The following is a 127,338-nucleotide window of genomic DNA, read 5'->3' on the forward strand; positions in this document are numbered from 1 at the left end:
GCAGAGAGGCAGGCAGAGGGGGAAGCAGGCTCCCCACTGAGTAGAGAGCCTGATGCGGGGCTGGATATCAGGACCCTGAGATCATGACTTGAGCTGAAGGCAGAGGCTTAACCCACTGAGCCACCCGAGAGCCCCTCTCCTCAGCTTTCTTAAAGATAGTCTCTCTCTCTCTCTCCACCCCTCACCCCAGAGGCTACAGTGTGGATGAACTGGAGGACCACATCTCCCAGCTCCACGAGTATAATGACATCAAGGATGTAGGCCAGATGCTTCTAGGCAAACTAGGTGAGCAACAGGACCCCAGAGGAGCACCAGGGCTTGGAGGGACGGAGTCTGCGTTCCCCCGGGTGTCTGGATTTTGCTCCTGGCCCTCTAACTTGCCAGCCTTCCTATCCTCCTCAGCTGGCCCCCTCCCCGAATGCCCCGTGCAGCTGTACAGCTCTTGCAGGAGTCCCTGAGGTTTCTTCCCTCAAGTGTAGAGCCTGCTTCAGTGCCCCAGGCAGGTTTGAACATGAACTTGCCTACTTGCTAGATTGAGGGCTGTGGTTCCCGGTCTTCTGGGGCCTACTCAGCCTTAAGTGGCTGACTTGCTCCAGAGGCAGAAGATCACAGAAGGGGGACTCTGTGACTTTAAGGAGTATTTTGTTCTTCCTTGAACACAGTCACTATCCAGAGGGCTCGGCCAAGTACAGACATCTGTGTGCCTGGGCTGGTTAGGATAGTCCGGTTTGAAGGAAGCGAAGGCATGGATGGCCTCAGTCCAGTCACCTGGCTGGGGTCAGTGGGCACTCCAGCGTTCAGCAGCCAGTGACTGTGTGGGACAGGGTGCGGGGCTGGGACGTCTGCCTGGTCGCTGCCGGAGTTTAGCACTTCCTGTAGAATTGCCCATCAGCATCCAGGAGTCTGTGGCGGGGAGGGCTTCTCTGTTCCAGTGGAAACTGGGTCCCAAGGAAGGAAAGGGGACAACAGGAGGAGGGAAATACAGATGGAGAAAGGAGGGCGATCAGGCCCCAAGGAGAAAGGGAGGTGAGGGGACTGTAGCCTGGTGGTTATGCACATCAGTTCTCGGGAGATGGAACCCAGCTTGAGACCCATCTTTCCCGGCCTGGGACCTGGAGAGGACAGAGCAGCCTCTCCTCTGAGGTGACATTTACTGAGCACCTGCTCTGCGCTGCTCTGCAGGGTCTGGGGCACCCTAGTGAGCCTACTTAAAGGACCCCGTTCTCATGTGACTTAGGTTTTGGTATTGGGGGAGGGGTGGGGAAAGGTCAGTAAGTAAAGGAACATGAACAAAGGAATTATAAAATGTGTTAAGTGTTATGAGGGAAACAAAGGCCAGAGATGGAAAGGAATATTGAGGTTTGAACAGGGTGGTGGGTAGGGAGGAGCTAAGGCGGTCAGGATAGGCCTCTCAGGAGACCCCTTACCCTGGGAGGAAGAAAGGGTCTTTGAGGGGGCAGGAGAAATGGCACCACCAAATGGCCAGGGCATGACCCATGGGCCAGGCGAAGGAGTGAGGGTTTTCAGCAGTTCCCAGGTGCGATGTAAATATAAATTTGCCTTTTTAGCAGGTGGCTGTAGCTGCTCTGTGTGGAGTCCCAGGGTGCTTTGTTTGACTCCTCTGTGAAGTGGGGTAAGGGTTCAGTAAGTCTAGTTTGGGGTGACCAAGCAGAGCCCACAGTGGTAGGGTCTGGAAGGAGTAGCAAGAGGATATGTCAGCCAACTAGGGGAGCAGCGGGGAGGCCCAGGAGTGGGTCCTGGGGAGGTCAGGCCTTTGGCCATTCTCCCTTCCACTCCTCCCAAGCGACATGCGTTCTTCCTTCTTTCTTTCCTTTCAGCCGTGATCCGAGGTGTCACCACCAAAGAACTGTATCCAGAATTTGGCCTGGATGTGAATGACTGAGCCAAGGTTCACAGCCCTTTGTCCACAGCCCAGTGAGACAGGCAGATTTAAACATGAGAGGCAGTGAGAGCCCAGCACCCACAGGCTTCCCAGCAAGGAAGTGTCAGAAGCTGTTTTCTAGAGAACTCAGTCTGAGTCAGGAGGGAGCCCAGACAAGAGCTGGACAGCGAAGAGCTATTCCCAGCTCCAAGTTTCCTGAAATGTTCCCAAGATGTATCTATGTGTGTATGTCTCCCATTTGTAAATAAACACACAAGCAATCTGGGTGTGAATCTATACATTGAGTCCCTCTCCTCTGGTAGCCCCCTAATCTTCCTCAGGAGAAAGAGAGCCTGCCTTGGATCGTACCGAGCTTACATGTACCAAGCACGGTGCTGAGCACCTGACATCTGTTATCTCTAATGCCTTAGTCCATCCCATGAGAAATGAATATTGGTATCCCCCCCGTACAGATGAGCAAATTGAGGCTCAGAGAAGCAAAGTGACTTACCCAAGGTCACACAGCCAGTAAGTGGCAGAGCAGAGATTCAAGCATAAGTCTCATTCTGAGGCTTATGGTGTGCAATACAGCCTTTCTGGATTGGGGGCCAGGCAGGGAGGAGCTGAGTGTGAGGCAGTGACGCTGGGGGAATTCTTCCCTTGTGCGTCCCATCTGCACAAGGAGGTTTCCAGTCCCGACTACAGTCCTCTGCCACGGTGGGGCAAGCTGTCGCTTCTCCCTTGTGTCTTGCTTGTCCTGATCCACCAGCACTGGCAGAAGGAAGACGAGTGTTGCAAGTGCCTGGTGCAATCCGGAATGGCAGGATTTCACACTGGACCCGCCAAGAGTTCTGAATGTCCCAGCTGCTCAGCCGGCTGTCCCTGCTGGACGTCTTCTTGAGATCATCAGTGTGATAGCAGAGCTTGAGGGCAGGCCGTCATGAGGTGAAGGAAGCACAGTTTCTAAAAACCGGCCGTGTGAGTCAGGCCTGGGTGTGGGTTCCAGCTCTGCCCACCTAGGAGCCGAGTGATCACAGCCACTGACTTGGCCTCTATAAGCAGAAATCACAGTAGGACCATATGCGGCGGGCGGTTAGCATAAGCTGCCTCAGCAAACAACCCCACATCTCCGTGGCTGAGCACAAGAAAGTTTACTGATCAAGTCTGATGAAGGTCTGGGACCACCCCCACCCACTCCCCTGCCGCATTTTAGGGCTTCACCGCCGGAATCCACAGCAGGGAGCAGAGACAAGAAGACACCTCAAGTCTGAATCAACCCGTCCCCCTATCGGCAGCCGTCACTCCTCTCACAGACAGTTGTCCAGAACTAGTCATGGGGCCCAAACCCTCCAAAGGAGACTGGGACTGGGAAAGGAGGGTGAGCACCTGGATATAGGGCGGGGACTGGCTGCCGTCTGAGCCCCACCTGCCTAGCTGCCAGTGCCCCATCCGCGCTCCTCAGTGGCTGGCCTGACCCGTGCCCGTGCCTGTGCCCCAGCCCCGTCCAGGTGGCAGACACGTTCACACATTCGTTTCGGATGCATGCCCTCCTTGATGACCACGAGGGCCAGAGCGCTTTCCCATTTGGGGCCATTTCTTGCTATTTCCTATACCTTCACATCATTGTGTCCACAGGTTTTCACAACCACCTGACACCAGACAGCTCCCATCATCCTCCTCACTTTGTAGAAGAGAAAACAGGCTCAGTGAGTAGAAGCAACTTGTCAAAGTCACACAGTGGCCAAGCGGGAACAAGAGCCCCAGTCTGTCTGGCTCCAGACTCTGGCCTTCCAACCTGGGCCCCACACTGTGAGGCCTTCATGGGTTCTCCTCCCAGCCTGGGTGCCCTCTGAGGACAAAACTGTCAGATTCATCTCGAGTGACACCTTCCGTGCCTGCACCTCACACGTATTTAGTATTTCCCTACCAAATGTGACCCTGATCCCAACCTCTAGGTCCTGAGGGAGAGCTAGTGATCTAACTGGAGATGGGTGCAGGACGGGGTCAGGCTTTCGGAGTCTCTCACATGTCTGAAGTCCTACACAGCTGTCCCCTCACTTTTCCCTTGCAGCTTCCTGGGCCACATCACCTTCCAGTGTAGGAGGAGCAAGAGAGGTCAGCAGCCAGGCTTGGGGTGAGGGGGGGAGCCTCAGGAGGAAAGGCCCCCACCTGCAGGTCCCCCCACCACCACCTCGCCCCATTTTCTCCACACAGCTGGCTTGTTGTATCTCTGTCCACACTGTGTCTCTCCATGCCAGGAGCTGGGAGCCACAGCCTCTGGTTCTCTGCCATGCAGTGTTCACCTGCCAGCAGAAGTCAGGGATCTAAGAAATGATGACAATGTAGTTCGATCAAAGGCTGTTGTGGGTCACAGAAACACGTGAACAGCACCTAACCAGTTTGGGACACTGGGGAAATGTCACCGGGTAGAGACACCCATGCATGTACTGGGAGTCCGCCAGACAAGAACATGGGTGAGGATTCCAGGAGGAGAAATGACATTGACAGAGGCCCTGAGGCGGAGATCTTGGTGGACCCAGGACAGGTACTGGGCACTCAGTCTGCTTGGACAGGGATTAGAGACAATTTTCTGACTATTTACTTGGACTCTTGGTGCAGATGGGACCCTACCCCAGACACAGTGTTAACCCAGCTCTGCATTTGGGGCTGATCCTTTTTTGCAGGGAGATGGGTACGGTTTTTATTTTCTGTAACTCACATTTCATGATCTAACTCCTACAGTTTGAAAAAAAAATCCAATGAGACATTAGCTCCAATGAAGACGTTAAAAGAAGACACATAGTGGGTGCCTGACAGGCTCGCTCGGAAAAGGGTGCAACTCTTGATCTCGGGGTTCATGTGTTTGAGCCCCATGTGGAGCATGGCGATTACTTAAATAAAACTTTAAAAAAACAAAAATAAGGGACACTTCAGTGGCTCAGTCGGTTAAGGGTCTGACTCTTGACTTCATCTCAGGTCATGATCTCAGGGTCTTGAGATGGAGCCCCGTGTCGGGCTCTGTGCAGGGCATGGAGCCTGCTTAAGATTCTCTCTCTCTCTCTCAAAAAATTAAAAATAAAAAAGACACATAATTAAAAACAATAGGGAATGCCCCCAAAACAATAATAACCCTGGGGCGCCTGGGTGGCTCAGTAGGTTAAAGCCTCTGCTTTCGGCTCTGGTCATGATCCCAGGGTCCTGGGATCGAGCCCCGCATCGGCATTGGGCTCTCTGCTCAGCAGGGAGCCTGCTTCCTCCTCTATCTCTCTGCCTGCCTCTCTGCCTGCTTGTGATCTCTGTCTGTCAAATAAATAAATAAAATCTTTAAAAAAAATAATAATAATAACCCTTATTCAAGATGGGAGGATTTGGGGTGTTTTCTCTTTTCTTATGTTTTTCTCTAGAGCAGGCTGCTATCACACGGGTGGTTCCGGTGCCAGAATCCCTACACCTTCCACCTGCTGACTCTCTCCATTCCCAGTCCAGCCAGTTAACCCTGACCTTCCCGGAATTAATCCTTTCTTTGCTTTGCTTTATTCCTTCCCTTTTTCCTTAACTCCGTACTAGTTATTTTGCTTGATTCTAAACTTATCCTCAACCCTAGTTCCAAATATTACTAGAGATCATTTTTCCCTGGACCCTCGCCTCTTTACAAAATACAGAAAGCCCTGAGTCCCAAGACCTCTTGTGGCTATGTACTTGTCTTCTGGCAGTTGTCCTGAGTTGCGTTTCTTCTCGAAGGCATCGCATGGCACTGGGGCTGATCCCAGGTTCTCAAGCTGAGAATGAATGAATGAATACACTGCCCAGAACTCCTGAGACCAAAAAGGATGCTGAAAAGGAAAGCATCACCTGGATCCATTTCCTCTTTTGTGAGGTCAGGTCTGTCCGGTGTCATGGCAGGCGGAAGCCTCTAGGGGGCAGTGTCTGCCCAGAGATGCGCCGAAGGCCGGTGAGGCGAGCTCTAGGAAGGTTTTGCTGGGAAGGTCCCAGCCTGCGGAGCCACTGGCCTAGGACAACCAGATCGTCAACGCGCCCCACACAGAAGTGGGGTTCTCGCCGGCAGCACCCCTCTCAGGAGTCTGGAGTGACCCCAACCCCTGCCACAGGCGGTAAGGAGCCCACTGGCTGTGAGATGCGGAGAGTGACAAGTGCCATTTCTCAGGGGTCACCTCTGTGGCGGCAGCAGAGGGTACCTCTGTCACAGACCTCAATGGTTTGATCGCATCTAGTGTAAACCTGACTCAAAACCATTTATTATCCAGCCCCTACGTCACGAACACAACACAACCTGCATTGTTGTCATCCCTGGGGACGGAAAGGGGTCATTTCTGGACAGCCCACCCTCAGGGAGGCAGTGTCACCAAACAGCACCCCACTTGAGCTCTGCTCAGAAGGGGACACATCGGGGAAGGGGTGTGGGGAGGAAGGCCAGGAGCCCAGGGCCCCACTGTGGTGGGAGAAGTGTGCCTGCAGCCACCCCCCACACCTGCCCCGATGCCCTGGAGGCACTATGATGAAAGTTCTGGGTCAGGTGGATGGGGACTGACAATGAGGTGAAAGGTGACAGCCACACACTCAAACCAGTCACAAGCCGGAGGGCTCCCCAGAGAAAGGGTTGATGGTGGTAACAGCTACCCTTTACGAAACGCCCAGGCCGAGAGACAAGCATGTCACCAGGTACATCCCATCCGCACCTCCCAATCACTGAGTGCATTAGGTGGAGTCTCCCCATTTCCAAACAGCAGCTCAGGGGTGGAGTGACTCGCTCCAGGTCACAGGGCAGATTAATAGCTGCACTATCCGACCCCAGGGCCTGGCTCCACGGGGGGATGTCCTGCCTCCCCAGCAGAGGCCCAGCCTCCCAGGAGTCTCTCATCCAACATTACGTGTTGACAAAAGGAGGAGTTAGAACCTGAACCCAGAACTCTCTGAGCCCTTAAGCTCAAGGTCTTAACCACAAATCTCCTGTGCTTCTTAGAATTTGTATCTGCCTAAGCCCTGACCTAGCAGCCAGGCCAGTGGCCAACAATGAACAGCCTTGGCCTTGACCCCTCTTTCCCAATTCGTCTGAGCAGGAGGCTTTGCTCCCTTCCCGGGGACCCTCTCATTCCTAACATCAGGGCAGGACCAGACCCTCTCCCGACCTTTAGCTTCCTCAGCCTCTTGTGTTCATCCCGGAATCCCAAAGGATCTCAGCCGGAATGACCATCACAGCATATAACACCGGGAGAGCATTGCCAGACCCCAGGCCTAGAGTTCAGCGCGATAGCGACTGTGTTTGCGCAGATTCCTAAGAGATACAAGCCTATTTCCGTTTTCCAGAAGAGGCAAATGAAACTCAGAGAGGGTAAGCCACTTTCCCAAGGTCACACATCTAAGAGCAGACATAGAGGTTAAAGTTTCCAAAGATGTGCTCTTTAAAGTCCAGGTAATAATTTCCAAACCTCTGATTATCATAATTATCTGAAAGGGCTTTTTAAAAATAAAGATTTGGGTGCCTGACTCCGCCTGAGGGATTCTGATTTTGTAGGCCTGGGGCAGGCCTGTATTTTTTTAACGAGCTCTCCAGGTGTTCTTGATATATGACCTCTCTGGTGAGTGAGCCTTGGCAGTTGGTGAAATGGCTTCTAACCGCGGGTAATAACGTCGGATCAAACGCTGCCTCCAAACCAGCTATATTTCAACCCATCTAGAGTCCTGGCCCAGAAGATCCAGCTCTAGCTCAGACTCCAGTGGGATCTGATCTGCCTTCTCCCCAGAGCCCTCTCACAGGTCCCCGTGTTTGTTGGCTCTGCCACTTGGCCAGAGGGACCTGTCGCCCCACCCTCCCCCTGGCTCCAGCGGACTTGCCTGGCTGGTTTGCCTGGACCAGCTCCGCCCGTCTTGCCATCTTAGGGCTCCTCTTGCTTCTGACTTATCAGGGGCTCAGGAAGTACTTGCAGCGGTCGGCGGCGGGGACCGCGTGGAAGAGGGCTGGACGGGGAGTCACTCTGACCACAGGCTGCATTGCAGACCACAAGGGGCCTGGCAGGCGCCCCCAGATAGCCCCCATCCCCCACCCCCTGCTGCCACCGCCAGTACCAGTCCCTCCCTGGCCACCCACCTGATGCTTGTCTCTTTCGGCCAACCTCCACCACCCCCACACAGGCACTTCTGTAGTGTGACTAATGTGGGCCCCTCCTGCTCTCCAGCCCGTCTCCATCGTCCCACCCTTCCTGCTAAGGTGCTCGAACGAACGAGGGGGTTAGTTAGGGACTGACAAGATTCGCAGCGGAGATCCAGATGTGGATGATACGGTGTTGTTAAGAGTTCTTTGTTTGGCTTTGAAACCCGTGGCCAAACAGAGGAAGTTCAGCAGGCCGTGCCACGGACAGACAGTTGTAGGAGGCTGGGTTAGCACGAACTTGGCCGAGTCTATACTGGAGGTAAAATAAAACGTGTTGCGGCCACTTCCTGAAGGATCAGAGCTGTGAAGGCGGGGTTTAATGATTCTAAAGATACAGGCCATTGTGTCCGCTCATTATTATGATAATGCCTATGTGTGTTCTAGGCGAGGAGTGCTAGGTCCTTCTAACTTGTAGTGGGACATTTCCTGAGCCCGGCTTCTGAGGTGGTAAAGTCTGGGGAGGGGTGGGGAGAGGAGGGCTGGGAAGGTAGGAATAGGAGAGGGGGCACCTAGGAGAGAGGGAGTAAGGGGAGTGCGCTGGTCAGGCCTATAAAGAGAAAATTCTTACCTTAAAAGCTGCAGTTATCTGGGCATTAATATCCAATAGGCATGTTCTCAGGCACCGCTCTAAACTCTGGGGATGCAATAGTAGGAAAACAAATATCCCAGGGCTTGTGAACCGACACGCTAAGGCTGGGAGAAGACAATAAAGCAAATAAAAGATAAATCATCCTTTGGATGGTGCCAAGTGCCAGCAAGAAGAATAAACAGGGAAAAGAGATGGAACCTGAAGCCTATAAAATTTGGGTCTCCTTCCCCAAAGACATATTGAATGAATTCAAGTTTAGGTCCTGGGCCCAAAAGGGGGCCTATTCTGGAGCAGAATAATTTTTCTGAGTATATATTTTTTTAAGATATTTTATTTGACAGAAAGAGAGACAATGAGAGCCACCCAGGAGCCCCTAAGTATTTTTTTACGATGTATATTTCTTTATTTTTTAAGATTTATTTATTTCAGAGAGAGAGAGAGGGAGCAGGGGGAGGCGCAGAGGGAGAGGGAGAGGGAGAGAGAATCCTTGAGCAGACACCCTGCCCCGCTGAATGCAGAGCCCAGCATGGGACTCAATCCCAGGACCCTGAGATCATGACCCACGCTGATATCAAGATCCGGCCACTTAACCAACTGAACCACCCAGGCACCCCTAAAGATGTTTATTTTTAAGTCATCCCTACACCCTATATGGGGCTCAAACTCACAACCCTGAGATAGGAGTCCTGAGTGTTTCACCGACTGAGCCAGCCAGCCAGGCTTCTGGGGCAGTGCAGTCTCTTAGAGGTTTTTGTTTTTGTTTTTGTTTTATTTACTTGTTAGAGAAAGAGCACACAAGCAGGGGGAGCAGCAGAGGCAGAGGGGAAGCAGGCTCCTGGCTGAGCAGGGAGCCCCATGCAGGGCTGTGCCAAAGGCAGACACTTAACCAACTGAAACCAACTGAGCGTCTCCTCCTTTTTTTAAGAGTTGTTTTCCCCCACTCCCCGGGGTGGTTTTGAGTAGGGTGGGAAGGTGACAGTGGAGTGGAGACCCACAGGAGGGGACAGAGGGCGCCGAACAAGTGGAGACGGTCTTGATATAGGAGCGTTTGAGGAACAGTGTGGAAACCCATGTGGGCTCCCTAGGGCAAATGATGTAAAGGGAAGGGGTGGGGCCGGGGCAGGCAGCAGATAGTGAGGGCCTTTGAAGGACCTTGGCTTCTATTCTAGGGGAGCAAGGAAAAGCTTTGCACAGAAAAGTAACAAGTCTGACTTGCATTTTTACAAAATCCCTCTGTCCACCAAGTGGATGGGTTATTAGCGTGGACCCGGGTGAAGGTTGGTAAATGGTCAGATTCTGAAAACAACAGCATTTTGAAGGCATAGCCAGCAGCATTTGCTAATGGATGAAGAATGGGGCGTGTGGGAAAGGGGGCCTGCTGGGATCTGGGCCAGAGCAACTGGAAGGGTGGAGTTGGCTCCCTGGAACGAGGAAGGGAGGGGGGGAGATAAGGAGCTGGGTTTGGGTTCTGTGAGGTTTGAGCCGCCAAGAAGCGTGAATGCTGGGTGATAGGGATCTGGGGATGGAGCTCCCGGGGAAGGTCAGGCCAGACATAGAGCTGGGGACATCCACCTTGTAACAACCCCTGGTTTCCAGAGCCATGTGATTTCCCCTGACATCACCTAGGACTGTGTGGGCTGAGAAAAGAGCTGGAAGGAGGCTGGGAGCACCAATGAGGAGAACTCGGAGGATAAGGGATCCCACAAAGAAGACCAAAAAGCAACCAGGGAGGGAGGAGGAGGCCCAGGGGAAGGCCCTTGGAGGGCGGGGGGGGGGGGGGGGGTTGCTTACTGTGACCTTGGCAGGAGCGGTTTCTGGAGCACAGTGGAGACTGAAAGTCTGATTGGAGGGGGTTCCGGCGGCATGAGACAAGAACAGGGGACAGTCACCAGAGACAGCCTTTCCGGTTTTGTTCTTAAAGGTGGTACAGAAACTAAGTAACTGGAGAGAGACCTGAGGTCAAAAAAGAGTTCATGTTTGTTTTTCTGTATGGGAATTGGTGGGGGTGGTAAAATATACATAAATTTGACCATTTTAAACATTTTTAAGTGTAGTTCAGGGGCATTTCCCATCCCCTCCCCAGCCCCTGGCACCCAATCTTCTACTGTCTGTCTATATGACCTTGATGACCCTAGGGACCTCCTAAGTAGTGGAATCATATGGTATTTTCTTCCTTTTAAAGGTCTTTTTTTTTTTTTTTTTTTTTTTCTGGATAGAGAGATCACAAGTAGGCAGAGAGGCAGGCAGAGAGAGCAGAGGAAGCAGGCTCCCCGCTGAGCAGAGAGCCTGACGTGGGGCTTGATCCCAGGACCCTGAGATCATGACCTGAGCAGAAGGCAGAGACAACCCACTGAGCCACCCAGGCGCCCCAGTATTTGTCTTCTCATAACTGGCTTGTTTCAGTTAACATCATCCTCAAGGCTCATTCGTGCTGTGGCAGGTGCCAGGACTGCCTTCCTTTCTCATCCTTGAATAATGTTTCATTGTATGGATGGACCACTTTTTTGATCTTGAACTTATCCTTCCCATGGACATGGGCGTCATTTCTCTCTTGGCTACCGTGAATGTCGTGACGCACGTGAGTGTGCAAATATCCATCTGAGTCTTTGCCTTCAGTTCTTTGGGGTGTATGTCCAGAAGTGGAACTGCCGAATCCTACGGTAATTCTATGTTTAATTTTTTGAGGAACTGCCGTGCTGTTTTCTACTTGTGTGTTTTTAAATTTTTTAAATTTTTATTTATTTGAGAGAGAACAAGCAGGGGCAGTGGCAGGCAAGGGGGAGGAAGAAACAGCACCCCGCTGAGCAGGCAGCCCCGATGTGGGACTCAATCCCAGGACCCCAGGATCATGACCTGAGCCAAAGGCAAACGTTTAACCAACTGAGCCACCCAGGGGCCCCCGGGGCCCCCCATTGTGTGTTTTTAAGCTATGAGATGTAGAGGCACGTGTGTATGCTGATGGGAATGATCAAGTAAAAAAGAGGCAATCATGAAGCCCAAGAGACAGGGAATTGCCAGGGTGATGACCTTAGCTCAGGAGAAACAGTAGGGTCAGGTGCACAAGCCCAGGCATACCTCATTGTAGCGCACTTTGCTTTATTGTGTTTTGCAGATACTTGTTGTTTGCAAATTGAAGGTTTGTGGCAATCTGGCATTGAGTCCTACTGGCACCATTTTTCCAACAGCATTTGTTCACTTTGTGTCCCTCCGTCACAGTTCAGTCATCCTCTCAACTTTCCAAACTTTCTCATTATTATTATATTTGTGGGTTTTTTTTTTAAAGATTTATTTATTTATTTATTTGACAGACAGAGATCACAAGTAGGCAGAGAGGCAGGCAGAGAGAGAGAGGGGGGGAAGCAGGCTCCCCGCTGAGCAGAAAGCCCGATGCGGGGCTCCATCCCAGGACCCCGAGATCATGACCTGAGCTGAAGGCAGAGGCTTAACCCACTGAGCCACCCAGGCGCCCCTCATTATTATTATATTTGTTGTGGTGATCTGTGATCAGTGATCTGGGATGTTACCGTTGTAATTGTTTTGGGGTCACCATGAACTTTGCTCATAGAAGACAGTGAACGTGGGGCGCCTGGGTGGCTCAGTGGGTTAAAACCTCTACGTTCAGTTCAGGTTATGATCCCAGGGTCCTCAGATCGAGCCCCGCATCAGGCTCTCTGCTCAGCAGGGAGCCTGCTTCCCCCTCTCTCTCTCTCTGCCTACATCTCTGCCTACTTGTGATCTGTCAAATAAATAAATAAAATCTTAAAAAAAAAAAGAGACAGCGAATTTAACTGATCAATGTGTGTGTTCTCATTGCTCCACTGACCAGCCATTTCCCACTCCATCTCTTTCTTTCCTCCAGCCTTCCTATTCTCTGAAATGCAACAATATTGAAATTAGATCAATTAATAACCCTATAGTAGCTTCTAAGTGTTCAGTGGTTTAGATAGAAGACCAGACAGACCATAACACATGCCCTTAAGCCAATGGCTAATCAGGACCAAGGCTTGATTCTCTTCAATGCTGTAAAGGCTGAAAGACGTGAAAAGCTGCAGAAGAAAGTCTAGTTTACAACCTGAAGTAGACGTTGGTTCATGAGGTGTAGAGAGAGACCAGTCTCTGTAACATAAAAATGTAAAGTAAAACAGCGAGTGTTGATGGAGAAGCTCCAGCAAGTTCTCCAGAAGACCTAGCTCACATCACTAATGCAGGCAACTACACGAAAAAAGATTATTTTTTTACCAATTCTTTTTTAAAGATTTTATTTATTTATTTATTTGACAGAGAGAAACAGCAAAAGAGGGAACACAAGCAGGGGGAGTTGGAGAGGGAAAAGCAGGCTTCCCGTCGGGTGGGGGCGTCCGATGTGGGACTCGATCCCAGGACCCCGGGATCATGACCCGAGCTGAAGGCAGATGCTTAACGACTGAGCCACCCAGGTGCGCTGAAACAACAGATTTTTTTTTTAAGACTTTATTTATTTATTTGACAGACAGAGATCACAAGTAGGCAGAGACACAGGCAGAGAGAGAGAGAGGAAGCAGGCTCCCTGCCAAGCAGAGAGCCCGATGCGGGGCTCAATCCCAGGACCCTGAGACCGTGACCCGAGCTGAAGGCAGAGGCTTTAACCCAATGAGCCACCCAGGCACCCCATAACAGGTTTTTTTTTTTTTAAAGATTTTATCTATTTATCTGACAGATCACAAGTAGGCAGAGAGGCAGGCAGAGAGAGGAAGGGAAGCAGGCTCCCCGCCGAGCAGAAAGCCTGACGCGGGGCTGGATCCCAGGATCCCAGGACCCCAGGACCACGAACCGAGCCTAAGGCAGAGGCTTCAACCCACTGAGCCACCCAGGCACCCCACCACATAACAGATTTTTAATGTAGACATAACAGCCTTCTGTTGGAAGAAGATGCCATCGAGGACATTCCTAGCTAGAGAGAAGTCAATGCCCGGCTTCAAAGCTTCCAAGGACAGGCTGGCTCTCGGGTTAGGGGACTTTAAGTTAAAGCGAATGTTCATGGACCATTCCAAAAATCCTAAGACCCTTAAGAATTGCCAAACCGGGGGCGCCTGGGTCCTGGGATTGAGCCCCGCATCGGGCTCTCCGCTCGGTGGGGAGCCTGCTTCCTCCTCTCTTCTCTCTGCCTGCCTCTCTGCCTGCTTGTGATCTCTGTCTGTCAAATAAATAAAAATAAAATCTTTAAAAAAAGAATTGCCGAATCTACTTTGCCTGTACCCTCTCAGTGGAACCACAAAGCCTGGATGATGGCACATCTATTTACAGCGCAATTTATTGAATATTTTAAGCCCACTGTTGAGACCTGCTACTCAAGGAAAAAAAAATTGCTTTCAATATATTACTGCTCACTGACAATGTACCTGGTTACCCAAGAGAGTGATGGAGATGGACAATAGACTATGTTTTCATGCCACCTACCACAACATCCATCCTGAAACCCATGGATCAAGCAGTCATTTCAAGTTCCTAGTGTTATTGTTTAAGAAATATATTTTGTGGGGCGCCTGGGTGGCTCAGTCGGTCAAGCATTTTTTGCAACACGATTTGTTGAACACCTTTTTTCCATTAGATCTTCTTTCCTGCTTTGTCGGAGATTAGTTGACCATAGAGTTAAAGGTCCATTTCTGGGGTCTGTGTTCTGTTTCACTGATCTATGCGTGTGTTTTTGTGTCAATACCGTACTTTCTGGATGATTACAGCTTCATAGGAGAGCTTGAAGTCCAGAATTGTGATGTGTCCAGCTTTGGTTTTCTTTTTCAAGATTGCTCTGGCCATTCAGGGTCTTTGGTGGTTCCATACAAATTTCGGTTTGTGCAAGGTCTATGAAAAATGCTGGTGGTGTTTTGATAGGAATAGCTTTAAATGTGTTAGATTGCTTTGGAATTAGTATAGACATTTTAACAACGTTTGTTCTTCCAATTCCTGAGCACGGAATGCTTCTTCATTCCTGTGTTGTCCTCTTCAATCTCTTTCATATGTCTTCTGTAGTTTTCAGAGTACAGATCTTTTACCTCTTTAGTTAGGTTTATTCCTAGGTATCTTATTGTTTTGTAATGGGATTGACTCCTCGATTTCTTTTTCTGCTGCTTCGTTATTGGTGTATAGAGATGCAACAGATTTCCGCACATTGATTTTATATCCTGTGGCTTTGCTGAGTTTGGGTGTGAGTTCTAACAATTTTTTTGGTGGAGTCTTTCGGGTTTTCTACAGGGAGTATCATGTCATCTGCAAATAGTGAAAGTTTGACTTTCCTTGCCAATCAGGATGCCTTTTATTTCTTTTTGTTGTCTTATGGCTGAGGCTAAGACTTCCAGTAATTTGTTCAATAGTAATGGTGAGGGCACCTGGTTGGCTCAGTGGGTTAAGCCTCTGCCTTCAGCTCAGGTCATGGTCTCAGGGTCCTGGGATTGCGGCCTGCATGGGGCTTTCTGCTCAGCAGGGAGCCTGCTTCCCCTTCTCCCTCTGCCTGCCTCTCTGCCTACTTGTGATCTTTCTCTCTGTCAAATAAATAAATAAAATCTTAAAAAAAAAAAAAAGTAACGGTGAGAGTAGACATTCTTGTCTTGTTCCTGACCATTGGGGAAAGGCTCTCAGTTTTTCCCCCACTGAAGTCGATGTTAGCTGTGGGTCTTTTATATATGGCTTTTATGATGTTGAGGTATCTTCCATCCATCCCTACTTTGTTGAGGGTTTTTATCAGGGCTCCCACTTTGAGAAAACCCCTACTGTGGACAGGATGCTATCACACAGCATCACAAGCTACAGAGACATCATTCATGAGAGAAAGAGTCAGCTGATGCAGCAAACTCCATTGGCTTATTTTGGGAAATTCCATGGCCCACCCACCTTCAGCTACCACCACCCTGACCAGTCGGCAGCATCAACATCCAGGCAAGACCCTCCACCAGCAAAAAGATGATGATTTGCTGAAAGCTCAGATAACAGTTATCATTTTTTTTTTTTTAGCAATAAAGTATTTTTAAAAATAGGGAAGGATGGGGCAGAGGGAGAGGGAGAGAGAGAATCTTAAGCAGGTTCCATGCCCAGGGTGGAGCCTGACATGGGCCTCGATCTCACAACCCTGAGATCTGACCTGAGCCGAAATCAAGGGTCGGATGATTAACTTAACGAGCCACCAAGCCCTGTATTGTTTTTTTAGACATAATTCTATGGCGTACTTAATAGACTGCAGTAGGGTGTAAACATAACTTTTATATACAGTGGGAAACATAAAATTTCATTTAACTCACTTTTCATGATTCACTTTATTGCCATGCTCTGAACTGAACCATGTGGCGAACTGAACCCACAATGTCTCCGAGGTATGCCCGTCGAGGGTTGGCCTAGGGTAGCAGCCCCGGGAGTCCATACTTAGTTACAGGAGGAAAGACAGATTTTATAGACCTGGACGCAGGTTTCCTTCCAAGCACTCATTTCTCCCATTATTTTCCCACCTGCTCCTCTCGGGACACACACTCCAGGAGACTAATGTTCTCTGTCCTTGGACACCAGTGCCAGAGCAGTGGCTGGCCCACAGAAGTGGATGGGAGAAGACTGAATTAATCCACATTTTTTCCATGGGTAGACTGGGTTGATGTTCACACCCTGGCCCATCTGCCACCAAAGGCCCACCCGGACGCACAGGGACAAGGCTGCACACCCATGGGCAACGGGCAGATACAGAGGCCTGTGGGTTTGCTGATGACATTGCTGGAGTTATTAAGAACACACTTTGTGCACAGTAGGTGCATATGGCATTGCCTGTGTTTTGGCTTTAAAAACAGTCTCTTTCTTGAAATGATGGACTCAGTAGTGCACCCTGAAACTCAACTTACAAATCTCACATTGCTAACATGTTTGGCACAATTTAATGATCGCTGTTAAGTTCTAGCCTCTTCGGGGTTAAAACACCTCCTAAGGAAAACATTTTACCGTCTCAGGGACTTGGAGTGGTTTTTCCCGGCCAACTAAGGCTGCCTAGTGATGTAATAGTTTGGCCATGACTCGGGGTTCTCCAGTCCCCCGCAATCCTGAGACCACAACGGGCCACACTGAGTCCCCTTTATAATCTCTGTGCCAATAAGGACTCCAAAAGGGGTGTTGGGACAGCCCGGGTGCTTGGGTCCCCGTTATCTAATTTTTCTAGCTAACAGATGTTTGCGCACACCCTCTGGTCAGGTTTCCTCACCATTAGATTGGATCCAGCAAATCTAAGCCTCACTTGACTTTATTCTGAATTTTCTACATGCAGACACATATATTTTCATATGTTTCCTATCTAACAAGGCCACAACTCTTAGATAAGATAAGATTATGCATATCTCCTCTGGCTTCAAAGTCTCAGTAGGAAAATCTAACTGGGGACGTACCCAGGGCATGGTTGGGTTGGGTCTGGTTTGGGCCAAGGTCAAGACAGGGGGCCCACGGTTCAAGAAAGATTAAGAGTACAGATTATGGGAATGGCTCAGTGGGTTAAGCCTCTGCCTTCGGCTCAGGTCATGATCTCATGCTCCTGGGATCGAGCCCCGCATCGGGCTCTCTGCTCCACAGGGAGCTGCTTTCCCTTCTCTCTCTGCCTCTCTCTCTGCTTACTTGTGGTCTCTCTCTCTCTCTGTCAAATAAATAAATAAAATCTTAAAAAAAAAAAAAAAGTACAGGTTCTGGAGCCAGACCACCCAGTTCAAATCTTGAGTCTACACCCTTGACAGGCTGTCTACCCTCTACTTGCTTGGTGCCTCAATTTCCCCATCTGTAAATGGGGATCAAATTCCTTGGGAATGTTGGTGCAAGGGTGGGGCCAGGTAAGAGGGGGTGGTAGGTGGCAGCCTGGAGCTGTTTGACAGGAAGAAGGGTGGCTGCCTGGGGCAGTGAATGTGCCTTAAGTAAGCAGAAGTGGATTATCCACAGTTCCAGATGACTGAGGTCAGGGAGACTGGAGACTTGCAGGTTAAACCGACCTCTGCAGCAGCTACCTGCTTAGAAGTCAGGGGGGCAGCCGGGTCCTATCGAGACCTAGGTGCTCTCTGCTGGGCAGGGTGTTTCTCCCTGCCAGCTTCCTCACCCATAAAATGGGGATAATCATGGTATCTTTCTCTCTTTCTTTTTAAAGATGTGATTGATTGATTGATTGATTGATTGATTTAGAGAGCAGGTGTGCAAGAGGAGGGAAGGCAGTGAGACAGGGAGACAGAGAATCTTAAGCAGACTCTGTGCTGTGAGTGGAACTCCATGCAGGGCTCAAATCCCAACTCCCATGACTCTGAGATCATGACCCAAGCTGAACCCAAGAGTCGGACGCCTAACCAACTGAGCCACCCAGGCACGCCAATCATGGTATCTTTCATACCAGCGTGATCATGGGAGCACTGGAGATGGTCAATGTAAAATTCTCAACACAGAGCCTGCTTGGCAGAAACCCGCTATAAGTGAGAGCCACTCTTGTTAATATCACTGTCCTTTTCATGGGGCGCCTGGGTGGCTCAGTGGGTTAAAGCCTTTGCCTTCAGCTCAGGTCATGATCTCAGGGTCCTGGGATTGAGCTCCACATCGGGCTCTCTGCTCAGCAGGGAGCCTGCTTCCCCACTCCACCACCTGCCTCTCTGCCTACTTGTGATCTCTCTCTGTCAAATAAATAAAAATCTTAAAAAAAAAAATATATATATCATATATATATATCATATATATATATCATATATATATATCATATATATGTAACATATATCACTGTCCTTTTCAAAGCACTTGGCCTGCTGACCACCGGATGTGGCCAGGCCCTGGGCCTGGGCGCTAGGCCCTGGGAGTAATTGATAATGATGGCACCAGCTTAGTTTTTCAGGAAGGCATCATGGGCAGCCAGTTTCTACCTTCTGGTGAAGTTGGTGCGAGTGTCAGAAGAGAGGCCCTAAGGGGCCGGAGCCTCTGAAGGAACAAATCCTAGTCACCCTGGCTCTTAACCCTGTGAGGTTCAAGAAAATGCACAGGTGAGGGGTGCCTGGGTGGCTCAGTGGGTTAAAGCCTCTACCTTCCGCTCAGGTCATGATCCCAGCGTCCTGGGATCAAGCCCCGCATCGGGATCCCTGCTCGGCGGGGAGCCTGCTTCCTCCCCTCTCTCTACCTGCCTCTCTGCCTACTTGTGATCTCTGTCTGTCAAATAAATAAATAAAATCTTAAAAAAAAAAAAAAAGAAAGAAAGACAGAAAATGCACAGGTGAGGGCGCCTGGGTGGCTCAGTGGGTTAAGCATCTGCCTTTGGCTCAGGCCATGATCTCAGGGTCCCGAAATCGAGCCCCACATCGGGCTCTCTTCTCAGCAGGGCACCTGCTTCCCCCACCCCTCTACCTGCCTCTCTGCCTATGACTGATCTCTCTCTCTCTCTGTCAAATAAATAATCCTTTAAAAAAAGAAAGAAAGAAAACGCACAGGTGACGAAACCCAGGTGGATCTTTCATCCCGCAGATTCTCGGTCAGATTACAAAGCTAAAGGTCCAAGGTCCCACCTTCTGACAATGTAGAACACTCACTTTGGGTGCAAAGGTCTTTAAGGTAATTCTTATTCGGAGGCAATCAAGTCAATCTGGATATTGCTTCTCCGCAGAGGACCTATTGTCCCCAGATAAATCAGAGAGATACTCTTTGACCTGCATTTGCCATTCCCTTAGCCTCAAAGGCTTCTTCCTCCAGATAATCTCCCTGGCTCTGTGCCGGACCTCCTTCAGCTTTTTATTCAAATGACCCCTTCCTAAACTGCCCTGTTTAACATTCTCTCCTGGCTGTTTTGGGGCTGTCTCCTTTACTAAGGTATTCCTGGTGCCTGTGGCAGGATCAGGAAAATACTGGGCACTCGTATTTGTTGGTCGAATTCTGGGTAAAGTGGCTGGAACCCCAAGCCTTTGGGAAAGCTGTCCCATCCTACTGGCAATAGAGTAGATAGATTCTGTCTGATAGAGAGGAACAGCCCAAGGTGGGAGAAGGTTGGAGCTTTCCTGTACCCCCAGGCCACCCACATAGGGTCTGGAGGAGGGAGCCCCTGTACCTGATGGACAGACAGGGAGAAATGGCCACGCTCTATCACACATGAAAGAAGCAAGTTGTGACACGCCGTGTATATTATAATTCCACTTTGTTAAACAAGTAACCATTTGGGTTTCCGTATAGTCAACATACAGACACTGAACTCATATACAGGTGAAAGGAAAACCCCGTTCCCTCTCTGCTCACAATACTACTGACATCACCCGTGTGGTTTTCCTTTCAAACAATTCTCAAGGGACAAGGACTCGTGTTCCACAATTTAACTCAATTCTGATGCTAACTGCCTGGAGTTAACCAGGTTAACACAGGTTTCCGGGGCTCAGTCCCACAAGACGGCCCCCACTTCAGATGCTAATGGCGTATCTTGGATAGTCACCTGTCTGTGGACTGACCGGCTACAGATTGGGAGTCGCATGATCCCCCTCATCAATCATGATCATTTGCTTGAATAGCTTGTAGAACTGCTGGTGACCAGTTTCCTATAAACGGTACAACTCAGGAACAGCCAAATGGAAGAGCCTCGCAGGGCTCCTTGCCAAGGTACCGCAGGGTGGGGCAGAGGGGGGCGGAGCTTCCATGTCCTCTCAGGGTACACCACCCTCTGGGCACCTATATGTGTTCATGGAACGTGAAAGTTCTCCCAACCACATCATTTAGGGGGCTTTATGGAGCTCCCATTCAGCAGGCAGGTGTGGTTGAAGTGGGGCCTTATTATGAATGACAAAGGTATTCCTTTCACCTTTGTCACTTAGGAAATCATGCAGGTTGAAGGTGCTCTAGCCACAGAAGATGGGGAGGAAGACCATGTATTTCTTATTATATCTCAGTATCACAACAGGGATTCAATTCTTTAAACACAGTTACTAAGCACCTATTGTGTGCCAGGCCTGGGACTCGTTAGTAAGCCACCAGTCGCTCCAGCAGAAAGGCAGGATGGCCTCATGGTTAAGAAGGCTGACTCTGGACAGCATAGATCTGATCCTGAACTCCCTTGCTGGGGTGTCCTTGGGCATATCATTTGCCTTCAATTTCCTCTTCCGTAAACCAGGGATAGCCATAGTGCCAAAACCCTAGGCCCATGTGAGGATTAAATGAGATCAGGTATATTCCGGCTCTTAGCCCAGGGCCTGGCACAAAGACAGCTCTCTGGAGGCATTTACTCGTCGGGCTCATCTCGGTTCATATTACCCTTCTGTGAGACAGGCACTGTTGTCATCACTTCTACCTGGCGGATGGAGGAACCCAAGACTCACCCACATGGAGCTACTGGCCCAGTTCACATCCTGAGGAGAGGCAGGGCTGGGATTCAAACCCAGGTGGTCAATCCCACAGTGCACCTCGGACCACGTCAGCCCACAGAGGGAGCAAGTATCGTGTTCCTAAATGAAAAAGAGATACATCCTGTTGTGATGTGGTTTGGGGGCAGTACCCAGATACTCGGTCCAACACCAGTCTACAAGTTGCTATGAAGGCATTTGAAAAATGAAATTAACATGTACATCAGTGGCTGTATCAGGTTACCCTAAGAGGTATGAGTGGGCCTTATCCAATCAGTTGAAGGCCTTAAAATAAGAAGGGGAAAAAAAACCTGAGGTCCTCCACAGAAGAGGGAATTTTGTTTCCAGATTCTCTTGGGGCTCAAGCTACAATAGCTACTCTGTCCTGGGTCTTTTTTTTTTTTTTTTTAAGATTTTATTTATTTATTTGACAGAGATCACAGTAGGCAGAGAGGCAGGTAGAGAGAGAGAGGAGGAAGCAGGCTCCCTGCTGAGCAGAGAGCCCGATGCGGGACTCAATCCCAGGACCCTGAGATCATGACCTGAGCCGAAGGCAGAGCCCTAACCCACTGAGCCACCCAGGCGCCCTCTGTCCTGGGTCTTCAGCCTGCCGCCTGCTGCTCTACCCTGCAGGTTTTGGATCTGCCAAGTTCCACAGTCATGTGACCAAATTTTTAAAAAGTTTTTATTTATTTATTTATTTTTAGTGATCTCTACATGCAACATGGGGCTTCACCTCACAGCTCCACGATCAAGAGTCACACGCTCCACCAGCTGAGCCAGCCAGGTGTCCCCACATGAGCAAATTTCCTAAAATAAATCTCTCTCTAGATACACGCTTCCTGTTGGTCCTGTTTCTCTCAAGAGCCTTGACACACACATCCCCCCATCCTAGGAGCCCACGGTGTGGCTCCAGTGCGTGAAGCAAACAAAGCCCTCATCTCAACAGACTCCTGAGAGAGATATTTATTTTTAAAGACTCATTTATTTATTTGAGAGAGAGAGAGAGAGAGTGAGCAGGGGGTAGGGGCAGAGGGAGAGGGACAGAGTCTCAAACAGACTTCACACAGAGCAGGGAACCCAGTGTGGGGCTCAATCTCATGCCACTGAGATCACAAACCACGCCAAAATAGACCTGGACACTTAACAGACTGTGCCACCCAAAGGCCCCATTTTTCTGTTTCGTAATCTAAGATCAACTACCCAAATTTTGCAAATTCTAGAATGAGATACAGACGGACTTCTCATATACAGTGCAATCAAATAAAAAGTTTAAATTCTTAATTGGACAAGGGAAGGGGAGATGCTTAATGAAAGGCCTGGAGAGAGACCCCGGAGGGGACAGCTAGATTCCCTGATCCTGGGTGGCTACCCTCTAGGTCCTGGGAGCCCTGAGCTCTCCCTGCTGCCCCAGACAATCTGCAGCCAATGGGGAGGGGAGCACAGAACCTGCTGTGACCTGGGGGGAGTCTTTTGGCCACATGACAACAGTGACCTGCGGAGCACTGAGCCAGCCCAGGTGAAGGTCTAGCCATGTGTTGTGGGTCGAACTGTGTCCCTACACAATTCTCATGTTGAAGTCCTAATCCCTAGCACCTAAGAATGTGAACTGTTTTTGGAAATACAATCATTGCAGATGTAGTTAGTTAAGAAGAGGTCATACTGACTACAGTAAGTACAGCATTTAACCAGTGTCCTTATGAAAGGGGAGATTTGGACACGGGCGCGCACACAGGGAGAAGGCCACGGGAACGTGAAGGCAGAGATGTGAGTGATGCTTCTAGAAGCCAAGGAGCACCACAGGTCGCCAGCAAACCACCAGAAGCCAACACAGAAGCTTGGCACAGAGTCTTCCTCATCCCTCAGAAAGAGCTGACCCTGCCGACACTCTGCTTTTGGACCCCTCGCCTTCTATGCTTAGCATGACAAGACAATCACTTTCCACTGTTGAAGCCACTTGGTTCGTGGTACTCTGTTAGGGCACCCCTGATAAACGAGTTCACTGTGCCCATCATTCGTGGCTGTTGGCTTCTGTCTTCTTAAACAGCCTCAAATAGCCATCCGAGTGTCCTGAAGACCGCAGAAGGGAATGGCCACACCTAGCTGGTTCCTGGGTTAGGGGGCTGTTTTTATAGCTCTGGTATCAGAATCCTTAGGGACTTGCCAAAATGCAGACTTGCCAGGTCCTAGTCCAGACCCACTGAGTCAGAATCCAAGGTTTGGGGCCAGAATCTGGATTCTCAAAGGTCTCTCCACTTTTTTTTTTTTTTTTTTTAAGATTTGTTTATTTGACACAGAGAGTGCACATGAGCAAAGGGAGGGTTGAGGACGGGCAGAGGAAGAGGGAGAGAGAGAATCTTCAAGCAGACTCCCTATTCAGCGCAGAGCCCAACACGGGGCTCAATCTCACAATCCTGCAATCGTGACCTGAGCTGAAATCAAGGGTTGGATGCTTAACCGACAGGCGCCTTGGATCTTCTTTTTCCAGTAGACTTTTTTTTAGAACAGTTGTTCACAGAAAATTTGAGAGGATAGTACAGAGAATTCCTGTATCTTCAGCACGAACTTGCCATACTGTCGTACTATTAACATTTTACATGCACATGCATATTTGTTAGTTAATGAATGAATACTGATACGTTACTATTAACTAACACCCAGAAATTATTTATTTTCCTTTGTTTTTACCTAAAGTCCTCTTTTCTGTTCCGGGGTCCCATACTACATCTATTATTTTTAAAAGATTTTTTAAAAAGATTTTATTTATTTATTTATTTGAGAGGGACAGAATGCGAGAGAGAGAGAGAGAGAAAAGAGAGAGCAAGAGCAAGCATAAGAGGGGGAAAGTCAGAGGGAGAAGCAGACTCCCCACAGAGCAGAGAGCCCAATGTGGGGCTTGATCCTGGACTCCAGGATCATGACCTGAGCTGAAGGCAGTCGCCCAACCAACCAAGCCACCCAGGCGCCCCATTTTTAAAAGATTCTAGTTATTTATTTGTCAGAGAGGGAGGGAGGAAGTATGAGCAGGGGGAGCCAAAGGTAGAGGGAGAAGCAGGCTCCCCGCTGAGCAAGGAGCCCAATGCAGGGCTTGATCCCAGGACCCTAGGATCATGATCTGAGCCAAAGGCAGATGCTTGACTGACTGAGCCACCCAGGTGTGTCCCCCCCCCCCCACCACACACACACATAGTACCTCTAGTGGGCATGTCTCCTTTGGCTCCTCTTGGCTATGGTGGTTTCTCAGACTTCACTGCTTTCGATAACCTTGATAGTTTTGAGAACTACTAGTCAGGTATTTTATAGGATGCTGCACCACCAAAATCTGCCCCATGTCCTTCTCATAAGACTGGGGCTCTGGGTTATTGGGAGGAAGACCACAGAGGTAAAGGGCCATTTTCATTACATTGCAGCAAGAGGACACACCAGCAACAGGACTTACCACTGTCACTGTTGACCTTGATCACCTGGCTTGATCACCTTGATCACTTGTCAAGTTTCCAGCTGATTTTTATGCCAGATAAACAGGAGGAGATGAGCAGAATGCCTCTGACTCAGTGACAACTCTTTTAGGTTACTGTTCAGAAGAAAGGAGTCCCAGTAACCCGTGGGCTCACACAGAGCACAGGTCTGCCTTGCGAGTCCCCGGGGCAAGCACCTGACCATGATTTGTCACAATCCCACCAGGTAGGCAAAATCATTATCCCCATGTTATTTTTTTTTTTAAGATTTTACTTATTTATTTGACAGACAGAGATCACAAGTAGGCAGAGAGGCAGGCGGGGGGTGGGGTGGGGGGGAGACAGGCTCCCTGCTGAGCAGAGAGCACGATGTGGGCCTCGATCCCAGGACCCTGAGACCATGACCTGAGCGGAAGGCAGAGGCTTTAACCCACTGAGCCACCCAGATGCTCCCATTATCCCCATGTTATGTTTGAGGGAGCTGCTCTTCTGAGGCCCCACGGCCAGAAACCAGCCGAGCCACATCTGTTCAGCCTTACTCTGAGCTCCACGCTGCCCCCACTTGAAGGCGAGGGTGCCGGTGGATGGGGCTTCCTCTCCCAGGGTGACAGCTGGGAGAAGAGATGTGCAGGGCTTCCCCTCAGGGCCCAGACTGGAACCCTAGCCAGAGGCCAACCAGCTCATTCTAGCCCAAATGTTCTGAGTGGGAAAATATCCAAACAGATAGAAGTTAAGAGAGAGCCAGGCCCAAACAAACAACAAAACAAAAAAACACCCAATCCACATGGGATCAAGGTGTCCAAAGCCTAGGAAAATCAAATTGGCAGGAAAAAATGACTAAAAAAAAAATTTTTTTTTTCTTAAAGATTTATTTTTGTGAGAGAGAGGGCACATGCAGGCACACATGAAGGGGAGGAGGGTCAGAAGGAGAAGCAGGCTTCCCATTGAGCAGTAAGCCCCATGCTGGACTCAATCCCAGGACCCTGGGATCATGACCTGAGCCAAAGGCAGATGCTTAACCCACTGAGCCACTCAGGTGCCTGGAAAAATTGGGTTTTGATCCTTTTCCTGAGGTTATTAGAATAGAGACTTTTCAAATTTTTTTTTTTTTTAAGTAATCTCTATACCCAACACAGGGCTCGAACTCTCAACCCCAAGTTCAAACATTGCATGCTCTACACACTGAGCCAGCCAGGCTCCCAGAGAGTAGAGCCTTTGGCCCTGTATGCCCAGTATTTGCTTAGCCAGTCCCTTATTGATGGATGGTAATGTGTTTCCTATTTGTTACTATACATTGTAGCTATCACCTTCTAAGTACCTAGAACTGTCTGCAACTTATGCCAGAAGACAGATTCCTGAAACTAGACCTGCTGAGTCACAGCAGGAGTATTTTTAATTTTGACACACAGTACTACCAAGTTACTCCTAAAAGGTTACTAAGTTGTACCTTCCCCTTCCTACCAATAGCACCCACTGCCCATTTTCTCACATCATTCTCTCACATCAAGAGTTTTTTGTTTGGAAAGGCAAGAAAAAGTCATTATCATTTTCATCTGTATGTCTCTCATTGTTAGAGAGACTGAGTATCATTTCCGGTTTTTAGTGGCCATTTGGATTTTTTTTTTAAAGATTTTATTTATTTATTTGACAGAGATCACAAGTAGGCAGAAAGGCAGGCAGAGAGAGAGAGAAAGGAGGAAGCAGGCTCCCTGCCAAGCAGATAGCCCGATGCGGGGCCTGACCCCAGAACCCCAGGACCACGACCCGAGCCGAAGGCAGAGGCCTCAACCCACTGAGCCACCCAGGAGCCCCAATTTTTTTTTAAGATTTTATTTATTTATTTCTCAGAGTGAGCACAGGCAGAGTGGCAGGCAGAGGGAGAGGCAGGCTTCCCGCTGAGCAAGGAGCCCATGCGGACTCGATCCCAGGACGCTGGGATCATGAGCCGAAGGCAGCCGTTTAACCCACTGAGCCACCCAGGCGCCCCTGGATATTCATTCTTAAACATATTACAAGTATTTTGATCTGCCTTATCATTTATCACCTATTCCTCCATAGGAAAAGTTTTTCCTTTTCCGTGGGGTCAAGTCTGTTGATCTTCTTTCTTACAGTTTCAGACTTTTCTGTCACGTGTAGAAAAGCTTCCCTTACTCTTGCATTCCGCAGTTATCTGTTCCAGCTCATGAACAATTCTTATCCATCCACGGTCCCGCCAAGCCAGCCACAGGGTCTGTCAATGCCCAGCACAGCTTTCTGGCCCCAAGGCAGAGCTTGGCTCCCTAGAGTCCCAGGGCCGGCCAGGACCCTGAAGCTGCTGGGTGCCCAGCCCTGGCCCCAAGCTCTTCTCCAGCTCTGCGGCCACCCGGGGAGCTGCAGCCTGGATGGCATCCTGGATGCTATGTAAGTCCCAATGGGTCCTCAGGAGAGCATCATCTAGGGTGAAAAAGCCATCCCGTGTGCGCCGCACTTGGGAGCAGACGGCAGTGGTCTTCAGCTCCAGGCCGATCTCATGCACCAGCCTTCTCAGCTGCTTCTGTGTCTCATGCATGCACTGCACCTCTGTCGGGGACATACAACAGATCCCAAGGCTAGGCGCACAGCCTCCGGTTATCTGATCTAGATCTGCACCGTGATACCTCTTGGCTATGTGATCACCTTAACCGAAGACCAAGCTCTCCAGGGCTTTGCTATTCAAAGCGCAGCCCAGGGGCCAGCCCTGAAGGTTGATTAGATGTGCAGAACCTTGGGTTCCACCCAGATCTGCAGAATCAGAGTTTGCTCCCCATGCCCCAAGACCTCCAGGGGATTTGTGCGCAGGTTAACTTCCAGAAGGCAGCTCTAGTCTAAGACTTAAGGCTCAGCTGTAAAATGGGTGGTGAGGAATCTCAAGAGAAAATGTACTCAAGGTGCTTATCTTTGGGAGTCCCGGTCAACAGTCAAGGAGCCCTTATGACTTGAGGAGGAGAGAGTAGGAAGGAGGGAGGGGCTGAGCTGGGTGGGACTGGGGAGGTGAGGGCGCTGTCTGATGTCCCACGGCAACTTGAAACATTGGGACACACTGGAAATGAACCGCTAAGTATAAACTTGCTCGCTAAGCTCCAGCTTTAAAGCTAACTTGGCAGCATACAGGACAGGATTGGACTGTGTGCTCTGTGATGGGCCAAGTTCAGTCCAAGGCTGAGAAGGCAGCTGGCTGCTGGTGCGGTAGCCAGCAGACACTAGGGCGGGCATGGGCTGGCCTCTGCAAGGGCATTCAACAGTGACTCCCCAAACCCAGGAGCCCCGTCTCATGCTCCAACTTCCTGGGGCAACTTACGTATGAGGAATTCCGGAGGCGCAAAGTGGATGCACTGGATGGCTGTTACCAGCATTGGAGACTTGTTCATGGGCCGGATCAAGCCTCTCACAGCCATCTCATAGGCCTCCTGGGTCTGCAAGTCCAGGTTGGAGTACCTGGGGATCAGAAGAGGGCTGGCGTGGGATGGGGAGCCGGGCCCAGTTTACCCCTGGCCCTGCCCTGCTCATGAAGAGCTTTCCTGAAGCTTTTCCTTCACTTTCCATCTTCCCTGACCCTCCAGCTGCCCTCTTCTCTGTCCCCTCCAATCCCTAAACGCAGGCTCTGGCCTCCTCTGCAGTCTCCCTCGCTTCCCATCAAGGGCATGCTGCCTGCTCCCGCCCACTGGCTCTAGGTCATGTGAACTGGGTTCCTGGCTTCCCTCTCCACTAAGTCATAAACTCTCACTGAGGCTAGCTGGGGTCTCTTGATCCCCCCTGGTCTCCCCAGGGGCTGGCCTGGCACAAAGAAACACTTCTGGGTGCTGTGGAAGCAAGGGCTGGTCCATGTCTGCTTTCCGGCTCCAAAATGAAAAGTCCTTAGAATCAGCCCCAGGGTGGGCGGAGCCTACAGGGAGCCCAGTGGGCACTTCTGACTTCTTACTCTCCCCGCAACCCCTCAAGGGCCCCTCTCAGGAGAGTGTGGATGGGGCCCCACTTACATCACCAGGGCCTTCTGATGGGAACCCTGGATCAGGGCCAGGATTCGGTCCAGCTTCTCTCTGGTCACATGATCTAGAAAAGCCAAGGGATGGTCAGCCCCCAGGTGTCTGCCGAGGACAGGCCACAACAAACTGGCAAACTCCCTTCCCTCAAACCAGCCCCATCCTTGGAACCTGGAGGGGCCCCAGGGCAACCTCTGGTCCCAGGGGTCCCACTCAGCGGCTTGAGAGTCCTTTGAAACTCTTACGAAAGCCCAGGACCCTCTTCTCAAAAAGTTATGCTTGAACTCAGCATTGTGAGGACATTTTTAAGGGGCTCACAGACTCCAACTTAAGAATACTTTCTTTGGGAAAGGAGGCTCCAAGCCGTACTATGGCTTATCCAACATTCTAAGCCAGGTCCCCCGAGCCTCAGTCTGGGTTTTTATATGCCAGGGACCCTGGGAGGGAGAGTGCCATCTGTCTGAAAGTAGACACAGATGGCGAGAGGCTCCGCCTGCTGGTCCCGAGTGACTAGGGCACGCAGCAGCTAGGCCTGGGGATTCTCACAGACTGCCAGGAGGCGGACCCTGCAGCCCAGCTGGGCCAGAGTTCTGAGCACAGGGGTGGTGACCAAAGGTCTGCCAGCTCATGCAGAGCCTAGACCTCTGATCTCCTCTGTCTGGCTTTCTTCATGCTGCTGTTCTACCTGAAATGGACCCACCACGACTGCCTCCTCCCTCCTCGACAGCCCAGCTCAAAGGCGGCCTCCTCCAGAAAGCCCTCCTGGAGCATGTCACTTCTTCATCCTGCCTCCTGCAGCTCTGCCCTTGGGTTTCTGCCCAGCATTTAATTTGCTTTGGTTTGGGTCGCCGGGGTGGCTTAGTCGGTCAAGTGTCTGCCTTCAGCTTAGGGCATGGTCCCAGGGTCCCAGGATGGAGACCCACATCGGGCTCCCTGCTCAATGGGGAGCCTGCTTCTCCCTCTGCCTGCAGCTCCTCCTGCTTGTGCTTTTTCTCTCTCTCAGATAAATTAAAAAAAAAAAAAAATCTTTTAATTTACTTTGGTTTTAACATTATTTTTTAGTTATATAATTGACATACGAATCTTCAAGAAATACGTTTTTAGGGGCACCTGGGTGGCTCAGTGGGTTAAGCCTCTGCCTTCAGCTCAGGTCATGATCTCAGGGTCCTGGGATGGAGCCCCGAGTCGGGCTCTCTGCTCAGCAGGGAGCCTGCTTCCCTCTCTCTCTGCCTGCCTCTCTGCCTACTTGTGATCTCTCTGTCAAATAAATAAAATAAAATAAAATAAAAAGGGAAACCAAACAAAAAAAAATGTTTTTACAAGATTTATTTGAAAGAGAGAGCACGTGCATACACGTGCATGCCGGAAGAAGGGGGAGAGGATCTTAAGTAGGCACCCCTCTTCTTTAAGATTTAGATCAGAGGGCACCCGGGCAGCTCAGTGGGTTAAGTTTCCAACTCTTGATTTCTGCTGAGGTCGAGATCTCAGGGTTGTGACATCAAGCCCTGTGCCGGGCTCCACACTCAGTATGGAGCCTGCTTAAGATCATCTCCCCTTGCCCCTTCTCCCTGAATGCACGTTCTTCCTCTCTTTCTCTCTCTCCCTCTCAAATAAATAAATGAATAAATAAAATCTTAGAAAAAAAGAAAAAAGAAAAAAGAAATTTAGCTCAGCATTATTAACAAGCATCTCCCCTCCTCCAAATTCCCGCTGCCTCCCAACCAGAGTGTCTACCTGGTAACTGTCTCTGGACGTGTTTTGGATGCTGACACACCCACCCGTACAGATTATATAGTGTTACTCTGCCACGGTCTTAATCCTGTGCACAAGATGCAGAGGTGTGTGTCAGCTCTCCCTGCTAGACTGAGTTCACTGAGCCTGGGGACCCCATCTGATTCATCATATATCCGCCCCCCAAGAGCGTGGCCCATGGCTGGTGCCCAAAAACATCTGTCAAATAAGAAAATATTATTGGGGGCACCTGGGTGGCTCAGTCAGTTAATCTTCTGCCTTCAGCTCAGGTCCCCATCCCAGGGTCCTGAAATCGAGCCCCACATTGGGCTCCCTGCTCAGCAGGGAGTCTACTGCTTCCTCTCTCTCTGCCTGCCGCTCTGCCTACTTGTGCTCTCTGTCGAATAAATAAAATCTAAAACAAAACAAAACAAAAACATAACTGATCTTACAGAAAGTGTTAGAACATTGGGAGTGTAAGAAGTGAAGAATGAGCCATCCAACCGTCCATCCCTCCGCCTACCTCCCCCCTCCCCCCTCCCATTTCCCAGGCTCTGCACTGCGTGTAACCACAGGCTTGGAATGACATGGTCCCTGCTCCCTCGGGGACAGTGTGGGGTGGGAAGACAGATAATAAATAATCACTAATCATGGGGCACCTGGGTGGCTCAGTCAGTTAACCATCTAACTCTTGATTTTGGCTCAGGTCATTATCGCAGTCATGGGATCGAGCCCCGCATGGAGCTCTGCACCCTGAGCGTGGAGTCTGCTTGAGATTCTCTCTCCCTTGCTGCTTTTGCCCTTCCTTCCGCTCTGTCTCTAATAAATAAACTTTAAGAAATCACTAATCATTAGTTGGTTCCTGTTCTCAGAGCCCATCTAGTTCATCTGGGGTTAGAGGAGCTTCCCTGGGGAGGTACCTGCAAGACAGAACGATGTGCCCACAGGCCTCCAACAGCCAGCCTGAGCGTGCTGGAGTCAGCGGGGCCTGCATGGCCAGCGTGGGGATGAGGAAGCAAGGGAGAGCAAGCGCGAAGGCAGCCATAGCCGCTCTCCTCCCACCGCCCTGGGCTCCTGCGGGCTCTCACCGTACGTTGACTTCTCCACCAGCCGCCCCTCGTCACAGAAGTCATCTGTGGCTTTGCCCAGGAGGCCCCGTACTGTGTAATCCTGCAGGGGGAGGGAAGGAAAGATGTGCTCAGAGTCCCTGCTCACCCTTAGCACCAAGGAGGGAGGTGCACCCAGCAGCTCCCACCCCCGACCTTCTAGACAGGCTGCAGATGGGGGGGTCCTCAGGTCTCCCCGCAGGGAGCCAGGCACTCAGCGCCCACCCAGCCACCTCACTGTCCCCCCCCAGGAAGGGTGCCAGACTCCCCTTTGACAGCAAGCATCTGCCCACAAAGGGCGGTGACCACCCCGTGCCTCCACATCTCTCCTAACAAGACCTGACAACTGCTCAGGTCGGGCCCCTCCCAGTGCACCCGGTTGGCTTCTCCCCAGCCTCCAAATACGATCTGTGTGGCTAGCGGCCTCTGCCACACAGAAGTGATGACAGCAGCAGCGATAATAATTTACGGAGTATCTACCATGCGCCAGTGACTGTGCTAAGTACAGTGCATGTAACTTAAACTTCAGAGTGACCCTAGAGAGGAGGTACTATTAGCACTCCCATTTTACAAATGAAAAAATGGAGGAACACGAGTGTTAAGTAATCTACCCAGGGACCCACAGCTGGCAGAGGGGCAGAAGTCGGTTTCAAAAGGAAGCCATATGGCTCCACAATCTGTGCTCTTAACCATTAAAAATGGAGGCCCCCTAACACAGCACCTCTGTTCCCACTCATGGTGCCAGACTCCACGGCCCCAGCCCAGAGACAAGCTCCCTGATGCCTGGATGGTGACATCCACCTCTCAGTTTTGGAGGGGGTGAGCGGGGATGGAAGGGTGTCATGATCAGGCTCTGGGGTTGGACAGATCCAGGTGCAAATCGCAGTTCTGTTCCTTACAGGTTACGCAACCCTGAGCAAATGACATCCCCTCTCTGTGCCTCAGTGGTCTCATCGGTGAGGTGGGTTAACAGCAGATCCCACTTTGTGGGGAAGTGGTGAGGCACCCACGAGGGAATCCACGTGTAGTGCTCAGCACAGAGCGGATAGCACGCTGTAAGGTTAGAGGTCATTACCACACTATCCCTACAGTTTCCTTCAGCACCGAGCCATGAAACAAGGCTGGCTGATAACCTGGGTGTTACCCCATGGAGTCCTCTCAGCTTCAGATTTCCTGCCAGTGAGCCCCAGGAAAAGGACCGGGAGCTGAATGAGTTGTCCCCAGCGCCCCCATACCTTGGTGAGGTGAGCGTTGTACATGCTGGTGAGCAGCCTGCGTCCATGTCCCACGCCGAGCACTGGAAGACACCCAGGCTGATCTCACACCTGCCTCCCCCCTTCCCATTGCCCTGGGACCTCCAGCCCCCACAACCACCATCCCCATACTTCCATCTCCGATGCTACTAAAGCCAGCAAGAGGACAAGGACAGTTTCTTCTACAGGGAGCAAGTGAGCTCCCCCGGGGAAGATATGAAATTGTAGGTTTTGGGGCCCACCCATTTGTACGGACTCTGACTCATGGAGGGGAGGGGCCTTGATCCTTAGTAAGAACCCAGGGAGTTCTGATCCACTCCAAAGAAACACACCAGTGGCTCAGTCACACAGACCTGCCCTCAAATCTGGGGTGGCTCTAAGCATGTCCATTAGCCTCCTTGGGCCTCAGGCTCCCCACCTGTAAAATGGATATACAAGATACTGTCTGATCCCTGTGTGTGTTGTGAACACTGAGGCAATGCGCAGGAAGTAGTAAGCATAAAGGAAGGGCCCAAAAAAGGGGCATTGTGGCCACTCCCTGCCTCTTCCTGCCTTTTTCTCCCTCTGGCTGAAGGAGAGAATGAGCCTCCATTCACTCCTGGAGCGGGAGGACAGGGAGAGGGAGCATGAGATCATGTCTGCCTGACTGTGCCCCAGGAAGCGAGACAAGGGAGCTAGGACTACCGTGCATGGAGGATGTGGCCACTGCCTGACCCTAGGGACACAGATGGCTCATGACTCAGGGCTTTGTGTGTCCAGCCCCAGTGACATTCAGACCCTGGCCAGTGGGGCCAGAGTCACGCGCTTGGCTACCCCACACAAGTGATGACAGTTTTTGCTCCCTGGACCAGGGGCGGTCAATAGCCACATGACCCAAACCCAGTCTCCTAAGCTCCTGGACCCTTCTTTTCCTCGTGAAAATCATAAACCACCTACCTAATAAGGTTGTCATGAAAACACGTGTAAAACGCATGCTTCATACTGTATGTGACACTCAGACATCACTTGATAAAGGTGGGCAATTACGACATCCCCCCTTCTACTAGCTGACCAGACTTGGGGCAGGAAGCAGGGAAGGCAGGCAGTGGCAGGCAATGGCTGTCAGGCTGGAAGTGGGCGGGGTTCATGGTAACTCGCCCCCATCCCTCACCTCCCCCCACTCCCAGGGTCTTCTCCCAAGACTGTATCACAGCACCCCTGGGCTCACCACACCACCTACCAAGTACCCCAGATGCTTGGGCATCCAGCCGGTGTCCCACGCCAATCTTCAGGCTGGTGAATGCTGGTCCACAAACTAGAAACAAACAAACGGGGTCCCTTTGCTCCCTGGATTGCTGGATCCAGCCTCCAGGATGACTTCAGCCTGCACCATGGCTTCATTCCTAGGATGTAGCCTCATGGAGCCCAAACGAAGAGCAGTTTGGACTCTCGGGCTTCCCCACTGCAGAATCTGGGGCCTAGAACTATTTCCTCAGTTCCCTAACTCCAGAAAAAGGGCCTGTTACTCTGCCTATCATCGTTCCCCGGGTGAGAGGCTTTGAGGGGACTAGGCAGTACACTGGGACGCAACTTTCCTACTCAGCTGCAGCAGAAGGAGAGTCCTGGTCACCCCAGTAAGAAAATGGAGGTGGAAAGTTCCTGAAGGCAGGGTATGGGTCCCAAGTTCTAACCCTAAGGCCAGAACTCACCAGGTGCTCAGGAAATAACTAATGAGGGATGCCTGGGTGGCTCAGTTGGTTAAGTGTCTGCCTTCGGCTCAGATCATGATCCCAGGGTCCATGATCCCCCTGGATCCTAGGATCCAGTCCCACACTGGGCTTCTTGCTCAGCAGGGAGTCTGGTTTCTCTCTCTGCCTCTCCCCCTGCTCACACTCTCTAATAAATAAATTAAATCTTTAAAAAAATTAAAATAAAAACATTTTTTAAAATGTGCATCAATTATACCTCAATGACGCTATTAAAAAAAAAAACAAAAACGGATGTAGGAATGAGCCAGAAGCATATACACTTCCACAGAACAAGAGGTATCCGGGGGAAGGATACGGGATGGTTAAGTGCCTACTGAATCCAGGCTTTGTTATTTAATGTCAACACTGAGCCTCAGTTTCCTCATTTGTGAAATGAGAACAGGACCCACCTCACGTGGTGGTGAAGATTTAATGAAATGGTACTTGGTAAAAGCTTAACATGGTACGTAGTACAGGAGAGATTCTCAGTACATACTTGTTACTGCTATACTACAGAGTCACTAAATATCACTGCCAAAGGGATTTTAGTAGTTTCTGGCTGAATCCCTCAGTCTTCCTAATCTTGTCTATTGACAGGGAGCTCATTACAACTAGTTCCATTCTTGGGCAGCTTTGCTGACTAAAAAAATCACTCTTGGGGTGCCTGGGTGGGGTGGCTCAGTGGGTTAAAGCCTCTGCCTTCAGCTCAGGTCATGATCCCAGGGTCCTGGGATCGAGCCCCTCATCAGGCTCTCTGCTTGGCGGGGACCCTGCTTCCCCTTCTCTCTCTGCCTGCCTCTCTGCCTACTTGTGATCTCTGTCAAATAAATAAATAAAATCTTTAAAAAATTTTAAAAAGTCACTCTTTCCCAAAAGCCCAAAAGTCCCGCCTTAGGACTTCTACCTAAGGATCTCAATTCCCATCTGGAATCCCAGCATAGCTAAAAGGGCCAGCAAGCTACAGTCCAAGCCAAATCCTCAAGCCTGTTTTTTCAATGGCCCATGAGTTAAATTTTTTTTTTCATTTTTCAATGATCCCCCTAAAATCAAGAAAATAATATTTTGTGACATAGGAAAATTATATGAAACTCAAATGTCACTTTCCATAAATAAAGTTCTATTGGAACACAGCCAGGCTCACTGCATTCCATATTGCCTACGGGTTCTTTGCACTACAATGGCAGAATCGGGCCTGCAAAGCCTAAAATATTTGCTATCTGGCCCTTTTGCAGGAAAATTTGCCTATTCCCGGTCAAATAAATCCTTCATCCCCGCTGTGGCCTTTCAAGGGACAAGAGTCTGAGCATGCACAGGGACACTGACTCTGAGCACAGACTGCCTGGGAAATGACACCCAAGCCCCTGTCTCAATGTGCCTTACCCAGCGGATGGTTGGTGAGGGTGGGCACACTGGTGGCGGTGAGAGTAAGCGCCTTCTCTTCACCGTCCCCCACGGGACCCAGCAGGAAACGAACACGCTGCTCAGGAGCGGGAGCCTTCCCAGCATTGACACCTGAGTACACAAAGGTCAAGACATCAGGTCAGTTCTGTCCAGACACCTGGGGCAGGTGAGACTGGGAGGTACGGAGACATGGAAGAGAAAGTCCACGATGTAGCGAACAGCAGCAGTTAAGGATCAGGCGCGGGTTCAAAATCTGACTCTATTACCTATGACACCAGACAATACTGTTTAGCCATCTGAACGCAGGGGAAAGTGAGGAATAACGGAGTGTACAGACTCCTTGATTAGGAAAGCGCTCCGCCCAGAGGACTGGGTCACATGACTTCATTTTGCCAGGAGGATCGGAAGCGGAGATGGACTCCCGGGAGAACAGGAGCAGGATCGTGGGTCTGCTTCGAGGGCCTCACCCTTCAGAAGCTGCAGCTCCACGGTGTCCCGCACGTGCTTCCATTTCAGCCCCGGGGGCTTGTAGACCGCGAAGAGCCCGTGCAGCCGCGCCAGGCCGCGGGACCCCATCCCCGAAGCCCGCGCGGCGCCCGCTGGTGAAGTAGCTGCACCCGAACGGAAGTGCCGTACGGTCCCCCTCCCAAATGTGCTCCGGACCATGGGTGCCGCCATATTTCTTAACCGGAAGAGGTTCACGTCTTATTGGCCTCGGGGAAAACGCACGGAAGAGAAGACAGTAGGGCCCGACGCTGAACCTCGAGCGGAAATCACTCGGGGACCCTTTCTGGGCGTGAGGGGAAATGGGGAGTTTTGCTTCGGTGGGAATAGATGGCAGACAGGTCGCCTGGGTTTCCTTCTCATACTGAGCGATAGGGCCCTCTCCTGTCCGTGCTACGATTTTCCCTCCTTCAAAGGCCCTTCTGGGCGCTCCGCGGCTGGAGGGGTTTGCAGCTTAGGCCCTGCCCGCGCCTGTTCCCGCGGCCGCCGGCGGGTGCCCGCTGCCATGGCGACCCTGCTGCGCTCGGCCCTGCGCCCTCTCCGCGCGCTCGGTGGCCCCCGGGGACCGGCTGCAGGCAAGTGGCGGAGGCGGGAGGGAGGCCTGGGGTGCCGGGCTCTTCTGACCGCGGCCTTTTCCTCGCCCAGTAGATGTGCCGCTCCGAGGCGTTCGCCATGGCGCCGGCCTGCTCTACCCCGGGCACATCCCCACCTCCCCGCTGCAGAAGGCGCTGCTGGCCGCCGGCTCCGCGGGAATGGCTCTGTATAACCCGTACCGCCACGGTAAGGTCGCCCGCGTCCGGCGCTCCCGGGAGGGCAGCGGGGGCTTGGCGCGCGCCCTTGGCCTGGGAACCTGTGCAGGTGCCCGCCCCTTCCTCTACCCGCCCCCTAGGGGTAACTGGAGAGTAGACTAGGTCTGGGTTCCCAAACTCCGCTGCATCCCATCACCACGCGCAAGGTTCACAAAAAGGCAGATGCCCGAGTCGAGTCCCACCCTGAGCTCAGTCCAAATCAGCCCGAGCCTGGGGAGGGGAGGGAAGGGCCAGCATTTTTAAAGTTATTTTTTATAAAATAACCACCTACCGGAAGATTCTGTCAACCAGCCACATTGAGAAACCCGTGGACTAAATAGATGATTTACAAAGTTCGTTATAACATACATCAAATTATTCCACTAAATATTCAAGTTTATAAGGTCAGACACCCCGACCGCCCTGTTGCACTGTTCTCAGAAGTATTTTAGGTTGTGCCTGGCACATAGCAGATGTTCAATAAATGTTTGCTGGATGTATGACTGGAACATCTTAGGGTTCTACAGTAGTTTTCTCATTCTCAGGATTCTAAGACTGGAAGGTATTATTTCTTCTACGAATAGAAATGACAGTGCTAATTGCTCACTGACCCCATATGCCAGCTGCTCCCTGAACTAAATGTTTTATTTGCACGAGGTTCTTGATTTTTCACATTAACCCTGTAAGAAGGGTGTTCTCCACATTTCATAAATTAGTACCCTGAGGCTTGGAAATGTGAAGCATTTTGCACAAGTTCACTTAGACAGGGATTGTACCTAAACCCAAACCTAGCACTCTGATTTCAAAGCCTGTGATCAATGGAGGCATGATATTCTGTTGTAATAATGGGTGTAAAAGTGACTTATAAACTCGAGCGCTGTCCTAACCAGAGCCATCTCAGCCTGTTAGATTAATAACAATGATAATGACGATAGGTACATACGTTGAGCCCTTACTGTGTGCCACGTGATTTGCTAAATGTTTAACATGCATCCTTGTAACTAAGAGATAGATAAGTTTTTGGTTTATCATGTAGGAGGCTCAGACCAGGTCTGATACCTACGATCATATCTTCCATTTGTCCCCATTTCTTTCCTTTTAGACATGGTCGCAGTTCTAGGGGAGACCACAGGACACTGTGCCCTGAAGGTCCTCAGGGACCAGATGAGGAAGGATCCAGAGGGTGCCAAGATCCTGCAGTAGGTCCCAGCTGTACCTGGGGGGTTGGGGACATTCTCTGGGGATCCTGACCTCTCTGGAGTCACACTGTGTTCCTCTAGGGAGCTCTTCTTGGTGTCCTGGCCATGTGCACATGCTGGGCACTGCCTAGCTCCATGGGTGCCATTCATATATACACTATGATGACCTATGGGTAGTGCAATGTGGTGGCGTCAGCCCAGATCCCACCATAGAGCCCTCTGCCTTCCCTTTGCTCCCATTACAGGCTAGCTATAACCCCTGCCCCTGCAGTGCCCTTTGTGAGTACCTGGTTCACACCTGAGGCTTGCTCCTGAGATTATGCCACTGCAGGCCGGAACCATGATCTTAGCTTGTGGTAGTCTCCTCAGTCCCTGCCACCATCCTGGCCAGAAGCAGGTGCTGCAATAGGATTTGTGGCCCCTTTGTTGCTCTCTGCCGCTTCGCCTCCCATACCCTTGCTCCAGCTGGACCTCTCAGCTGCCTTTGCAGCTGCCCGCCCAGTACCTAAGTCCTGCCTTCTGCCATGCAGGGAGCGTCCCCGGATCTCACTGTCCACCCTTGACGTAGACAAGCTCCGTAGTCTGCCTGAGGGCTCCCTTGGCCAAGAGTATCTCCGTTTCCTGGATGTTAATGTGAGTTTCCAGCTTCTGTGCATTTGGCAATTCCTAGGAAAGGCAGAGAAGGGCATGAGAGTGACATCCTGAGGAAGGAGAAGTCCTGAATGGCCACCGTGGCCAGGTGTGCTTTTTGTCTCTTGTCCCAAGGTTTTGTCGTCCAAACAATAGTACTGGCCAGTATCTAATAGCCACTTACTGGGTGTCAGCTGCCAGGCTCATACCTGATCTTGCTGAACCCTCCCAGCAAGAAGGTTCATGCTTGACCCTCCCTGTTGAGTATGTCCTATTATTATCCCCTTTAATAGGTGAAGAAATGAGCCTCAGAGCCCTTAAGCAATTTGATGATTCCATACAGCCAGTATGAATTCGTACTCATTTACTGCCTTTTTTTTAAAGATTTTATTTTTAAGTCTGTCTCTATGCCCGGTGTGGGGCTTGAACTCACAGCCCCAAGATCAAAAGTTGCATGCTCCACTGACTAAGCCAGTCAGGCGTCCCCAGATCATGCTTTTATCTGCTGTATTATGTCCCCCTGTTTCAGAGACAGTGCTTTCCCCAGGGTATGACAGGCTGTGGCAGTTTCTGTCCCAGGCAGGGAGGAGAGAGTCCCAAATCCTGAGGAACTCATCACGCGTTCAGGATCTGCCGTGTGCCACCCATCGTTCCAGGAGCTGGTGATAGAATGGTGAACTAGACAAAGTCCTGCTCTCGTGGCGCTAATACTCTGGTTTGGGGAGGAAATCAAGTAATAGAAGAAAAGATTTCATATAAAAATTCAGGTCAAATATTTATTGACTGCTTGCAATCTACAACACTGTTCTCAGTAATTCAGATACAGTGAATGTACTTGAGAGAAGGAGAGAGAGCACGAATTGGGGGGAACGAGAGGAAAAAGGAGAAGCAGAATCCCCACTGAGCTGGGAGCCTGACACGGGACTTGGTCCCAGGAACCTGAGATCCTGACCCGAGCCAAAGGCATATGCTTAACCCAGGTGCCTCAGAAACAGATAATTCTCTGTTTGTAGGGGCTGCCCGGTGCTTTCCGGGATGGTTGGCCACATCCCCGGCCTCTCTCCATGGCTGCGGGTAGCATTCCTACTAAGTCACGACGGCCATGAATTTATGAAGACATGGCAAATATCCCCCAGGGGGCGGTTAAGAAGCTACTGCTCTGGATTTGTCCCTGAGATAATAATCTGCTCCCCGTACTCTCCGACACTTGCTCCTGCCTCATTTCCTACCATCTCCTCGGATTTCACCAGGAAGCAAATTACTTCATCCATGGGAAACCCACCAGGGTGGCCGCCTTCTTCTGAAGTCCCCAGAGCCTTTCCTCTTGTTGCTGTGGAGGGGATGGGACGGCCAGGGCCTCCCTAGGCACCCTGCCCAGTCTCAGCACTAGTTGTGATAATAGCCATAGAGATTGTGACACTTGTAGGGCACTGAAACCAGGAGCCCACAGAATGTGAAGGAACACCTTTGTCCCAGCAGAGGTTGAGATCAGAGTTCAAGGTAAGGCCACCCTCTCTGAGGCTGTCATTGGTGGGGGGTATGGTCATCTTGTGGCATTAAGATTATGGGCCTGGGCTCTGGAGTTAAGAGTAGCCTGAATTAGAATCCTACCTCTCTTCTCAGCTTTATGGCCCTGGGCAGATCATTGGACCTCTTTGAGCTTCCTATTCCTTATCTGAAGGCAGGGGACCTAATGTTTATTTTCCAGGGCACTTGAGTCGCTTATAATTAATGGATGTTAAGGCTGTTGGCTTTGGAATCCAGTTGACTTTGTTTCAAATCCTGATTCAGCCACTTGCTTAGCTGTGTGATGTTGGGCAACTCACTCAACTTCTCTGAACCTCATCTTTCTTATCTTTAACTGAGGATCCTAAAGTGTCTACCCCCAGATGGTTGTGAGGATGCCTTATGATGACATATGTGAAGGACTTCATAGAGTGCTGGCACATAGTAGGTACTCTGTAAATGTCACTGCTGTCACTCTGATCACCCTCAGCTTCACACGGCACGTAGAACTCCCTGGAGAAGAAATTAGGAGCCGGAACCCAGTGAGATCACAGACCACAGACGAAGGCACTGAGCCAACAGCCCGAAAGCAATGAAACCACCAAATCCTTTGGGCTCTGGACAGGCCGACACCATTCTTGGGGAACAGGAACACTAGGCTGCTGCCGTTCTGCATGGGTGCTGCTGAGGACTCAGAGAGGCAGTGGGTGGGTCAGAGAGAGACAGTTGACATCCCTTCCTGGGGTCAGAAAAGTCCCTGGCAGTCTAGCAGTGAACAAAGCAGCCAGCAGCCGTGGGCAGCCGAAAGGCCGCTACAGCACCACTCACAGAAAGCGACCACAAGCCAATAGGTCACTTCCAATCTGTTGTTAGCCACTTCGGTAAAAGCAAAAAGAAACACATTAATAGCCTATTTTTTTTAACCCAGCGTACTGACAATACCATCATTTCAACATGTAATCGCTATTTCTAAATTACTGAGATTTCATTGTTCTCTTCACACCAAGTCTTCGAAACCCGGTGTGCATTTGATGCCTACCACAGCATAGTTAGGTTGGAGCTGTCCCATTTCTAGGCTCGGTGGCCACTTGGGGTGAGGGGCTGCTGTAGTGGAAAGTCCAGGTCTGGAAGAGGGGCACATGCACTACACATCACAAGGCATGGAACACTACAAGAGACAATAATGTGGACCTGAGCAGTCTGAGGGTCACGGACTGCCTCCCTGCAGCGGGGACACTTAAGACGAGTCAGAAAGAACAGGTGGGAGTGCCTGGGTGGCTCAGTGGGTTAAGCCTCTGCCTTCAGCTCAGGTCATGATCTCAAGGTGCAGGGATCAAGCCCCGCATCGGGCTCTCTGCTCAGCGGGGAGCCTGCTTCCCCCTCTCTCTCTGCCTGCCTCTCTGCCTGCTTGTGATCTCTGTCTCTCTCTGTCAAATAAGTAAAATCTTTAACAAAAAAAGAAAAGAAAGGACAGGTAGGCATTGTCAAGGTGAGGCTGTGCCTGGTGGGGGAGAGCGCCCTAGGCTGGGAACAGCTCATGGGAAGGATCGGGGCTGGGGCATCTGGCTCGCTCAGTCAGTGGAAAATGTGACTCTTGATCTTGGGGTTATGAGTTCGAGCCCCCCTGGCGGGTGTAGAGATTACTTAAAAAAATTAGGGACACCTTGGTGGCACAGTCATTTAAGTGACTGACCTTGGTTTTGGCTCAGGTTGTGATCTCAGGGTCCTGGGATCGAGCCCTGCGTTGGGCTCCACACTCAGCATGGAGTCTACTTGGGATTCTCCCTCTCCCTCTGTCTCTCCCCGCGTGTGAACCCGCCATCTCTTTCTCTCTCTCTCTCAAATATAGAAATAAATTTTATTTATTTGGGTGAGAGAGCAGCAGACTCCCCACTGAGCAGGGAGCCCATGAAGGACTCGATCCCAGGATCCCAGGATTATGACCTGAGCCCAAGACAGATGCTCAACCGATTGAGCCACCCAGGCACTGCCCCCCGACCCAATTAAATCTTTAAAAAAGAAAGTATCAGGGACCTTGGAAAGTTCTTTTTTCCTTTTTCTCCCCATTTTATTTCTACTTGTGGTTAAAAAAAAAAAAAAGCACAATAATGGTGTAAGGTAACATAACATAAGAGTTTTCATCTCAGGGGGGCCTGGCTGGCCCGGTCGGAGGAGTATGTAACTCTTGATCTCAGGGTTGTGAGTTCTAGCCCCACGCTGGGGGTAGAGTTTACCTTAAAGAAAAAAAAAAAAGAATTGTCATCTTAACCATCTCAAGCGGACAGTTCAGTAGTGTTAAATATATTCACGTTGCTCTGAAACCAACCTCTAGAGCTTTTCTGTCTTGTAAAACTGAAACCTTATCCCCTTAAGCACCCATCGCTTCCCCCTACTGCCAGGAGCTGTTTTGCCATAAATTCCAACAGGCTTGGACATTTATGTGTGTCAGGGTAGGCCATGGGGGTGTCTGCCACTATGTTCCCTACCCGAGGACTCGTCCCCTGTTGGCCCGTGTGGGCAGAAACCATCCGTGGTATGAGTTTGGTGGGAGTGGTTGACAGTCCGGGAGAGGCTGGCTAGTTTGGCCTTGGGAACAGCTAGGAAGAGATCTAGGGGAGGTTCACGGTTGTCAGAGGGTCTCCCCAGATACCCGAGCACCCACCCAATTCGTGGACGACGAGGAGCTGGCCTATGTGATCCAGCGGTACCGGGAGATCCACGACATGCTCCACACCCTGCTGGGAATGCCCACCAACATCCTGGGTGAGTGGGGACCCCTGGTGGCCCTGGGGCTGGTGGGGGGACAGGGTGCTAGCCAGCCTGTCCACCTGGGCCTGACACCCACCAGTCAGCCGGCTCAGTGCCTCATTTTCCGCTTTCTGAACGTCTTGGTAGTATCTGTACCCTGCGTCCCCTCTCTGTTCCACTGCCTCTGTGGTTCCTGAGCTGATGCCGCATCCAAGCATCGGGCTCCCTGCTCTCACACCTCCTACGGCCTACAGGAACCACCCTGGACTTCTCAGCCTGGCTTTTGGAGTCCTCTGCGCTCTGAGCCCAAGCTTCCTTCCCAGCCCTTATCTCCTGCTCTTCCTTGGACCCTCTCCTTCACCCAAAGACCAGCAGGGGCCAGGCCTGGGCACGAGAGAGAGCAAAGAGGAGCAGATGCTTTGCTCTGTCCTGGCGGGAGCACCATGGCCTCTCCTCACCCCCCACCCTGTCCCTCGCCCTGCCCCCAGGGGAGATCGTGGTGAAGTGGTTTGAGGCTGTCCAGACCGGCCTGCCCATGTGCATCCTGGGTGCCCTCTTTGGACCGATCCGACTCAGTGCCCAGTAAGTGCTCAGGTGGCGAGGGGTTGAGGGAGAGCTCAGAGGAGCCGGGCTCCAGGAAATGGGACAAGCATGCAGCCTTCCCGAGCAGCCCCAGTGGTTCTCCAGGAAGCCAGGGTAGAAAGGTCAGGGCAGGAAGGAGAAGCTGGCCTGGCTCAGGGTCTCCAGGGCAATGGAGGGAAGCCTCGATGTTTCACAGGACTCTAGGGTCTCCTGGGCCAGGCCTCAGTGTCGGGTCAGAACATGGAATGGGGAGGGGGTCGCAAATCCAGTGTTAGTTCCTGGAGTTAGGTAGCCCTTGTTTAAATCTGGGCTTTGGCATATTCAAAATGTGTGGCTTTGGGCACAAGATTTTACCTGAGTTTCCATTTCCTCATCTGCTGCTGGGGATAATAAGATGGGGATAATAACTACCTTCCTTTTAAGGTGTTTTTGAAGGCAGAAAATGCAGATCAACTTCTGGGCATACAGCACACCCGGCCCTGTGGACCTTATGTCTTTTTTCCTCTGCTGCCCCACAGGAGCCTACAAGTGCTGGTTTCAGAGCTCATCCCATGGGCGGTGCAGAATGGGCGCAGAGCCCCATGTGTCCTCAATCTGTACTACGAGCGGCGCTGGGAGCAGCCCCTGAGGTCTCTACGGGAGGAGCTGGGCATCACAGACCCCCCCAGCGTGCATGTCAGGGGCCTGGCCTAGGCCCTGAGCCGCCGCCCATACTCCCACCTTCCCTAGGGGCAGAGGACTGTTTTGCCATTACCTTTGTTCTTTTTCTTTGAACACTGACCCTTGGACATCCTTTGTCGTAATTTGTCATAATCACTGATGAGTGGCTTCGAGGACCACCCAGGAGGGAGGAGGCAGAGCAGCAGGGCTCCCAGGAGAGCCAGGAGCTGCCCAAAGAGCACCAGGTGTGAGCGAGAATCCGTCATCCAGCCTGGTGCTGGGGTGTCTCAGGTCCACTGCTCCTGTTCTGGACCCGTCCTTGCCAACGAGGGTTTTCTAGGTGCCAGGCTGGGTGTCCTCCAGGAGGAAGGGCTCTACCAGTTCCAAAGACCTGAGAAGGGCAGGTCTCCACTGTCTGAATAAAGTCTGCCATCAGACCAAGTGTCCGCTGCTTCTGCCTTTGCCCCGTGCTGCCCATGGCTCTTCGAGCCCTGGGGCACACATCCCCTCCAGCCTGAGCTTCAGCAGCGTGTCCTCTTTCCTTTGGTCTGAAGTCAGCCAGACTGGGATTCCGATTCCTAATTCCTCCATCATTTTCCAGCAGAGGGGACGTAGGGCAAGTTCGTTCCCTTTCAGCCCATTTCATCATCAGTAAAAGGGGAAGAGAACCAACACCCACTTCCTAGCATTCCTGTGAGGATTTTGGAAGGGCTTCAGAGAAAGCCCCCGCCCGCCCCCCGCCCCCCGGGGGCAGAAAGCGAGTATCGAAACTGTGTTCACAGGTGAGGCAGCTGTGAGGCTGCTGGTTCATTCTGGAGTGGCACGTGGGCATTTTCTCTGGGGCAGGGCCAAGGAGTGGGGACAGGCAGGGTAAAAGGATCATGGCAGGAGCAGCTAGCCGTGTCTGGAGATTTAGAACCAGACACAGTCTCAGGATGGCAGAGCCTTTAGAGTTTTGGGGGGCCAGCTCCCCACTGTATGGATAGGACAACTAAGTCCTAGAGATAGGCAAGGAATTGCCTGAACTAACTAGAACACAGGCCACAAGACTTCCTGGTTGGGCTTCCTGTGCCTCAGTTTCCCTATTCATAACAAGGGCTACGGTTTTATAGCTGGACTATGTGCCTAAGCAATTGAGGTACGTTATTGTATCGATGCCTCCAACAACCCAAAGAGATGTATTATTACTTGTGAGGCAATAGGAGCAGAGCTGGGACTAGAACCAGGGACTGTCAGACCTGCCCCACATTGCCAGCCCAGTGCCTCAGCCTACCTTGTGCCGACCACATCCCAACTGGGGCTCCTAGTGGCGGAGGGGGGAGGCTGGACGCCTACCTTGGATCCACAGCTTTTTCAAGAGGGAAGCCTTGTCCTGAGCTCTTTGGATTTCTGCAAAAAAAAGGAGGGATGAGCTTTCCAGACCTAATCCGTCTTTGTACTATGGACCACCTTTCCAGATCTGTCGTGTTTCCACAGCTTTCCAGAGTCCAGGCACCCCTACCCTCATGTCAGTAAAAGTCAACTGTGCCAGATGCGAGGGGAAAAGTCAGACTCACAGCATGCCTTCTCTGCCCAGCTGGGGAGTTCACCTGCTCCGGCCATTTGGTGCCTGAATAATCCTGAGACTTTACAGCATTGGTGAGATGGGCACTGGGCATCATGGTCAGCTGGGAATGTAGTCTGGTCTCCAGATCTTAAGGTGGCATTTTTTTTTAAAGATTTTATTTATTTATTTGACTGAGATCACAAGTAGGCAGAGAAGCAGGCAGAAAGAGAGAGAGGGAAGCAGGCCCCCTGCCGAGCAGAGAGCCAAATGCGGGACTCGATCCCAGGACTCTGGGATCATGACCTGAGCCGAAGGCAGAGGCTTAACCCACCGAGCCACCCAGGCGCCCCTTAAGGTGGCATTTTTGCCACAGACTCATGAGGCAAAAAGTTCTACTGGCAGTAGCTACCGCTTCCTTACTTATCACAGCCCATAAGTCTCTGCCAACTTCTACCTAGAAACTTCCATTCTTCATCTCCATAAACTATATTGGCCTTCTTCCTATCTTTGGGAATAGCGTTCTGCCCCCTCCTCATCACACGGCCAACGACCTGTCATTCACAATTGTGCTCAAACGTCCCCTCCTGGGAGAGGCCTTCCCTGGCCAGTCACTTGAAGAAGTGCCCTGCCCCTTGCTGCACATACCATGTCACCTCATTTTCTCTCTGGCACTTACCACTCTGAAATGATCTTCCTTATTCACTTATTCCTGAGTTCTGTGTCAGCCCCAAGAGGGCAGGGAACCTGGTTATTTCCGCTCACTGCTGGGCATAGTACTTGACCCACAGTAGGGGCTCACTGCTTCTTTAGTTGAAAGAGTGGACGCTGAGCCCGGAGCAAAGAACCCCACAAGAACTTCACTTCACGGTAAAGACCGTGGGTCTCAGGTTTGGGGCGTGGCCTCTCAAGTCACACAGCTGGGCTATGGTGGAGCTTGTCGCTGGGACCCACGGGTTTTGAGTCCTCTCCTGGTAGCTCAGAGATTGCTCCCTTTTCCTCTGCCTGATAATAGCCATTGGTAGCTGGCTTCAGAGCAATGTTTGGGGGCATAGGCTCTGAGGACAGACAGACCTGGCCCTGCCCCTGCCCAGCACTGCACCCTTGCGGTAGTCCTGTCACCCCTTTGAGCCCCTGGCTCCCCACCTGAAAAGCGGGGAGAGTATATACCTATCCCACAGCAGGGCCATTATGCATGTGTAATGACTGACCACATAGTACATGTTCAGGAAGTAGAAGCTGTCATTTGCCAGAAAGTTCCTTCGAGGCCTCTGAAGTCACCAGGTACTCAGTGAAGCCAGAGGTGTTCGTTTTGCACACACCCAGAGTGGGAGGACTTCTGTAGTTCAGAGGTCCCAATGCCAAGCGTGACCATGGATCTACAGGGTAAGCATCCACTGCGTGCCAGGGGCCAAGCCACTTCTGTCCCCTGGGGAACTCAAGTGCCTTCAAGTGAGTCCAAATGGCGTTCTCTCATCTGGCAAGTCTGGAGGTTCGGGTGCTGGTGTTGATTCTCCAATGCAGGGCAGATGGGGGTCATGTAGGTGGAAGGGAGCCCACAGTGAGGTCAGGCTAAGCTCAGCCTGTCCCACAGACAATAGCCAACACCTGGCCTCCTCAGGAACCCTCAGTGGCTCTTCACTGCCTGGCATGCAAAGGCCTTTCCAGTCACGTTTCCCACCACACGGCCCTCCCCTGGCCATGTGTCCTGCTGCACAACACCCCTAGTCTCCAGTTATTTCACAAATACCTCCTGTCAGCCAAACGCGAGGGGTCCCGTGGTGATGGAGACAGCGGCAGCCCCACCCTCTTGGAGTCGAGCAGTTACGACAGCCAACGGCCTTCGACGTGCCCACCCTGTGCGGAGAGCCTGCCACGCGCCATCTCATTGAGTCCAGACCCAGCGCGAGGAGGCAGGAACCATGATGACTGTATTCCCATTCTGTAATGAGGACACTGAGGGGGCACCTGGCTGGCTCAGTCTGTAGGGCATGGGACTCTTGGTCTTGGGGTTGTGAGTTCAAACCCACACCAGGTGTAGAGATTGCTTAAAAATAAAATCTTTTTTTTTTTTAAGATTTTATTTATTTACTTGACAGACAGAGATCAGAAGCAGGCAGAGAGGCAGGCAGAGAGACAGGAGGAAGCAAGCTCCCTGCTGAGCAGAGAGCCTGATGCGGGGCTCGATCCCAGGATCCTGGGATCATGACCTGAGCCAAAGGCAGAGGCTTAAACCCACTGAGCCACCCAGGCGCCCCTAAAAATAAAATCTTAAAAAAAAAAAAAAATGACACCGAGCCTCCACGAGGAGAGGTGATTTGCCCAGTGCCTCAGGTGCATCTAGGAGTGAAACCCAGATGTACCTGACTGGGAAGGCAAAGAAGACAAGTCATGATAGTGTGCGGTGGGTGTTGACAGAAGTACAGTGGGCACTTGCTGAAGGGCGACCTATTTAGTGATCTAACCTCCACTTGCCTCTCTCTGCGTCCATCTAGATTGTAAGCAATTTGAAGACAGACTGTTCTGTTACTTCTGTGTCACATCCCCCCCTCAGGCCAGGTCCAGGGGCTGGGTGGAGTACTGCTTTGGCCTCACCATTGTGACCAGCCTGGGTGGAGGAGAGCAGCAGGGCTGCGCACCAGCACCACCTTCCATCTCCTTTGCCCATAGTACGTGTGACCTCAGCAGACAATGTGGAAATGATCATGTTTGTTATATCCATGGATCCTGGCCTGGATCAAGTCAGAGCCTTCAAGCCTGTCATTCATTCAACAAATATTTATCAAGCTAAGCCCTGTGGACATAATCAGAGATAATCTTCATGTCTAGATTTTGAATGTGCTTTGTGGTCAGTATGCTTGTAAACTACAATAATAAATAAAATATGTCATACGCTAACTCGAACTCTGTAAGGTTTGAGCACTCGTAGTATGTCCTAATTTTCATACGTAAGAAGCAGAGACTGAACTTTCAGCTGAGAAGCTGTTCCGTATCTGTTGGACGCTAACGCAGAAGCCCATCACCACTGCACCACACTGCCTCTTGAATGTAATAGCGATGGGGTGGGGCAGAGCTTTAATTTACCTGGGTTCCCCAAACGGATGCACTCTATACTCTGAAAAGAATAAATCCAAGTATTCTCAGACCAAAATTTCATTTTTCATTCCTATGAGGAGACCCTGAAAACTGCCCTTCCCCCCTTTACAGACTTCTTCCCGGATTAAGGAATTAGGGGATGTATTTAAGGATAAGGGGGGGGGCACCTGGGTGGCTCAGTGGGTTAAGCTTCTGTCTTTGGCTCAGGTCATGATCTCAGGGTCCTGGGATTGAGCCCCACATCCAGTTCTCTGTTCAGCAGGGAGCCTGCTATCCCCCACAACTCGCTATCCCCCACAACTCCCTATCCCTCCATCTGCCTCTCTGCCTACTTGTAATCTCTCTGCCAAATAAATAAATAAAATCTTTAAAAAAAAAAAAAGGGGTAAGTGGTGGGGCGCCTGGGTGGCTCAGTAAGTTGAGCGAAGGACTCTTGATTTCCGCTCAGGTCATGAACTCAGGGTTGTGAGCTCAAGCCCCATATTGGGCTCCAGGATCAGTGTGGAGTGTCGGCTTGCCCCTCTCCCTCTTCTCCCCCACTCACATACTCTCTCTTAAACAAACAAATAAAATATTTTTAAAAATAAAATAAAAGGATAAGTGGAAATTGTGCATGCCCAACATGTTTGATTATCAAGGAACCAAGTTTTCAGAGGCCCATAGCCACACAGCACTGGGAAGCTGCCCAATGTCCCGGGGCTTGGCAGGTGGGATGGCAAATCCAGTCCTAGGCTTGGAAGTTAGCTGATTTCCGGGCAAGGTCCAGAGCGATCAGAGGCTGATTAGGTACAAGTCTACAAATCCGTATCCTTTGTACTACCAGGTGCAACTGCCTGCTTGCAAGATACCAAGGATGGGAAAGAATGCTGAGGTAATAGCTCTGACGTCCTGTTTATTGCTGTCGCAGATACAGAGGTCCCCCCCTCAAGTCTGCACATCTTCTGAATCATGTGAAGGTACTGGAGTCCCTAAAATATCCACATGAGAGTGAGCGAGGAGCTATCAAAATTCGACTCTGGTGGGACTCGAACCCACAACCTTTGAATCACCACACCAGGATCGGCTAGAAGTCCAATGCGCTATCCATTGCGCCACAGAGCCACCTACTTAAGCCTCTCCAGCTCACCTCTCTGCCTACACCGCCCTTTTAGCGTTCTTTTGGTGGGGCGTCGGCCTTGGTGGAACACTGCCCATCTCTGCGCGCAGACTCCGGATTCTCCGCCCACGCTGCGGGTGCTCCTCACAACCCGCCAACGCCAGGGGCTTGCCGGCTCCGGGCCCAGACCCAGCCCGCCCGTCTCCTTCCCTCCCGGGGGTCTCTGCGGCGGGGCGGGGCTGCGCGGCGCGGACTACAACTCCCAGCGTACCGCGCGGGGCGCCGCCCGGGGCCGTCGCGCGCGCAGGGCGGACTGGGCCGGGCGGCGTCGGGCGCATCGGGGCTGCGCGGCGCCGAGGTCTCTGCGGCTCACGGGCCGCGGGGAAGGCGCGGGAGGCGGTGCTGCGGGCCGGCGCAGCCGGTTTGGGTTGCAGGAGGCGGGCGGGGGAGGAGCGCCGCGGACGGGCGGGGCCGGGCTGCGGGCGGGGCTGGCTGGGCGGCCGGGCCATGCAGGGCGCAGAGCTGGTGGAGCTCTGCTGAGACCCGGCTCTGCGCGCCCAGGGGCGGCTCATGCCCCCTGCTCTACCCACTACGCTGCCGCAGCCAGGCCGCATCTGGACGGGGCGCCGCGCGGCGGGGCCGACTCCGGGTGAGCATAGGCCAAGTCGGTGGGTCCCGGGCGGGGAATGTGCCCGGCTGAGGCGTGGGGAGGTGGTGGGGCCTGCTGGGGTGAGGGGGGCGCCCTGCTGCTCTGTCTCCTTGCCTGGAGCTATGCTGCCCTGGCTGCTTAGGGGCGAGGGCGGTTCGCAGTGACACGGGACGGGGGCCCGAGGGATGTCGGCATCCCCTTCCCTTCTCCTCCCATCCCCCAGCCTTCCGGGACGGGTTCCTGTTCTCTGCCCTGGCCGGCTTTGTGAGCCCAGAGGTCTGAAGACCTTAGAGACCTTGGCATTGGATACGGGAGCGCTGGTTTGGTCCTCCTCCCGGCTTTTGCTTTTTGTGTGAAGTGGGGAGATAGTCTGTAAGGACTCCCTGGGGTCCAGACCATGTCTTCATCCTGGCTTGGAGACCGTGAGGCTACATCATAGTCATGACCTTCAGCTCCTCCCAGGAATAGGAGAACCGGGAGAGAAGACTGAGTCCCAGCTACTGCCTCTTGAGCCAGTCCCTAAAGCGCCAGGAGTAGAGACCAAGAGTCCTAATTTCAGTCCAGTCAGTCGTTCCCCTTCCTCTTTAGCCCAATCCCCAAAGAGTCATCGGAGTGGCTTGCCGAGTGTGTTTGCAGGGGGTGACTTCAGGGCCCTCCAGTGCTCCCTCAAACACCTTTCCCTTCTAGACAGTCACCTCTCAGGCACCTCCAGGCTCTAACCCATTTGCTCTGTCGCCCTCTGTGGGCCAGCAGAGGCATGACACTGTCTGAGTTTGTGAGCTGGGTTGGAGCCAGTCCCCTTCCCAGGGAGCTGCCCCTTTGGGTATTGTGGCTTGCCCTGTTCATCCAAAGACCCAAGGAGGTTCTTTGGATTAGGAATCAAGCCAGAGACGCTTAAGTTAATACCCCCCTCTCTCCAAGCCATTTTGGTTAGAGACCCTGGATGTTAGGAGAGTGGACTGTCCTGTTTTGGCTGGAAGGGCTTCCGAGAGCAATTCTCACTATACCCATAACGTAGAGGGGGAGGCTAATGCCTAACGTAGGAGAGAACTAACTTATCCAAGGTCACGGGGACAGTTGTAGAAGGAGATGGGACTAAGGAGCTACAACTCAGCCTCTGCCTCTTAGCCATGGAACTCCTCTTCTCAAGTCCCATGCCTCTAGCCTGTCTCTTCAAGACAGCCCTGGAAAGGGTCCCCATCCTCAGCTACCTACTTGTATGACTAAGCCTCACTACAGGTTGACCCTTAGGATCATAGTGGCTGCCTGGACCTGGAGGTAGAGGACACAGACATTTGGCTCCACTGACTATTCTGTGCCCACAGGCCACAATGCTGCTCGGGGCATCTGTGGTGGGGGTGCTGCTGTTCTCCAGGCTGGTGCTGAAACTGCCTTGGACCCAAGTGGGGTTCTCCCTGCTGTTCCTCTACCTGGGGTCTGGAGGTTGGCGCTTTGTCCGAATCTTCGTCAAGACCATAAGGCGTGATATCTTGTGAGTATCTGGTCCAGCCCATCCAACCCTGGATTCTCCTATAACACGATGGGCTCCTAATTCCCAAAGTCTCTACAGACCACGTCTCTGTGAGCACAGGCCCCCTGGGCCCCAGAGGAGCAGCCTCTGCTTTACCCCCTTCCCCAGGCACTGGTACCTGGTATCTCCATTGCCAAGGTGAAAGTCTTCTCCTAGAAGATCTCCCTAACTTGGTGCCATTTAGCCTAGGGCAGACTTAGGGGCCCAGGACATACACTGAACACCAGGTGTATCAAGACATCTGCAAAGGGTCCTAAGGCTAAGCAGTAGCTTGTGAGAAAATGAAGAGGAACCCCGTGGGAAGGTCTGTGTCCATAAGTCGGAGAGGGCACAGGGTTCAGAGCAGGGCCCCATATCAGATGTCTGGGGAAACCTGCTCCCCAGAGAAAGTCAGGTACTGTCCAAGGGCTCTCCTGTACCAGAAACACCTGCTGCTACCTGCTGTGTGACAGGCATTAGTCTGGCTCTGGGACTCAGGAAGGGGAAGGCCGACCTAGTCTTGGGCCCAGCTCAGACTGGTCAGGGAGATAAGAGATCCAGTAAATCCCTAAACTAACAGTACTGTGTGGGCAGAGACCCTGGCAGCTTTGCTCGAAGTGGTGTCCTAGTGCTCAGCACAGTGACCCGAACTCAGAACAGGCAGCTCAGCACCTGTCATCTGAATTAATTGTAAAAGGAATTACTGAGTGGCCACTGCCTGAAGGGTGCTAGCAGAGAGCTGTGGGAGTGTAGGGCAGGGAGAGATGCCTTCATGCCAGAGCCTTGGGGAATCAGAGAAGGCTGCCTGGAGACAAAAAGCTGTAGTTGAGCGGCATCTCCAGGTGATGGGAGCTGGGGATTCCAGACAGAGGGTAAGCATCTGAATAGGCAGAGAAGTCAGGGAACTGGAAGCTTTCAAAGGTCAGAGGAGGCAGAGGCAGGGCAGGAAAGGGGGATATTGCCAAGTGGTTCTTTTTTTTTTTTTTAATTATTTGTTTATATTTAAATTTAAATTCAATTAATTAACATAATGTATTACTTGTTTCAGCAGTATAGGTCTGTGACTTATCAGTCTCATATAATACCCACTGCTCATTACAACATGTACCCTCCCCAGTGTCCCCCACCCAGTCACCCCATCCCCCCATCCCTCTCCCCTCCAGCAGCCCTCAGCTTGTTTCCTTAGATTGAGTCTCTTATGGCTTATCTCCCTCTCTGGTTTCATCTTGTTTCATTTTTTCCTCTCTTCCCCTATGATCCTCTGCCTTGTTTTTCAAATTCCACATATTAGTGAGATCATATGATAATTATCTTTCTCTGATTGACTTATTTTCCTTAGCATAGTATTCTCTAGTTCCATCCACGTCATTGCCAATGGCAAGGTTTCTTTTTTTTTGATGGCTATGTAATATTCCGTTGTGTATATATATATATATATATATATATATATATCCCCCATCTTCTTTATCCTTTCATCTGTCGATGGACATTTGGGCTCTTTCCGTAGTTTTTGCCCAGTGATTCTACATTTGGTGAAGCTCTAGGCCCGATACTGAGTGGGGCGCAGGGGACAAGGTGGTGAACAGGATGGAGCCTTAGCCTTGGTGGGTTCACAGGGAAGGAGACTGAACAAGTCTCAAACTTACCCTTTATTTACTGTGGCAGGGGTCTGCAGAGGTGCACTACAGGGCGGTCCTAAATGAGTTGGGACTTTGATTTGGACCCTGGAGTTCAGGAAGGCTCTGACTGAGCAGCAGACTCAGAGCAAAGCTTCGAGGGTCGTAGGTGATGAACTCTGGAGCCAGACAGGACTGGGCTCCTGATCTCAGCCTGTGAAGCCTGGGCAAGCTCTGGTGCTGCAGACCCTCATTTCCTCCTCTGCACTGAGGGTGGAGTCATTGCCCAGGTGCCTGGTGTTACTGTGCAGCACGGGTGGGCCAGCACCTGTCACAGTGCGCAGCACACCGGTGCTGGGAAAGGGGAGTGTTGCAAGTGATTGGGCTCAGGAGCCTCCGGCTTGTGGGACAGCCACCTGGGCCGGGGTATCGGGACCCCACTCCCAACCCCAATAGTCATGGCTCCCTTGCTTGCTCCCACCTAGCGGCGGCCTGGTACTCTTCAAGGTGAAGGGGAAGGTCTGGCGGTACCTGCGGGAGCAGCGGACGGTGCCCATTTTGTTTGCGTCTACGGTACAGCGCCACCCCGACAAGACAGCCTTGATCTTTGAGGGCACGGACACCCACTGGACCTTCCGCCAGCTGGATGATTACTCCAGCAGCGTGGCCAACTTCCTGCAGGCTCGGGGCCTGGCCTCAGGCGACGTGGCCGCTCTCTTCATGGAGAACCGCAACGAGTTTGTGGGCCTGTGGCTAGGCATGGCCAAGCTGGGCGTGGAGGCGGCCCTGATCAACACCAACCTCCGGCGGGACGCCCTGCGCCACTGCCTGGCCTCTTCCCAGGCCCGCGTCCTCGTCTTCGGCAGTGAGATGGCCCCGGGTGAGCCCCGGGCTGTGGGGTCAGGGGAGGAGGCCCACAGGGTCTTGCACACACCACAGCCCACCCGCCCCTGCCCCCAGGCCTGGGGGAGGCCATATGGCTCAGAGGCGAAGGCCATGAGGCCTGGTGTCAGACAGCCTGGGCCCTGCCACTTGTAAGCTGGAGATCTGAGTGAGAGACTGGAAATGTCTGTGACTCAGTTTCCTCACTGTAGTACCTGCCCCATATCATTTTCAAGAGCCTTCGCCTGAAGCACTAACAAAGTGGCTGCTAGGTGAGCCCACAGAGATAATGGTAACCATCCTGGTGACTAATTAGGCCTCATTTGCCTCATCTATAAAATGAGAGCAAGAATGTATTCTCTGGTCTTTGGCAAAGCTTTTCTTTCTTTCTTTCTTTCTTTCTTTCTTTCTTTCTTTCTTTCTTTAAGATTTTATTTATTTATTTGACAGAGATCACAGGTAGGCAGAGAGGCAGGCAGAGAGGGGAGGAAGTGGGCTCCCTGCCGAGCAGAGAGCCTGATGTGGGACTCGATCCCAGGACTCTGGGATCATGACCTGAACCGAGGGTAGAGGCTTTAACCCACTGAGCCACCCAGGCGCCCCAAAGCTTACATTTTCTTTGCTGCCATGTTGAGCACTGACTGAGTACTGAGCTCGGTGCTTTACAAAAGCAGCTCTCCTCTCCACAGAGCCTGGTGAGGTAAGGATGGCTCTCTTGGCTTTACAGATGAGGAGACAGACATTCAGTGTGGCGAGAGGAGCTCACATAGGGTCACACCGAAGCAGGATTTCATCCTGGGCTTGACTGCCATGGTGGGGGATGACGGCGGGCGAGGTTACTGATGTGCCGAGAGGGGGAGAGGAAGGATGCCACAGGGAGAGGGCGGAGGGTTGGACAAATCTAGAGGGAGGCAGAAGTGGAGCCGGGGGGGCCAGGACTGGTCTGTGTCCCGTGCAGGTGAGTATCTAGACTGCTGCAGTGCGCCAGGGAGCCTGAGGGAAGTTTCCACCTTCTGAAGAGGCTGGAGGCTGCTGACCTCTGACCCTCCACACTGCCCTTCTAATCGGTGCCTATGGATGAGCATGGTACAGCGTGTAAGGACGCAGACGTCAGCATGCGATAGAGCTGGCTTGGCATCCCAGCTCCAGCACATTCTAGCTGAGAGCAGGCCCTCCCATTCTCGGATCCTTGTCTTCTCACCTAGGGGCTGCTGTTGGCGCCTACTTCCTGGGCTGTGTGAACAGGAGAACGCACGTAAGGAGCCCGCTGGGCAGCCAGGGAGCTCTTGCTCCTGTTGGCATCTAATAACCAGGACCCAGGTGCTTCACATGTCCTCCTCCCTGCACACAGCCAGTCTCCCCTGACAACACGCCAGCCCTGACACAAGCAGAGGTTCTGGGGATGTGAGTTTCTCGGCCTGCCTGCTGATTGCCCCTGTCTCCCCTGCAGCCATCTTTGAAATCCAAGGCAACCTGGACCCCTCGCTCAGCCTCTTCTGCTCCGGCCCCTGGGAGCCAAGCACAGTGCCTGCCGGCACAGAGCACCTAGACCCCCTGCTGGAGGAAGCCCCCAAGCACCTGCCCAGTCGTCCCAACAAGGGCTTCACAGGTGGGTTCCACACCCCACAGAGGGGTTCTCGGATGGGCCCAGGACAGAGTGCTGGCCCCAGGGCCAGAGGCCTGGGTTCTTCTGCAAACTTGCTGTGTGACCTGGAGCGAGTCCTCTCACCTCCCTTTTTCCATCTGGGAAGATGAGGACAGTGACCATGGGGTCACTCTGAGGGCTAAAGAGCCTGTGTGTGTAAAGATGCCAGGCACGGTGCCAAGTACTCAGGAGCTCACAAAACCTGATCCTTTGACTTGTTGAACAAACCTTCGTGGCCGCCTGTCACACGCAGCAGGATCACGTGGAGCCCAGGAGACCGCTCGGTCTGAATTTCGGCTGGGGTCGGGCCAGAGGCTAGACACCCTAAATACTCACCCAGCACCTGTCAGCCTGGAGTCCTCTCCATGCATAGGCTGCCCTCCCTCCCCACCCCCTCCTCCAGGTAGCCTTCTGACCCCGCAGCCTCTCCTGTGCTCCACCCGGCCCTGTGGAGCCCCCAGTCCGCTGCACTGCCCGGAGGGTCAGAGCTGGCACTGAGTTCATCCCTCAGTCCCCCCACTTCACTGGTGTCCCGAGCCCCTGGGCTCGCCTCTTTCTGAACTGCGGTTCCCACAGCCGTGACGGCGGGGCCGCTAACAGGATTGATTTTATGGAGTAGCTTTGGGGTTTGAAAAAGGTAGGGTGGAAAGCTGGGGTGTGACAGTGCTCAGGAACCGTCTTTGTTGGCCTCGTGGTCATCTTATCTCTGTCATGTGTGAATTTTGTCCCCCTGGTGCTTTTATAAGCAACTCGAGGGCAGGGTCTCTGCCAGGGTCAGCCTGGTGTCCTCAGGCCCAGCCACACAGGACATGCAGTCATCCCAGGGCATTCCTGGCTTCTTAGAACGTCCCACCGGTGGGGGTGGGCGGCGGCGAGGTGGCTGAGCCTCTGCCTAACCGAACGTTACAGTCCCCCAGCTGGGCCACTGGGTGCTGTAGAGACAAGATCTGCGGTGCAGAAGCTCCATGGACACAGCTCCCAGCAGCCAGTGTCTCCCCAGCCCTGAGTGGTCTCTTCTCACAGCCCCTCATGTGTCTCTCTCTTTTTCAGATAAGCTCTTCTACATCTACACATCGGGCACCACGGGGCTGCCCAAAGCCGCCATCGTGGTGCACAGCAGGTAAGGGGCACGTGCTGGGGGGTGGAGCCCAGGAGCCTTCCTCCTGCCTCCCCAGGGGCTTGCAAAGCGCCCTCTCTGTGCCCTCCCAGGTACTACCGCATGGCCGCCCTGGTATACTACGGATTCCGGATGCGGCCCGACGACATTGTCTACGATTGCCTGCCCCTCTACCACTCTGCAGGTAACCGGGGCCGCCCTCCCAGCCTCCCGCGCTCTGGGGCCTCGGGAAGCCCACCCCTTTTGGCAGGCAGCATCTTGTGGGTAGAAGCACGTGAGCTTTGGAGTCAAATCTGGGTTCAGATTCAGATGTGGCCGTTGACTGGGCCTCTGAACGAAAGACGGCCACACCAGTTCCACAGTGTGTGTGGCCGCGTCCCACAGGATGCTAGGGCTGGTCCAGCCCGGCAGTTCGTTTCCTCAGGTGTACACAGCCTTGCGGCTTGGGCAGGGCAGCACAGAAATGGAATAGTTTATTCCTGCCCTCAAGGTGCTTAAAGTGCCGTGTGGATGTAGGGCAGGATGAAAAATGGGAACTCACCTGACTTCAATACAAGAAATGGCATGGTGAGTGTGGAGACAGGCAGGGAGCAGGAGCTCAGCTCAAGAGAAGAGCCCAGTGATGGTCAGGAAGACTTCCTGGAGGAGGTGCTCCCTAGTCAGGCAGATGTGAGCTGCGGAAGCGAGGAGAGCTAACTTGGTCCCCCTCTGGCTGAATGGCAGCCTTCTAGGTACAAGAGCAGGAGCTTGGCGCCAACTCCGGGGCCCCTGGGACCATCTAAGGAGCATGCCCTCGATCCCATACTGGGGAAGCACTGGGGAACCATGGGAGGTGTCTGACGAGGGGAGAGGTGTGATCAGTTAGTGCTGGAGGAACAGGACAGGGGAGAGGACCTGGGAAAGGGCTTTTGAGGAGATGGGCTGGGCCAGAGGAGACTCTGGAAGGAGGGGTCTCCTGGCTCCCAGACCTCCATGCGCCCCTCCCCGCCCCCGCCTTTAGGAAACATCGTGGGCATGGGGCAGTGCCTACTGCACGGCATGACAGTGGTCATCCGGAAGAAGTTCTCAGCCTCCCGGTTCTGGGATGACTGTATCAAGTACAACTGCACAGTGAGTGAGGAGGCCAGAGGACGGGTATCCCTGTGTCCGCATGACCTGTTGGCCTTGTTTGGGGACGACTGCCTTGCAGCTGAGGCCAGTCATTCACCGAGGGCACCATTTCCGGTGTTCCAGTGGGGAGACTGAGGCCCAGGGCCCATGGGGTTAGGAGGTGAAGGGAGAGCAGTTGCGGGCCAGCCTTACACCCGCTCCGCCCCCAGATCGTGCAGTACATCGGTGAGCTGTGCCGCTACCTCCTGAACCAGCCGCCCCGGGAGGTGGAGCACCAGCACCGGGTGCGCATGGCGCTCGGCAACGGCCTCCGCCAGTCCATCTGGACCGACTTTTCTAGCCGTTTCCACATCCCCCAGGTGGCCGAGTTCTATGGGGCCACAGAATGTAACTGCAGTTTGGGCAACTTCGACAGCCAGGTGGGCAGTGGGACAGTGGAGGGCGGGCGGGGTGCAGTGTGGAATGTGGGCGCCAGAGCGTCCCACTGTCTGGTTGGGGCAGCAGGGATGCAGCATGGAATGTGGGTGCTCTAGCCCCCTGTTGTCTGGTCAGTGTGGAGCGTGGGCACCAGAGCATCCTGCTGTCTGGTCAGGGCAGGAGGGGCACAGCGCAGAATGTGGGTGCCGAGCCCCCCGCTGTCTGATCGGGGCAGGAGGGGTACAGCATGGAATGTGGGCGCCGAGCCCCCACCGTCTGGTTGAGGCACTGTCTGGTGTGGGCACCAGGCCTCCTAATGCTGTCCAGTCTCAGACCCAAGTCTTGGCCTTTACAGGTGGGCGCCTGTGGCTTTAACAGCCGCATCCTGTCCTTTGTGTACCCTATCCGGCTGGTACGAGTCAATGAGGACACCATGGAACTGATCCGGGGGCCTGACGGCGTCTGCCTTCCCTGCCAGCCAGGTCTGCCCCAGGGTTGGAAGGAGGGTCAGAGCAGGAGAGGTTAAGCGGGGAGGGAGATGGCACTGGGCTGGGTGAGTGGGAAGCTCTTTTCTGACCAGTGGCCATCACTCCGCTCTACTCTTAGGACGACACATCGTTTATTTTTTCTCCACCTGTCCTTCCATTCCTCATCCCTTCTTTCCATCAGTCTGTTGATTCACTGTTGTGTGGAGGACCCCCGAGTGGACGCTGGCTTAGCCTCTAAGCTCTGTGCCCGAGTCCCCTCATGTGCCATTGAGGCTGATGGCAGCACCACCTCCAGGAATTGCCCTGGGGGTCGTGTGTGCTAAGGAATGTACAGCTCTTTGAGCAAAGCCAGGGGCCCAAGGAGCACTGGCTCTGGTCAGGCTGTCCACGTAGAGCTCGGCCACCCTTTCATGTTATTCGTCTTGCCATCCGCTCCGTGACCAGACGTTACTGAGGGCCCCCGTGTACTGGACCCGCCAGGAGCAGCTCCCTGCCCTCGGGGCTCCCACCCCAGAGCTAGATAGGGTTTCTGTGGGAAGCGGTGTGACCAGAAGTCAGATCAAAATGCAGGGCACATTTGGAGGCGGGGAACAGGGAGTGGAAGCCACCAGAGTAGAGCTGCGCTGCCCTCTCTGCCCCCAGGGGAGCCGGGCCAGCTGGTGGGCCGTATCATCCAGCAGGACCCCCTGCGCCGCTTCGACGGCTATCTGAACCAGGGTGCCAGCAACAAGAAGATCGCCAAGGACGTGTTCCAAAAGGGGGACCAGGCCTACCTCACTGGTGGGTGGGCACCAGCCCCTTTGTTGGGGGGAGGCAGGCTGGAGAGAAATGAAGGGCCCTCCCCCACCTTCCGAGAATACAGCCCCAGTCCCAACCCGCCCCGTCAAGCAGATCCCGGGGTCCTGTGCGGCTGGCCCCCACCCTGCCTCATACTCCGCCCCTGCAGGCGACGTGCTGGTGATGGACGAGCTGGGCTACCTGTACTTCCGAGACCGCACAGGAGACACATTCCGCTGGAAAGGGGAGAACGTGTCTACCACCGAGGTAGAGGGCACGCTCAGCCGCCTGCTGGCCATGGCTGACGTGGCCGTGTACGGTGTGGAAGTGCCAGGTACCCACGGGCTGGTGGGAGTTGCCAGGCATGTGCGGGAGGCACCTCCGGGGGGCACGACCGGCCCCTCATGGTGCCTGCTGCCTCCCCCAGGAACTGAGGGCCGGGCCGGAATGGCTGCTGTGGCCAGCCCCATCAGTGACTGTGACCTGGGGCACTTCGCGCAGCTGCTGGAGAAGGAGCTGCCCCTGTACGCCCGCCCCATCTTCCTGCGCTTCCTGCCGGAGCTGCACAAAACAGGTAGGTCCCCTCCCCTGCCCCAGCTCCAGGAGGTTCCAGGCCTGTGCCCCTAACTGGCTCCTTTTTGGGACCTGGGGGACTGTCATTTGTCCTTCAGCCATAGCGTTGCTGTGTCATTGTACACAGACCTCCCAGTGTACAAGTGAGCAGACTGAGCCCTCAGACAGAGAAGGCTCATGTACCCACGAGTGGAACGAACATTCACTGAGTACCTACTGGGGGCCTGCCAGGCTCCGTGCGAGGCCTTGGCGGTTGAGGTGACTAATTCTGATGGGACCTTTGCTCTCTAGGGGGAGCCAGCACAGGACAAGGAATTCCAAGGGCAAAGAAGAGAATACATACAGATCGAACTGACAGAAAAGCAAATGAAGTGGGGTGTGGTGCCTGGGAGGCTCCCCAGAGGAGGTGACCTTTGAGCTGAGACCTGACTGGAGTGGGAGGCATTCTGGGCTGGTCCCTAAGACCAGAGGGCACTTGGGCAGGAGAGGAAGGAAGGAAGGCCCCTGAAGCCGGAGCCAAGGAGAGCTGTGGACAGCGGTGTCAGAGGTGGGGCAGAGAGGCCAGCGGGGACCAGAAGACTCTGGGCTGGGGAGGGCCTGGGCTATGTCGGGGCAGCCGGGAGCCACAAGTGTTTGAGAAGAGCAGTGACCTGTGTGAGGTGCATGTTCCACACAGCCCTTTGGCTGCTGTGCGGGGCGAGGGGGAGGGCTACGGGCCCCAGGGGAGCAGGGAGACTAGCAAGGGGCTGTTACTCTTGTCAGCAGAGAGATGAGTGGCGGGTCCACAGTTACACAGCTGGGTGGTGCCGGCCTTCTGTCTGTTGGACCACTGATGGCTCCCCTGATGGGCAGAAGTCAGTCCTTGCTGCCCTGTCCTGACCACCACCCCCCGCCCCCAGCCTCTCATCAGCTGTTCATCCTTGGGCCACCTCCCTTGTGCTCATCATGTCAACCCCTGCCTTATTGAAATGTCTTCTCTGACCCATGTCACCCCTGCGAGGTGGAAAGCTCATAGGGGCACCTAAAGCAGTGCAGAGTGTCTAATGGGGACACTGCTGCTGGGCTCGTGCTCAAGGCTGGGAGCTCCTGAGGTTTGGGTGACATCTGACTGTGCAGGAGAGAGGCAGGGAAGAGACCTCAGGTGTCAAAGGCTTTGCTGCAGAACAAGCATCCCTAAACTCCCTGCCGTGCTTAAAACAGCAGTTTTTTTGCTCTCGATTGTGGGTCCGCAGTTTGGGGTTAAGTTCTGCAGAGCGGTTCTTCCGTCAGCCCCACCTGGTGTGGAAGAGCTGTCATCGCTCGTGATTTAGCTGGGGGCTGGAAGGGGTAGGATGTCCTTACTTGCCTATCTGGCTCCCAGCAGGCTGCTCTGGCAGTGCCCACCTGCAGAGCCGTCTGCGATGAGGATGATGTCCGGTGTGTGCACCGAGCAACACTGTGGCCACTAGCCCCATGCAGCCACTGAGCACTCCCCCCTGGGGCCTGTGAGCCGGAGGAGCAGAATTTTACATTTGCCTTCATTTTAATTAAATGTATAGAGCCCCATATGGCCAGTGGCTATCCTACTGGATAGGGCCAGTCCCGGGGTGGGGAGGCATCCCTGGGCTGTCTCACCTCTGCTCTGTGCAGCTTCTCTCCCTTCAGAGACTACACTGGCGACAGGCACCCCACCTGGATTGGAAGCTGCAGGGCCCCTCAAGGCCTGGGCTCTCCAAACACTCATGTTCTGTGGATCAAAGCAAGTCACAGGGTCACTTCGGATTCAGGTGGCGGGTGAGAGAGACCCCAGCTCTGGCTGGGAGAAGTGGCCAGGCCACCAGGCGGCAGAGTGTGCGTCCAGGGAAGGAAGGAATCTGGCCATTTCTGGCCATCTGTAGCACCTGGCTTCAGATCCCAGCCCCAGCACTTATTAGCTCTGTGGTATCGGCCCCGGGGTGTGCCTTGCCGCGCCAGTCTCCTCCTCGGTCCAGTGGGCTGATGCCAGTGACTGAGACGTGTGCAATTTCCGTGAGCTACCACTGAGAAAACAGGGCTGCTGTTCAAACTGTTGCTCCAAACTCTAGAGGTGTTAAAAGCTGAAAACACGTGCAGTGTAGCGGACTCCATAAAATATGGTGGATACCGGCCCCTGGGATTTATGTGCAGCTGACGTGAGCTCACACCTGTACCTGGGAGGTGCCCAAAGCACAGAGGGCCCGAGCTCTGGCCCTCCCTCTGCTGTCACTCAGGGCATGTGGCCTTAGAGGGATAGTTTCCCCTCTTTGGTGCTCAGTGTCCCCAGCTGCAAGCAGAAGGCAGGTAGCGTGGGTAGGTAGCCCCACCGTGGCTCCAGGGCCGCTCTGAGCAGCGGTACGTGATCTCATTAGCGGGAACCACCTTTGCAAAGTGTCCAGGGCTGTGCACTGCTGTGCTCCATGCCCCATTCCTGCGTTTTCCCCACCCTCTTCCTCTGCCCCTCTTCAGCTTTGGTATGCGGCTTCCCAGGGCTCAGGCCCCTGCCCTGCACCCTCTGACCCATCTTCCCTGCTCCCTCAGGGACCTTCAAGTTACAGAAGACAGAGCTTCGGAAGGAAGGCTTTGACCCGGCGGTTGTGAAAGACCCGCTGTTCTACCTGGATGCCCGGAAGGGCCGCTACGTCCCGCTGGACCAAGAGGCCTACGCCCGCATCCAGGCAGGCGAGGAGAAGCTGTGATTTGCCCTGAGTCCCTCTAAGGGCCAGCGGGTGCTGGATCCAGAGCCCCAGCTCCCACCCCAGAGGGGTCCAGGGCAATGCCAGACCAAAGCAAGTAGGGCCCGGCACCTCCACCCCGAGGTGCTGGCCCCCTCCCCCTCAAAACTGCCAAGTGACTCACTGCCGCCTCCCCCTGCCCCCCAGGAGGCTTTCTGTGAAAGCCTCAAGTCCATGTTCTGTCTTCAAGACCAGGTGGGGCCTCGGCCCCAGGCTGAGACAGACCGGGCCCCTTACGATGATGTCTTGGGTAGGGCAGGGGCAGGTGGAAGGTTGCCAAGCACTCTCCAGAGCGCAGGGAGCTTGTAAATGGGACCAGGGCAGAAACCCCCAGACTCAGGAAGCCAGCAGAGTGGGCAGGGGCTGCAGGAGGAGGATCCTGGCCCCGGAGCTGTTCCAGTGTCACTCAGCACTGCCTTCGCCTCCAGGAGGATTGGAGGAGGACCCCGATCTGCAGCGGGCGGCCTGGATTGAGTGCCCCCCCCCATCCTCCTCTCCTGGGTGGCAGCCTGGCTGCCCCTCAGGTGGGACCTTTCTCCTTGTAGGTCTGTCCCCATCACTTTCTCCGTCGCAATCCTGGGCTGGCTATGAGAGGAGGAGGGGTTGGGGGGGGGTCTTTCAGGGGCCAATAAACTGCCTTGACTCCCCCTAGCCTGTGTGCGCCGCCTGAGCTCACTGCTCCTGCTCAGGCCCCACCTCCCGCCCATCCATCCCATCCACTCACTCAGACTTAGGGACTCAGCAGGTAAGACGCCTTCCACGAGTTGGCAGTGTATTTAATAGCATGAGCTTGAAAGTCCAGATCAGCTGTGTCACTTTGGAGTTTGCGGTCTAGGGCAAGTGACTGGTCTCCGCATCTGTGAAAGGGGAATGATCAGGAGGATTCAGAGAGCACAGGTACCCATTTCGAGGAAAGGGCTATGTAGAGCCTTTGAGGGAGAAAACCTTAACCCGGAGTCTGATCCCATCTCCAGACCCTTGCTCGTGCATTTCCCCAGGGGTCTGGGGGCTGTGCCAGCCAGAGCTGAGCTGCCTGACCAGCTGTGGCGGAGTCCAGGAAAGCTTCCAGGGCTGCAGCACCAGCTGTACCAGTGGAGAGGCAGCTGTCTCCGAGGCCCCATCGCTGGAGTCACACCCAGGCTGGAAACAGGGCGCACTGGGAACGGGTCCGACCCAGCCCTGAGCAGTAGGCGATGTGTGCCCCTGGGCCTTGCCTTCACTCTTCAAGCTTCCCCGCAGTCTGTCAGTCATTTGCTGAGGTCACACAGCAGTAGGGGGTGGGGGTAGGTGGCTGGAATGCAAACCCAAGCCCCTGTGGCTTCCTGCTCCCCCACCCGCCTCCTGGTGTAAAAGGCCAGGGGAAAGCCCAAAGAGCTTCCATTCCACCCATGCCTGCGGAGCCAACTGTGGGCCCCGCCCGAGGCCTGCAGCTGAGGCCCAGGGTGAGATCCGGGATGCCTCCTGGGGGAGTGACTCTGAAAGAGGAATCTAATGCTGCCCTTGGGGGAAAATGGGGGGCAGAGCTGGAGTCCTTGGAGAGTGGTGCTGAGGGGGTTGTGGAGGAGGTTGGCATTCATGGCTGCAGTGTCCCAGTGTGACCAGCAGAGGGCAGGCAGAGCCTGGAGAATGCCATCTTGGTCCTTAACCACTCAGCCTCCAGACGGAGGGGCTGTGAATCCCACCTCATGCCCAGGCAGGTACCCAGTCCACAGCGCCACAGTGTCAAGGCTTTCATGGACTAGAATCAGACTTCCAAGGGGCTGGACCTGGCTGACAGTGTGGCTTTGTTTCTTTTACCCTTAGCCCTGAGTGCTTCCCAATGGGATAGCGCCCCCCACTCAGGGGGCCCCATTCCTTCCTTGAGGTCGAGCACAGTCACCAAAAGGCAGTATAGAGTGGTGGTTAAAAGCTCCAGCTTGAACAGGCATATGTTCAAGCTGCCAGGCTAAGCCTCAGTTCTTCCCCTGTAAATGGAGCTCTAGGATAACTGTGAGCTTGCATTGTGCCTGGAGGTCTCTTAACATGCGGTCTGGTGCTGATGTCTACTTAGTACATAGCAGTTACAAGATTTTAAAAAGATCTATATTCAGGTGTTAAGACCCCAGACTAGGCCTGAGTTGACCACTTCCACACCGATCCCCCGAACCCCCTTGAAGGGCCTTGGGAGCTCTCCCATCTGCCTCCGATCATCCTCACCACAGCTGTGTGAGTCATCACGCACACGCAGCAGATCTCAGTCTGTGCTTGTGAAGTTAACGGCAGCTACTGCTTATTGGGCGTTTCCTGACATTTATATGGTGTTTCATGGTTTACAAAGTGCCGTGTAAGTTCATCTATGGAGCAGACTGTAAAGGCGGGGTAGGGGGAGCGGGGTGGGGGGGTGGCGGACAGAGGCCTTAAGCGGTTTGAGCAAGACAGACCAGGGAGCCGACTGGGGGCAGGAGAGAGAGGGAGCTGGCGATCGAAGAGGCAGAGTGTGTGTGGTGTTCGCTGTACCTCTGTCGATCCAGCGCCCCGGTGAGGCGGGCAACCCTGTTTCCTGGTCAGGGAGGTTTTCAAGGAAGAGGTATCCAAAACTGGGTGGAGAAGAGTGTCCCAGACAAAAGGCCTGGGAGTACGCGGCCAGCAGGGAGGCTGCCGGGGGAGTGTGGGTCAGGGGTGGGGCAGAGCTGAAGCAAGATATGAAAAACGAGCCCTTTGTGGGCACTTGTCCTTGCGTGCGCTTCCGGAGACCAGGCCAGGCTAGGAGGTCCCTGCACTGGGTCAAACCCACTTCCTTAGACTTGCTAACGGCCACCGTGAATGGAGACCCTCCTCTGTGCCAGGCGCTGTGCAACGGGCTCTGTGCCTCGGTTCTTTAAATCCATACCACGAAGCAGCTGCTATTTTCATCCCCATTCCACAGATGAGGAATCTGAGGCTCAGGGAGGCAAAATCTCTCCCTAGACTACAGAGCCCATGAATGGCAGCGCTGGGCTGCAAACCCCCTTCCCAGAGCCTCAATATTGCCATCTGCCACAGCGCCAGGGGGAGGCTGGAAAGTGCCCGCCTCGAACATCCCCGGAGGTCCTACCGCCCTCAGGACGGGCAAGTGGCCGACCAGGCCAGTGCTTGGCGTATCAGTTTCAATCCCTGGGAAGAAGGTTAAATACCTCCGAGGGGCCCACTGAGGCGGTGGCAGTAAGGGAGGGGGTGACCAAGTGACTTTCAAAGGGGCCTGAATGCCTGGCTGGCCCCTCCCCCCGAGGAGGGGGCCCTGCTTCCTCCCAGCCTAATGATATTCCGGACTCAGCCCTCGTCTTTGGCGGCAGTTTAACCCCAGCCTGGGCGGATTTCTTTCTCACTGATCTCAGCTTGACACCCAATTAGCACAAGAATGGGAGGAGGAAGCCTGCGAGAGGCGCCTCCCAGCCTCCCGGGGCGCACGAGGGGAGCAGGCGGGAAGACAAAAGGCAGCGGGCAGGGGGGCACCCGCGCCCTCGGCTCCCCCTTGCAGACCCTGCCATTGTCTCCCTGGTTGCTTCTGAGGGGCTGGAGGCCAACGCCCGGGCTGGCCGGCCTGCTGGAGGGGACTGGGGATGGGGCCCAAGCCCTTCTGCATAGATCCCAGGGGAAGGCATTTGGGTGATCGGGACCCAACGGGAGGCCGCTGGGGTCAGTGATGCTGAAGGCGCTACAACCTGGGATTGAGGCCTGACACTTAGGGCCCGTGGGCAAACCACTGGTTCTGAGCCTCGATTTTCTCGTTTGGAAAATGGGGATAAGAGTAGTCCCCATGAGTGGTCAGTCAGGCAGTGCATGTACCGCACCTGGCAGGTGTAAGGTGGGCATTCAATAAACACTCCTTGAATGAGTATGTTAAACTAATATTGTCACTAATTAAGAGGTTGAGTGGGTAGGGGTGCCTGGGTGGCTCAGTGGGTTAAGCCTCTGCCTTCGGCTCAGGTCATGATCCCAGGGTCCTGGAATCAAGCCCTGCATCGGGCTCACTGCTCAGCGGAGAGCCTGCTTCCCCCCTCCCCTTCTCTGCCTGCCCCTCTGCCTACCTGTACTCTCTCTGTTAAATAAAAAATTTAAAAAATTTTTAAAAATAAAGGTTGAGTGGGGTAGGCTTCAGGTCAGGAGAAGGATTTTCTGAGACCCAGGCATTCACAATATGGGCTGATGATGGTGATGATTTTAACATTTATTTGAGAGAGGGAGAGGGAGAAGCAGACTCCCTGATGAGCAGAGACCATAGGGCTTGATCCAGGGACTTCAGGATCACCACCTGAGTGGAAGGCAGATGATCACCCAGACTGAGCCACCCAGGCACCCCTAGAACGGGCTGATTTACCCAGAAGGGAACTCCCATCTCTGGGACTAAGCAAGAAGCTAGAGGAATCCCTGTCTGTTGAGATGTGGGAAGATGCCCTCTTCCTAGGTGACCTCTCCCACCTATCATTCCTTTGGATTTGGGCTTAGGTGTGACTTCCAGGGAAGCCTTCCCCAGATACCAGTGCTGGATTAGGGCCCTCCTCCAGCTCCCCCAGGGCCTTATCCTCCCCCTTTAGAACACTGATCACACCGCATGGTCCATTTTTACATTTCTGTGTCTTCTCCTAGAACAGCCCCAGAAGGGCAGGGACCTGTTAGTTTTTTTCGCTGTTGTGTACCCAGCACAAGCACTGGGCCTGGCACTTAACAGGCGCTTAGTGAATGTTTGTCAGATGGCTGGCGCCCTTCAAATGCTCCCTAGCTCTCGAGTTCCAGCCCCAGGAGGGGACAGTTCCCAGGGTGAGAGGATACTCAATGCATAGAGGGTTAGCTGAGATCAGAAGCTCAAGTGCTCTGAACACCTTCTAGGAAGGCCCTTATCTTGTTGGCAAAAAGAGGCCAGTGAATGACTTGGAGTGGGGAGTGGTATGTGTTCACTCACTCATCCCACACTTACCAAACCCGTACAATTACAAAGCTCCTTACCTCAAGCCAAGGATCAAAGAGGAATCAAGCAAGATTTCTGCCCTGCAGGAGCTGGGTCTAATGGAAGAATCTTAGAATATTTTTGCTGAAAGTACCTTAGATCATTTGGGCCCCAACCTTCTTTAAAGATTGGGGAAACTCAGTTCCAGAGAGGGAAAGTGACCAACCCACACAGCATGGTACACGTGGGGCCTTTCCATTTACCGCAGGATTCCTTTGTGCCCTTTGAGGACCAGGGCTCTGTCTCATTTGTCCTCACTTTGTCAGTGCCCTGGAGCCGTGCCTAATACATTGAAATGGCTCAGGGTTCTCCGTGGAGTCAAACTGTACAGTGAAGTCAAGGCCAGAATGAGGGAGGTGGGAGGCAGGCAGAGACAGGTACAGGTGCTGGGTGCTGGTGGTGGTGGAAGACTGGGGGAGGGTTGCAAAATCAGCTTAGACAGGAGATGAATCCAAATCGGTGATTTGAATATGGGAGAGAATTAAGAACAATGTCCAAAGTTTCTTGCTTGAGTGTTTCAGTGGGTGGCAGTCGTATCCTTGAAATGGGGAACACAGGGGAGGACCTATTTTAGGGAAGGAGGCATGTGCCTAGAACTCAGTCCTTGCTAAAACCCTCTGAGTTAGGGGTTGTTGTTATCCCTATTTTACAGATGAGGAAACTGAGGCACAAACATGTAAGTTAAGGGACTTAAAGAAAACAGCTAGAAGTGGTGGGACCTGGGTATAAAGCTGGGAGGTGAATGCCTAGATGCTGCTGCTTTTTTTTTTTTTTTTTAGATTTTATTTATTTGACGGTTAGAGATCAGAAGTAGGCAGAGAGGAGGAAGCAGGCTCCCTGCTGAGCAGAGCACCTGATGTGGGGCTGATCCCAGGACCGGGATCATGACTGGAGCCGAAGGCAGAGGCTTTAACCCACTGAGTCACGCAGGCGCCCCCCCCTTTTTTTTTAAAGTTTATTAGAGCTAGAGAGAATGAGTGGGGGGAGGGCCAGAGGGAGGGGAGTCTCAAGCCAACTCCTTGCTGAGCACAGAGCCTGGTCCAGGATTCAATCTCACAACTCCAAAATCACGGCCAAAGCCAAAGAATCAAAAGCCTAACTGTGCCAGGCGGGCGCCCTGAACTCCTTGCCCTTAACCATTATATCATTCCACCATTGACCATCAGGCTACCCCACTGTAGGCTACCAATGCGGAGTTCAATTTGGAAGTGTGGTTTAGACGCCCTGGGACATTTGTGTTGCTCCAATTCTCCCCTGGGCTTTTGTAACAAGCTCTAGTGGTTTCCTATCTTCCTTGTTCTCCTTCAAACCATTTACACTGCAGCAAGTAAGGATATTTTATTTTACCTTTTTAGTTTTTTTTTTTTTTTTTAAGATTTTATTTATTTATTTATTGACAGAGACAGACACAGCAAGAGAGGGAACAGAAGCAGGGGGAGTGGGAGAGGTAGAAGCAGGCTTCCCACTGAGCAGGGATCTCGATTCGGGGCTCGATCCCAGGATCCTGTAATCACGACCTGAGCCGAAGGCAGATGCTTAATGACTGAGCCACCCAGGGGCCCCTAGTTGTTGTTGTTGTTAAGATTTATTTATTTGAGAGAGACTGCACATGAGTGGGGAGAGGGGCAGAGGAATAGGGTGAGTGAGAATCTGAAGCAGACACCAGCTGAGCTCAGAGCCTGACTCGGGGCTGGATCTCAGGATCCTGAGATCATGACCTGAACTGAAATCAAGTCGCATGTTCAACAGACTGTGCCACCCAGGTGCCCCAGGTAAGCATATTTTAAAACATAGTTCAAATGTCACCCCTTTCCCCCAAACCTTTCAGAGACCTCCCACTGCTCTTAGAACAGAGACTGAAATTCTTACCTGGCTCCCAAGGTATGATTTGGCCCCTGCCCCCTTTCTAACCTCATCTCTTGCCAGGCCTTCTGCTTCCCAACTTCCTATTTCCCTTTTTGGGGTGCTCCAGCACGGTCTCCCACCCAGAGCCTTTACAGCTTCTGTTCTCCTTACTGGAATGCTCCCAGAAGTTTCTCTACCCCTCACATCCACCTACTTTATTCAGGCTTTAGAGTGCAGTTCGGATCCAGCAGTGTGTTTTCTTTTTGAAGTTCGTGTCACTTCAGAGCACTTCCTTCGGTTTGAGAGTTTATATTTATTAGTATGATTAGTTCGTTTATTTGTTTACAGCCATCTTCGCCCACTAGCCTGTGAATGCCCTAAAGGCACGAACCTCGCCCATCGCGTTCACCACTGCACCTATAGCAGTCACCAAGATGACTGGTACACGGAGGACCGGCAAGAAGTATCTACTGAGTGAGTAAAACCCAAATCGATAACCAAAGGGGCGGAGGGACAGCGACTCAATAGCCCAGGAGAGATTGCTGGGCTGGAAATAAAGATTTGCTGTCGCTTAAAATTCAAATCAAGACGAATGGACGTGCTCCCCAAGCGCTGTGCGGACCTAAGATTTGTAACGTGGCTCACAGGTACTGTGCGAAGATGCCCGGGCTCCCGCCACGCCGTGGCTCGCACAAGCCGCGGTCCCCCCAGCCCCCTGAACCCCTCACTAAAAGGCAGAGGGAGACCAAGAGCCTCCAGCAGCGCCGGGACCTACCCTCCTCCGCTCCTTGCTCCCGGACTTCCTCCAATAGTTGCGGAGGATGGCTCCCTGGGTGCCGCCTCTTCCGTCTACAGCTACCGGAAGTGGGGCGGGTGCGCCGGAAGTTGATGGGAATTTCCTGTGAGCTCGGCTTCCTCAACATGGCAGCGCCCTTGTCAGTGGAGGTGGAGTTCGGGTGAGTCGCAGAACTGGGGCGCCGTGGGGATGGATTGAAGTCGTCGGGCCGGAGCTCCCCTCCTTCTGCTTTGGGCCCCGTCACGACCGAATCGCTGAGGCTCCCGGCGCCTTCCCAGAGTTACGCCACCCGCCTCGGAGAGTCTGAGAGGCTCGGTCTCCCTTGGCGACGGGGCCGTATGTCCGGGAATAGAGGCGCAAGACCAGGCGTCGAGGTGCCCTTTGGGCACTCCTCAGTGCCCTCTGCCCTGCCGGACCCACTAGGCGTGACGGTTAGCTGGCGGCCTCCTTATCTTCCTTGATAATCCCGTTTTGGACCAGGCCCGTGTGTCTGGCATCTGAGCTCCTAGAACCGAGAAGGACCACCCTTCACCCCCCAGATTTCTTCCCCTGGGCAGCAGTTTCTTGCACGGTTACTAGAACCTGTTTCTCTTGGGATATGTAGCCAAGACGGGACTCCTTCTCTCTTTCAAGATTTGGGAGTGTTAAACAGACCTGAAGCCCTTTCAGGATCTTCAGGATGAACTTGCTGATAGCTTTCTGCAGATCTTGAGTCAGGTGGAAATGTGGGGATAAATAAAGAGCACAGTGGAGGAGGCTAAGTTGACAGTACAGCATGCGTGAGACGAGAGGAGTGGGATTGGGGCACACACACCAAAAGCTGAAGAAAACCCAGATCAGGGAGGAAATCTCCTCAAGCCACTATCTTCTGTCCCTTACAGACAGGTGTGTCGTGTGACTTCAGAGCTGAGAAAGACCACAGAGCGTAGAGAGAAGGCAAAGAAACTGAGACCCAACAGATGGGTGGTAGAATTAGGGTCACATGGGAAAAGCCGGGACTAGATGTGTGTGTGCACGTGTGTGTGAAGATAAACAAGCCAAGGCTTATATGAAAGGGGAAGTCTGAAACGGGAATCTAAAACCTCTACCCGTAAATGCCTTTCCTTCCATTGGGTGCCCGCAGTTTCTTTCATGTTTTCCCTTCATTGGATAGTCCATTCAGTAACCATTTATTGAGTGCCTATCATGTGCCAGGCAGTGAGCCAGGCACTGAGGATACAAAGATAAATAGAACTCTGTCCATGTCCTCCAGTGTTCAGTGTTTCTGTCCGTTAGAATAAGGGAGTAGTCTCATGAATGTTAACTGCGTTTTAATTGACAATATTGTCTGGCCCCTTAGGTCCAGTTAGAACGATACTGGGCTGGCCTCCTGTCTGTTTTGCTTCACTGACCCTTGGCTCAGCTATACACCCACCCTACCCCAGGCCTTCATAGCTTGGATGTTCTAGGAGGATCCCTGCTGTTTTGACCTCTCCTGAAAAGGGAGAAGCTGCAGGCTGCCGGTGTTAAGGGTTATCCTGAGTGCGCTTACCTTTCATTCTTACTGAGTCAGACATGGTATTTGTTCATCAGGAATGTGTCTGCCAGGTACTGTGCTGGCAGCAGTGGTCAGTCCTTCTATGAGGAAGATATGGCCTCTGCCTTCCAGAGCTTACGGACTAACTTAATTACCCTTTTTTTTAGCCTAAATATCTCTAGCTTCAGCCTCCCTCACCCCCAAGAGCAAGAGTGAGCCCCACAACTTTCCTCCCCTGTCTCCCCATCTCCTAACACCTCCTGTCACTGACACAGCATCCCATGAGAATGGCACCTTCTCAGGAAGCAAGACTGTCTAAGATGTGTGCCAAACCCAGTTTCCTTCTCTCTTTGTCCCAGTGCATGTTTCGCCCTTAGCTTCTCTTTCATTATCTACATTTCTTAGTGGATTTCCTTCACCCATCACTGTGAACCTGAGCAGATTTGCAAAGAAACTGCCTTGCCCATCATCCTCTCCCTTCTGTCTCTTGAGGGCCACTCTGGTCCTTGAAGAGTCCAGTTAGGATTTTGCCCCTTTCCCCTGAGCAGATGTGGTTCTGTCAGTCCCCCACCAGCTTTGACAAACTCTCTAGAAGACCTCTCACACCTTTCACTCTCTTGTCAGGAACCAGTTCTGCCGTCCTTTGTTGTGCTTCCTGAACTATCCTGAGCAGCAAATCTCCTCCTATCACACAAGATTCAGAGTATGCAGTGGAGATGTGTTGTGTGTCCCTGCAGTCCAGATGTGCGATTATCATCCCTTTTCCTTATTCCTGAGACTGGTCAGTGTTGGCAAAGGGAGATAGGGCCATCGAGGCCAGAGAAGAAGGAGAAATGGGCATTTTCATTTATTCGGCAAATACTTCTTGAGTGCCTACTGTGTGTCAGACCCTGTTTTAGGCAGAGCTTATAGTCTAGCAGGTAGAAGGGAAATTAAACAAAACAAAAAATACATGAGATGAGCTAATGGAGATAAGCTAGAAACAGTGAGGGCAGTTTGGGGATCATCTGTACCAGCCACTAGTACCAGCAAACACTCCCATCAGGAATTAGGGGTGGAGGGAAGATGAAGTAGCTTCAGATGTAACTCCTTAGCTGAGTTTGAACAGCAGACCCTGTAGGACATCAGAATGTCTGGCTTTGGTTCTCTTCTGTGACCAAAACAGGCCCCTTGCCCGCCTTCCTGAATCTCTCCAGAGGCTGGGTGTTCACCTTCCTCCCCTCCAGATGCGCTGGCAGTAGAAATGCCAACCCCTCCCTTGGGGGCCCAGTGAACCCAGTGGTGACAGGTCACTCTGAGCGAGACTGCTTCTCCCATTCTCCGCTTGCAAAGGGAAAAATAGCCTTGGCCTCTGAGCCTGGTACCACCAGGTTTGGCCACTCTTGGTTGTTTGCCTGGGTCCCAGTGCCTCCAGTTCCCACCCCTCTTCTCTGACCCCCAACTCCTAAGCCCCTTGCCTGTCACCCTCCCCCACCCCAGCTGCTGCATGTGCCAGCCCCCACCCAGGAGAGAACGAGGCTCTTGGAAGGGGATAAATGGAGGCTCTGTGCAGGCCTGCAGCTGAAATGGCCCTGCGCGCGGCCACAGATGGGCCTCCTCTCCCCCTCCACATTTCTGCATCAACAAAGCGTGACCTTGTTTAGATGACAGTCGCCCCATGTTTCCCCCATGACAATGCTTGCCTTGCCTTTGCCTCCCAGTGGACTGTCTCAGGACATCTCTGTTCTCTGAAATTGGGAAAGGGTGGCGGGGTGGGAAGCGTCACATCCATCACAAGTCTGTTAAGGCCTTCTCAGTTAAGATCCACGTGAAGTCTGAGATGGGAATCAGGAGACCCAGAGGAAGAAGCACTATGGGGCATTGAAAGAGCCCTGGTGTCCTCATCATAAGCTGCAGCTTCTGGACTTGGCTCCAAGCATCTCTGTGTCCCAGCTTCCCCTTGGCCGGGTCGTGGCATACGGAAGTGAACCAAGATCTACCTTCAAGGGGCTTTCTGACCTTTGGGGAGTCTGGTTTTCTTTCTGCCAAAGTTGCTGGGGCTGAGCAGAAATCAGTTGGAATTTAGATCTTACTTCAGCCACTGCTTGTATGACTTTGGACAAGTCAGTTAACGTCTCTGGGCCTCGGTCTGCTTCTCCATTGGATGGAACTGATAATGCTTGCCTTCCTTCCTCCTTACCTGGGATGCTCTGCAGATGAAATGAGATGAAGAGAGTTCTAGTAAATGGCAAAGTTATTGCTCAGCCCCGTGGAGTCTCAGCCCGCAGCACCGTGGTGTGCCCACCAGGCCAGCAGTGAGTGGCACAAGCAGAGACATTTCAGACCCACCCCTGGCCGGCGGAAACCCCTCAACACGTAGGGTCTCCGTCATGTCTGATGCTGGTTCCTCAACACTTGTGTAGATAGAAAGAGATTGAGGCTTGGGAACACGAAGTCACGTGCCCGGGGTCTGGGCATCAGGTAGAGGTGGAGCGTGGTCTCCATCTCAGGGCAAGGGCTCCAAAGCTTGTGCCCCCACACCCATATACTGAGCTGCCTCTTGAGAAAGCAAAGGAGTCAAAATGAGACTCTGCAAACTTGGGTGCCTGATCATTGGTAGAAATTATTTACATCCCACTTGTCCGCATCAGGAAGTCACGTGTGCGCATCAGTCACATACTTGTACTCGAGCTGCCCCTGGGCCTTGGTCTGTGCATCTCCTGGGCTTCTCATGTCAGCCCCTCCCTCCTCGGTTCTCAGCCTCTGCTAGGTTTTTGCAGGAGCTCACCTGGCCATCTTTCTCTGGCCCTCCTTTGCAGAGGCGGCGCGGAGCTCCTTTTTGACGGCATAAAGAAACATCAGGTCACCTTACCTGGACAGGAGGAGCCCTGTGAGTATGCGCTTCCCGAGCCCCTCTCTGGGGGCCGCTGAGCAGGAGTCTAAGGGGTCACTCAGCCCTGTGCCAGAGGGAATGGGTAGGCTCTCCCTGGCCAGTGGGAGGAGAGTAAGGAAGAGACATCACCAGAGTACCCTTCCCCGGTGCTCTCTGGGATGAGCCCGCTTTGCAGGAGGGACGTAGCGTAGCTTAGTCCTTACAGATGCAGGTTCTTTATTCAGACAGACTGGAGTCTGGATCTCCTTAAAACCTCAGGCCCGGCGGAGCCTCACCTCTCTGAGCGTTAGTGTCCTTACATAGGCGGTAGGGACGGAAGTCCTTATGTGCTAAAAGCTATAGCATACGTCTCCGTTGTTATTCGATGGCAGCAGAGCGGTGTCCTCGTGAAGGGAGTCACCTTTATCAAGGATGGAACAGTGTGGATGGGCTCACATGGTGAGAGGATTTAGATGAGGCGGAAAGTATCCAGCCGGAGAGGATAGGGACATCAACTAAGGGACACGGGTTTTTTTTCATTCATCCGTCCGAGCACTCATTCGTCTTCCTTTCGCAAGTATGTATTGAGCACCTCCTGTGTGACAGACCACGAGCCAGGCGCCGGGGAGACATGCAAATATGAGCCAGTTCCTGCCTTCACGCTGGAGGGTGGGGTTCAAAGAGGTAACTTGCAGGCTTCCAGCTGGGTACATGTCCATGTAGCCCAGAGGCAGGAGCCTGGGCATGGCAACCCCAGAGGTGCTTGGCGGCCCTGGCAGTGGGTCCTCACAGGAACAGGATGCTTAGGAATGGGAGCCCATTTCCGCCTCAGGCTGAGATGCTTCTGGCGATGGGGAGGGAAAATCAGTCCTATGAGGAGGCAGGGGACTGGGGTTCATGGAAGCGGGCAGATGAGAAATGGTCGTGAGGTCTGACAGGGTTCTTCTGGAGCTGGACACACATCTGTGGGAACCAAACAGTTGCCCAAATTCACTGGCTGCCAAGGCTGTCTGTGACCCTCCCTTGGTTGGGGAGCAGTGGCCCAGTGGTGGGGAGGGCGTGTCTGTGTGCCACATTCCGAGCCTGCGGGACATTGACCAAAGCACAGGACGCTGCTGTCCTTGACCTGGAAGTGGGCGCGAGCTGGGGTGAAATGTCAGGACTGGGGGGACAGTGTGCGTCCCCACTGGGGGAAGACCCGGGGAGATATCTCTTCGTTAGACAGATGGCCACACACAGCCTGAGGAGGGCATGAGGGGCTCTCAAAAGAAGCCTGTCAGAGGGGTGCCCGGTGGCTCAGTGGGTTAAAGCCTCTGCCTTCGGCTCAGGTCGTGATCACAGGATTCTGGGATCGAGCCTCACATCAGGCTCTCTGCTCGGCATGGAGCCTGCTTCCTCCTCCTCTCTCTTCCTGCTTCTCTGCCTACTTGTGATCTCTGTCTGTCAAATGAATAAATAAAAGTCTTAAAAAAAAAAAAAAAAGCCTGTCAGAGATCCTGGCTGGGAAGTTAGTGAAGCCTCAGGAGTTAGGATTCATTTCCCCTGCGTTTGCGTGGCGTGGACGTCCCCAGGCTTAGTGACTCCAGCTGCTGTCATTCGTCCAGTGGCTGAACAGCTGCCGTGGGCCAGAGCTGGAAGAAGTGCTCACTCCGAGGCTGTGGCTGCCAGATCTTGTTCTGGTGCCTTCTTTGTATCAGGCACAGTGCTAGCTGCTGGGCACGCGGTGGTGAGCAAAACGCTCGCGGTTCTTGCCCTGCATGGAATATAGCGGAAGTGGAGGCAGGCTGCAAACCAGGAAACGCCGAATGTGGCGGGCGTTGGCGTCAGGAAAGCATGCGGGTGTTTCGAGGGAGAACACGTGGTGAGGGAAGGCCTTGAAAGGGGTGACTTTGAGGTGAAGGCCTGAAGGGTAGAAAGCAGCCAGCCTGGTAAGTTGGGAGGGAGAGCAGAGGTGCAGGGGGCCCGTTCCAGGCAGAGGGGGTGGCTCTTGTGAGGGCCTCCAGGTCAGCAGCCTCAGGGTGGCCTTCAGTCCGGGAACCGAAGAAAGGCCCGTGTGATGAGGACCATAGGCTGTTGGGCATGGTAGGCACAACCTCAGTTGGTTGCGCAAGTAATTGTCACAGATTCTTAGATGGTGGCCGCCATTACTGTTCCCATTTTAAAAACTGGAAACCCCAACTCAGAGGTGTCAAGGGTCATCTTAGTCCACACCATGCAGTTATTTAAATGGCTGAGCTGGGATTTAGAACCAGATTTCAGGGTCTCCGAAGTCCTTGCATGGTGCCACGAACTCCCTGAGTCCCATGACCTCTCGCGCCTGCAGTGTATTTTCTGGTTTCTGCACTTTTCATTCGTTCGTTCGTTCATTCATTCATTCATTCATTCATGCCTTCAATAGCTACTTACTTTAATTTTTGTAATAACCCCAGTAGATATTCTATATGATCAAGGAAACCAAACCTCAGAGAGAGAGAGACCTGTCCAGAGTTCTCTGAGTAGGGAGGAGGGGCTAAGACCCAGGTAGCTGATCTCTCCTCCTCCGTTCACTGCTTAGCAGGTAGCTGGGGCCTACCCTCCCACCTCTGGGATGGCAGAGAAGCAGGCATGGAAGAGAAGCTGAAATGGCCCCTTGACTTAGTCTCTGGGCCCTTGGCTGTGGGTTTCCATCCCTGGTCCCATGTTTGCCCTGCTGTGCCCAGAGGCGTAGGTCACAGCGCAGCCGCAGAGCTGGCTGGCAGCTGCCAGGCATCACCCTGGCACACAGGAGCCCAGCGGGTGCCGCCGGCAGAGTCTCACTCTTCCCCCCGGCCCGTGCCCAGCTCTGTCGCCTGGCAGCCTTCCCAGCCCAGGGGCTGCCACTTGGCCAAGCAGGTCTTGGAGACTCCGGCAGAGAAAATAGCAACCATAAGATTATGGATTGTGACAAGTCTCACAAACAAGGGGACTCCAGGGCCCTGGGTCCCGGGCCAGGGGAGAGCTTCTAACCCAGCCAACTTGGGAAAAGAGGATGGGCAAGACCAAAGGGGATGAGCCTGCCCGAGGAGCTCTGGCAGTACATGTTTGCAGATCCCTTACTTCTGTGGGTCTCTTTTTTCCCGTCTGTGAAACAGGATGTCGGGCCAGAGTTAGTCTTTTTTGAGCTGGTTACCCGTTGGACAGCTGCAGTTCAGAAAAGTTGCTTCCAGATCTGAGCACACAATTCTGGACATGAGAATGTGTTGTTGGTGAGAAGTGTGCTTATCGAGGGGGACGTCCTAACAGCCATCTCTGAGGAACAGGCCATCTCCTTGATTGGCAGGGGTTGGTAGGCGCCATCAGTTTCGGACATGGTGGCCACTGGGGGCTGGTTTTTAGGCATCAAGGTCTCTTCAGTGCAAGGCTCCCAGCCTGTGATGGGTCAGTGGCCTGGAGCAAACCCAAAATGGCAGGGGAGACAGACTGTCCCTGTGTGGGCCTTACCTGCCCTGGTCCCCAGGAGGAGACACCAGGCCTCACCTTTCCCTGCCCTTCTCCCTCTGCCCTGCCTTTGTATTGCAGGGTGGCTGGCCTGGGAGCTGGAGCTCCCTGCGCTTTAAACTGCTTAGCATGCATTTCACAGCCTCTCTGGGGCCAGCTGTTCCTTTCTCTGCTCTGGGGCCTGTTTGCTGATCCCCTCCCCACCGCCCTCCTCTCCCCCAACCCCTCCCAGTCCCTGTGCAAAATTGCTTTTGAAAAGATCCACTTTCTGCTTAATTAAACAATGAGGAGCGTCCCCTGCACATCTGTAAACCTCCTTCTGAGGCCAGTTTAGCCCACAAACTGCTCCATTCTTAGCCCCATTCACTTGTAAATGGACCCTCTGATGTTCCCTCTACCCTCTCTTCTCCTTTACTCCCCCCATCCCTGCTCTTTCTTCTCCCTTTTCAACTAAGGTCTGGGGTGGGCTCCCGAAGAGCCTGGAGCCTGGTGGACTTGGTGGGAACTGGAGCAGTTTAACCTTATGGAGGAGAAGACTTAGGGGAACCAGCTCTCCCAGATCTGAGTGGCATGGGGAAGAGGGGCCGCTTTTGTTGGTGTGGTCGCCATGGACCAGCAAGGCTCCTTGCGGGGAGTGTCAGGAAGACAGATTTCTGGTTAGGAGAAAAGCTCTCCCTGGAGGTCGTCCAAGAGAGGCTGGATGTGGGTCTCTTGCAGTTGGGGTTCAATAATAGATAAGACCTTTTCAGCCCTAGAAGGTAGGATGGACACTGGGGGAGGGGCCCTGCCACAGTGGAGGGTCAGTATCCCCAGACAAGGATAGTCTACTGGAGCGGGCGATCCTGGCAAGAGCTTCTGTAGGTGCTCCCTAAGAGTGGTTTGCATGGTGCCCCTTTGCCAGCGGCTGGCAGCCGAGAGGATAAGGAGCCTTGAGTCACTGTGGCCAAAGGACATTGTCGTGTGTGTTGGACACTCCATAGGGCCTGCTGCTGCCTTGTGCCTGAACCAGCAATGGTTTGAGGTTTGGATTGCTGTCCCCATTATTAGTCAGAGGCTGACCCTGAGACTGAAAGGCAGGGTGACTTCCTGCCCAGGGCATCTGGCAACAAGCAGCCCAGGGTCTCCTGGCTCCAGAAGCCCAGGCCTTGGCCACCCTGTCGCAGAGCAGCGGCTGAGTGCTCGGGCCAGGCTTCCTCACCGGAGACCTCATATTGGGTGCTCATCTGGCGCCTGTGTTCTGCCCCCTCCACCCCGCCTAAGAATGGGATTCCTTCCATCTGGGTTGTTAGGGAGCATGTTGGGGCTCTGAACATCCAAAACGGAGGGAAGGGGCCACCTGGCGGCTCAGTCAGCAAAGCATCGGACTCTTGACCTTGGGATCATGAGTTCAAGTCCCACGTTGGATATAGAGGTTACTTGAAAAAAAATAAATCAATAAAACGATTTTTATAAATAATTAAATAAAATGGAGGGAAGGCCAGTGTCTGGGGCCCCCTCACCATTCCTAATCCCCCCATTCCTTCATCGCCTTTCCTGCTTCTGATGGCAAGGTCATGGGTCCCTCGGAAAGCCCCAGCCAGTCCCAGAGCTATCCGATGAGTGAACCCCACCTGCCAGGCTGTCCAGGCAGAATCCCCAGGGGGCCAGGGGCCTGCGCAGAGCCTGCAGAAGCTCAGGACACTGGGAGAGGGCAAAGGGTACAGGTTTCTCCTCTGGATCACAGAGCGATTACGGCACGAAGGTGCCAGGAGCCCCGTGTGGATCGTCTTACTCGGTCCTCATGATACCCCTGTTACTGGCATTCTTACCCTTCCCACTTCCCCGGGAGGGAAGCTAAGGCTCAGAGAACCCTGTGGCCAAGGAAGGGTTAAGCAGAGTCAGGGACTGGTGGCTCTGGGGGATCTCCCGTGCACCTTCAGGAAGTAATAGCTCAAACCCAGAACCAGGACTGTCTCTGCTCTCAACCTCTCCCCCCTGCTCTGCAGTGTCCACGTGTCAGCGAACATCACAGGCGGGTTCTTTACGTGAGACTCGGTGCTGTGTGCTGGGGGCCGGTGCCGGGTCCTCGGGACACACTCCAGTTCATAACAGTCATGCGTGCATTTGAGCTGGATCTTGATACTGCGTGTCACCAGAGAAACATGGAGCACATTTGGGGTTCACAAGGAAGGAGAGGCCTCTTCCAGAGCAGACCTATCTCAAGGCCCCTGCACGCCCTGCATGGTCCGGCCCCTGGCGACTGCTCTGGCCTCCTCTCGTGCTGATCTTCTTGTCTTCTCTATTCTGTTACCTTGAACCTGCCAATCCCATCTTGCCTCAGATCTTTATGTATGTTCCTTCTTCTGCCCGGGGTGCTTCTCCCTCCCGCTTTACTCATCCTTCAGGCCTCGGCATCAACCCGAACATCTCAGAACAGTTTTCCTGCCCCCGTACTAAGGAGATAGCCTTTATGGCAACTAATTCAATCAGTGGTGGCTGTCTCCCCTGCTAGCCTGTTAACTCCCTGAGGGTGGGCTCTACATCTGCTATCTTCCTAGCACCTGGCACATAGTAGTTGCTCAATAAATATTTGTCTTGTGAACGACTGCATGGGATCCCAGGAGAGAAGCCGCCCTCAGTAGAAGTGGGAAGGCAGGAGGACCTAGAGGGGGAAGGTGAACTGGAGATCCCCCAGAGCCACCAGTCCCCAACTCTGCTTAACCCTTCCTCCTCCCCTGGGCGCCTTTGGAAGCCGACCATCTGGCTTGGAAGCTATTTGCATATTGTCTGGGCCTCAGCAAGCCTAGCAAGATGTCCCTGGGGGTGTGTTTCAGGCCAGGCCGAGTGGCCTTTGCAAGGCCTCCCTGTGAAGGGAGCAGCGAGTAAGAGTTCCAACTCTCCCCACCCCCAAATCCAGGCATGGGGGAACAATACGGCGACCTCACCATGGAAACAGGCTATCAAGAATGTGGGCAGGCCTGGGGGGCACAGAGGAGGGAGGGAGTGACCTCAGCAAAGAGGAGCATCATGATAAATGAGCCTATACCGACAGCAGACTCACCCCCCAGTCCACCCCTCTGGGACTCCATGATGGTGCCATCTCTCGGATGACCCCAACATGACCACTAGCCCCCACCCTTCCCCCAGCCTACCCAGAGTGGAGCAGAAGCCCCCTCCTTTTGGAGGGAGACCAGGCCCTTAACCCAACTGGGTCCTGATTCTGTACAGGCCAGCCGGGGCCGTGGAGGTGCAGCTGGTGGCCCTGGGGCCAGGCACTGCCCGGCGCCTCTAGGCTCCTCTACACACACAGGCACAACCCCGCCTGCCGCGGCTGGCTGATGGATGTGTCAGACCCCGGCGGCCGTATCGAGCGGCCACAAGATATATGGGCTGGCGGCCCACCAGACAGTGCCAAGATGGAGGCCGAGGGGGAGCCTCTGAAACCAGGCCTCAGTGGGGAGCCCAGCCAGGAGTCCGAATGGACTGCAGCTAGTTGGAGGCGACACTCCACACCCCCTGCCCACTCCAGGGACCATGAGGGCTCCAATCTGCTTTGTTTAAAAGCAGGAATTACAACTGAAAGGCTGCAGCCTCAGGTCTTGGACACTCTGCCCATGGCCCTGTGCTCCGCTGGCGGATGATCCGGGGAAGTTGGCACGGAGCAGAGTGAACGGGGCCATCCTGGTGCAGCCTGCAGGCCTCCCAGGAGGGTGGCATGCAGGTCAGGGAGAATGGTCCAGAACTCTGGCCAAGGCCGGTTCTGTGGTGGAGACATGCCACTGGGCCAAGACTGGGGCAGAGTGGAGCTTCTCGGCCAAGCAGCTTTTCCCGCAGCGGCAGGTTGGGGCTGTCGCTCTGTGCAGAGAAACCAAGACGCCTCCTGGGCCCGTCCCCAGCTTCGCCCCTGAGCTCTGCTCATGCGTGGGTCCAGGACAGCAGACCCCTCTGGGAGACTAAGTCAGGATGGAGGTGGCTGGCCCCAAGCCCCTACCGGCTTCCCAGAGACTAGTTGTCTCCCTGGGCCTTCAGCCCTCAAGTGGTCTCGGGGAGGGAAGGAACTCCTGCAGCCTCGGGGACATCTGTTGGAGGACTGGATGGTCAAGAGCCGTGGGCCTTGAGGAGTTTATGGAGGCAGCTGTCAGTGTGCTGTGGTCTGGGACCCTGTTTCTAGGAAAGGAGAGGTGATCAGGGCACAGGTGGCTCAGAACCTCCATGCGGTGTGCCTAGAGCTCAGTGGCTGTCCCGGAACCCCTGAGGGTTGATCTCAGTGTCCAAGCTGAACCTTGTGCCTCTTCAGGGTGGCCGTCCCCGGCCCGGGGGGGCTCTGTGAAGTTGGGGGCAGCAGGACAGTGATTTGTCAGCGGCTCTCGCTGGTGAAGGATCCTTCTGTCCTTCTGCCAGAGGAAATTAACTGATGTTATCAGCTCAGCAATTGTTTTTCTTCCCTCACAAAGGGAAATATATGCAGACCCCCTGAGAGCAAAGCTGAGTCCTCCCCATCTGGGACTGGCTGGAGAGAGAAGGTGGAGGGGTCCTTCAGGGCCCTTCAGGAGCCCGTCTGTCAGGAGGGCTTGTTGCCTCTTTTAGCCCTGAGCAGTACCACTTTCTCTGAAGGCCTCTCTGGCAGGATGCTGGTCCCCTGACCCCCCTCCTCACTCTGGGAATCTGCAAGTTCAGGGCCATGAGAGCCTGGTCTCAAGGCGGCCCCTTACACCCCATGTTCCCTTCCTTCTGATCCAGGCAAGGCTCTGGGGGCCGGGAATCGTTGGGGTTTGACACGAGTTCGTTCTGTGCCTTCATCTCTAGGGGTCATCCGGGACCTCCTTGTCTGGATCAAGAAGAATTTGCTAAAAGAGCGGCCAGAGTTGTTCATCCAGGGAGACAGCGTGTGAGTCCCTTTCTTCCCTTCCCTGAGGAGGGCAGGTGGGGGTGGGGGGCAGGGGGCAGGGAGGAGGTTTGAGCCCCTATCCTTGGGATCACCCACAGCTTTCTCGGGGTCCTGTTCTCCCCGTTATCCTCCTTCCATCTCTGGGCCTCAGCTACTCTCTCCATCTAGGAAGTCCTGAGAAAAAGATGCTGCCCACAGTCCCTTGCATCCCTCGACATTCTGGGGCTCTGGTTGTCCCATAGAACTTCCTGTGATGCTGGAAATGCTGTGTATTCTGTGCTGTTCCTCGTAGTAGCTGCTAAGCACATGAGCCCTAGAAATGTGGAGCCCTAGAAATGCAGATAGTGCCTCAGAGATACCGTACTAGAGGGCACAGGTGTGAAATTCCAGGGAATCACTGTGCACACGGGCATACACACAGGTGCACACACACACGTGCACTGGGGTCAGCGCACCCCTATCCCTAGCCGAGAGCTTCTTGACCTGTCCCAGAACTAGCCCAGCCTCCTGGGAAAAGAGGCATGCTCCCTGTGCCAGGAAGTCACTCTGCTTCTTCAAGAAGGCAGCCTAATGTGTAAGAGAGGTGGGCAAGGCACTTGTGGGTCCCAGTCATTATCCCCTTGAGGCAGAGGTCACCAGCCGGGGCTAAGGCTGCCATTCAAGCCCTGGCTCAGGTCATGGTCCAGGCGTCATGGAGGTCACACCCCCCCCAACCCCCCCGCCAAGGACAGTAGTGCTTCCTGGGCTATTGCGAGCAGGGGCCAGGAGGGTACCTGTCCGGTTGTCAGCCTCCCCTGCCTTGCACGAGGATGGGCTGCTCTCGGGGTTGTGGGTGCTTGAGGCCCCGGGCAGCCTTCCCTGATTCCAAGGAGCCAAGAGAGCCTCTGCTCCATGACGGGCCTGTGGGAGGCCCCAGAGAGTGAGGTGAGACCCCTGGAAAAATATGCTGCCGCTAGTGGTTACCGGCATAGACACAGGTGGGCAGGCGCCTGACACGCATTGTCCCGGCTCATCCTGGCCCAGACCTGGGAAGATGGCTGTGTAACTTGTGCCATTTTCAGATGAGGAAACTGGTGCTCAGAGAATCAAAATGAGTTGTCTGTGGTCTGGGAGGTGGTGTTGGAATTTGTACCCATTTTCCAGATCATCCCAAAGGCTATGACTGGCCTGGTTTCCTTTAGATTCAGTGTCCCCTCCACTTCCTGGGTGCTTTTTAATCTGAACCTCAGGAGGACAAGGTCCCACCACATTGTCCTCCAGCCTCTACCCCTCTGCCGCCGACTACCTCCCGTCCTTCCCTCACTGCTGCTCACACCCTCTTTCCCACAGGCGGCCAGGAATTCTGGTGCTGATTAACGATGCGGACTGGGAACTGCTGGTCAGTACCTCAGGAGACGTCCCTCCCCTCACTGCTGCCCCAGGACAGTCTTGGGTCTTTCATCAGGCCTGGCGGGCGTAGCTGACTAGCCCCCTGTCCCACTTGGCTTCTAAACCGGGGCCACTGAACTGTCCCACCCCAGGGAGGAAGGAGCAGGGAGCTGGGGGAGGTGATGCCCTCTCCTTCTTCCTGAAGATTTGCAGGTTAATGTGCAGGGCACCCATTTTTCTGGTAGATTTTCTCCTCCTCTCCCGAAGTGGCCAGGCCCCCTCCTCCCCTCCCGCCAGCTGAGGAGAAGCCCCTAACGGTCTTCTCCTCTCTCTCCTGGGCCAGGGCGAGCTGGACTACCAGCTGCAGGACCAGGACAGCATCCTCTTCATATCCACGCTGCACGGTGGCTGAGGACCCTACTCTGTGTCCCGGCTCCCATGGGGTGGGGAGAAGAGCACAGTCAGACATCCCCTGGGGCCCCACTTCCAGGTCTCCCTGTCCCCCTTGGCCGCTTTCTTCCCGGCTCTGTCCCCCGAGCTCCCTCCAGGCAGGGAAAAGAGGCCAGGTGCTAAAAATGAGCCTTTCTCAGGCACGTGAGTGGGGGCAGGCGGGCTCAGCCCTGCGTCCTCCCCCAGCAGCCGAGGTGGGGGAGGGTGCCCCTCTGGTTTGTTATAACAGGAGGGGGCTCCCTGGCCAGGTGACCCAGCTGCCGTCTACTCCTTGTGTCTCAGTCCAAACACCGAGTGACCACTGACAAGGCACTCCAGCTCCCGGGCTCTGGTGTCTTCATGGGGAAGATGAATGGACCGGAATAGCAGATAGGAGGCCCCTCCCTTCTCCAAGATAGGAGGAGTCTCTGCCTCAGTTTCCCCATCTAGACAGCAGAGGGCTATGGCTGTCCCCCACTGATATCATTATGGAACCCCAGCTGGGGTCCCCTATTCAGTGCTGACTCCCCCCTCCCAGCAGCTGCTCTCCCAACCACACCCCTCCTCCTGCTCCCCCATCCCCAGCCCTTGACCCTGGCTGGCCTTCCCCCCCCCACAGGCCACCAGATGGGCTCCTAAGACCCTCCCCCAGCAAAAGGCTGCCTGCAGCTCATTCTGGAGAGGGAGAGCGAGGAGCAGGCAAAAGCTTGGACTGGCACATAGAGGCCTGGGGGGTCAGAGGGCCTCAGTTTCCTCCTCAACAGCAACTGAATATTTATAAGTATCTGAAAGCAGGAGTGATCCTTGATGGCACAAATGTAGACTTGATCTCCTTTCCCACCTCCTGCAGGAAGCAGGATGGGGGCAGGCAGCACCTGGTAGGCAGGGTAGGCAGGCCCCTCCTCCCTCCATGCCTTCTGGAAGTCTTGGGGCCTCAGTGCCTGCAACAGCTGGCCTTGGGCAAATAAAAGACTAGGTTGTTTACTAGCTTTGCCTGGAGTTTCATCCTTAGAAACCAGTGGCACCCCAGAACCCCCCAGCCATGGTCCCTGGTCCAACCTCTCTGCCCTCAGCCTAGGGCTTTCAGAGCTGCCCTTCACCCAAAAAGAGGGCAGGGGTTAAAACCCAGACTACACAGACGGTCTGGGAGAGAGTGGTCTGATAGGGCCATCTGGAGAAGGGGATGGCAGAGCCTGTCCGTGCTGACCAGTCTGGGCCCAGGACACTTCTCTACTTGTCCAAGACCCGGCTTTGTTCCACCAGCTGCAGCCTGCAGCCCCAGAAACGAGACTGGGGGTGTCCTATCAGACTGCTGAACCTCCCTTCCCATGATCTGGAGAAGAAGCTTTGCCGGGGGCGGGGGGGGGGGGGGCCCAAAAAAAAAAAATAGGGCATTAGCATCATCCCACCCAAAACATTGCTTTTCATTAAATGTCAGTAATTTAAGGTGGAACCTCCCTCCTTCTGTGGAGGTAAAAGTGCCAGATGATTGCCTCTGCAGTGCCGGGGGTGGAGGAGATGTATACGCGCATCATTCTCAAGGCCTAGAGGACACACGACCCCTGGCTTCTGGGCTTCTCTTCAGTGGTCTGTGGGTAGAGAGCCTCTGGGTATGTGTAGGCAGGGGCCAGCCATGTTGGGGTTATGGGTAGGAGCTGGTCTGAGTGCAAATTGAGGCCAGTGTTGGGTCTGAGTTTTGTCTAGAAAAGCACTATGACCAGCAGAACTTGGTGCTGAGGTCAGGGTCTCCATGTTAGGGAACGATGCAAGAGATTTGAAATGGCCCCCTACAATCGCACTGATTCCTGTAACCTGGAGGTCCCTCCTTGCCTCGAGTCCCGCTGGAGTGGCCCATTGTCCCACCTGGGAGTCCAAGTCCTGGAAACTGGAGGAGAAAATTCCTTTCCTGCCTGCACTGGGAAGAGGGAGAGTAGGTTCGGGATATCCCTTCTGCCAGGGCACCCCAAATTAATGCTGAGGAGTAAGGCAGGACCCTACACTAAGAAAACCGGGTTCTCCGCACCCTCGCTGAAACTGTCCCAAGCCCCGCTCTGCAGCATTTTGGGTCATTTTCAGTCCCCAGCAGGACAGAGGTCAGGAACAGGTGACCTGGGCTCAGCACCAGCAATGCCCAGCTGCCCCCCACAACTCCTGAACCCCCACTTTTGAGTAAATAAACGAATAAGTAAACCCCACTATCTCCGAAGATTTGTCTTTAATGAAAAGGATTCATTTGTCCAAGTTGTTTCCAAAGCCAAGGGGATCGCCCGGCTGGAGCGCATCATTCCCGACGCTTCTCAGTCCTGCAGCGGCTGGAGGAGGCTTAGCCCATCGGTCCGTCTGGAGGGGCTGGCGGGAGGGGTCGGTTTATTTGGGATTTAGGGGTTGGTTTACGCTCTTTTGTTTAGGGGGTATTGGTCGGGGCTAGGTTAAAACCAATTCAAAACGAATTCGTGAGCGTTTTCTGCCGGCATCTTCTTTCGCCCCCGACTTGGTGCGGCTCGGGCCGAGGGCAGGCTCCCCGGACCACATTCGTGTCCCGCCGCGGCGTGCCAGCTTCATTCCCGGCCGAAATTTGAAAAAGGGAAAAACGACGCTATCGACTGGAGGCCCCCGCCAGCCACGACTGGTCACCCGCAGAGGAGGAGGAGAAGGAGGAGGACGACGACGACGACGAGGATGAGGATGGCGGCGCTGGTGGCAGGGACCGGCGTCCCTCCTTTGCGCTCCCGGCTGGGGCCGCGATCGTGGCGCTGGGGCCAGCCAGCCGCCTCCCCCGAGGGGTCTCGCCGGTGCGGAGCTTGGTCCCTGCGGCTTCCGCCCCTGTTGCGCCCGGAGCTCAGCCACAGATGTCCAGCCACAATTCTCGGTTGGCCGCAGACTCGTACAAGAATTGCGTTTGGACAATCAGTGGCGAAGCCCCCGAGTTCGGGGCCCCGGTTTCCTGCGTGCGGGGTTCCGCTTGGCTCCTTAAAAGCGCCGGACCAGGAGATCTCCGGAGCTGCGCGTCCGACTACCTCGCAGACGCTCAGCGGTCGCGGCCCATCCCCGCGGTAAGGTGGACGAACAAGCACGCGGATCCCGACCCTGCGTGGGGATCCCCATCGCCCCTGGCGTGTGTCTCCTTCGATCGCGGCCCGGGGTCCCTAGAGTAGCCCGCGTTGGGTCTCCGTGCCGCCCTGAGTCGGGGGAATCTCCTCTGTCAGGCCTGGGGAACCCCAACTCCCTTCTCCCCGCCCCCAGCCTGCGCTCCCCGGGCTCGCCGGGAATCCGGAAAGCAGGGGCCCGAGGCCGGGTCTCCGAGCCCGGGGTGCGGGCTGCTGGACTCGTGGGGTCCCCGCCCCCGCCCAGCCCCGCGCACGCACCGGCTCCGGCGCTCTCCGCTTCCCTGTGGCTGAGTCGCGGCCGGGGCGCCAGCGGTAGCGGTGGCGGCGGTGGCCGGGGCGGCGGGGAGCGCTGGAATGCGCCGCCGGGTCACCTGCAGCGCCCGGGGAGCCGGGCTGGGAGCCGGCGGGCTGGCGAGGCGTAGGGCTGAACCCGAGCGGGCGCCTCTGGCGGCTCGGGGCCGGGGCGGGCTTTTAGTGGGCCGCTCCAACAATACGGGCCTGGCGCGGAGAAAGGGGCTCGGCTGCAATTGGTACTGGATTTGAATAACGCCACGGGGCCATCAATGGTCATTGTGTCGGCGGGTAATGAATCTCCGCTGTCTCTCGGGCTGGCCAGGCAGCTGCAACCTGCGCTCAGGCAGCTCTTAAAGACATAGCGTGCCCCTCCCCGGGGGCGCCCCCCTCCCCTGCACCGGCGGGACCCCTCGCCCTCCCACCCCCACCCTGCGCCCTAGACTCCCAGTGCTCTGCCTGCTCCCTAGGCCGAACCCTTTGCTCATCGCCCCCTCCCTCGTCCTGGGCCAGGCACCCGCATCTCGGTGCTGCACTCCCATGGACCTGACCCAGGCCCCCTGGCCTGCGCTGAGCTCCCCAGGAGTGCCCAGGGGACCCCAGAGGCTTTTCCAGGCCCAACCCTGGCCTCCCATCTGCAGCTATACCTGAGGGCCTCCAGAGCCCTCCTTCTTTAAGCTGCCGCCCTAGGGGCTTCTAGCTAGAGGGTGAGGGGGAACAGTCTGGAGGTCAGAGGGTCACCCCCTTAAAAGGCTCTGCTCAGGGGTAAGGGTGGAGGGCATGCAGTCCCAGCCCCCAGGCTGAAGATGCCATCTCCAGAGACCACACCCCCACTAGGGATCTGGAGACTGCCCTCTCCCCAGACCAAGGACAAGGGCTTGATTCCCAGGATACCTCCTGCAGGCTCCTGGACACCTCAGCTCGGCGTGGAGGGGGCTGGCTGGGGGGGGTGGAGGAGTAGGGGGAGGGTGAGAGGGGCGTGGATGCTATTAATGTTTATCTTGTCTCTTCCACTGGACAGACCACTGGTTCGGGAGGGTTGGGGCTCTGTCTAGGTCTGATGTGCCCCCCACCCCCAGCCCAGCCAGGTCTGGCGCAGAGAAGGTTCTGTCAGCTGGGGGAATACATACCAGTTCCTCACCCACACTGCTCAGCCCGTCTTTCCCAGGGAATCCCACACCCCGGGCCGGTAGAGTGTGGCCATTGCACCCATACATCCTGTGGTCCTCCGTCCGCCCCAGGGTTCCCCAGACCCTCAGAGGACCCCTGTCACCGCCCTGAAATCCTCTCCTCAGCCCACCTGTCCACGTGCACCCACAGGATTGCGGTCATCAGTTTGTCTGTTCTCACCAGACAAGAAGTGGATCCTACTACTCTTGCCTCTGGAGCCTAGCACAGTGCCGCCCCCCACACACCCCACCCATCACTGAGTGTCCGTTATTATCCGCTGCTGGCTTAAACGTGAATCACGTATGCCTCTTGGAGTTTCTTCCAAGAAGTTGAAAAAAAAAATGGCTTCTGGGGAGCAGTACTTGAAGTCAGGGTTTCATGGAGAGAGAACCCTGCTAACCAGGTCCCAACTCTTGGGACGAACCATCTAATAATAATAATAATAGCCACAACAAATACTTGAAGTGCCAAGAACTAAGCGCTTTGAAGGCAGTAGCCTGTGGACTGTCCTGAGAAGTGGATACTTAGCAGCCCCACTTTACAGATGAAGAAACTGAGACCAGAGGCAGTGAAGTTCGTAGCCGCTAGCCAGCAGGCGACCAAGCCAGAGCTGGAACTCACTGGCCGCTGGTTTCCAGCTTTCACTCAGCGGGGCAGAGATACTGACGGGACTTGTGGAAAGGCACACGCCAAGTGGTAGGACCCAGGAGACACCCACGTCTTAGAAATCCCGTCCCAGACTGGTCCAGTCTGACAGGAACACAACCTTGACGGAGCTGGCCAGAGTGGTCTCTGCACCCGTGCAGAACTCCCGGAACTCCCAGGGCCTCCTCCTCAGAAAGCCACATTCTACGATCTAATCTACATTTTCCACCCCCGGGGTATGTCAGAGCTATTTAAAGCCATCAGTCCTGGGCAGAGAAGGGTCAGTTGGCCTCATCCTCATCCTCAGGAAAACTGAGGAGCCAGGAAGGGTCTTATCACGCGAGTCATTGAAAAGATATTTCTAGAATGCCTACTGTGTGCTGGTGGGGATTCAGCCACGGGCAGTTCCCCCCCTAAGGCTGATCGGGGAGAGGGAAAGGGGGGAGGAGACCCCAGTCCCCCTAGAGTGGGGAGTCAGGTGAAGGTGGCGGGCCGCGGAGGCGGGCACTGTTCCAGGCAGAGGGCATGGCACGCCCCAAAGCTGACAAGCAAGAAAGAACGGGGAGAGTGGGAAGGGAAGCCATTCAGCGTGGCTGGAGCTCGGAGAGGAAGAGGAAGTGCCAGATAAAGCTGGGGTTGACCCTGCCGGGCCCTGTCGGACTCTGGGAGGATTTGTGATTTTATCCTAAACACAGTGGGGATCCTGGAGGGTCTGACACGTTCAGATTTACATTTTTAAAGGTTTGCTGAGGCTGTTGGGTCAAGAATGGGGGTGGGGCAGGGGATGGGGCAAGCTGGATGACAGGAGACCCATTGAGCTACTTACTACTGCTGTTTTGCAGGTGACAGCTGGTGGTGGCCTGGGATTAGAAGATGGCAGAGCAGGGTCGCAAACTGTGTTCTTGACAAGCAGGTGACCTCAGGAAGGTCACCTGGCAATGAATAATATTTAGTGGCTATCTGAGGTGGACTCTGTGCTGGAGGCTGGGGGGAGGGCAAAGAGAAAGATGAACCATCTGCTGTTGCTTCTCCAGAAGTATCCATCCAGGGGACAAGGGGACAAGGGGACAGGCACACAGCCAGCCAGCCAGCCCCCGTGAAAGGAGCAGGAAAACTCTCTAACTGAAATATTAGCAGAGTTATTGGAGATTATAGAAGACCAAACAGTTCATTCCAACAGGACCTGAGGAATCTTCTGGAAGAGGCAGCATTACCTTGGGCAAGTGAATACCAATAGACTGAACTCAACTCTAGTTATGACCTCTGTGAAATGGGGCCATTAGGCCTGTCTTGCCTCCTTAGAGACGGTTGTGGTGTTGGGAGGATCCAAACATACCTGGCATTTGCTCACAGTAAGATTTTATCACTGCCTTCTAACACACACACACCCACGCACACGCACACACATGGATATTAGTTCAGGCTCAGCATTCAGCTGCTGTAACTTCTGCTCTACCTTCTGCCTTATTAAGACCAACATAGGGGCGCGTGTGTGCCTCAGTCTGTTGGGCGTCTGCCTTCGGCTTAGGTCGTGATCCCAGAGTCCTGGGATCAAGCCCGTGTCGGGCTCCCTACTTGGCAGGGAGTCTGCTTCTCCCTCTTTCTCTCCCTCTCCCTCTGTGTGCTCACTTGCTCTGTCTCTCAAATAAATAAATAAAATCTAAAAAATTAAAAAAAAAAAAGTCCAGCACTTCAGGAAGGAGGTGACAAAGTTGTCCACACTGCCCATTAAGACTGCTCTATGCCCCAGAACTGTCATTGTACCAAACACTGTGCCCAGGACAGAGGACATGCTCAGTAAACACCTGTTGAAGGAATGACTGAATGGGCGGGTGCCTCACTGGAGTAATAATTAGATGAATAGGTGGATGGACTGACGGATGAAAAAAACAGGTGTTGGGACACACTTGGGATGAAAGACGACTAGAGCGCCTGAATGCGTGATATAGCCAATCAGCTGAGGTTCTAGACACAAAGCAGCACACGTTGCTGGGAGTGGGCACAGTGAAGGAGGCCAGAAGAGACTTCCCGAGGCAGCCTGGCCTCTGTGCTTCAGAAATAGGCCCAAGACATGGAGCAGGGCAGACAAGTGCCCAGAGACCCGGCTAGGGGCGCGGGAGTCAGGTGGTAGCTCTGGGCACGATATTTCCAACCCTGGAGTCCTGTCCCCGAATGCTGCTATCAATCCCTGTTTCAGGGTGGCCTGGGAGGGACTAAAGAGCCCTGTCCCAGGTCATCGTGCCTCCCCAGGCCAGGCCCTGCCGGTGCAGAGAGTTCTCTAAGAGCAGAAGAGTGGCGGGGCTCCTTACATGCTGGTAACCGAGTGGGCTGCCTTCATAAATGAATTGCCAACCTGGCATGTCCCCATTCGCAGAAGATAACGAAGCCAGGCCTTTGTCCCCACCCAGAGGGGACCCTAAGAACCCCTGCACCCTGCATAGCATGTTCTAGTTTATAAAAGATAATGTTCCTGGCTGGCTCGGTAGGTAGAGCATGTGACTCTTGATCGCGGGGTCGTGAGTTCAAACCCGATGTTGGGTGTAGAGCTTTCTTAAAAAAGTTCCTCTTCAGGAGATGGTGACAGGACAAGGAAGCTTTCCCAATGAAAGTAACCTCCACCCACCTGGGGTGCTTCATCCCATCACCTGTGCTCTCGTCTTCATCACACATATCGCTCTGTAAGCCTCTCCTCACCCGCTGTCTTATTTGCCCGCTAGCATGTGTGCCTTTTTCGAGCAGGGATCACGTCCTGTTCATTGCTCTGTCCCTGGCACCTAGAGCAATGTCGGAGTCTTAGAAAGTGCTAAACTTTATTAAATATCCCAGTAAAGGGATAACTAGATGCATGGATCATTGTAAGCCAGTCAACAACCACTATACGTCAGCACAGGTGCTGGGCAGAACACTTTTTAGGATCCCTACGGCTTTGTGAGAAATACCCATTTTACAGATCAGAAACTTGAGGCCCGGAGAGAGGAAGCCACCTCCCCCAGATAGAGAGCTACTGAGCAGCAGAGCCGAATTTTAGACCCGAGTCTGTCTAACAGCAAAGCCCACGTTGTTCACCCTGATACCTGGTACTCAGTTGCTCCAGCGCCCAGTGAGCTTGGGGCTATTGGAAGAGGACTGGGACATATTGTCTGATTCCATTTATAGAAATATCCAGAACAGGCAAATCTATAGAGACAGAAAGCAGATTAGTGGTTGCCTAGGATGGGAAGCAGGGGGAGTTGTGGGGGGAGGGGGAAGGAAGGCTAACGGTCACAGGGATTCTTCTGGGGATGACATGGATATCCTAAATTGATTGAGCTGATGGTTGCGCAACTCTGTGAACATACTAGAAACCATTAAATTGTACATTTTAAACTTTTTTTTTAGGATTTTATTTATTTATTTGACAGAGATCACAAGTAAGCAGAGAGGCAGGCAAAGAGAGAGGAGGAAGCAGGATCCCTGCCGAGCAGAGATCCCGATGCAGGGCTCTATTCCAGGACCCTGGGATCATGACCTGAGCCAAAGGCAGAGGCTTTAACCCACTGAGCCACCCAGGTGCCCCTAAATTGTACATTTTATCTGGGCGATCACATGGTGTATACCTCAGGAAAGTTGCTGTTAGAGTGGGGTAGGGGCGCCTAGGTGGCTCCGTCAGTGGAGCTTCTGACTCTTGGTTTCAGCTCAGGTCAAGTTCTCATCAATCTTGAGATCGAGCCCCACGTGAGGCTCCTGCACGCAACAGGGAATCTGCTTGAGATTCTCTCTCCCCCTCCCTCTGTTCCTCCCCCACTTGCACTTGAGCGCGCTTGCGGGCTCTCTCTCTCTTTCTAAAATAAAGAATTGAGAGTAGAGAGGAGGAGGATGGGCAAAATGGGTGAAGGGGTGTGGGAGGTATGAGCTTCCAGTTACGTTACGAATGAGTAAGTTGTGGGAATGAAAGGCACAACCTAGGGAACACGGTCTATGATACTATAATAGTGTTGCATGGCGACAGATGGTGACTGCCCTTGCGGTGGGCGCAGCATAACTATGAGAGTGGAATCACCCTGTTGTACACCTGAAACTAATGTCACAACTAAAAAAACGTTTTTTATAAAAAAGAGTTAGGGGGGAAGGGCACCTGACTGGCTCGGTGGTCCGGAGACCATGCAACTCTTGATCTTGGGGTCGTGAATTCGAGCCCCACGTTGGGCATAGATCTGACTTGAAAAAAAGAAATAAAAAAGGAGTTGGGGCTGAAGTGTCTTACTGTCATTTACCGGCTTGCTTGGCAAGTCACTTCCCATCTCTCTGAGCATCGGTTTCCTAACCAGTAAAACGGGAAAAATAAATGTCTCTTGGGATCTCGGGATTGACGTGAACATTAAATGAGATAATAGTACACGTCATTATTCCCATTTTGTCGAGGAGAAAACTTAGACCCTGAGGTGGGAAGTGACTTAGCCTGAAAATAGAGCTGGAGGGTGACAGGTGAGGGACTCACGGGGGAGGGGAGACTTGGGGAGGGGCTGGGGCTAGGGCTGCTTCTTTCAACCTTACGTAGACTGGACCCCTGTGTGTGGACCTGCCCATCGCACCATTCCCTTCCATTCTCCACCTTCTCTGGGGCTCTGAGTCTCCCCACTGTCCAAGCCCAGAGCACACCAAGGTAGTGAGGTTCCCCCCAGAATACGGGACGCCCTCTCCCCAGCCCCCACCCTGCTCCCCTCCTGGGGCCGTGATACTGTCTTGCTTTTGCTTGTAATAAAGAAAATATCTCAGCTACCCTTCTACAGTTGCTTGGCAACCCCAAAGGGGGGTTGGGGGGAGCCAAGGGGAGGAGGGAAGGGGGAGGACTCTGGAGCCAATCTGGAGACAAAGAGTAGGATTTCGGTGACATGGAGCCAGTTCTTAGTGCTAACCTGGCCTGGCCTGGGAGGCGGGTGGGGAGGGGGCTTCCTCCCACCCCAGCGGCTCACACCAATAAATATGCATTAGGGAAGTGGGCAGAGTTTTTCCCACAGACCTGAAAGGCCACAGCTGACCTTTCTACCCTCTTTATGTACCAACGTGACAGTCAGAGAGAGCAAAGAGCAGGACCCCCTGAGATGCCTCCCCCATGGCCTTCTGACTTGGGGAAACTTTTCACCCTCCTCCTTCCCTTGGCCTCAGACCAGGTCACAGCCTCACCCAGGCCCCTGTCCCAAGGATTTCAGGTGGGAGTCAGGAGTGCCCAGCCTCAGGGGCGGCCTCAGGCCCTTTCAGTGCCTTGGGACAGAGAGCCAGGCATGAGGCCCTGCAAAGGCGCTTCCTGCCTCCTGGGTCAGTCTCTGCCTGTGGCTCCCCATACTATGCTCCTCCCCACCCCACCCCACCTCTCCTGGGGCCGCCTCCCTGAGGAGCCCCTTTTTCTGATTCTCTGCCAGTCCCTTCTGTGGCGCTCTGTTCCCCTTCTCTTTCCCAGCATCCCTTCATGCCTCTCTTTTCCCACCACTCCCTTCTCTCTTTCCCTCTTTCCCTCTTCTCCTTTGGGGTGGGCCTTTTCTTCCCCAGCCCCCCTACTTCTGCAATGCCCCCTCCGAAAACTATGAAGTCCTGGGAGATGCCATTTCCCTGAAGTGAAGATGGCATTGGGGGGGGACATTTTGCAAAGGAGGGAGTGTGGGGGTGGTGATCTCTCCCTGGTGCCCTGGCTTGCTGGCCGCTGGCCGGGGGTGGAGAAAGTCTGCTCTGAATGGAGTCAGTGTAGAGAGAGGAAAAGCAAACACCTCAGCCTGGGCCATGCTGGCCCCATTTCGGGGTGGGGGGGTCACGATGGGGTAGGGGCCTGGGCTCATCTCAGTCTCTCCCAGATCAGCCCTCTCCTGGCTCCTGAGGGTCCTGGCTTCCTGGACCCCTGGCCCACAGCATCCACAAAGGAGTGGGTTTAGGGGCTGCAGACAAGCCCTCTAGGACACAGGAGACGCCTCCCCCCCAATCTTTCCCTGCCCCACTGCCCCACCTCCAGCCAGTGCCCTTCCTCCCAGGCAGATGCCAGGAAAATCTGTGCCTGGGAAGGACGGTCTGTCACCTGAGGGCCTGCTTGACCAGCCCTTCCAGCAGCGGGAACTGGGGGGTAAGTCACCTTGTGCCAGAGATGGTCCCAGCAGTGCCATCTATGTCCCGGGCTGAAGGGACCCCAAGATGCTCTGCCCAGGTGAGTTCTCCTCTGGCCCCACAGCCAGACAGTGAGGGAGGGGGAAGCTGGAACCACCCCTCAAACCCCAAGAATCTGTGACATTTTCTGCTGGGCTGTCTCACCCTCTGTGAGGCTTGTGTCGCTGGGACTTGGGCGAGGGGAGTTACAGGGAAGGGTGGCTTGAGAAGCTGGAGGTGAGGTCTGAGGTTGAGGGGAGAGAGCAGGGGCTGGAGTCTACTCCTGGGCTCCAAGCCAATTTTCTGATTAGACTTGTGGAATCAGGGGCACCAGGGTGGCTCAGTGGGTTAAAGCCTCTGCCTTCGGCTCAGGTCATGATCCCAGGGTCCTCTGCAGGGAGCCTGCTTCCTCCTCTCTCTGCCTGCCTCTCTGCCTACTTGTGATCTTTGTCTGTCAAATAAATAAATAAATCTTAAAAAAAAAAAAAAAAAAGACTTGTGGAATCAGAGAGGCTCCTGGGATGGTCTCCCTTGAACACTTTGGATTCTAAAAGACTCTTGGAACGAGCTCAGAGAGGGGCAGCAACTCATCCTGGGTGACACAGCAGGTTGGCGGAGCTGAGCCTCAGACCCACCAGGCTCCCCTTCCAGGCTGAGGGCAGTACTGTTGGCTCAGTGGACACCATGCTTGGCCACCTCTTCTTCACTTTCCACATAGAGTTTGGGCCCTCTGCATTTAACGGGTGTAGAGTGGCAGACTCGGAACAGGACCTCCCAGGGCCCCCTTCCCTTTCTGTCCCCTCCCAGGGTGGGGCACCTTGCCCAGGGCTGGGCAACCGTGCCATAATCTTCTCTGACTGCCCCCTGGGAAGCCAGGGTTGGCCTCTGCCTGACAGGTGCCAGAGAACAGGGCCCCCCTTGCTCTGGGTGTCCGACCATCAGACCCTCCTCCTGTAATCAAAACACAGCCATTTCCTGGAAAGGAGGGTCAACAGCGGGCTGCATGCTACCAAGCCCTAGCAGTGCCCGCCTTGAGGCGTCCTGGCCATTGGACTTGGCTACGCAGATCTTGCTGAATAGAAACGGGCATCCCTCGCTGTGTCTGGTGCCATTCGAAGACCTGTGTAGCTCGCTAAATAGCACGCTCCTACAGGGTGAGTCCAGCTTTACGGGTGGGGAAACTGAGGCATGGAGTGTTGCAGGAAGTTGACCACCATGGACCTACTACCAGGAAAAATCAGAGCTGGGATTGGAACCCATAGCCTGGCTGCAGAGCCAGGAGCCTGTAGATGTTCCGGCCTGCTTCTAATTCTTAGGAGGTCTCCGCTAGAGGTCATTTCGACCAATCCCCTGCATCTGGGTGTCTGCCCAGGCCAACCTCTGTTCACAGACAAGAATCAATCTCGTTTTTTAAAAGCACCTGCTCCAAGGGTGGAACTCCCCCTGGGGGTAATCAGACATTTATTTATTCATAGCCTTCTGGCCTGGAGGAGAGGCCCTCCCACCCAGAACTCCCCAGGGTCCAGCTGCCTCGTTGTCTCCTCGCGGCAGTGTAATCAGAAGTGAGCCAGCCCTGTCCTGTGTCTCAGCCCCACGGACTCCAAGCTGTGTGGCCCTGGACAAGTGACTCAACTTCTCTGAGCCTCAGTTACCAACTGTCCGCTGGTGTTGCGATGCGCCTGCTTTGTGAGGTTGCTGAGAAGGAAATGATCCAAGGGGAGGACAAGACTGTCTTTTCAGGGATCGTTTCTATAGTTTCTTACTAGAGAAGTTTCTCAGAAACCGCGAGGAAGATGCAGTGTTCCCTCCCGAGTGGGAAGCCAGCTCTGCAATGGCCATTTGTCATCCATAATTGTCCTTCTCTTCCTTTGGGAGAGCAAGAGGGAGAGGGTGGCACGGAGTGGTCTATGTCATTAAAAAAAAAAATAGAAAAGGGGGATGAAGGCCAGAAGGGGGTCAGTGATTATAGTGCCTGGCATCTGGGAAGTGCCCAGAACTGAAGGGGTCAATACTTCTCCCTATCACCATGTTGCCATCATCATCATCAACGTCATGGAAATCCCTCTCCTTGCAAGATCAGAACCTCATGCTTTGGGCCTTCTAGTGTATAGCCTCCTTATTACAGATAGGGAAACTGAGGCCCAGAGTGGGGAAACACTGGCCCAGGGTCATGTGTCAAATTGGTGGCAGAGCAGGAAGCAGCGCTCAGCCCCCGCCCCGCTGCCCCCGGGTCCCCCGTGAGATCCCCCGTGAGATCCCCATCCCTTCTCCTTGGCTCCCTCCCCGCTCAGGTCCTCGTCTGGGGAGCTCAGGGTCGGGGGGCCCTGGCACCCAGTCCCGCCCAGGCAGAGCCAGGGAGAGAAGAGGTGGCGGTGCCTGGAGGTGTAGGCGCAGAAGCCCGGCGCGTTCTCAGCCCCGGCTCTTTGTCTGTGGCTTTGTGATGGTAAGTGCGGCTCCTAAATCAGTTCTGTGACACCGTTATTGTTGCCCAGCGCGCAAAAAGTCTAAACTTTTCCCCTGAGGTCAAGAATGTGGCCGGTCCCCAAGCCGCCAGGAGCAGGGGCCTGGGTGGCTGGGGGTGGGGCTGGGGCCTCACCCCGAGCCGGGGCGAGATGTGGAGGGGAGGGGGTCAGCGGGAACAAAACGCTTTGAAATGCCTCCTCTCCATCACTGCCAACATTGTCCGCTGCCCGCGGGGGGGCCTGGCACCGCCTCGCCGGGGCTCCGGCCCCCAGCCCTGGCCAGGCCCGGCCCGGCATCTGAAAATGGACAGAAGGTTATTGTCCCTCTTCGCAGTCCTTTGTCTGCCCCAGTTCCAGATGTCTAGGCTGGGACCAGGGAGCTGACCCATGGTGGGCAGGGGGGAGAGGACAAAGGGGGAGAGCACGGGTCACTGCATCCTGAGGGGTCGTTCCCAGACCCTGAGATCCCACCCAGCCGAGGCCCAGTCACCTTCTGGGCTGTCTCAGCCCTGGGATTGTCCCTGTTCCCTTGTTTCTCTTCCCACTCCCACCAGACCAGGTTCCTGGCTCAGGAGGGAAGGCCACGGGGTGCAGGAGTTCAGAGCGGGCTGCCTTGGGATCCCCACCGCTCTACCCCAGTCATTGCGATCCTGGGCAAATCGCAGCCCTCTTGCAGCCTGCGGTCGGCGTGGAGGTTCCACTGACCAGGGCTCATTGATTCACAAGTGGCGACAGAACCCTCCTGCATGCCAGCTCCGCCCTTAGGTGTTGGGGGACACGGGGCCGGGTGGGCCACTCAGACCCTTCCAGATTGCGGTTAGTAGTCCTAACAGAAAAGGGGTGATATCCGCTCCCTTCCTTGCCGGGTCCTGGTCCAACCACCTCACGTGTATTATCTTATCCTTTTCACAACAAAGTCAAGGACACAATATTTTCCAGCTTTGGATGCTGAGGCTGGGATGTCAAGTCACTTGCCCAAAGCTGGGCTGCTGGAAGCAGCAAAGCTGGGATTCTAGCCCAGGCTGACCCGTGGCCACGGACAGGAATGATCTGCTAATAAGCACTTGGAAGGTACTGAGCACGGAGCCTGGCCTGGCTCCAGGAGCTGGTGCTGTGAACTCCACCAGTTACCCCATTTCACAGATGGGCCTCCTGATGGATGCCCAGACCCGGGAAAAGGAAGTGGGGGTGGGGGGCAAGGAGCTCGTGGTGGGCGGAGGACTGAACTAGCACCACCACCAAGGGCTCCGGCTTGGGGAACCACCAGGGCAGCCCAGTTTATAACCCCAGCTCTGGGTGGGCTTGGGCAAGCCACTTAGACTCGCCACATCTCCCCTTCCTCGTCTGTAAGATGAAAATCTTCCCTGCTTCACATAACGTTGTGAAAATTAAGTCAGTGAATATGGTTAAAGCACTTAGCACAGTGCCTGGCGCGCAGTACGCAGTTCATGATAGCTTCTATTATTACTATTATTATTACTATTACTATTTTATTGTTCTAAACGGGGCTCCCATTTGTCCCCTTGAAACTTCCTCTCACCTGGGGTCACCTGAGGACAAGGCTCTGCTGAAGGGAGGGGGTGTCAGGTGAGCAGCTTTGGGGGGGTGGGGAGAGCGAGGCTTGGTCTTCTTGGGGTCTCTGGAAGTCTGTCCCCAGGCTGCTCCCTGGGGGCGGGGCAGTGGAGAAAGGAGCTGGGCCCAGAGGAGTTAACAGCTTGCAGGCCCCAGGCCCAGCCGCCCTGCCACGCCGCAGCTACAGCCCGGGCAAGGATCTGAGCTGAGAAGCCAGGCCTGCTCCCTGATGGGCAAAACAGCTGGCTGCCCGGGGAAAACAGCTGGCCTTGCCCCAGCTTCCCGAGGACGGAGGCAGAACCTCAGAGGAGGATAGCTCCTCATCTGGGGTCCTGGGAGACAAGGGCATGGGCAAAAGGGAGAGAGAGGGTGGTTCGCTGGGGTGGGTGTAGGCGTTGGGTGGGACCCCTGGAGATGAGGGGGTGTGGGCAGATCCCTGGAGCAGAGGCCAACGTATGCAAGGTCTCAGCGGGATGTGCAGAGTGACTCCAGCTGGGCAAGGGGTCTCAGTGTCCCCTTAAAGAGGAGAGATGAGGGGCAGGGGAGCCGAGGAGAGGTCAAGCCTGCACTCGGCCGGCCCTGGGTCCTCATGGAACGGGGCTTGGAACCTGAGCTAAGAGGGAACCCAGGCGGGTCTCCTGGACTCCTAACCGCCGAGCTGTACCCAGGACCAGGAGCAAGGCATGGGCTGCTCCTCTGGGCAGGATGCTGGGCTCCCTTGACCACAAAGCAGGACAGGGGCCCAGAGAGCCCCCAACCCAGGAGACGTGAAGCTGGCAGCTGGTAAGAGCTCTGTCCACACATTCTCTTCACCGTGGGCCCCTGTTCCTTGCTTGCTTGGCTGCCAGGCTGTGAGGACCCCTAAACTCGGGACCCTGTGTGGGCCCCCAGATACCTTCTCGCTGCCCCCGCGCACGGGCAGAGAAGCAGCACCCCCACACGAGGTGGGGCAAGATAGGCTGCTGGGGGTAAATAGGTATAGTCAGAGTCCCCGCCTGCCTGGGCTCCTGGCCCCCAAGCCCCGCAGGCCAGACACCCCTAATTTCTTTCTGACCAAGGGGCTTCTCTAGCCCAACTTCCTAACCTCCAGGAAGAGGGGGTCGGCCCCTACCTTGGGTGCGCCCCCTCCCAGATGAAAGCCTCCCCACAAAGCCTTTGCCAGTGGGCAGGCCTTGGAGCAGAGGCTCCCAGCGAGGGGAGAAGGCACAGGGGAGGGGGACAATTCTTTCAGGGTCTCTAGTGCCCAAAGCCAGACGAAAGCCTGAGGCGCTGGCGCCACCCCCTGGCTCTGGCCAGAACCACAAGGGCTGAAGGATGGCAGCGAAGATGCCGTTTTGGGTGGGCTGACCCAGAGCCTAGTAAGATGATGGTTCAGGGGTGGTCCGGACCTGTTCAGCCAGATGGGCCCAAACCATCATTTTTTTCCAGGCATATAATCCACATGACCTGGAGAATGAGGCCAGAGTCCCCAGAGAACAGCAGCTTCAAACCTCAGCCTGCATCACAGTGGCCCAGAAGACTTGTTGGTTTAACCTCCGCTCCCACGGTTCCCTGGGTATGAAGAGGGGCCTAGGAATTCGCATTTCTAACCATTTCCAGGTGAGGCTGATGTTGGCTGGGTCCAGGGACTGTGCTCCAACAACCCCGCTTCCGCATTTCTGTGAACTTGGCCCAATATTATCTCTGTAGAGTATTGCCTATTCTTATATTTTGAGGCAAAAAATAGAGGAAATGGCCGCACAGATGCATGATCAGTCCACCAAATAAATATAAAGACTATATATTTATTTGGCAGAGAGCAAGAGAGCACAAGCAGGGGGAGCTGCAGGCAGAGGGAGAAGCAGGGAGCCTGATGCAAGGCTCGATTCCAGGACCCCAGGATCATGACCCAAGCAGAATGCAGACACTTACCTGACTGAGCCCCCGAGCGCCCCTCTACCATATTTCTAGTGAGAGCCCACCCTATGTCCGGCTGGCCCTGCTCTAGGGCTGGGCATAAAATGGTAAATCAGGGTCCCTGCCTCAGAATTCACAGCAAGGTAGATCTGGCATGTGATCCCCCCCTTCTCCCGGGAGTCCAGAAGGTGGCTCAGAATAAGGTCCAGAGAGACCCCGAGTCACGTTCCACCAGCTTCTTCTCTGGTCTTCCCGATTCAGTAACTAGCCCACCAGCAGGCCAGCTGCAAACCCCATCGCCCTGATTCCTCGCTCCATCTCCCACATGCAATCCCATGAGACTGGGGGCTCTGCCCACCATCATCTCTCCCTGAATGTGGATTTCCTGCCTCCATCCTTGCCTTCATCGTCCACCCTCTGTGTGACAGCCAGAGCAATCTTTTTTTTTTTTTTTAAGACTTTATTTATTTGACACAGAGAGAGAGAGAGAGAGAGAGAGAGAGCAGCAAGGGGGAGTGGCAGGCAGAGGGAGAGGGAGAAGCAGGCTCCCCGCTGAGTAGGGAGCCCAATGGATACGGGGCTCCATCCCAGGACCCTGGGATCATGACCTGAGCCAAAGGCAGATGCTTAACTGAGTGAGCCACTCAGGCACCCCCAGAGCAATCTTTTTAAGACAAATCCCATCACTTCTCTGCTAACCACCCACCCGCGGTGTCTTCCTATTGCACTTAAAAAAAAAAAAAAAATTCAGGGCGCCTGGGTGGCTCAGTGGGTTGAAGCCTCTGCTTTCAGCTCCGGTCATGATCCCTCTCTGCTCAGTGGGGAGCCTGCTTCCTCCTCTCTCTCTGCCTGCCTCTCTGCCTACTTGTGATCTCTGTCTTTCAAATTAAAAAAAAAAAAAAATCCAAAATCCTTCTGCAGTTTCAAGGCCCTAGGGGATCCTCACCTCTTCCCACTCTCCGCTTACTCACTGGGCTCCAACCACCGGCCTCCTTGCTTGTTCCCCTCACAGGACCTCAGCCAGACCTGTTCTGTCCCTGTGGAACACTCTTCCCCCAGAACTGCCCCCCCGGCTCTCCTTGCTCCCTGAAATAGCTCCACTGAGTTTTCTACTCAGTGTTGCCTCCCACCCCGAGCTGCTCCTTGTTCGTAAGTGGTTCCATGTCACTCGCAGCACTTACCTTTCTTGGAAACTATCTCTTAACGGTTTGCTTGCTTGCTTCCTGTCTGTCCCCTCACCCGAATGTGAGCCCCCTAGAGGCAGAGGTCGTCCTCCTTGTGCACCTTCTACCTGCACAACGTAGTGAGTACATATGTACTCTAGTGAATACGTGCTCAATAAATTCTTGTGGAATGAATGGGATAATATAGGATATATAACGTCAAGGTATGGGCCCCGACATGGCATGCAAAAGGCTTTCCAGAAAAACCAAGTTTAGGCTGATACGAGAGGGCCTGTAGGAGTTGGCCAGAAAGACCAGTTCAGGCAGATGGAAGCAAAAAAAAGGGGGGGGGGCACCTTGGTGGCTCAGTGGGTTGAGCCTCTGCCTTTAGCTCAGGTCGAGCCCTGCATCCGGCTGTCTGCTCAGCAGGGAGCCTTTTCCCCCTCCCTCTCTGCCTACTTGTGATCTCTGTCTGTCAAATAATAAAATCTTAAAAAAAACAAAAAGGATGTGGGACGGTCCTAAAGCATGGAATGTTCAGGAAACTGTACCTTGTCCAGACTGGCTTGAGCAGGAGATTAGAGGGGAAGGGAGGGGTAGGGGAGGGAAGAGGAGTTGGAGAAGGCCCATGTGGGGCCTCCGTGCTCCCAGTGGGCAGTCCCTGTAGGGTGGAAACCACAGGCATTTAGAAAGGGTGGCTGCAGGTAGAACGGTTTCCAGGGAGAAAGCTTGTGGGGCAGGTCTCTGGGAGACCCCGTAGGCCCCGTGAGTGGTGCTGGTTCCCTGAGCCAGGCAGGAAGGAAATAGCTGACCACGTGCAGGAGATACTGAGAAGGCGGGCAAGGTGATGGAATGGGCTGAGAGAGGGGCGTGTCTGTCATCAGGGACACCCGGCTCTCCAGCTTGAGGGACAGGGAGGCTGAGGGGCCGTTCTCTAGACTGAGGAGGCCACGGGTGGGGGGGAGCACGTTTGGGGGGGAAAGTTGGGATTCTGTTTTGAACAGGTGGAATCTTGGGGCGCCTGGCTGGCTCAGCTGGTAGAGCACGTGACTCTAGATCTCGGGGTTGTGAGGTTGAGCCCTGCACTGGGTGTAGAGTTTACTTAAAAAACAAAAACAAAGTGGAGACACATGTGGGTTTTCTAGAAAGACAGAGTGGCCCATGCGGTCAGCTGCTGAAACGAGCCCTCTTGGATGAGGAGGGCAAGTCCGTTGAGGGGAGTGACCAGCAGGACCCTGGTCTTGGCAGAGCAGTTTGGCCAGAGCAGTCACGACGGGAGATGAGGAAGGGAGACCTGGAGCAAAGCACAGATCCCTGTGCCAGAGGTTCGGAGGGAGAGAGAGAGAAGGCTGTGGCTGGGGGCCAGCAGGCAGCTTGGCATTTTCCTCTTTTAAGCTGGGAGAGATTTAAGTCCTTTGGAATGTCACACGAAGCACCCAGAAGAGAGGGAGGCTGACGATCCAAGAAGGGCAAGGGGATGGCATTTGGAGCTTCGGGACCTTTCCATCATGAGGAGGGTGAGGAGGGGGTGTGTCTTCCGTTGTAGCAGGCAGTGAGAGCTGAGGCAGGCTTGGGGGCAGGGGATGGAGATTTGGAGGCTGGGAATGAGAGCTCTCAGGTGAGGGCTTCTCTTTTCTTGCTGAAGTTCGGGCTTCAGGAGCTGTGAGGTCCCGCAGAGGAGGCGGGGCAGGAGCACATGGAAACTGGCCCGTTGGGCCGGGCGAGAGTGCAGCTGAGAGTGGAAATCCTGGGTCTATAGTAGCCACACTGTGCCAAAAAGCAAGATGGTTACAGGGTTTTCCCAAGCAGGGATGATGGGGGAACCCACAGGCAAGGGAGTCAGTGACAGGATGGGTCACTGGATGGACTGCGGAAGGAGGAAGGGGACGGTGGGAGGCATCAGTGCACTCAGAGGAGAAGGAGGAGAAAGAGAACTTGAGGCCAAAGAAGAATTTGGGAGCCCCTGTGACCAATAGGGTGGTCTGAGGCTCTGGGATGACTCCAGGACAGGTCAGGTGGGGCAAACACAACTTGGCTTTAGAAATGGAATCCCCATTCTGGGGCTGGGTATGCCTTCCGACCAGAGGCCACCATGCAAGGGAGGGGACTCTTCCATGAGGCCTCAGACCTTTCGTTGCAGGGCCACTGGCCACCAAAGCTTTGACTGGGACCTGCTGTAAGTTTGGGAGACACGCCGAAGACCAGGACACTCAGGTTCGATGCCCCTACAAGGCTGCCGGGTAACCAGGCAAGTTCATCCCTTGCTGGTTCCCCACCCTCTTCCCTGACCCTGGGAAGAGCCTGAACGGAGACCCAAAGATGATATAGAAAAGTAGCCCCCCCCCGCCCCAACCCCTCCACGCAGCCCAGGGTTGGGGATGAATGGAAGGGGAGCCTGGCTTCTTCTCCAGTCCTGTCTTCTAGCCCCGGCAACTCTTTCCCAGCGTCAGGCTCCACGCAGAGAGAAGCTTCGAGTGCATTCATTCTTTCCAGGCATCACTGCAAACCCATCCACAGATGAGGACCAGAGGCTCAGGGAAAGTGTCCAGTCTGCGTTCACAGCAGGTACTGAGCTGGAGTCTGCCACTGGGGCCTTCCGGCCTCTCCCTTTCTGCCCTCCCCGAGGGGAAGCTGGAGCCCCCTCCCCATCTCAGCAGGGGCCTCGGGACCCCGACTCTGCCGCAGGGGAGGCTATACCTCCTGCTTTGAGCAGGGCGGGTCACGGTGCAGCCTCCGGGATGCCCCCTGGACCTACTACACTGAGACTGAGCGTGGGCTTTGATCTCTTAAAAGGCCGGAGCAGCGCCGGCGCTGACCGCGGAGGAGAGGAGGACGACCACGCGGAGGACGCCGGGCTCGGGACGAATCCGGATGGCGCGCCAAGGTCCGGGAGGACCCCCACCTGCCTCCCCCGCTGTGGGGTGTCACCGCGCAGGTCTGCGAAGTTCCACGTGAGTCCGCCAGAGGGCGCCTGGGGGCGGAGGCGGGGCGGGAGCGGGGAGCCCGGCTAAGGCCGCGGCAGGTCGGTCCCGCCCCGCGGGGCTGCGGCTCAGGTCCGGGGGACGGGTGGGTGGCCGGGGAATCCGGACTCAGGGGCCTCGGACGCTCACTACAGCCGGATTCCGGGGGCTGAACGCACCGGGCTTCGGAGTGGAGCGTTCTCGGGCGCCAGGGCGGCTCGGACGCCGTCCCCCCGGACCCTCCCCTGGGTCCCCCTTCACCCCTCCCACCCCCGGCGCCCAGCCGGGATGGGGCTGCCCCTGGTTCGCGCGTGGGGCGGGTCTCCGAGCCCTGGCCCTCCGCCGCCCCTGGCCCAGGAGAGGACACTTGAGAATCAGCGCGTAGCGGGCGGGAGGGGGAGCCCGGTCTTGGGGGGTACGCTCCCTCCCCCTCCTCGGGTTGCCTCGGCCCCTCCCTGGCCCCAGACCCCGCCCCACCCCGGCCGCCCCGCCCACTCCCCTCCGCCGGGCCCGAGCCCCGGGGGCAGCCGAAGCGCCCGCCATGCCCGTCGCTCCCGCCGCCCCGCTGCTCCAGCTGCTGCTACTGCTAGGGCCGTGGTCCCAGGCTGCGGGCGTCGTGGAGCCGCCGCTGCCCGCCGTGGTCCTTACCATCCTGGCCCGCAATGCCGAGCACTCACTGCCCCACTACCTGGGCGCGCTGGAGCGGCTGGACTACCCCCGGGCCAGGCTGGCCCTCTGGTGAGAGAGACCGGGCACTGGCACCTTCTGGGCATGTACCCCCCCCCTTCCCGCCCCACAGATAGCCTCCACCCCACCCCCATGACCCCGTCTGCGTGGTCCAGACACCACCCAGACAGGCCCCTCCCCTGGCAGACAGGCCCCGCCCGGTCCTGAGCCCCTGGACCAGAACCCTTATCCCTTTGGCCCTGCAGACTGACCTCTGAGGCCTTAGGTTGACCCCGGAACACTCACTCCAGCCCCTACTCCTCTGGGGACTTCCTCTGGCTTTAAGTTGTGTCCCCTTGCCCCAGCCTCAGAGCCCAAACTCAAGCTTCCTTGGGCCCTGTGGTTGGCTTGACCTGGAGCAGGGCAGGCAGGAAGGGCTGGTGTGCCCTGGGTCCCCACGTGGCAGAGATCAGCAGAACTGGGGGTTCCTGGGGAGCAGGTGAGGGTGTTGACTGGCTCCCTGCTCCTCTGCAGTGGGCACTCAGACCTGCTCCTCCTTCCCGGGGCTGGTTCCAGCCTCTCTGTGGAGGGTCTGGGTCCTTCCAGCTAGTCCCCCCACCCCCCAGAGCCTCTTCCCTAGAGTCTCTTCCCCAGGCATCCCCACAGGGCTCCCTGGAATCAGAGGCCCCAGTCTGTGAAAGCCAAAGCAGGGAGGAGTCCCAAGCTGAGGTCGGGGATAGACTTGGGAGGACTGACCAGCTACCCCCGCCCCCAGCACATCCAAGTTGCACTGCGGGTGGAGGCCAGGCCTGGGGAGGCTGCCCACAATTACCACAGTTTGGGAGTTAGTTCCCACCCCTACAGGACTTGACACGTAGTTAGTCTTCACTTCTGGGGAATTGGCTTAAAGGGGCAGTATCCCCTAAAACTTGGGATCTTGGCTAAGCTCTCTGTGCCCCCCATCTGTCTTGGGAGCCCCTTCTGCAGAGGAGAGGTTATGCTCTGCGGCCGCAGAGTGCAGGCCCACCAGCACTTCTCAGGGATGTTCGCAGAAAGGTTTGGTCCTTACTACAATTTTCAGGCGGAGGGAAGCAGCAGGTCTTCTGTCCGGTCCTAACTCAGAGAAGGGGAGGGATGATTTCCTGGCAAGGAAGGTGCAGTCCTCCCAGCCCAGCTGCTTTGTCTTTCAAATGCATTCATGTTCTGGTGTCTCAGCCCATGAGCCAGGCAGGATAGCTGGTGTCCCTTCCAGAGGGAGAGAGAGAAGCCTCTAGATGGACGGGACTCGCCTGAGGTCACACAGTGGGTCACAGACCTGTGCCCTGGACCTGGGGGCTTGCCTTACTCTGTAGCACACTTCCTTCCCCTGCAGCACCCAAGCCTTGGCAGCATTGGTGCTCCAGGGGTCAAGGCTGCCTCGGGGTTTGGCCCTTCTATGGTGGTGCCCTCTCACCCTTCTTCCTCCCGTGTCCCCAGGTGTGCCACGGACCACAACACGGACAACAGCACGCAGATGCTGCAGGAGTGGCTGGCCGCTGTGGGTGACGACTATGCCACTGTGGTCTGGAGGCCCGAGGGGGAGCCCAGGTGGTGATGGGGTGAAGGGTTCTTGGGAAGAGGGGCGGCAACCACAACCCAGAGAGGAAAAGAGACAGCCAGACAGCTGCAAGCCACCGCCTCCAGGCCAGGGCTCTATCTACTGCCCTGCCGCACAGGGGACCGCGTGCATCTGCCCCTGGCAAATTTCTCATCTCTTCACCCTCTCAGGTCCTACCCAGATGAAGAGGGTCCCAAGCACTGGACCAAAGAAAGGCACCAGTTTCTGATGGAATTGAAACAGGAAGCCCTGACCTTTGCCAGGGACTGGGGGGCTGACTACATCCTGGTAAGAAAGCCTGGCTAGATGGGTTTCCCACAGGTGGCAATATCTGTCCCTGACAGAAGTCTCGGTGTGACTTACCCACCTGTAGGCTAGACCCTTCTGCTAGCAACCTGGATTGGAACCCAGAGCTTGGATCCCTATGCTGGAGGGCAGATTGGCTACAAAGCCAATCCCTGAGATAGACTGCAGGGTGTATACTGAGCCTAGGTTCCTGGGCTAGAGTCCGGAGTATAAACTGAGCTTGGTTCCCCAGATGAGAACTCAGCATAGGTCTTTGGCTCTACTCCCAAAGTCATATCCAGAAAAAAAGCTCTTTGATCAGCAACTCAGGCTGAATCTCTGGGCCCGATCCCAGAGCCAGTGCTGCAGACCACCAGATCCTTGGTGCAGAAGCAGACCTACTGGTTTACAGGTTAGAACTCACTGACAGGATGCCACTGGATCCCAGGAGACATGCAGGGCTCTCTGGCAATCTGGAGGGATCCCACTCAGTGACTCCTTAGGGGTACTGCCAGGCAAGGCTGGGGTCTGTGACAAGCCCTCCGAAAAGTTTGCAGATACAGACAACATTCTGACCAACAACCAGACGCTGAGGCTTCTGATAGAGCAGGGGCTGCCCGTCGTGGCCCCGATGCTGGACTCCCAGACCTACTACTCCAATTTCTGGTGCGGGATCACACCCCAGGTAAGGCTGTGGATGGAGGCCTAGGGGTCTTTGGGCCATGGCAGCAGGGCAGTGTTCTGGGGATGGGGGGGTTCTGTCACGGTGAGAGCAACCCCTTTCTCCAGGGCTATTACCGTCGCACAGCCGACTACTTCCCCACCAAGAACCGCCAGCGCCGGGGCTGCTTCCGGGTCCCTATGGTCCATTCTACCTTCCTGGTGTCCTTGCGGGCTGAGGGTGCAGCCCAGCTCGCCTTCTACCCTCCTCATCCCAACTACACCTGGCCCTTCGACGATATCATTGTCTTCGCCTATGCCTGCCAGGCCGCTGGTAAGGACCAGCTCTCTGTGAGCAGCCCTGGAGGCCTCTAGGGCTTTGCACATGCTGTTCCCTCTGTTTTGCATGCCCTTCCCCGGTCTCCAATCTCCAGTCCATCCTGTTAAACTCCTGTTTGTCTGGGTCGTAGCCTTTCTTGAGCCTGCTCCCCTGGGAGGTTAGATGTCCTTCTGGTTCCCCATCATGGCACTTTCACATATTCCTTCATTAGGCAAATATTTATGGAGCACCCACCATGTGCCAGGCACTGGGGAGACAGTGGTGAGTAAAATCAGGCAGTCACTGGACTGCCAGACTGGTCCAGTCTGTCCAAGGATCACACCAACCAGTGTCCGATCACAGCCATGATGGGAAGGAATGCTTCTTAATTCTACATGCTCAGCGAGCTTAGACCAGAGTAGATCTGGTCAGGGAAGGCTTCCTGAAGTGTGTGAACTTTGAGGCTGAGATCTGAAGTATGGGAAAGCTTTAACAAGTGCCAGAAAGAACATTTTGGGCAATAGGACAGCAGGTGCAAAGGCCCTGTGGTAGTAGGCAATGTAAGAAGGCAGGTGACAGGTGCACAGTAAGTGAGAGGAAGCATGGCAGAGGCTGAGGCAGGGAAGGCAGGCAGGGCCAGCTTATGTGGCCCTGACCGGCAAGCATCTGGTCTTTATGTTTATTTATTTATTAAAGATTTTATTTATTTGACACAGAGAGAGAGATCACAAGTAGGCAGAGAGGCAGGCAGAGAGAGAGGGGGAATCAGGCACCCCGCCGAGCAGAGAGCCCAATGCAGGGCTTGATCCCAGGACCCTGAGACCATGACCTGAGCTGAAGGCAGAGGCCCAACCCTCTGAGCCACCCAGGCACCCCAAGCATCTGGTCTTTAGCCTGAGAACACTCATCAGAGGAGTGTGCGATTGGCTTCGCACACTGAAAAAAACACCCGGGTGTTGGCGTTATTTTTAAGGTGAAAAGTACCGCAGAGTGTTTGGGCTGGGTGGGGATAGATCCAATCCTGTGGAAGAGCCAGAGATGAGAGTGAGCCAGAGACACGCAGTGTTGGGAAAAGGATCTGGAGAGGACTGCACAGGCCAATTCAGGGAGAAGGAGAAGTGATGCTGGAACCCAGGGGCTCTGTCCCTGAGTAAACAGTAAACGTGGCCAGGGGGGCGTGTCGTCATTGGCTTTTTCGTGCAAGAGGTGTTGGTGGAGTTGGCTGCAGACGTGTGAGGCCAAAAAAACACACACACGAAAAAAACAACATATCAGGCACAAAAGGCGAGGGAAGGGAAAACAAACCCGTGGAGAATCCATGAGGAGAAGCAAAGCGTTGCTGTGTTTTTGTCATTGCTACCACTGCGGCAGGTGTCAGCCACTGTTAACTGGTCAGTGGTTTGCAGGGGCTTTTGTCCCCATCATTCAGGCTTCCAGCACCCAGCCACAGAGTCCCCGCACTGGTCCAGGCTCTGGGTGCTGCGCTGGGCCTGGGGTTGACTTTTAAGCAGATTCTGTGCGCTTGCTGCTCAAGAGTTCGCAGTTTTTAGGAGATGAAGTAATTACAGTAAAGGCAACAAATACTGAAGAACTAGAAAAGGCCACTCTGGTTGGCGGGTGGAGGGCAGCGCAGAGAGGCATGAGAGGGTATGGGGTCGCTCCTGGGGTCTGGGCATGAGAGGATGGGGCTGGATCCAGGTGGGGCCTTGAGTGGGTAGGGGCAATGGCCTGGCCTGAAGACTGTGGTCAGATGGGAGTTTGCTTCCTCCTCCCTGCCCATGATCCCCAGGGGCAGGGCTCTGTCCTGCTCACCCCCATTGCCCCACACCCAGCTGGTGCTGTAGACCTGTCGAATGTGTAAGCCATCTCAGCTAGAAGGGTGCCTTAGACATTGTTTGAGTTAAGCCCTTTCTCCCTCCAAGTCCACAGCAGGGGACTCGGAGTCCCAGAGAGGATGCCTGCCTTGGATCCCGAGAGCCCTGCCCCCGCCCTAGCCCTCACTTGTCCTCTCTCCACAGGGGTCACAGTCCACGTGTGCAATGAGCACCGTTATGGGTACATGAACGTGCCCGTGAAATCCCACCAGGGGCTAGAGGATGAGAAGGTCAACTTCATCCACCTAATCCTGGAAGCGCTGGGTGAGGGCTGGGAGTCGGGACGCTGGCCTGCGGCCACGGTGGCCTCCCACCCCCTTGGGCCCCTTCTCCGGGTCCCTGGACCTGACTGGGCAGTGGGCTTGGGGTCCCGGCCTCACCTCTAACTTAGTCCCTGACTCTGGGCAAGTCCTTCTCCTCGCTACGCCTCAGTGTCCCCATCTATAAGACGGAGGCAGGTGGATCCTGTGATTTCTGAGGGCCCTTCCTCCTGGGTGTTCTGAGGGGGCAGGGGTAAAGGGGGGGCGCTGGGACTGCAGGGTCACTGCTGACAAGAGCCAGTAGGGATTCATGATGGGGGGTACTTTCCTCTGCAGTGGACGGGCCCCCCATGCGGGCCTCAGTGCACGTGTCCCGGCCCCCAAAGAGACCCAGCAAGATGGGGTTTGATGAGGTAAGTTCCCTCCACCCACAGAGCTGGGGTCAAGAAGTGGGTGGGCTCTCCCCTCCCGCTACACCCACCCCTCCTGCACCCACCTTCCCTGCCTCCTCCAGGTGTTTGTCATCAGCCTGGCCCGCCGGCCCGACCGCCGAGAGCGCATGCTAAGCTCGCTCTGGGAGATGGAGATTTCTGGGCGGGTGGTGGAAGCTGTGGACGGCCGGTGAGGCTCCCCGGGGGCAGGGCCCTGGGCAGCTGGGGGAGCAGTGTGGTCCCCCGGAGCTCCCTGGGGATGGGAAGAACAGACAAATGAGCGGAATGAGCTGGCTGTCCCAGGAGGTGCTCAAACAGGGCCAGAGTGATGATTCTGCCTGAGAGTCCCAGGACAGAGGAAACAAGGCCAGGCGGCCCCCTCGGCCTACCGGAGGGAGGAGAGCACGGCTTAAGGCCTGGAATCTGGAGCCCCTAGGCTGGCGTTCCAGCTCTGCCACTTACCAGCTGGGTGACCTCCGGCAAGTCACCAGCCCCTCCCAGCCCTGCTATGTGAATGGCACATAATTGTGCCTTCCTCGTAGCACTTCTAAGGGCTTGGTGAGGATTTAGCCAGGGCCTGACACATGGAAGTATCCCAAAGGTTACGTGTCTTTATTATTATCAGGCTTAGTCTTCTCTGTCATGGACTGAGGGCCCTGACGGGTGGGGGAGGGGGTGGAGGCCAGTCCCGGGGGAACCAGTGCTCACAGGGCTGCACTCGCCCACAGTGTCAGCCCCTCGTGCCCCCGCCCTTGCGACGGCAGGATGTCCATCCTCTCCTCGGCCCTGTCTCCCATGTTCATCCTGGGGAGCGTGTCCCTCAGGCCGCTGCCCGTCTCCCCGTCTTCTATTCCCGCCCTCGAGAGTCACCCCGGTCTTGGGTGGCTCTGGTTCCCCGGGTTGTCACCAATGTCTTCAGGCCACACAAAGCAGTAATAAGGCCAAGACCTTTAAATTAAACTCCAGTGTGACGGCCCCCGATGGGTGCAGGCCAGGCACCCCTCACCCCATGATTCCCTTCTCCCTCAGGACACTCAACAGCAGTATCATGAGGAGGCTCGGCGTGGACCTGCTGCCCGGCTACCAGGACCCCTACTCGGGCCGCACACTGACCAAGGGCGAGGTGGGCTGCTTCCTCAGCCACTACTCCATCTGGGAGGAGGTGAGGACGCTGTCCCCGCAGGGAGAGCTGTGGCGGGGGCAACCTGTTCACGGCTGTGTGCTCCGCACCCAGGGGAACCAATGGGTAAATGGATAAACGAAGGAAGACCTGGTCAGGCCCTTTAAATCTTCTGTGTGTTCAACCCTGTGCCGTGTCTGTTCTGTAATCTCTACGGAGCACGTCCTGTGAGCCAGGAGATCTGAGAGGACAGAGGGGAACAAGGAAGAGGCCCCTCTCTCCCTTTTGGGGGCTCAGGGACCAGAGTGGGGCACAGAAACCAGGGAAGAACCAAGTTTGCCATGGAGGGGAGATGTACAGACTGTCCTGGAGTGTGGATTGGCCAGAATTCCTGGCCTGGTGTGGGGTCGGGGTGGGCCTCACCATCGAGGGTCAGTGAGAAGAGCCCTCTGGGCAGAGGAAGACAGTGGGGCAAAGGCCCTGGGGCAGACAGGAGCTGTGTGTCCTGGGGATGGGAAGAAGAAAGGGCTCGGGCTTGGCCTGGAAGCCTCAGCTCAGGGCTGGGAGTGGGTGAACACTGGTGAGAGGTCACTGCCTGGCCACTGCAGGAGGGACCAGGGGACTGGCCCTCCAAGGGGCATGTGTCCCCTCCAGGAGGCAGCACCCAGATCCACTCCTTATTTTTACTTTCCACCGTAGCCAAAATAGGAGCATGTGAGCTTATATTTGTTTATCTTCTATTGTTCCTTTTTGTTGTTATTGTTAAGATTTTATTTATTAATTTGACAGAAGGAGAGAGCACAGGCAGGCAGAGGGGCAGGCAGGGGGAGTGGGAGAGGGAGAAGCAGGCTCCCCAGGGGGCAGGGAGCCCAATGCAGGGCTCGATCCCAGGGCCCCAGGATCACGACTAGAGCCAAAGGCAGATGCTTAACAACTGAGCCACCCAGGCGCCCATCTTCTGCTATCCCTGAACAGACTGAAGCATGACTTCCATTTCACCATTTACTGAGCTGATTTCATGTTCTTTTCACATTTCCAGAAGTTACAAAAGTACTTTTTCTTAGGGATGGTGAGGGCTTAGGTCTTCCTCCCACCCCCAGCCAGCCCAGCTTCCTTTAGGACAGCTCAGGAGGCCGTGTGAGGAGCTGGGCCTGGAGTTTCCCTACTACAGCACAGGGACATCGTGTGTCCTGCCTCCTTAGGGTCCCCGGAATCTAGCAGCACTCAGTGAACACAGCCAAGGTTATGATTGCCATCACGAGTCTGCTTGGAGAGCTAGACTCGGGCCCTGGAGGACTTTATTCCCCGGGCGGTGGGAGCCCCAGCAGGCTTTGGAGCAGCTGAGGGATGTGGCCAGGGCTGAGCCTTTGCCATATAACAGAGGCCAGGGAAAGTCTATCAGTGTCAGGCGGGGGAAGGGGACATCTAAAGAGCCACCCCCGTGTTGTGTGTCGTTCCCCCCACCCCACCCCATTATCGCAGGTGGCGGCCAGGGGTCTGGCCCAGGTCCTGGTGTTTGAGGATGACGTGCGTTTTGAGAGCAACTTCCGGGGGCGACTGGAGCGGCTGATGGAGGAGGTGGAGGCAGAGAAGCTGCCATGGGACCTAATGTAGGCAGCCTATACCTGAGGGAGGGGGGCCGCTGGGGGGCAAGGAGCGACCTCTGGGGCTCTGCCTCCTCCTGCTGGGAGACTGGCCAGTCCTCCCCACTGAGCCTGGCCTGTGGGATGTGATTACGGAAGGGGTCCTTGGACAACCTGGGGACCTACAGTGACTCCTGGTTCTCCTCGGGGTCACCCGCAGCTACCTGGGTCGGAAGCAGGTGAACCCCGAGGAGGAGGCCGCTGTGGAGAGGCTGCCGCATCTGGTGGTGGCAGGGTACTCCTACTGGACCCTGGCCTATGTCTTGAGCCTGGCGGGAGCTCGCAAGCTGCTGGCCTCCCAGCCCCTGTGCCGAATGCTGCCTGTGGACGAGTTCCTGCCCATCATGTTTGACCGGCACCCCAAGTGAGTCTCCGACGGGGGCCGGGCAGGGTCCGCTCATCCGGGGAGCCCACCGTGGCCAGGGCAGCCAGAGAGACTGAGGCTGGGTCACTTACTCGAGGTCACCAAGGAGTAGCCCGGCCTGGCCCTGGAGTCAGACCAACCTAGGTGTAAATTCTGGGCTGCCCGTGTGGTTCTTAGTCAAGCCCCATCCCTGTTGTGAGCCTCAGTTTCCCCATCTGGAAAATGGGGAGACTAGAAACCCTGCTTCTTGAGTTTGTTGTGCAGTCTTGAGGGCGAGGTCTGTGAGGAGTCCAGCTCCGGGCAGGCGTGCGGTGTGGCTGGTGGGGCCCTCCTCAGCCCATCTGAGCCTCCCCCCTGCCCCACAGCGAGCAGTACAAGGCCCACTTCTGGCCACGGGACCTGCGCGCCTTCTCCGCCCGGCCGTTGCTCGCTGCCCCCACGCACTACGCAGGGGACGCTGAGTGGCTCAGCGACACGGAGACATCCTCGCCCTGGGACGATGACAGCGGCCGCATCATCAGCTGGAGCGGCTCTCACAAGACCCTGCGTGGTCCCCGCCTGGACCTAGCTGGCAGCAGTGGGCACAGCCTCCCCCCACCACCCCACCCCCGGGATGAGCTCTAGGTGAGTGTGGGGCCGGGAAGAAGATCCCAGCCCCGTGTGCCTCGGTGTGCTCTCCCCTTCTAGGCTGTCTCTGGGTCTCTGTTTCCCCTTCTCAGCCTGCCTTCTCTCCTCCCTCTCTCTGGCTGTGCTCTGCCAGTCTCTGTCTGTGGCTCCCTGCATTTCTCTGTCTACCTCATGCTCTCTCTCTTTCTCTCCGCTTCTCTCTGTCTCTTGGACCTTCTCTGTGTCTTCTTTCTTTCTTTCTTAAGATTTTTTTTTTTTACTTATTTGAGAGAGAGAGAGAGATGAGCAGAGGAGAGGAGCAGAGGGAAAGGGAGAAGCAGGCTCCCTGCTGAGCAGAGACCCCCCTCCCCCACCATGTGGGACTTGATCCCGGGACCCTGAGATCATGACCTGAGCTGAAGGCACCCGTTTCACCGACTGAGCCACACAGGCCCCCTGTGTCTTTTTCTGTCTCTGCCTCTGGATATCAGGCTCTAGTTCTACTTCTCTCTTCTTGTCTCTTCCGTCCCACCAGGGCCAGGCAGTGACTCCAGAGAACCACCCAGGAGCAGGCTGCCGCTGGCCAGGGAGCAGAGTTGGAAATAGCTTCAGGAGTCTCCACCAGGAGCCACAGACCCCACAGAGACCCGACTGTCACCTTAGGCATTGCCACTTTGTCTTCTGGCTCTCTCTTGCATTGGGAGAAACCACTCCAAGATGGGCGCCTTCTCTGAAGGTCATGGAGAGAAAAGGCAGGGCTCACAGGCCCTCTCACCCTGCCTGGTCTGACTCAGGGCCTGGGGTGGAGGGAAGGAGGGGGGCTCCCCAGCCTTCGGCTTCAAGCTGGACAGATGCCGGGAGCCCTGCCCTCTCTGTGGACCCAACTGCTGGGGCCCCTCCGCCACCTTCTACCTCCACCCCAGCCCCTTCCCCACTCGACACCTGGGTCTCACTTGCCTGCGCCCATTCTCTCCCCTGGCCACTGGGAAGTGCAGGGAGGTGGGAGGAGAGCCCTTGCAGGTCTGGCACCCAGCACAGAGTAGGCCCTCAATAAAAGCCAGCTGGTGTTTGCACTTTATATTTTTAACTCCTGGACCAGCCTCTTTGTGTATCGTGAGGTCTGGGAGGGAAGGGCTCCCGATCCATGGATGGGCTGTTGGAGCGACACAGAGGGGAGGGCAGCCTGGGGGAGGAGTCAGGCTGACCTGGGATCACCATCTCCTTGCTAGGTGATCTTGGGTGGGATGCCATCCCTCCCTGGGTCCTAGTCTGCTCGGTGGTGAAGTGGACATGGAAGAGAAGCATGGCAGGGCCTGGGTGGGTATAAATGGCCAGACCCGGAGCCCAGTCCACAGTGAATACTCACGCGCTGGGGCCGTCCTGGGCATCACCAGCCCCACCTTGCTGGGCAGGGTGGGCTCAGACCTAGGGCTGCGGAGCCTCCTCCCCTTTGACTCTTTGCTTTGTGCAGGGGCCGCCCTGCCTTGGAGAGGGATGGGGGAGATGGATCCGAGGCTCACCTCTGGCCCTAACCCGTGTGGTCACCAGAGGGCGAAAGAAAGCAGAACATGGACCTTTGTGGGCCAGGCGCCCTCTGCTGGTGGGGGTCCCACAAGGGGAAAGGAAGCCTGGGGCAACTGGAATCCGCCTGTCGTACTGCTGCTGGGCTACCTACAACAGCTCCAGGTTCTCCTGCTTTCTTGCTTGGGAGCTGCTGGCTTTCTTCCCTCTGCATCCTCCCTCCTCCACAGGGCCAGGCATCTGGCCCAGCACCTGTCTCCAATGCCTGCACTCCAGCAGCTGGAGGGGGTAGGAAGGTGTCTTCTTGCCTTGGCCTCTACCAGCACAAGTCTATGGCACTGGCGTGTCTAGGTTTCCTTCTTCAGAGGAGCCTCCTCCCATGGCAGTCCCTTGACTTGGTTGTACAAGCACCGGGGTCCTGGCAGAGTCAGGCAGGCACCCCTTGCTTCTGTCCTGGGGATGAGGTCCAGCTGGCCTGGCTTTGGTCCTGGGACCTGGCATGGCTGTGAGTAGGACTTTGGGTCAAAGCTATTGTTTGACCCAGGTGCTTTGTTAGTTCCAAGAGTGAAAGTCATCAATTCCAGATGGTGATGACCTTGAACAAGTACCTTTTCTCTCTAGGCTTCCCGTGTCCCCTTCACTCATTAAAACAACCATTTATTTTATTTATTTATTTTTAAAGATTTTATTTATTCATTTGACAGAAACAGGGAGAGAGGGAACACACAGGCAGGGGGAGTGGGAGAGGGAGCCTGATATGGGGCTTGATTCCAGGACCCTGGGATCATGACCCAAGCCAAAGGCAGATGCTTAATGACTAAGCCACCCAGGTGCCCCTAAAACAACCATTTATTGGGCCCATCCTATGAGCCAGGTTTAGGCGTGAGGGATACAGCAGTGCATACAAGTGTCCCCAAAATTCTTGACCTAGTGCTGCTGACTTTCTAGAAGAGAGAGAGGCAGAAATAAGTAAGTAAATATTAGAGGGGTAGGCGTTATAGAGCAAAATGAGGGAGAAAACATCAAGTATGGTCTGAGAAGTTAACATCTGAACAAAGACTCAGACATGAGGGGGCGAGCTGTGGGGATATCTGAAGCAAGCCCATTCCAGACCAAGGGGATAGCATATGCAAAGGTCCTGAGGTAGGAGCAGGACTGGCAGGTTCAAAAGACAGCAAGGAAGCCAGTGTGGCTGGAACAGAGTAAGCAAGGCCTGGAGAGCCTGGAGATGATGGAGCCAAGTTCAGGGCCACAGCAAGGAGGACCTTGGAGGACATTCTGGCTTTTACTCTGGAACAGGGGCCCCTAGAGGGTTTGAGGCTGACAATTGACTCTATCTAACTTATTTTAACATGATTACCCTGGCAACTGTACTAAGAATAAACTGTAGGTTGGCTCAGGAGAGAAATAAGGAGAGAAGTTAGGAACCCATTGTAATAATCCAGGTGAGACACACAGGGCTTCAGACAAGTTTGTTCGCTAGCAGTGGGGCGGTGAGAAGAGCCCTCCCTCGATGGTGGCTGGTCCCTGCAAACCTCGGTGCTCCTGGAAGCCCCAGCATGGGCTCCCCAGGCAGAGAAAGCTGGTGTGAGCTGTCTCTGTCCTTTCTAGTTCTGTGCCCTCAGGCAAGTGTCCTGAGCCTCCTCTAGCCTCAGTGTTCTGCTCTATAAAATGGGGTCAGCACTCATGCCAAGCTGACTGGATGTGGTGAGGCCTGGCCGAGCTCATGCAGGTGAGCACCCTGCCTGATGAAGAGGGAATGCCGCACTGATGGTTGCCGGCATCACGGTGATGCGCCAGTGACAGAGTGGATCAGGATGGGCTTGGGACGTCTGCCTGAGTCAGAAGAGAGTGGGGGGCTCTGGAAACAGATAATCTAATTTCCAGTTTCCCCTCTGCCTCTTGTTTCTGCTGCTCGAGTAGGTACCTTTCCTTGTGGTAAAACACTTCCGTTTTCTCCTCTGTAGAATGGAAGAGGCGTGATTTTGTTTTAAAGATTTTTATTTATTTATTTATTTGACAGAGAGAGAGAGAGAGAGAGAGAGCTGTGCACAAGCAAGGGGAGGGGCAGGCAGAAGGAGAGGGAGAAGCAGGCTCTCCACTGAGCAGAGAGCCCGACTCAGGGCTCCATCTCAGGCCCCGGGATCATGACCTGAGCCGAAGGCAGACACTTAACTGACTGAGCCACTGAGGCGCGCCGGTCTCAAACTTTAGAGGTCATCTGAATCCCTTGCAGAACGTGTTCAAACACAGGTTGCTGAGCCCCGTCCCTGGAGTTCCATATTCCGTAGGTCCGGGTGGGGTCCGAGATTTGCACCTCTACCATGTTCTCTGGTGGTGCTGACTGGTGCTGGGGTGTGGGGACCACACTCAGAACCACTGGTTCGGGCAACTGCCTAACCAGGACTCTCAGTGAGCCCGGAGTTCATCCAGTCTCAGGAGCGCAGGGCCACTGGTCAAAGGGCCTAAGAAGAGCCTAAGCCTTAGTAAGGCCTGGAATTTTCTTTCCACCAGTTCCACCCGTGGCCTGAGAGAAAACGTCAGGCCCTCTCTGGAGCCCAGAGTCCTTCTTCTCCCCAGGGCAGTAATGTGAGGGCTGCCTCGGGCTCCTGAGGGATGGGGCTCCAGGATGGAAATCACCGATATACGGGCCCTTGAGCAAATGGAGATGAGCCTGGGCCAGGGCTGGGTCAGGGAACTGCGGGGCATCCCTCTGCTGTTCGCTGCTCACAGGGTTGGAGCTCCTAGCTAGCTCCTCCTTCAACTGTGGGTCCTTCTAACCAACAGCACAAGCCCATATTCATTGTTGAAATTTGCAAAAACAGAAGGAGGTAAATAAAACCATCAGTGTTAACATTCTGAGACCGTGTCTTCTGGTTTAAAAAGAGTTTTTTTTTTTTTTTAAGTAGGCTCTATACCCAATGTGGGACTTGAACTCATGACCTCGAGATCAAGAGTTTTGTGTTCTACTGATTGACCAGCCATGTGCCCCTAGAATTTTTAAAATTTCTTCTTTCCTTTTTTTCTTTTAAACATTTTATTATTATTATTTTTTAAAGATTTTATTTATTTGACAGGTAGAGATCACAAGTAGGCAGAGAGGCAGGCAGAGAGAGAAGTGGAAGCAGGCTCCCTGCTGAGCAGAGAGCCCGATACGGGGCTTGATCCCGGAACCCTGAGATCATGACCTGAGCCCAAGGCAGCTGGTTAACCACCCAGGTGCCCCAGAGTGTGCAATTCTTGAACTCAGGGTAATAAGTTCAAGCCCCACACCGGGTGTAGAGATTACTTTTAAAAAAACAACACTTAAACTTTACAGAAATTAGCAATGTACCAGTGAAAATCTCTCTTGCAATTCCATCTTCCATCAGTCCTAACAGTTCAGTGTATATCCCTCCAGATTCTCTTTACCTGCTGGTAGTAACTTACTCAGGTGGTTTTCATGCAGAAACAGAATCGTGGCTCTACTCAGTTTAACACGTCACCTTTTATTCCTCTCCGTTGTAATGTCTGGGGATCTTTCCATGCTTGAATAATCTGTCTTATCATATTTAACAGCGATGTAGTGTTTTCTGAATATATGTAATGTAATTTATCAAGCAGCTGGGATTGATTTTTCATCCTTCCACAAATATTAGTCATTTTAATTAGGTCTCAGGTTAGACAGACTGTGAGTTGAGATCTGGGATCTAGGAGATCCTCCCTGCTTCATTCTGACTATCCTCCAATGTTTCTTTTTTGTTGTTTGTTTGTTTCAGGGGTACAGGTCTATGAATCATCAGTCTTACATAATTCACAGCACTCACCATAGCACATACCCTCCCCAATGTCCATCACCCCACCACCCCATCCCTCCCCACCCCTCCAGCAACCCTCAGCTTGCTTCCTGAGATTAAGTCTTTTATGGTTTTTCTCCCTCTCTGGTTTCATCTTGTTTCATTTTTCTTTTTTTTTTTAAGGTTTTATTTATTTATTTGACAGACAGAGATCACAAGTAGGCAGAGAGGCAGAAAGAGGGAGGGGGGAAGCAGGCTTCCTGCTGAGCAGAGAGCCTGATGTGGGCCTCGATCCCAGGATCCTGGGATCATGACCTGAGCCAAAGGCAGAGGCTTTAACCCACTGAACCACCCAGGCGCCCCTTGTTTCATTTTTCCCTCCCTTCCCCTATGATCCTCTGTCTTGTTTCTCCTCCTTTAGTCTTTCTTTTTCTTTTCGTTTTTCTTTTTGCCTTTAAATTTATTTATTATTATTGTTAAAATTGAAATAATTTGACACACAAGGTTGCATTAGTTTTGGGTGTACAACATAGTGATGTGACAAGTTTATACATCATTCTGCCCACCACATGTGTAGTTACCATACAACACTGTTAAAATATCATTGACTATATTCCCTATGCTGTGACTTTTATCTCTATGATTTGCTCATTCCATAACTGGAAGCCCATATCTCCCACTCCCCTTCACCCATTTTGGCCATCCTCCCCCCCCCACAAGAAACAACAGTTTGTTCTCTGCGTTTATGGGTCTCTTTCTGCTTTTTTGTTTGTTTGTTTGTTTGTTCATTTGTTTTGGTTTTTAGATTTTACATATAAGTAAAATCAGATGGTATTCATCTTTCTCTGTCTGACTTATTTCCCTTAGCACAATGGGTCCTTTAGACCCATTCACGTTGTTGCAAATGTCAATATTGCATTATTTTTTAAAGATTTTATTCATTTATTTGTCAGAGAGACAGAGCGAGCACAAGCGGGGGGGGGCGGCAGGCAGAGGGGAAGCAGGTTCCCTGCTGAGCAGGGAGCCCCTTGTGGGACTCAATTCCAGGACCCTGGGATCATGACCTGAATGGAAGGCAGATGCTTAACTGACTGAGCCACCCAGGCGTCCACAATCTCTCTCTCTCTCTTTTATGGCTGAGCAGTATTCCATAGTGTGTGTGCGTGTGTGTGTGTATGTGTGTGTACCACATCTTTGTCCATTTATCTATCAGGGGACACTTAGGCTGCTCCCATATCTTGGTTATTAAAAGTAATGCTGCATTAGCATTCAGGTGCATATTAACTTTTTGAATTAGTGTTTCCATTTTCTTTCTTTTAAAAAGATTTTTATTTATTTATTTGTTTATTTTGAGAGAGAAAGAGAGCAGGGGGAGGAGTAGACTGAGAGGGAGAGAGAGAATCTTAAGCAGGCTCCATGCCTGGCATTGAGACCAACTCAGGACTTGATCCCGAGACCCTGAGATCCTGGCCTAAGCCGAAGTCAAGAGTTAGATGCTTAATGGACTGAACTACCAGGTACCCTTTAAAAGCTTTTATTTTTAAGTAATCTCTACCCCCACGGTGAGGCTTGAAGTCATGACCCAGATACCAAAAGCCGCATTCTTTATCCACTGAGCCAGCTGGACACCCCCGTTTTTAATTTTTGGAGGAACCTCCAAACTGGTTTCTACAGTGGCTGCACCAGTTTGCATTCCCACCAACAGTTCATGAAGTTTCCTTTTCCTCCACATCCTTGCCAACCCTTGTTATTTCTTGTCCTGACAGGTGTGAGGTGACATCTCATTGAGGTTTTGAGATTTTATTTATTTATTTAGAGAGCTCGACCTGGGGTGGGGGGAAGTAGGGACAGAGGGAGGGAGGGAGAGAGAGAATCCCAAGCAGACTCTACACTGAGCACGGAGCCTGACACAGGGCTCTAGCCTATGACTCAGAGATCATGACCTGAGCAAAATCGAGAGTCTAATGTTCAGGGTGCCAGGGTGGCTCAATTGGTTAAGCATCTACCTTTGGCTCAGGTGGTGATCCCAGGGTCCAAGGATTGAGCCCCGCATTGGGCTCTCTGCTCAGAGGGGAGCCTGCTTCTTCCTCCCCCTCTGCCTGCTCTTCTCCTGCTTGTGCTCTCTAGCTCTCTCTCTCTCTCGCTGCCAAATAAATAAATAAAATCTTAAGAGAGTCTGATGTTCAATCAACTGAGCCACCCAGGCGTCCCTGACATTTTGATTTGCAATTCCCTGATGATGAGTGATGTTGAGCATTTCTTCATGCGTCTGTTGGACAACTGTATGTCTTTGGGAAAATGTCTATTCAGGTCCTCTGCCCATCTTTTAATTGAGTTATTTATGGTTTTTTGGTGTTCAGTTGTATAAGTTCTTTATGTATTTTGGATACTAAGCCCTCATTGTATATATCATTTGCATATCATTTGTATATCTCCTCCCATTCATATCATTTGATATCATTTGTATATCTCCTCCCATTCAGAGTCTGTCTTTTCATTCTGTTGATGGTTTCTCTCACTGTGCAAAAGCTTTTTTTTTTTTTTTTTAAAGATTTATTTATTTATTTATTTATTTAACAGACAGAGATCACAAGTAGGCAGAGAGGCAGGCAGAAAGAGAGGAAGAAAAGCAGGCTCCCTGCCGAGGAGAGAGCCCGATGTGGGGCTCTATCCCAGGACTCTGAGATCATGACCTGAGCCGAAGGCAGTGGCCTAACCCACTGAGCCACCCAGGTGCCCCCCCTTTTTAAAAATTTTATTTACTTAACAGACAGAGATCACAAGTAGGCTGAGAAGCAGGCAGAGAGAAGGGGGTAGGCAGGCTCTCGGATGAGCGGAGAGCCCGATTCAGGGCTCAATCCCAGGACCCTGGGATCATGACCTGAACTGAAGGCAGAGGCTTTAACCCACTGAGCCACCCAGGTGCCCTTTTTATCTTGGGGTAGTCCCAAGAGTTTATTTTTGCTTGAGGAGACATACTGAGAAAAATGTTGCTAAGACTAATGTCAAAGAAATTACTGCCTATTCTCTTCTGATTACTTCTCTATTTGTAACTGCTCTGTGCCACTCATCCTTGCACCAGCTTCCAGGGAGAAATAATACACAAAGGGTGTGCACTATGCAAATGCATATTGCCTATTACTAATTGCCTTTTGCTCCAAACCCATAAGGTTTCCTGGTCCTCGTGGAGCCCTCTTTTTTTGCCGGGGCTACAGGCAAGCCTGAGGGACACCTCTCTCTCTTTTCCCTGAGTCTCTCACCCCCTTGGGAAGGTAAGGAGGAGTCAGTCCAAAGACAATTACATCGAGGAAAAGAAAGGCTAAAAGGAAATTTCCCTTTAAGGTCTAAACATTTTCTTACTTTTTTTTTTAAGATTTTAAAAATTTGACAGAGAAAGATACAGCGAGAGAGGGAACACAAACAGTGGGAGTGGGAGAGGGAGAAGCAGGCTTCCCACTGATCAGAGAGCCCAATGTGGGGCTCGATCACAGGGTCCTGGGATCATGACCTGAGCCAAATGCAGATGCTTAATGACTGAGCCACCCAGGCACCCCTTAATTTTTATTTATTTTATTTTATTTTATTTTATTTTTTTAAAGATTTTATTTATTTATTTGACAGAGACAGAGATCACAAGTAGGCAGAGAGAGAGAGAGAAGCAGGCTCCCTGCTGAGCAAAGAGCCTGATGCGGGGCTTGATCCCAGGACACTGAGATCATGACCTGAGCCGAAGGCAGCGGCTTAATCCACTGAGCCACCCAGGCGCCCCTAATTTTTATTTTTTTAAAGATTTATTAATTTGACAGAGCACGCATGCGCACGCAAGAGAGTGCACGAGAGAAGTGCAGGAGGAAAGCAGAGGGAGAGAAGCAGACTCCCCTCTCAGGATGGACCCCATCCCCGGGTTCTATCCCACAACTCTGAGATCATGAACTGAGCCAAAATCAAGAGTTGGACACTTAATTGACTGAGGAACCCAAGTGCCCCAAAAGATTATATCAATTTTTAATCCTACCAGCAACATATGAGACTGTTTCCCAATGTCCTTGTCAGTGCAGGGCGTTGATCTTTAAAAAAAAAAAAAAAAAAAAAAAAAAAAAGGCCAATCCTGGCCAAGCTCAGAGTAGTTTGCATTCAGAAGACATGGTCAAGCAATCCGAAGTCAGAGAGGTTGGCCATGGTCTCCTCAAAGACTAGGCAGGGTGTGCTGGCCTCGTGTTTCTTGAACTGGATTTAGCACATAGCAGAGACTTAATAAATATTGGTTCAGTGAATGTGGGAGCGTTGAGAAATGATCATGTGCTGGGGGTAACAAGAGACATTTTACAGAGATAATTGACCTAGGCCTGGCAGCAAGAAGTTTACCTGGAGCTGCAAGGAGGACATCTCTTCCACTGAAGGGGGAATTAAAGGATGGGGGAAATTAAAGATGAGGGCGGGCAGGGAGAAGGTAGATGGCTTTATTTTTCTCTACAAAAAAGGAGAGTTGGAGTACCGGACGGTAAGAGGCAAAGGTTTGGAAAAGCCACTTGGGGAGAGGGCAAGGATCCAGGGACAAATGGAACAATTCTGGGTGGTCGTGAGGGCTCAGGAGACGGTGGAGACAATGACGTGTGGGTTTCATCCTTGCAGAACCTCAGGGAGAAAATGAACGGGTGAGGACGACTCCCTAACACGGGGGAACGAATATGGTGGGCTCGGCCGGTGACATCGAAGCCAGAAAAGCAGGTACTATGTGGAGAGGGGGGAAGCTGGAATTTCAGATTTCACGTGGACCAGTTGTGTGGCCCTGGGGGGTGCATGGCTGAGGTGCAGGGAAAAGTCCTGGCCAGGAGGGTGTGTAGGGACTGGGGCCAGCTTGGCCTCAGGATGTCAAAGTCTCCCAGAATCCAGGGCGGCGCGGTGAGCCACGTGACGACCCCCCTTGATTGGTCGAGAGTGGGCATAGTGGAGAAGATGGCGGCTCAGCGAGAACCTCATCGAAGTAGGTCCGTACACACAGCACCACCCAGTGTGCAGGAGGGCGGCGAGGGGCCCGGGGAACGCGGCCTCGTCCTCGTGTCTGGACAAGGATGGAGGAGGCGCGGTGGGAGAGGTGGAGCGCCGGGGTGGTGTGCACCAACAGCGGAGTACTGACAGGGCTGGATTTCCAGAAGCAGCACGTAGCTCCGGCCACAAACGTGTTCTGTGTCCCCCTTCTGAACCCGGTTCCCTAACACGTATCAAAGGGTCCGGGGTAGAGTTTT

At 54.1% G+C, this 127,338-nt stretch overlaps 6 protein-coding genes, 1 non-coding gene and 1 pseudogene across 9 annotated transcripts in view; 6 read left to right on the forward strand and 2 right to left on the reverse strand.

Moving 5' to 3' along the window:
• The window catches only part of SWI5 (SWI5 homologous recombination repair protein), a 6,566-nt gene extending 4,387 nt beyond the window's left edge, over nucleotides 1–2,179 (forward strand). The window contains exons 4-6 of one of the 2 annotated variants that reach the window (XM_032865987.1): nucleotides 191–285; nucleotides 1,569–1,633; nucleotides 1,839–2,179. In XM_032865987.1, coding sequence (XP_032721878.1) covers nucleotides 191–285; nucleotides 1,569–1,627 — 154 coding nt within the window. In that variant the 3' untranslated portion in view covers nucleotides 1,628–1,633; nucleotides 1,839–2,179. The remainder of the gene's footprint in view (nucleotides 1–190; nucleotides 286–1,568; nucleotides 1,634–1,838) is intronic. The other variant, XM_032865986.1, reaches the window with a different exon arrangement.
• A 24,192-nt stretch (nucleotides 2,180–26,371) lies between these two features.
• On the reverse strand, nucleotides 26,372–36,275 carry TRUB2 (TruB pseudouridine synthase family member 2). Its single transcript, XM_032865990.1, has 8 exons — nucleotides 36,108–36,275; nucleotides 35,620–35,751; nucleotides 33,732–33,806; nucleotides 32,495–32,556; nucleotides 31,242–31,323; nucleotides 28,420–28,492; nucleotides 27,741–27,877; nucleotides 26,372–26,983 (listed from the first exon to the last, which is right to left on the reverse strand). Exons 1-8 carry the CDS (start codon nucleotides 36,214–36,216, stop codon nucleotides 26,658–26,660), a joined length of 996 nt encoding a protein of 331 aa, XP_032721881.1. The 5' UTR covers nucleotides 36,217–36,275; the 3' UTR covers nucleotides 26,372–26,657.
• Nucleotides 36,276–36,402: 127 nt separating this feature from the next.
• COQ4 (coenzyme Q4) lies at nucleotides 36,403–44,694 on the forward strand. The gene is made up of 7 exons (XM_032865989.1): nucleotides 36,403–36,719; nucleotides 36,793–36,924; nucleotides 38,035–38,131; nucleotides 38,662–38,764; nucleotides 42,901–43,030; nucleotides 43,504–43,597; nucleotides 44,116–44,694. The coding sequence occupies exons 1-7, from the start codon at nucleotides 36,650–36,652 to the stop codon at nucleotides 44,288–44,290; spliced, it is 801 nt and encodes a 266-aa protein (XP_032721880.1). The 5' UTR covers nucleotides 36,403–36,649; the 3' UTR covers nucleotides 44,291–44,694.
• Nucleotides 44,695–49,906: 5,212 nt separating this feature from the next.
• On the reverse strand, nucleotides 49,907–49,997 carry TRNAR-UCU. The gene is given in 2 exon segments: nucleotides 49,907–49,942; nucleotides 49,961–49,997. It is a non-coding gene; the product is annotated as a tRNA-Arg (tRNA).
• Nucleotides 49,998–50,344: 347 nt separating this feature from the next.
• On the forward strand, nucleotides 50,345–64,156 carry SLC27A4 (solute carrier family 27 member 4). Of its 2 annotated transcripts, none has more exons than XM_032865992.1 (13): nucleotides 50,345–50,660; nucleotides 51,967–52,133; nucleotides 54,253–54,647; nucleotides 56,100–56,258; nucleotides 57,345–57,414; nucleotides 57,504–57,595; nucleotides 58,412–58,521; nucleotides 58,731–58,940; nucleotides 59,294–59,420; nucleotides 60,069–60,206; nucleotides 60,373–60,537; nucleotides 60,631–60,777; nucleotides 63,312–64,156. In XM_032865992.1, the coding sequence occupies exons 2-13, from the start codon at nucleotides 51,973–51,975 to the stop codon at nucleotides 63,467–63,469; spliced, it is 1,932 nt and encodes a 643-aa protein (XP_032721883.1). In that variant the 5' UTR covers nucleotides 50,345–50,660; nucleotides 51,967–51,972; the 3' UTR covers nucleotides 63,470–64,156. The 2 variants fall into 2 exon arrangements, with proteins under 2 accessions (XP_032721883.1, XP_032721882.1); XM_032865991.1 differs by having other exon boundaries at nucleotides 50,345–50,641.
• A 7,017-nt stretch (nucleotides 64,157–71,173) lies between these two features.
• On the forward strand, nucleotides 71,174–86,585 carry URM1 (ubiquitin related modifier 1). Its single transcript, XM_032865993.1, has 5 exons — nucleotides 71,174–71,269; nucleotides 75,424–75,494; nucleotides 83,718–83,799; nucleotides 85,129–85,177; nucleotides 85,511–86,585. The coding sequence occupies exons 1-5, from the start codon at nucleotides 71,202–71,204 to the stop codon at nucleotides 85,577–85,579; spliced, it is 339 nt and encodes a 112-aa protein (XP_032721884.1). The 5' UTR covers nucleotides 71,174–71,201; the 3' UTR covers nucleotides 85,580–86,585.
• Nucleotides 86,586–98,641: 12,056 nt separating this feature from the next.
• On the forward strand, nucleotides 98,642–98,822 carry LOC116872906 (annotated as a pseudogene).
• An 8,682-nt stretch (nucleotides 98,823–107,504) lies between these two features.
• Nucleotides 107,505–117,882, forward strand: CERCAM (cerebral endothelial cell adhesion molecule). The gene is made up of 13 exons (XM_032865994.1): nucleotides 107,505–107,708; nucleotides 109,113–109,223; nucleotides 109,404–109,521; nucleotides 110,069–110,203; nucleotides 110,308–110,512; nucleotides 112,516–112,635; nucleotides 112,968–113,044; nucleotides 113,146–113,252; nucleotides 114,092–114,224; nucleotides 115,665–115,792; nucleotides 115,986–116,189; nucleotides 116,555–116,813; nucleotides 117,331–117,882. Exons 1-12 carry the CDS (start codon nucleotides 107,512–107,514, stop codon nucleotides 116,811–116,813), a joined length of 1,794 nt encoding a protein of 597 aa, XP_032721885.1. The 5' UTR covers nucleotides 107,505–107,511; the 3' UTR covers nucleotides 117,331–117,882.
• The last annotated feature ends 9,456 nt before the right edge of the window (nucleotides 117,883–127,338 follow it).

This window comes from Lontra canadensis, unplaced genomic scaffold (assembly GCF_010015895.1).
Source record: "Lontra canadensis isolate GAN:19392208 unplaced genomic scaffold, GSC_riverotter_1.0 scaffold30, whole genome shotgun sequence".
Lineage (NCBI taxonomy): Eukaryota > Metazoa > Chordata > Mammalia > Carnivora > Mustelidae > Lontra > Lontra canadensis.

What these genes read in the sequence shown, in the direction of transcription:
- SLC27A4 (XM_032865992.1), top strand. Translation starts at nt 51,973, where the DNA reads ATGCTGCTCGGGGCATCTGTGGTGGGGGTGCTGCTGTTCTCCAGGCTG. An exon ending in GTATCAAGTACAACTGCACA is followed by an intron (nt 58,522 to 58,730) that starts GTGAGTGAGGAG and finishes CTCCGCCCCCAG; the next exon opens with ATCGTGCAGTACATCGGTGA. An exon ending in GCCGGAGCTGCACAAAACAG is followed by an intron (nt 60,778 to 63,311) that starts GTAGGTCCCCTC and finishes CTGCTCCCTCAG; the next exon opens with GGACCTTCAAGTTACAGAAG.
- CERCAM (XM_032865994.1), top strand. Translation starts at nt 107,512, where the DNA reads ATGCCCGTCGCTCCCGCCGCCCCGCTGCTCCAGCTGCTGCTACTGCTA. An exon ending in CTATGCCTGCCAGGCCGCTG is followed by an intron (nt 110,513 to 112,515) that starts GTAAGGACCAGC and finishes CTCTCTCCACAG; the next exon opens with GGGTCACAGTCCACGTGTGC. An exon ending in ATGTTTGACCGGCACCCCAA is followed by an intron (nt 116,190 to 116,554) that starts GTGAGTCTCCGA and finishes CCTGCCCCACAG; the next exon opens with CGAGCAGTACAAGGCCCACT.
- URM1 (XM_032865993.1), top strand. Translation starts at nt 71,202, where the DNA reads ATGGGAATTTCCTGTGAGCTCGGCTTCCTCAACATGGCAGCGCCCTTG. An exon ending in TCAGTGGAGGTGGAGTTCGG is followed by an intron (nt 71,270 to 75,423) that starts GTGAGTCGCAGA and finishes CCTCCTTTGCAG; the next exon opens with AGGCGGCGCGGAGCTCCTTT. An exon ending in TTCATCCAGGGAGACAGCGT is followed by an intron (nt 83,800 to 85,128) that starts GTGAGTCCCTTT and finishes TCTTTCCCACAG; the next exon opens with GCGGCCAGGAATTCTGGTGC.
- TRUB2 (XM_032865990.1), bottom strand. Translation starts at nt 36,216, where the DNA reads ATGGGGTCCCGCGGCCTGGCGCGGCTGCACGGGCTCTTCGCGGTCTAC. An exon ending in CCTCACCAACCATCCGCTGG is followed by an intron (nt 33,807 to 35,619) that starts GTAAGGCACATT and finishes GTTTGTTTCTAG; the next exon opens with TTTGTGGACCAGCATTCACC. An exon ending in GCCTCCGGAATTCCTCATAC is followed by an intron (nt 26,984 to 27,740) that starts GTAAGTTGCCCC and finishes TGTCCCCGACAG; the next exon opens with AGGTGCAGTGCATGCATGAG.
- COQ4 (XM_032865989.1), top strand. Translation starts at nt 36,650, where the DNA reads ATGGCGACCCTGCTGCGCTCGGCCCTGCGCCCTCTCCGCGCGCTCGGT. An exon ending in GAGGGTGCCAAGATCCTGCA is followed by an intron (nt 38,132 to 38,661) that starts GTAGGTCCCAGC and finishes TCTGCCATGCAG; the next exon opens with GGAGCGTCCCCGGATCTCAC. An exon ending in TCCGTTTCCTGGATGTTAAT is followed by an intron (nt 38,765 to 42,900) that starts GTGAGTTTCCAG and finishes CACGGTTGTCAG; the next exon opens with AGGGTCTCCCCAGATACCCG.